General features: G+C 43.6%; 5 protein-coding genes across 12 annotated transcripts; all 5 read left to right on the top strand.

The window, feature by feature from the left end:
- The first annotated feature begins 11,092 nt into the window (after nucleotides 1–11,092).
- LOC115173290 (cellular retinoic acid-binding protein 2) lies at nucleotides 11,093–15,484 on the top strand. Its single transcript, XM_029731254.1, has 4 exons — nucleotides 11,093–11,455; nucleotides 13,804–13,982; nucleotides 14,363–14,479; nucleotides 14,593–15,484. Exons 1-4 carry the CDS (start codon nucleotides 11,374–11,376, stop codon nucleotides 14,641–14,643), a joined length of 429 nt encoding a protein of 142 aa, XP_029587114.1. The 5' UTR covers nucleotides 11,093–11,373; the 3' UTR covers nucleotides 14,644–15,484.
- Nucleotides 15,485–48,217: 32,733 nt separating this feature from the next.
- Nucleotides 48,218–53,269, top strand: LOC115173289 (secretory carrier-associated membrane protein 3). 2 transcript variants are annotated; one of them, XM_029731253.1, is made up of 9 exons: nucleotides 48,218–48,858; nucleotides 49,335–49,415; nucleotides 49,734–49,859; nucleotides 50,145–50,265; nucleotides 50,499–50,627; nucleotides 51,193–51,352; nucleotides 51,474–51,575; nucleotides 51,753–51,870; nucleotides 52,640–53,269. In XM_029731253.1, exons 1-9 carry the CDS (start codon nucleotides 48,805–48,807, stop codon nucleotides 52,790–52,792), a joined length of 1,044 nt encoding a protein of 347 aa, XP_029587113.1. In that variant the 5' UTR covers nucleotides 48,218–48,804; the 3' UTR covers nucleotides 52,793–53,269. The 2 variants fall into 2 exon arrangements, with proteins under 2 accessions (XP_029587113.1, XP_029587112.1); XM_029731252.1 differs by having other exon boundaries at nucleotides 48,219–48,858; nucleotides 50,142–50,265.
- Nucleotides 53,270–55,754: 2,485 nt separating this feature from the next.
- On the top strand, nucleotides 55,755–61,442 carry LOC115173288 (E3 ubiquitin-protein ligase RNF115). The gene is made up of 9 exons (XM_029731251.1): nucleotides 55,755–56,143; nucleotides 57,193–57,251; nucleotides 57,500–57,560; nucleotides 57,661–57,896; nucleotides 59,308–59,376; nucleotides 59,510–59,582; nucleotides 59,685–59,778; nucleotides 60,082–60,197; nucleotides 60,551–61,442. The coding sequence occupies exons 1-9, from the start codon at nucleotides 56,066–56,068 to the stop codon at nucleotides 60,674–60,676; spliced, it is 912 nt and encodes a 303-aa protein (XP_029587111.1). The 5' UTR covers nucleotides 55,755–56,065; the 3' UTR covers nucleotides 60,677–61,442.
- Nucleotides 61,443–63,959: 2,517 nt separating this feature from the next.
- LOC115173287 (histone-lysine N-methyltransferase ASH1L) lies at nucleotides 63,960–116,753 on the top strand. 7 transcript variants are annotated; one of them, XM_029731244.1, is made up of 27 exons: nucleotides 63,963–64,156; nucleotides 65,146–65,240; nucleotides 69,258–70,026; nucleotides 73,394–77,837; nucleotides 80,021–80,636; nucleotides 80,821–80,994; nucleotides 81,130–81,224; nucleotides 81,335–81,408; nucleotides 81,672–81,717; nucleotides 81,919–82,027; nucleotides 82,267–82,473; nucleotides 93,207–93,353; nucleotides 94,898–95,006; nucleotides 97,799–97,954; nucleotides 98,341–98,411; nucleotides 98,544–98,707; nucleotides 100,626–100,778; nucleotides 107,670–107,724; nucleotides 108,002–108,134; nucleotides 108,831–109,115; nucleotides 109,468–109,554; nucleotides 111,862–111,952; nucleotides 112,662–112,800; nucleotides 112,917–113,089; nucleotides 113,202–113,368; nucleotides 113,747–114,191; nucleotides 114,338–116,753. In XM_029731244.1, exons 3-27 carry the CDS (start codon nucleotides 69,457–69,459, stop codon nucleotides 114,427–114,429), a joined length of 8,802 nt encoding a protein of 2,933 aa, XP_029587104.1. In that variant the 5' UTR covers nucleotides 63,963–64,156; nucleotides 65,146–65,240; nucleotides 69,258–69,456; the 3' UTR covers nucleotides 114,430–116,753. The 7 variants fall into 7 exon arrangements, with proteins under 7 accessions (XP_029587110.1, XP_029587104.1, XP_029587108.1 ...); XM_029731248.1 differs by having other exon boundaries at nucleotides 63,963–64,244; nucleotides 97,799–97,948; XM_029731243.1 differs by having other exon boundaries at nucleotides 63,963–64,244.
- Nucleotides 116,754–137,374: 20,621 nt separating this feature from the next.
- LOC115173285 (40S ribosomal protein S27) lies at nucleotides 137,375–143,259 on the top strand. The gene is made up of 4 exons (XM_029731242.1): nucleotides 137,375–137,455; nucleotides 138,166–138,274; nucleotides 141,327–141,437; nucleotides 143,011–143,259. The coding sequence occupies exons 1-4, from the start codon at nucleotides 137,450–137,452 to the stop codon at nucleotides 143,037–143,039; spliced, it is 255 nt and encodes an 84-aa protein (XP_029587102.1). The 5' UTR covers nucleotides 137,375–137,449; the 3' UTR covers nucleotides 143,040–143,259.
- The last annotated feature ends 920 nt before the right edge of the window (nucleotides 143,260–144,179 follow it).

Raw genomic sequence — 144,179 nt, 5'->3', positions numbered from 1 at the left:
CTGCAAGAGGGCACAGAGGAACTCTTTCGGGAAGCGATGGAGTTGTCTCGCCTGCTTTCCCTGCTCCAGAGGGATGTGGCCCATGCCAACGGACGGGCCATGGCGCAGGTGGTTTCCTCCCGGTGCCATCTCTGGCTGGCCCAATCCCATCTGCCAGCTCCTCTCCAGAGCACATTTGCCACTACCCCATCACCCCAGGGCTGACGTTTGGCCTAGGGATTGATGATATTCTGGAGCAGACCAATAAGGTTCTTAGGGACTGGGAGACCCTGAGATGGTTTATGCCGCCTCCTCAGGCCCTGGGCAAAAGGCAGACGGACGTCGCCACCCACCTGCACCCGAACGATGATAAGGTCCTTGTCTTGCCCCATCGCCTCTTGCAAGAGGGACGACAGCAGGGAGGGGCACAGCGTGCGGTGGAGCAACAACCTGTCAACCGTCACCGCCATAGGGACGTGCCTGCGCTCGGTGCGCCAGAGAGGCGGGCCCCGGCAGGACCGCTGAGACCCCTTTCCCTGGCCTCGGCCGCTTCTCCCGGTCTCAAAGGGCAAAGTGGGAGGAGGGTGTGGAGTCCCCCTGGGTGTTGTCCACAATGCTCGAGGGGTACCGACTCCAATTCCGGTGCCGGCCCCCGTCCTTCAGGAACCTTCATGTTACCACGGTGGCCAACCCCCTGAAGAAAACCCTGCGGCTGGAGCTATCCTCACTCCTGGGGCAGGCCGTGTCCAGGGACCAGTGGTTTGTGATGCTGGACCTGAGGGATGCGCACTTCTATGTTCCCGTTCACCCAGCTCATTGGCAGTACCTCCGATTCACTTTAGAAGGGACGGCTCACGAAGGGACGGCTCTCGCTGTCATGGCACCTCTCACGGCCCGAGGATTGTTGATCCTCAATTACCATGCCAATGGGCCTGTTCCATCTCCGGCCTCTTCACTGGATCGTGGACACAATTACTACAGCCCATTGGCTGGGATCTGTGGTGGCACATTCAACACAAGGTGTGGCTACGTCCTGGGCTCTACTGAGAGGAGTGCCCCTCGTTGATATCTGTGCTGCGGCCAGCTGGGCTTCCTCTTGCACCTTTGCTAGATACTTTTGGGGTAAATGTGGCACCTCCCTCTGTGGTTGGTTCAGCGGTCCTGGGCATTGCCTTCTGTGCCGGGACCCACCTTCCACATTGACAGCCCCTGCGTTGCCGCTGGCTGGCCAGGTCCCTCTAGCACCGACTACATCTGGTACGGGTATACCAATATATTGGAGTGATCCAATATATTGAAACATAACGAAGGTTACATATGTATCATTCCAAGATGGCGTAGCAGTCAGACGTCTTTGTCCTTCGTCTTGTCGTGTCCCATGTATATATATATTTACATATTTTCTTCGCATATCTTTTTATATATTTTTTTCTAAAAACTCAACCTCAAAACACTGTCCTGCAACCTGCCTCACCAATTTAAAAAAAATTGTGTTATTTACCTCAAACCTGAAATCCACAACAGAAGCTAGCCAGCGGTTAGCCAGAGGTTGGCCAGTTCACTGGCTAACGTTGGAGGTCAGCTAGCCACGGTTGGTGGTCATCAGCTATCCCTTAGCTCGAAAAGCTATCTCCAGTTTTTTACAGCGCGACTCAGACCAGAGCATACCGGACCTATTTTCTCTCCATATCCCCGGATTTCTACCACAGGCTCTGGACATTTACACCTGGATCTTGCAGCTAGCTAGCTGCTACCCGAGTGAATATTGGCTAACATCGGTCCCAGAGCTAACATCAATTATTCCGGAGCTAACCAGCTGAAGAGTTCCATCAGCCACTCCTGGGCTACAATCACCTATCCGGACCCGTTTTACTGCCGATGCGGAGCCCCATCGGGCCTTCACGACTGGACTACCGACGTTATCTACCCGAGGGAGTTATCCAACTGGCCCCTCCGTCACGACGTAACCTGAACGCCCATCTGCGGCCCGCTAATCGTTAGCTGTCTTATCGGCTGCTATCTGAATAGGTCTATCGGACAATTTTCTTGGGCCACTATAACTATAACTATTTTGCCAATTGGACTGGTCCCCTCTACCACACGGAACCCCACTAATCTACAGACGAAAACGCACGAGGTGGCTAAAAACAGACCTCCCTCCATCTTCCGCCAGCTAGCTGCTACCTATAGCCCGGCTAGCTGTCTGAATCTCACGGGACCCTTATGATCACTCGGCTAAGCATCCCTCTCCTTAATGTCAATATGCCTTGTCCATTGCTGTTCTGGTTAGTGTTTATTGGCTTATTTCACTGTAGAGCCTCTAGCCCTGCTCATTATACCTTATCCAACCTTTCAGTTCCACCACCCACACATGCTATGACATCTTCTGGTTTCAATGATGTTCCTAGAGACAATATCTCTCTCATCATCACCAAATGCCTAGGTTTATCTCCACTGTATTCACATCCTACCATACCTTTGTCTGTACATTATACCTTGAAGCTATTTTATCGGCCACAGAAACCTGCTCCTTTTACTCTCTATTCTGGATGTCATAGACGACCAATTATCATAGCTTTTAGCCGTACCCTTTTCCTACTCCTCCTCTGTTCCTCTGGTGATGTAGAGGTGAATCCAGGTCCTGCAGTGCCTAGCTCCACTCCTATTCCCCAGGCGCTGTCTTTTGATGACTTCTGTAACCGTAATAGCCTTGGTTTCATGCATGTTAACATTAGAAGCCTTCTCCCTAAGTTTGTTTTATTCACTGCTTTAGCACACTCTGCCAACCCGGATATCCTAGCCGTGTCTGAATCCTGGCTTAGGAAGTCCACCAAAAACTCTGAAATCTTCATCCCTAACTACAACATTTTCAGACAAGATAGAACGTCCAAAGGGGGCGGTGTTGCAATCGCCTGCAGAGTTCTGTCCTACTATCCAGGTCTGTACCCAAACAATTTGAACTTCTACTTTTAAAAATCCATCTCTCCAAAAACAAGTCTCTCACTGTTGCCGCCTGCTATAGACCACCCTCTGCCCCCAGCTGTGCTCTGGACACCATATGTGAACTGATTGCCCCCCATCTGTCTTCAGAGCTCGTGCTGCTAGGTGACCTAAACTGGGACATGCTTAACACCCCAGCCATACTACAATCTAAGCTTGATGCCCTCAATCTCACACAAATGATCAATGAACCTACCAGGTACCACTTCAAAGCCGTAAACACGGGCACCCTCATAGATATCATGCTAACCAACTTGCCCTCTAAATACACCTCTGCTGTTTTCAACCAAGATCTCAGCAATCACTGCCTCATTGCCTGCATCCGTAATGGGTCAGCGGTCAAACGACCTCCACTCATCACTGTCAAACGCTCCCTGAAACATTTCAGCGAGCAAGCCTTTCTAATCGACCTGGCCCGGGTATCCTGGAAGGATATTGACCTCATCCCGTCAGTAGAGGATGCCTGGTTATTTTTTTTTAAATGCCTTCCTCACCATCTTAAAGAAGCATGCCCCATTCAAGAAATTTAGAACCAGGAACAGATATGGCCCTTGGTTCTCTCCAGACCTGACTGCCCTTAACCAACACAAAAACATCCTGTGGCGTTCTGCGTTAGCATCGAACAGCCCCCGTGATATGCAGCTTTTCAGGGAAATTAGAAACCAATATACACAGGCAGTTAGAAAAGCCAAGGCTAGCTTTTTCAAGCAGAAATTTGCTTCCTGCAACACAAACTCAAAAAAGGTCTGGGACACTGTAAAGTCCATGGGGAATAAGAACACCTCCTCCCAGCTTCCCACTGCACTGAGGATAGGAAACTCTGTCACCTCCGATAAATCCACTATAATTGAGAATTTCAATAAGCATTTTTCTACAGCTGGCCATGCTGTCCACCTGGCTACCCCTAACGCGGTCAACAGCACTGCACCCCCCACAGCTACTTGCCCAAGCCTTCCCCATTTCTCCTTCTCCCAAATCCAGTCAGCTGATGTTCTGAAAGAGCGGCAAAATCTGGACCCCTACAAATCAGCCGGGCTAGACAATCTGGACCCTTTCTTTCTAAAATGATCTGCCAAAATTGTTGCAACCCCTATTACTAGCTTGTTCAACCTCTCTTTTGTGTCGTCTGAGATTCCAAAAGATTGGAAAGCAGCTGCTGTCATCCCCCTCTTCAAAGGAGGGGACACTCTTGACCTAAACTGCTACAGACCTATATCTATCCTACCTTGCCTTTCTAAGGTCTTCGAAAGCCAAGTCAACAAACAGATTATCGACCATTTCGAATCCCACCTCACCTTCTCCGCTATGCAATCTGGTTTCAGAGCTGGTCATGGGTGCACCTCAGCCACACTCAAGGTCCTAAACGATATCGTAACCGCCATCGATAAGAAACAACACTGCGCTGCCGTATTCATTGACCTGGCCAAGGCTTTCGACTCTGTCAATCACCACATCCTCATCGGCAGACTCAATAGCCTTGGTTTCTCAAATGATTGCCTCGCCTGGTTCACCAACTACTTCTCTGACAGAAGTAGTTGGTGAACCAGGCCTCTGGTAGTCTCTATGGGGGTGCCACAGGGTTCAATTCTTGGGCCAACTCTTTTCTCTGTATACATCAATGATGTCGCTCTTGCTGCTGGTGAGTCTTTGATCCACCTCTACGCAGACGACACCATTCTGTATACTTCTGGCCCTTCTTTGGACACTGTGTTAACAACCCTCCAGACGAGCTTCAATGCCATACAACTCTCCTTCCGTGGCCTCCAACTGCTCTTAAATACAAGTAAAACTAAATGCATGCTCTTCAACCGATTGCTGCCCGCACCTGCCCGCCCATCCAGCATCACTTCTCTGGACAGTTCTGACTTAGAATATGTGGACAACTACAAATACCTAGGTGTCTGGTTAGACTGTAAGCTCTCCTTCCAGACTCACATCAAACATCTCCAATCCAAAGTTAAATCTAGAATTGGCTTCCCATTTCGCAACAAAGCATCCTTCACTCATGCTGCCAAACATACCCTTGTAAAACTGACCATCCTACCGATCCTCGACTTCGGCGATGTCATTTACAAAATAGCCTCCAATACCCTACTTAATAAACTGGATGCAGTCTATCACAGTGCCATCCGTTTTGTCACCAAAGCCCCATATACTACCCACCACTGCGACCTGTACGCTCTCGTTGGCTGGTCCTCACTTCATACTCGTCGCCAAACCCACTGGCTCCATGTCATCTACAAGACCCTGCTAGGTAAAGTCCCCCCTTATCTCAGCTCACTGGTCACCATAGCAGCACCCAGCTGTAGCACGCGCTCCAGCAGGTATATCTCTCTGGTCACCCCCAAGCCAATTCCTCCTTTGGCCGTCTCTCCTTCCAGTTCTCTGCTGCCAATGACTGGAACGAACTACAAAAATCTCTGAAACTCGAAACACTTATCACTAGCTTTAAGCACCAGCTGTCAGAGCAGCTCACAGATCACTGCACCTGTACATAGCCCATCTATAATTTATCCCAAACAACTACCTCTTCCCCTACTGTATTTATTTATTTATTTTGCTCCTTTGCACCCCATTATTTCTATTTCTACTTTGCACTTTCTTCCATTACAAATCTACCATTCCAGTGTTTTACTTGCTATATTGTATTTACTTTGCCACCATGGCCTTTTTTGCCTTTACCTCCCTTATCTCACCTCATTTACTCACATTGTATATAGCCTTATTTTTCTACTGTATTATTGACTGTAAGTTTGTTTTACTCCATGTGTAACTCTGTTGTTGTATGTGTCGAACTGCTTTGCTTTATCTTGGCCAGGTCGCAATTGTAAATGAGAACTTGTTCTCAACTTGCCTACCTGGTTAAATAAAGGTGAAATAAATAAAATAAATAAAGAAAATGTAACCACGGTTATGTGAGCTATATGGATCACTCCAATCCTCTACGGCAGTGGTTCCCAAACTTTTTATAGTCCCGTACCCCTTCAAACATTCAACCTCCAGCTGCGTACCCCCTCTAGCACCAGGGTCAGCGCACTCTCAGATGTTGTTTTTTGCCATCATTGTAAGCCTGCCACACACACAATATACAATACATGTATTAAACATAAGAATGAGTGTGAGTTTTTGTCACAACCCGGCTTGTGGGAAGTGACAAAGAGCTCTTATAGGACCAGGGCACAAATAATAATAATCAATAATTTTGCTCTTTATTTTTAGAGTTCCTGTAATCCTAGATTCTGATCATTCAGGCGAGAAAAAACATCACCCAGATAGGCCAGTCATGTGAGAAACTCGTCATCATGCAAGCGGTCAGACAAGTTAAAATTATGGTCGGTAAAAAAAACTTTAAGCTCGTCTCTCAGTTCAAAAAAGCGTGTCAATACTTGTCCCCTTGATAACCAGCGCACTTCTGTATGTTGTAAAATTGTTAAACATTTAAAAAGTGATCATTTGTAGATAAAATTTTACTAAATATATTCACGTCACCAAATAATTGATTAAAACACACTTTTTTTGCAATGAAGGACTACAGTAGCCGCAACAGTACTCTGTAGGGTAGCACCATGGTGAAGCCGGAGGACAGCTAGCTTCTGTCCTCCTCTGGATACATTGACTTCAATACAAAACCTAGGAGGCTCATGGTTCTCACCCCCTTCCATAGAATTACAGAGTAATTATGACAACTTCCGAAGGATATCTTCCAACCTATCAGAGCTCTTGCAGCATGAACTGACATGTTGTCCACCCAATCAAAGGATCAGAGAATGTATCTAGTACTGAGGGCATAAAATACAGCTAGCTAGCACTGCAGTGCATAAAATGTGGTGAGTATTTGACTCAAAGAAAGAGAAAGACAATAGTTGAACACTTTTGAACAAGAGAGGGATAGAGAGAGATTTGACTATCCAACACAGCACTGGAACTCTTCCAAGTCAAAGTAAGCTTTTGGTTTCACAAATTTATTGCCACGGGGCCCGCCGGTGTAAGTGCTGAACTGCTTACTGACACTGTAACATTACTGCATTATTGTAGCGGGTTTACTAACGTGTTAATTCTATAAGCTATGTTGACTATGACGTTACTTTAGCTAATATGGTGACAATGATGTAGGCTTTGTGTAGCGGTTATGATATGGTTTGGGTTGGAAAGGTTTTTTCGCCTGGTCACATACAGCTGATGTGTTGTGCATTGAAGTCCACAAGCGAAGGGAAAAGGTAAGAGGAGGAGAGCTCATAGATGCGAGAAGGAATACATCATGGCTGCTATGAAAGTGAACTGTATTTCCGCGTGATCAGAGGTGTATTCATTCTACCGATTCTGTTGAAAAACGTTTCTTAAACGGGGATAAACATACCTGAATTTGTCCAATAGAAACTCCTGTTTGCAACTGTTGGACTAATGATAACACCCTAGATCAGCTAGATGCAGGCAAGATTGTGCAAGGCGGTATTGAATGTGTCACTGTCTCTCCATGTGTCACTGTCCGTCGCCTCAAATGTTTCTCACGACCTGTGTGCACCTACGTTATAAGCTTCATTCATAGGCTAGGTTGTAGCAACCTCATGATGGGTATCGGGAAAATGTGAGTACCATGTAGGAGCCTAAACCTATCGCTGTTACATTGAACTGGATGAATGAGATATGAATGACAGTCATCAAATCTGCTTTAATGGAAATAAGGCCATGCTCATGATTCTTATTTTTTTAATCCTTCCTCATCTTAAACGGCACTGACCGCCACCGGCGCCGACGTTGCCCTCTTGGACCATGACCGTCCAAGCAACAAAACAAAGACATTTTGTGACTGGTACACTACATGCAGTCGTCAGGGTGGAAGCAAAATAGTACAAAATCTTATTTTCCACAATAATAGAAAATCATAATCAGAAAATCGCATTCAACACTAGATGGCGCTACATCGACATCCTATCCTGTGATGAAGCTTTACATGTATCATGCACTCAACATAAATATTTTTTATTTTATTGGACAGAACAAGATTCATATTTCATAATCATGTCAAATATTGAATTACTACAAATCAGGTAGCTCTTTTTTATAAAAGTCATATCAATGTGGTGGTACTAGATCATGTTGTTTTTATTCCATTCCATTTCTTACCTGTGTTTCCAACACTCAACACAAAATGGCAATATGGAGGGCATTAATGTAACAATATTCATTACACTCAGCTCCGTTTTAATTCCATCAGTTATGGCCATCGATGAATTAAAATCAAATTAATGAACTAATGAAAATCCTTAGAATTTATGAAAAAACACTTTTTTTATTGCCTTTAATTTATTTATTCTTGAATTGAATGTCAATCATCACGTCATCTGAAATGAAATGGAATTGACCCTATCACGACACAAACACACAATCATACATTGGGAATGCCTGTTTCCCTCAATTGCTCCTCAGTGATAATTTCCTGTAAAATGAGACAACATTCAGGGGAAACATGAACAATCAAGAGTTTGAAATGGTACCGGTCGTCATAACAACAAGGCGAAGACGTCCTCACATTTCCCTTTTACCAGAGGACCTTCTCCTTTCTCTAACTAAGTTCTCAGCTGGGCCTCTTCGCTTCATAGACTGTGTCCAAAGGGCTGTGGTTAAAAGTAGTGCACTATGTGATTTCAGGCTCAACAGTATTCTTCAGGTAGAGATAAAAGGGGGTGAGTGCTTACATCTCATTTGAATTCTGAAGTATGTTATTGAGCTGCTCTAATGGGAAAGCAGAGTTAAATTACATGGGGATGGGGGATGTTTACTAGAATATTTAAAACTAGAATATTCTGCAAACAACATGTTTTGGGTTGAATTGTTTTGGTTGGTTGAATATACAGTATCAGGTTTCCAGGGAAATCAGTTTTGATCCAGACTTGTTGAAATGTTCTTGGCAGGAGGGAGAGGAAGAGAAGAGGAGAGGGAGGGGGGGTGTAAAGAGGCTGTGGAGGAGAAGGAACCAGTGGGACAGAATTGGTTGGTAATTATCTCTTGACATTTAGAGAGAGAGAAATGGGAGTCTCATAATTACCTCTGGACATTTGGATAGGGATGGGGCGGGGGCGGGGAGTGAGAGAGAAGAACAAACACCATTGTATATACAACCTATATTTATGTTTATTTATTTTCCCTTTTGTACTTTAACTATTTGCACACATCATTACAACACTGTATATAGACATAATATGACATTTGAAATGTCTTTATTCTTTTGGATTTTTTCTGAGTGTAATGTTTACTGTTGATTTTTGTTATTGTTTATTATCTATTTCACTTGCTTTAGCAATGTTAACATATGTGTCCCATGCCAATAAAGCTCCTTAAATGTAATTGAGAGGAGAGTGGTAGAGAGAGAGAGGGTTGTCTCATTTTACACCCTCACCCTCACCTCTGTTGCTGTGGTCCATTTGACTTTGATCTCTCACTCTGTTAAGTAACGCCTTTAAAGCGTGACAAATTGTATGGTCGCAGACTCACGTATGATTGCAGACTAACATGCTCACTTTCCCCTACTTTCCGTTATTGCTATATGAAAAGTGAGTTGCTTGAATGTCATGACTTGTATTTTGGAAGAGAGGATTTTCACTGGAGTGCAACCAAAGGGATGGAAAGAGCAATGAGGACGAGATAGTGGTCTTTCTTCAGTTACTTACAATATATGTCTGTCATTTTGCAAACACACAAACATGTAAAGACTTGAAACTGCGTTCTGTTCCAGAAAGGTCTAGAACTTAGTTTCTCACAGAATTTAGGCCTATGTGTCAAACAAGAAACCTTTCTGTGCTTTAAGGTAGCCTATTCTTTAAATAGATTTGTGAATGCAATTAGGCATAATTACAAATATTTATAAAAAATGTTTTTTTTTTTTTTTTTTTTTTGAAAATAATATTATTTTTCGATTGATCTATTGTCAATGTGTAATTTTTCGAATGTGCTCATTGATAAGAGCCAGTCCATGATAGGAAATATCCTCATATGGATGATTACCATGGGTCGTTGATTGACATCACCCAACTCCGGATTTCTTATCTTGGTGTCATCTCATTGCCCTCTACACTTCTCTTCTCTTTCTACAGGAGCTAACCCAACCCAGGAGCTAACCCAACCCAACCCATCTGATTTCACATTACAAAATCTTAATCTTCTTTAGGATGGGATCCTCTTTAACAAACTTGACGTTTTCAATAGGAGCTACTATATTCCTTTCTTATCCCATTACTCAATTGCCCAAATTCTTGATTTGAGGTCCACAACCAGATTTACCCCGCTGGCGCCATTCAACTTCAAAGTGCAAGCATACTTTCTTAATAAGGGGGCATTGTCACGTCCTGGCCAGTATAAGGTTAATTAGTATTGTAGTTTGGTCAGGATGTGGCAGAGGGTATTCGTTTTATGTGGTTCGGGGTGGTGTGTTTGTTGAAGTGGCATTTGATTTAAGTATTCCGGGGTTTTTGGGCACTGTTTGGTTTTCATGTATTCTATGTTTAGTCTAGTGTGTGTGGTTCTATGTTGAGTTAATTGGGGTTGGACTTCCAATTGAAGGCAGCTGGTTGGTGTTGCCTTTGATTGGAAGTCCTATATTAGTTGGGTGTGTTTGTCTTGTATTTTGTGGGAGATTGTTCTGTGTTGAGCCTTATGCTTTGCCAGACTGTTTGTTGTTGTTGTTGTTGTTGTTGTTGTTGTTGTTGTTGTTGTTGTTCGTTCATTTCGTTCGTTCTCGTGGTTTTGTTATTTTGATATTCATTTTTGAAAGTAAATAAACATCAAGATGAGCATACACATACCTGCTGCGTTTTGGTCCTCCATTACCAACGACAACCGTGACAGGCATCTTCTTGCAGTTTGTTTGGCAATAAAAGCCCACTCTATTGAACTTGCACGATATAAAAGGTTACACCTACTAAAAATGTATGTAACCTAGCTTACAAAAAGCAATATTATATAATGTAATAGTAATAGATCTAGCGTCTACATATTTCAGTAGGCTATTTTATGTTAATATAGAGTCAAAATTCTAGATTCTTCCACCAATGCTTGAGAAGAAGGAACAAGCACCTGGGTGGAGCGTGCTCATTGGTTCCATGGTCTTTGGTTCCATGGTGGGATTCTTGCTATTCATTACCACCCAGGGCGCGCGTGTCGCGCTTACGCCAAACAAGAGTGCGCCGACCAGATTGAATCAACCTCTGAATGAAAGAGAGAGAGAGGAGGCAGAGGGAGCAAACAGAGAGCACCAAGTAATCTGCGAGACAAAACACAGAGAAAAGTCAGAAGAGCTGCAAACAGTTTATTTTATGGGTCTGCAGAGAACAAAATAATAATGTTGACTATCTTTTTTCTGTAATAATCGACTACTATAACAAACTATTTACATCGGAAATGGACCGTAAAATTGCAAACTTCTCTGGGATGTGGAAAATGAAGACTTCTGAAAACTTTGAAGAACTCCTGAAAGCGTTGGGTGAGTATTTTCACACAGCCACACGGGAAGTAGGGGTGCTGAGAGTGCTGCAGCACCCCCTGAAAAATCTGAATTAGGCCTAAAAATATCACTAAAAATAATATGTGTTCTTAAAAAACTTTATTTTTCACAAAAGCACTTTTTGTGCACTGGGCCTCTTAGTATTATTAGCAGGCTGATATAAAAAAAAATCAGCATCTGGCTTTGGCAAAAAAGGTAGTTGTATAATTAAGAACAGAATCTTGCAGGATTCAATATTTGGAATTGTAAGAGTTGTTTCCCTATCCCTTTCTCTGCGATTATCATTTAATGGAATCTAGAAAGAAAAAACCCTGTCCTCAAACATTTACATCAAAAGGTGCAAAGTTATGGGCAAAGACATAAAACATCCACATCAGATTAAATATTTTTCTTGACCAAATAACATGGAAAACAACCACTTTTTGTTCAGTACTAATTTACCATCCTTACAAGCCACTTAGTGTAAATGTACATTACTATATTGTACAAAGGCTGGTCATCTAGGTTTGTACCTGTATACTTTCCATCACAATGAGGAAAAACACTGCACAATACAGTAACTGAGTACATTGAGACATGAAGTGGTTTGTGATGATGTGATGATGTGGCTCAGTTGGTAGAGCATGGCGCTTGCAATGTTAGGATTGTGGGTCCAATGGGGGACCAGTATGAAAAGTATGAAAAATGTATGCACTCTACTGTAAGTTGCTCTGGATAAGAGTGTCTACTGAAAAGGAATTAATCGACCATTTCAGTTTTCACATAGAAATAAGTCTCATTTGCAAAGTATTTCAAGGAAATTTAAAACATACACTACCGTTCAAAAGTTAGGGATCACTTAGAAATGTCCTTGTTTTTGAGAGAAAAGAAAATGTTTTATCCATTAAAATAACATCAAATTGATCAGAAATACAGTGTAGACATTGTTAATGTTGTAAATGACTATTGTAGCTGGAAACGGCAGATTTTTTTATGGAATATCTACATAGGCGTACAGAGGCCTATTATCAGAAACCATCACTCCTGTGTTCCAAAGGCACGTTGTGTTAGCTAATCCAAGTTTATCATTTTAAAAGGCTAATTGATCATTAGAAAACCCTTTTTCAATTATGTTAGCACAGCTGAAAACTGTTGTCCTGATTAAAGAAGCAATAAAACTGTCAAAAATGTGTCAGAAATGTGACAAAAAGGAGCAAAGGTACGAAAAGACCAAAGCGTCCTGAGAAGCATCCCACTCTTGGCTATGGGGTGAAATGTTAAACCAGCTTGGTCTGTGGCCACATACACCACTCAAGTGTTTATACTTCTCTGTGCACATGTTTGGTTTTAATGGGGAATTAATTAATTATTATTTCCAATAATTTTCTTGCTTGATTTATTGTTTTAAAAGTCCTTTGTTATCCTTTTTGAGGTACCCATCCACCTACACATTCAGTCACCTAAACACACACACACACACACACACACACACACACACACACACACACACACACACACACACACACACACACACACACACACACACACACACACACAGAAAGGCCAGAGGCGGGCCAGTCAACGGCATCTATTAAAATGTAAAGACCCATGGAGGAATGTTATATTTTCCCTCATTTCAAACCAAGACCTCATGAGATTGTAATTAAAGCCAGTGTAAACGGAACTAAACCCTGAAATGGGCCCCCTCAGTCAGCCGGTAGTGAGGCCAACATTCCCTCAGTACCCTGGGACTCCTCAACTAACTCGCTCCAGGGGTTTCTCTGTGGGCAACAGAAATATTTCCCTTCAAACATAAATTTCGCTCCAATGAGAAGGTTTGTCTGATTTCTATTTAGGGATAAGAATTTTACTTTGAATAGGCGAGAGGAATGAAAGTGAGTCTGATGTAACATACTGTTATTTGTATGTCAGGTCTACGCTAATCATCCCTTGAAGTTGAATGAATGAGAGCTCTGTCTGAGATCAAACCCTCCCTCTCCGCTGATGTCGTTCCCACTACCCATACGGAGAAAAAAATGTATGAAATGTATGCATTCACTACTGTAAGTCGCTCTGGATAAGAGCGTCTGCTAAATGACTAAAATGTAAATGTAAATGTACCCATAAATCAATGGTCATGAATGATGGCTGTGATATGGCTTTTCATCCCAATGGATGCATCCCAAATGGAACCGTATTCCCTATATAACGCATTACTTTTCAAAAGCCCCATAGGGCCCTGTTCAAAACTAGAGCACTATGTAGTGAATAGGGTGCCATTTATGACACACCCAAGGTCTCCATTCTCAGTCTACTTCTGTGATACCTTATTGGTCCCCTATGACCAGGTGTGAACGTGTTCGTCAGGAAGATAGCCGTGGCCGCAGCCTCCAGGCCTGCAGTAGAGATCACCCAGCAGGGAGAGAGTCTCTCCATCCAGACCTCCACCAGCGTACGCACCACCCATGTCTCCTTCACCGTAGGCCAGTCCTTCAATGAGGACACAGTGGATGGACGCCCTTGCACTGTAACACTCCATTTCCACATTCTTCATCTCTACATATGTTGCATGAAATATTTGGGTTATTACTGTACGTGCATATTTTGCCAGGACTCAGTGTATGAAATCATGGGGTCTGTATAAGCATGTGGGAAAAAAATCTGTGTGTAAATTGATATTTGTTCTATGTGATGGTTTAGTATTCTCATTTTCTTTATGGTTTGTGGAGGGCAGCAAACATAACGCCTAGCAGACTTGAAGAAGCAGTAACATGCTGCAACAGTACTGAGTACCAAATGAGAAGCCTCAGGTCACACACAGACCTACTGTGTTTATCTAACCACTTCACTACAACATGCAGTGTCACTTGTTAAATCCTTGCATGGCCTTCTTCCTATGTCCTCCAGAGTACCCCTCGCTGGGAGACAGATAGCAAGATCAGCTGTGAGCAGACTTTGCAGAAAGGGGAGGGCCCTAAGACTGCCTGGACCCGTGAAGTGACCAATGATGGTGAACTCATTTTGGTAAAGCATACATTTCTATTGCCTACAACAGTGATCCTTTAACTGTGTTTGGGGAAAAGTATGTGTTTGATTTATCTGAGTTTTGTATTCATTTTGTTGTCATTTTCTTTCAGACAATGAGCGCTGGGGATGTTGTGTGCACCAGAGTATATCAACGAGAATGAAAGACTTTTAAGACTGTCAAGCATTTCCATTTTTTAATTTCTACCTGCTCCTTTTGCTTATTTAATCTTCCAGTTATTCTGATTGTGGTTAACAAGATGTCAGTTGTATGTGTTTTGTCAGACAGAGTTTGATTGTTGTGAAAGCCTTGTGCCAGTTTATTTTCATGTATAATGTTCTTGTAATAGCATGTAATGGCTTTGTAATGTTATCATTGTTCCTCCACAACTAAAGCTGTATTTATTCTCAGTATACCACATGAAAACCCTATCTGTATTTTTCTTCAAAATGTCTTACCAAAGCAACTGTAAACCATCCTCAAACTGTGTTGTTAAAACAATTATAAATTGATCATGTATTTCCAAAACCTGATTTTATTAGCTTTGTGAAACTGATTTAAACCAAGACCTTGTCCCTCACCGCTGTTCTGGCTTTCTCACTCCATACCACCTCCTTCCTAGTTCTCCTTTCCCCCTGCCTGTGATCTTTGTATGCATCCCTCCCTTGTTTTTCGTCCCTCCCGGCAACTTGCCCTCTCCTTCTCTCCTCCACACCCTTTCCTCTCAATCCTCTTTGTCCTCTATGTGCTCTCTTTCCTCATCCCTCACCATTTGTCCGTTTAGAATTTTAAGACTCCCAAAGAAAGTCCATATTTTATGAACACCACTGTGTCTGAAAGACATTTGGCAAGAACAAGGGGAAAAACTGGGAGTGGTAGGGAAAGAGTGAGTGAGGGACTATAAGAAAATAATTTCATATTGAGAACGGTATTATTTCCTCAGCTTTCCTTCCCAGCTGTACCTAATTACAGTATGAGCTCAATAAAAGGTTCCCCACCCCCTTTTCCCTGGACTCGGCCCGCACCCATTTACAAAGGGTAAAATTACTGCCTCTGATTTGTGTGAGGACACTTTGCTCTCCCACTCTCCCATACACCTCTGAACTGGACAGCCAAAACAAAATACAGTCACACCTAAATTAACACTCATACTTGAGAGGGCGGATGCTGTTAGAAAATAATGGATTGAAGAATGGATTGAACAGACTCCAGAATCCAGCTTGCTGTGAAATACAGTGCAGGGTCTCTCATGCACTTCCTGAGGAGAGAGAGCACTTACTCGATCAATAGGAAGTGATTTGCTGTCCAGATTAGCAGACGGTATGCTCAGGGTCCCAAAAGTAGTGCACTATGTAGGGAATAGAGTGCCATTTTGGAACCAGAATGCCCTCCTCCGAGATCCTCCTCAGGTTTACTCACTCTGTGCTGAGCCAGCCTCAGGCCTCCTGGGCTTCATTTCTCCAGACTGTGCTCTTTGAAACTCACAGGGTAAGTTAGTGAGTGAATGAATGAAAGTGAGTGTGGGTTGTGTAACCTCGTGTGCATAGCTCAGAGTTCAGCCGAAAGGGTTATTATGCATTCTTCCATACTGTAACTGTATATGTGTTAAAAAAATACAAAAAAAACAGTCCTGCTCTGGTCTGAAAATGAACTGAACTATGGAAAATCTGAGGATGTTTGCTCAATAAAGCTCCACTAGGTCACAGAGAGACACACATACAGTACCTCATGTCTAATTCGTATTGAATGAAAACTTTGATAAATTATTATTGTGTTTATAGAGACAGTTAAAACCACAGAAAGTGCCCAGTTCACTCAATCTCTCGTTACCGAGGTCACTTTCCACACAGCGATTGTGTCAGCTCATTCCATAGGCTATGATGTCATGGGACCACAAATCTCTTGATTGGCCATGGAATGCAGTGGTTTTAAGACCAGGCTGGAGGCACCCGACTCCAAGGCTGCATCCCAAATAGCACTCTATTCCCTAGTAGCGCACTACTTTTGACCAACTCCATAGGCTCTGGTCAATAGTAGTGCACCATATAGGGAGTAGGGTGCCATTTGGGACAGGTCCCAACTCTAGACAAGCCATCTGGACCACTCATACAGACTATTACAAATGAATCACTATGGACAAACGTACTGGACATTAACATGGGAGCAGACTCAAACAAGCAATTACAGATCTAACACTGTAAAAGCTGTGTCCCAAATAGCACCCTATTCCCTACATAATGCATTACTTTTAACCAAACCCACTGGGCACAGACGTAAATTCAACGTCTATTCCATTTTGGTCAACGTTGATTCAACCAGTGTATCCAGTGGGAAGCCTTATGGGCCCTGGTCAAAAGTAGTGCACTAAATAGGGAATAGGGCAGTAGTGGTGAGTGGGTAAAATCACTGGGGAAGCCAAGCCAGGGGGGAAAAAAAACATATTACAACCTATGTGTTGTGATAATTGCATTGTTTGCTTTATAACCTGAATAAATTCAGCCACACCTTTGTTTCATCACAAAACCGCAGCGCAACCTCTGTCCTGTGAAGTCCATAAAGCATATTACATTTAACAAACAGTTACATGACCTACAGCATGGTCAAGCAAGTTAATGTTTCAGACATTTTCAGACTACAAAACAACTATTGATTTAGAACCACGGAGAGTTAACGGAAGTCACAAAGAAAACACTGGCGGTGCCTCCACTATACCAGCACAAATTCAACATGATCTAATCACCTATGCTTAGTCTAATACAGTGACAACTAAAAGATACCAAAAACGATTTAGTCCAATCAGCATAAGCTAAATATGATGTGGCTGTGTATGTATGTATGTATGTATGTATGTATGTATGTATGTATGTATGTATGTATGTATGTATGTATGTATGTATGTATGTATGTATGTGTAACCGATGTGAAATGGCTAGTTAGTTAGCGGTGGTGCGCGCTAATAGCGTTTCAATCAGTGACGTCACTCGCTCTGAGACTTGAAGTAGGGTTCCCCCTTGCGTTGCAAGGGCCGCGGCTTTTGTGGCGCGATGGGTAACGATGCTTCGTGGGTGTCAGTTGTTGATGTGTGCAAGGATCCCTGGTTCGAGCCCAGGTTGGGGCGAAGAGAGGGACGGAACCTACACTGTTACATTGGTGCCGTGACCCGGATCATTGGTTGCTGCGGAAAAGGAGGAGGTCAAAGGGGGGGTGAGTGTAACCGATGTGAAATGGCTAGTTAGTTAGCGGTGGTGCGCGCTAATAGCGTTTCAATCAGTGACGTCACTCGCTCTGAGACTTGAAGAAGACTCAAGGCTGTAATCGATGCCAAAGGTGCTTCAACAACGTAGTGAGTAAAGGGTCTGAATACTTATGTAAATGTGATATTTCTGTGTTTTTTTTATAAATTAGCAAACATTTCTAAAAACCTGTTTTTGCTTTGTCATTATGTGGTATTGTGTGTAGATTGATGAGGGGGAAAAAATATTTAATACATTTTAGAATAAGAATTAAAAAATGTGAAAAAAGTCAAGGAGACTGAATACTTTCTGAAGGCACTGTATCTGAGTTTGTGACCAGCTTTTTTGTCTGTTTTGCTAATCCAGCTCAGGGTAGGGCGCTTTCTAACCAGCGTCTTTCTCATTGGATTGTGGAGGCTTTCTTCCTGGTTTATGACAGCAAAGCGGTGTGCATGCTCACTCCATTAATAATAAATAATAATTGATTGGATTTATATAGCACTTTTCCACCAACTTAGGTATTCAAAGTGCTATACAGGAATGAGGGGGATGATTAGTTGGCCATGATGGATTGGGGTGTGGCGGATTCTTGGGCATTGTTCAGGGACATGGCGATTGATGATATCTGTGCTGCAGCGAGTTGGGGTTCCCCTCATACCTTTGAGGTTTTATCAATTGGATGTAACTGCTCCCAGTGTGGCTCATAGTGTTCTTATGGCTGTGTCCGGTAGTTTGTGTTAGTTCCCTGTGGGTTTGAACCTTGGGCTCCCTTGGGGTGAAGGTTTTTGACTGATTTAACTAGTGTGGCAGTGCGTAAAGTGTGCATTATTCGGGTTTCCTGTAGGTTTGAGCCTCGGGCTGCCGTGCTTCATCGACTCTGGTCAATTTTCTATACAGCACGCGTGTGCGCTTTACCAAGTCACGACAGGTGTTCTGTTGTTTTGGACTTGCGAACCGTAAGTATGGGTTTTGAAATTTCAGGCTCGTAATAACTGTCTTCTTGGAACCGTGGGGTCTATGGACTTGGACTGCAGTGGCAGTGTATCAGTGCACATAGCCAAGTTACAGCAGGCTCTAGTTCCCTATATGGGGCTCTGACAGTTCAGGCCTTATGAGGCTCTGATTGTTCAGGCTTCTTGGGTAAATATTAGGGGAAAATGTGGCTTCTGTAACACTTTTTTTGGAGCCGGTGGAACCTGTGTTAGCTTGGGCTGGCGTGGGCCTCCTAGTTTGGTACCTCTGAGCTGGCCTAGGCCGTGATTGTATGTCCCCATTGTATGTTATAAAGAGTGACCTACTGAAAGGGAATGTACAGTTATGAATATAACTACTGTTCCCTGAAGGAGGTTTGGGCTCGCTGAAGAGCAGTACTGAATTGAGGAAATTAATGCGAGCCCCGTTATTATAGCCAGGAAGGTAGGAGCTTCCGAGGGCGGGCTCGGCATCCATTGACCTTTTGGCAGATTTGGGGAGTAACGGATTACATGTAATCTGTTACCAGGGTTGGGTAAGTTACTTTCTAAATGTAATCCGTTAGTTACTAGTTAACTGTCCAAAATTGTAATCAGTAACGTAATTTTTGGATTACCCAAACTCAGTAACATAATCTGATTACATTCCGTTACTTTTAGATTACTTTCCCCTTAAAGGGATTTTAGAAGAAGACAAAAATGTATGTTAGCAATTGAACGACATCTATTGCAGGATAAATCAGTGTTAAAGATTACATAGCTGGCCATATATAGATGTTAAATTTTACTTTATGGGTTGGTTATGTAGGCTTCTTCTAACCCATCGCTTTCTACTACATATAATAATGCAATTAAATTATATCTTTACATTAAAAACAAAGTCTATCAGAATTCCAGTCATTCCAATAAATGTTATACCCCTTGATCTTCAATAATAGAACTTGGAAATATGGAAGTATAGATTAGCCAAATTGTTTTACCTGAGCATAACCCCAAAACTACCATAATATAAAGTTTTTGTTTAAATAAAATAAAAATATCAGCCTAGATCTTTTTCATTAATTAAGCTGAAGAGAGCATTCACAACCGTTGACTTTTGCCAGATTTTGTTGTTACAGCCTGAATTTAAAATTTACACAATACCCTATAATGTCAAGGTGAAATTATGTTTTTCGAAAAATGTACAAATTCATTAAACATGAAAGCTGAAATGTCTTGAGTTAAAAGGTATCCAACCCCTTCGTTATGGCAAGCCAAAATAAGTTCAGGAGTAAACATTTGCTTAACAAGTCACATAATAAGTTGCATCCACTCACTCTGTGTGCAATAGTGTTTAAATATAGTGTTGTAAATATAAATAGTCCGGGTGGCCATTTCATTAATTGTTCAGCAAACTTATTGGCTTGGGGGTAGAAGCTGTTAAGGACACCATTTTTTGGGCCTTCCCCTGACACCGCCTAGTATATAGATCCTGGATGGCATGAAGCTTGGCCCCAGTGATGTCCTGAGCCGTACGCACTACCCTCTGTAGCGCCTTACGGTCGGATGCCAAGCATTTGCCAAACCAGGCTGTGATGCAACCGGTCAAGATGCTCTCGATGGTGCAGCTGTAGAACTAATGGGCAAATATTGTACAATCCAGGTGTGAAAAGCTCTCAGGGTGTTTTCACATATAGCCTTTTTTTAACCTGTTGTGGTATAGCGGGCAGTATTTTCACAGTCGGATAAAAAACGTACCCGATTTAGGTTACTACTCCTGCCCAGAAACTAGAATATGCATATAATTAGTAGATTTGGATAGACAACACTCTAAAGTTTCTAAAACTGTTTGAATGGTGTCTGTGAGTATAACAGAACTCATATGGCAGGCCAAAACCTGAGAAGATTCCATACAGGAAGTGCCCTGTCTGACAATTTGTTGTCCTTCTATTGCATCTCTATCAAAAATACAGCATCTGTGCTGTAACGTGACACTTTCTAAGGCTTTCATTGGCTCTCTAAAGCCACCAGAAAGTGGAATGGGGTGTCTGCTGTCTCTGGGCAAAGAACAGCAGCAGAATATGTAAGTGGTCAGCCTGGGGACAGTGAAACTGAGATGCGCGTTCACGAGACTACTCCATTTTTTTCTTTCAGCCTTTGAATGAATACAACGTTGCCCGGTTGGAATATTATCGCTATTTTACGAGAAAAATCGCATAAAAACAAACACACACGGAGCTATTTGAATATAACTATGGATTATTTGTAACCAAAACAACATTTGTTGTTGAAGTAGAAGTCCTGGGAGTGCATTCTGACGAAGAACAGCAAAGGTAATCCAATTTTTCTAATAGTAATTCTGAGTTTAGGTTGTCTCAAACTTGGTGGGTGTCAAATTAGCTAGCCGTGATGGCCGAGCTATGTACTCAGAATATTGCAAAATGTGCTTTCGCCGAAAAGCTATTTTAAAATCGGACATAGCGATTGCATAAAGGAGTTCTGTATCTATAATTCTTAAAATAATTGTTATGTATTTTGTCAACGTTTATCGTGAGTAATTTAGTAAATTCACCAGAAGTTTTCGGTGAGTATGCTAGTTCTGAACATCACATGCTAATGTAAAAAGCTGTTTTTTGATATAAATATGAACTTGATTGAACAAAACATGCATGTATTGTATAACATAATGTCCTAGGAGTGTCATCTGATGAAGATCATCAAAGGTTAGTGCTGCATTTAGCTGTGTTTTGGGTATTTGTGATGCGTGCTAGTTGCTTGGAAATGGCTGTGTGGTTTTTTGTGTCTATGTACTCTCCTAACATAATCTAATGTTTTGCTTTCACTGTAAAGTGTTTTGGAAATCGGACAACGTGGTTCGATTCAGGAGAAATGTATCTATAAAATGGTGTAAAATAGTCCTATGTTTGAGAACTTTGAATTATGACATTTTGTGGTTTTAAATTTTGCGCTCTGATTTGTCACTGGCTGTTGAATAGTGTGGGACGATTTCGTCCCACCTCCCCTAGAGAGGTTAAAACCTCTTTTTCTCCCCAATTGGTAGTTACAGACTTGTCCCATCGCTGCTAATCACGTACGACCTTGGGAGAGGTGAAGGTCGAGAGCCATGCGTCCTGCAAAAACATGAGGAGTCACTGGAGCACGATGGGACAAGGACATTCCAGCCAGCAAACCCTCCCCTAACCCGGACGATGCTGGGCCAATTGTGCACCGCCTCATGGTGTCACACCCTGATCTGTTTCACCTGTCCTCATTATTGTCTCCACCCCTCCAGGTGTCGCTTGCTTTCCCCAGTGTATTTATCCCTATGTTTCCTGTCTCTCTGTGCCAGTTCGTCTTGTATGTCCAAGCCTACCAGCCTTTTTCTCGTTTTCCTGCTTTGCCTTTTCTCCTTTTGCTAGTCCTCCCGGTGATGACCCTTGCTTGTTTTCTGGACTCCATGCCTGACCATTCTGCCTGCCCTGACCTCGAGCCTGCCTGCCCTTCGGTACCTCCTGAACTCTGAACTCATTTTGACCTTTTGCGTGTCCATGACCATTCTCTTGCCTACTCCCTTTGGATTTATGAAACATCTTAACTTTTTTAGGCTAGGGGGCAGTATTCAGAAGTTTGGATGACTGAGGTGCCAAAGTAAACTGTCTGTTACTCAGGACCAGAAGCGAGGATATGCATATGCATGGTAATATTGGATAGACAACACTCTAAAGTTTCTAAAACTGTTAAAATAATGTATGTGAGTATAACAGAACTGATTTGGTAGGCGAAACCCTGATGACAATCCATCCAGGAATTTTTGTTGTAGTTGAGATCATTGGACTTTTCAATGCTTTTCTATGGGAAAGTCTAATAATTAGGACCCAGATTGCAGTTCCTATGGCTTCCACTAGATGTCAACAGTCTTTAGAAATTGTTTCATGCTTGTTTTTTGAAAAATGAAGAATATTTGTATTCTTTCTAAGTGTCCCTTAGAAGGACTCTAGTCTTTTGGCGTGCGTGAATGAGTATGCGCTCCTCGTTCTTTTTCTCCGGTATTGAACAGAGGATATTCCGTCTTAAATTCTATAGATTACTTACATATTAGGGTACCTAAGGTTGGATTAGAAATGTTGTTTGAATTGTTTGGACGAAGTTTACAGGTAACTTTTTAGATTCGTTTGTAGGCATGTTGGGCGAGTTGGAACAGGTGAATTTCTGAATCAAACGCGCCAAATAAACATTTTTGGGATATAAAGAAGGACTTTATAGAACAAAACGACCATTCATTGTGTAACTGGGACCTTTTGGATTGCAAAAAGATGAAGATCTTCAAAGGTAAGTGATTTATTTTATTGCTATTTTTGAGTTTTGTGACACCTGTGCAGGTTATGAATTCATGTTAATGCAGGAAGTGGGTGAGGCGCTGTCCTCAGACGATCAAATGCTATGCTTTCGCCGTAAAGCCATAGCGGTTCGATTACCAAGATTCTAAGCTAAAGAATGGTGTATAACACTTGTATTCTTATGAATGTTTAATATTACTACTTTTGTATTTTGAATTTCGCGCTCTGCAATTTCACCGGATGTGTCGAGGTGGGGCGCTAGCGTCCCAATGATCCGAAAGAAGTTAAACTCCAACCATCTGACTCCTGTGTCTGCATCTGGGTCTCGCCTTGTGTCATGATAGTACGAACTGGCCATGACAGACCCAGCAGACTTCGACCAGCTCCGCCACGCTGTCTCCCTGCAGGGAACCACCATTGGGAGACATGAGGAGGGCTTAGTTCCTTGACGGAACATCACGAACATGGGTTAAAGGCTATTATGGGGCAAATCAGGGAGTTAGCTCAGAGGTCGTCTGCCACCTCTGTAAAACCCCAATCACCCAGTCATTTTTTCCCTTTCTGTGGTGAGTTGGTACAGCCTATCCCGACTCCCCGTGAACCCTGCTTACCTCCTCCAGAGCGATATTCAATGGAATCCTGGTCCTGCCGGGGTTTTCTTTCTCAGTGCTCACTTATTTTTGAGCTACAGCCATCTTCGTTTTCTTCAGACCGATCGAAGATCATGTATATAATTACGCTAATGTCAGGAAGAGTGCTTTTCTGGGCTACTGCAGTTTAAGAACAACAATCTGCCGTTTGCGGTTATTTGGAGGAATTCATGGCAGAGGTGTCTGGGAGAAAGACGGCCAGCAAACTGCTTGACTTACGTCAAAACTCCCGTAGTGTGGCAGACTATGCAGTGGACTTTCGCACGTTAGTCGTCGAGAGTGCCTGGAATCCGGAGTCTCTCTTCGATACTTTTCTGCACGAATTATCTGAGGAGGTTATTAAGGATGAGCTAACTGCTCGGGAACTGCCGGTGGACCTCGACTTCCTTATCGCATTAACCATTAGAATTGATGGACGCCTAAGGGAACGCAAGAGTGAGAGGAGGTCTGGTTTCTGGCACACTCATGCAACCAATATGATGCGTTCACCTCCTATGGAATCCGGATGTTTCCGAAGGCAGCCCTTCCGAGAGGAATCGAAGCCACCCGAGCTCTATCGTGAATCTGCGACAAGTGAATTGGATACTCCTGAGCCTATGCAGTTGGGAAGAACTAGGCTTGGGAGCGCTCAGGGAGGATGAATAATAACTGTTGTCTGTACTGTCTGTACTGTGGAGGGGCAAGACATTTTATAGCTACCTGCCCTATTAGGAAACCCTTGTCTCTAGTGGGTACTGTGCCAGTTCAATTACGGGTTTCTGGTAACCACAGTGAGACAATACAGTTCCTCTTCATTGCATCTCCCCATGTTCTGGTTGTTTTGGGATTTTCCTGGCTTCAAAAGCACATTCCAATGATTGATTGGACCACAAGCTCCATCCTGGGTTGGAGCCCATTTTGCCATTCCCACTGCCTTCAAGCAGCACAGCCTTCCTCAAGTCATCTTCCTCAGGATGTTAGCAAGACTGTGGATGTCTCTGCTATCCCCACAGAATACCATGACCTGGAAGTGTTCAGTAAGGCACGTGCTACTTCCCTTCCCTCGCATCGTCCTTATGATTGTGCCATTGATCTTCTCCCAAGCACTACACCACCTCGGGGTCGATTGTACTCTTTGTCTGGACCAGAGACCAAAGCTATGGAGGAGTACATAGAGGAGTCTCTGGCCACTGGGGCCGTCCGTCCGTCTGCATCTCCTGCCGGCGCAGGGTTTTTCTTTGTGGAGAAGAAGGACAAGAACCTGCATCCGTGCATTGACTACCGGGGACTTAATGACATTACTGTCAATAATCATTACCCCCTACCTCTCCTCTCCTCGGTGTTTTAAACTCTCCAGGGGGCCACCATATTTTCCAAGTTGGACCTTCGAAATACCTACCACCTGGTTCGGATACGCGAGGGGGATGAGTGGTAGACGGCCTTCAACACAGTCAGTGGACATTATGAGTACCAGGTCATGCCATTTGGACTCACCAACGCCCACGCTGTTTTCCAGGCTTTGGTCAATGATGTGCTTCGGGACATGTTAAACCGGTTTGTGTTCGTGTACCTTGACAACATTTTTCGCCCGATCTGCACAAGAACATGTTCTTCATGTCAGACAGGTCCTTCAGCGCCTCCTGGAGAACCAATTGTTCATGAAAGCCGAGAAGTGTGAGTTCCACTGCTCTACAATCACCTTTCTGGGATATGTCATTGCTGAGGGCAATGTTCAGATGGATCCTGGAAAGGTGAAAGCAGTGGTGGATTGGCCTCAACCAACGTCCAGGGTGCAGTTGCAACGGTTTCTTGGTTTTGCAAACTTCTACCGCTGTTTCATTCGGGACTACAGCAACCTGATGACCCCTCTCTCGGCACTCACCTCTCCCAAGGTACCGTGCAAATGGTCTCCAGCTGTCGACAAAGCCTTTGTGGACCTGAAGCATCGGTTCACAACAGCACTCATCCTCATCCATCTTGTGGGTCTCATCTGGGTCTCGCCTCAACTTCAATGGGTTAACGCCAAGACCTTGATTTTGTACCCTATGTTGTGGTTCTCACCAAATATTCTCACACTATTCAAACTCCACAATCGAGTAAACAACTTATGAAGCTATCTAAACCTATAGATCGCATGTTGCAAACAAATAATCTGAACATCATGTCAGTACAAAACTCCAGAGATATTTTGGAATTTCTGTGCCTCCATAACAATCGCTAATCAATATCCAAAAATGGCACGTTTTTCCACGAACCTGCACATCATCATCTCTCTTTTGTGGCACCAATGTGAGGGGTTATAGCAGGGGAAACTGTGTTGCAGTAATCTAGTGTGTGGTGCGGAAATAATGACAAGCGAACCGGGGGAGCTTTGTGTTCACATTGCCCTAAAAATGGGAACGGGACCGTGGAATTAAAGCAAACCAATCTCCGACTACCTCTCGAGATGGTCTCAATTCAGTTTGCTTCTGGGGCTCTTTTGAGGGGTATGAGTTCCTTTTGTAGTGTTCACACCCCACAAAAAAATTAAGCGAACACTGAGTTCACAAAAATTGTCTGAAAGGGACCAAGAGACATACCCAGAAAGACTCACAGCTGTAATTGCTGCCAAAGGTGATTCTAACATGTATTGACTCAGGGGATGGATTACATATCTAATCAAGATATATTAGTGTTTTTATTTATTTATACAATTTTTGCCAATGTTAGCGTTTGTCTTCCACTTTGACATTAGAGTATTTTGTGTAGATCGTTGACAGAAAATGACAATTAAATTCATTTTAATCCCATTTTGAAACAACAAAATGTGGAAAGTCAAGGGGTGTGAACAATAGGGGTGTGCCAAACACGTCGTTAATCGTATCCGTTTATCACACTTGATAGGCTACTCGTAATCAAATTGAATCGTGATCGGAAAGCACAGAAGTGCGGTAAAGTGTATACTCAAGTGCTGCGCTATTACTCAGAGTGCATCTGATGTTCCTTCACTCAATCACACATTGTTCACAATCCCGACATCTGAATTGCACGAGTTACTTTCATAGTCCAAATTATCAACAAAATAGATGCGCTCTGATGCCATTCTTCAGCGTTTGGTTGAAGCATTCCAACACTCCGTTAGCTTGTGGGATGTAGTAGGCCGTGCGGATGTGTTTGATTCCCTTGTTGCTGAGATAGGAGGAGAACTCGGCAGAGGTTAGCTGGGGCCCATTGTCCGTGGTGAGAGTGAGACCCCACCTTGCAAACATGCTGTCCACGATGGCCATGTGTTGTGACAGTTCTGACAGGAACAACTTCTGGCCACTTGTAAAGTGGATGTCATACGCCATCACCAGGAAGCGCTGATGGTGAAGGACTGCGTACCTATGGATCTCACCACAGATGTCCGGCTGGATGTGCTCCCAGGGGTGGGATGGCCAATGCAAGAGGCTGCAGGGGGGTTGGATTGAAGTTCCTGTTTTTCCACTAAAGAGGCATGCAGCACAATCCCTGACCAGAGCTTCAATGTTGTGGTCGATGCCTGGCCACTAGGTGAGGTCTCGACATCACTGCTTGACCTTAGTGCACCATGGATAGAACACGCGCACGCAGGCCACTCGGGACCACAGTGCAAAACCTTTGAGAGACACAGATATCTTCCCAGCAAGAAAGTTTGTGCTTCACCCTGGGGAAAGGTACTCACGTAGTGGCCATCTTGTGCGTATGTAGGTGTGCAGGGTAGACAGCGTGGGGTCCTGTTCAGATGCTTGCCTCAGCTCTTCCAGTAAGACGGCTGGCTGAAGGGAAGTGTAGCGAATTTGTACGAGCTCTGTTTTGTTGTCGTCTGGCAAGATGGTCGTAGTAGGAGCGTCGATGGAGCGTGAGAGGTCTGTTACTACGTTATCCTTCCCAGGAGTGAACTACAGCTGATAGTCCTACAGCGGCCCACCGGTGCAGCCAAAGTGACTTGTAGCCAGTTCCTGAGGCTGACAGCAGCATCATGAGGGACTGGTGGTCGGTTCGGAGCATGAACAGCCTACCGTACATGTAGAGGTACCACCTTTGCATGGGCAGACACAGGTGAAAGAGATGGGCCTCTCGATGCCATTATGCTGCTGTGAGCGGCCAGCTCCTAATGCTCCAGCTGAGGCGTCATAGGTGACGATAGTGGGGCAGACTGGGTCAACGTGAGCCAAGACTGGGGCTGTGGTGAGCTGGCTCTTCAGTGAGTGGACCGCCTCTGAGCAGGCTGCAGTCCAGGCCCAAGGCTCATCCTTCTTGAGGCGCTGGCGAAGGAGCTTTGTGGTCTGAAAGTAGTGGGCCAGAAACCAGAGGTAGTAGGCTGTCATGACCAAGAATGAGGCCATCTGAGAGGCTGAGGTAGGTTCCATGATTCGTTGGACGGCTTCAATGTTAGACATGAGTGGGGCAATGCCGTTTGCCCGCACAAACTCAATGGTTGTGCAAATGTGCACTTTTCGCAATTCAGGGTCAGGTTGTTCTGCAATAGAGCATTGAATACTCTGTGGGGTCGATGGTCATGGATGTGGAAGTCAGGGCCATGGACCACGATGTCGTCCAGATCGACTGCCACCCCAGGTATTCCAGCGAGGATGGTTTTCATCACATTCTGGAAGCAGCTGGGGGCCGGAGCTAAGGCCAAAAGGCATGCTTGTGTATCTGAACACACCAGTGTGTGTGAAGAAGGCTGTGAGGTCTCTGCTGGCCAAGTGTAGGGGCACCTGAAGATAATCCTAACCCAGGTCAAGCTTCATGAAGACCCTGCAGCCGTAAAATTATGCAGTCAGCTCCTCAGCTGTAGACAAGGGGTACTTATCTGGGACAACAGCCTTGTTCACAGCATGGAGATCCACATAGGTCTGGATTCCACCTGACTTCTTGGTTGCGATGACCAAGTTTGAAATCCAGGGGGCAGTATTGACTGTCTTGATGATGTCTGCCTCCAACTATGACTGGAGATCTTTTGTGACGTCATCACGCAGTACAAAGGAAATGCGCTGCAGGGACCGCATGACTAGGGTCACGTCCATCAAACAGAGCTGGCCAGTTCTGTTGCCATGTGCAGGTAACGGGGTGGATAGCTGACCCACTCAGGTCTGTGTGATCAAGAGGTCGAGGCCCAGGAGCATGGCACCCAGCTTTGCAACGTGAAATGAGAATGACGGTAGGTGCTTGGTGCCGTAGTGCACTAGGAACTGGAGCATGCCTACAATGTCCATCTTGCATATCTTTCCTCTAGCTGGGCAGTTTGAAGCCCTTGAAAGGTGAGAGATAGCCCCACGGTTGGCGCAGCTACGTCTCTTTATTTTTTTCTGTGTGCCTGCTGCACAGGCATGACAGTGTCTGTGTCCATACAGCTATCGAAGTGGTAGGGCGTGCGCAGCGAGTGATCGCTGTAGGGCGCCTGCCCAGGCTTAAGATGCTGTGTGAGACTGGATGCTGTAGAGCCATCTGTTGGCATATAAGAGCATTCCAAAGCCGCTTCAACCTGGAGTGCTATTTTAATAGCTCCAAGTTGTAAATTATTCAGTTCCAAAAGCAGTTTCTACCATGTATTTTCAGATAACGTCTCCTCTATCAACTGATCCCTGATGATCTTGTCCTGAAGTGCCCTGTAGTTACAAAAACTAGCCAAGTCCTTCAGATTAGCCACGTAGCTTTGAATGGACTCACTGGGCTGATTGTGTCTTTTCCGTAACCGGTAGTGTCGGAGGAGCACTGTGGTTCGGTAGGAGGCTGACTGTAGCATGTGAATGTAGGAGCCAATCCAAGCACTCTGAAAAACCTCTGTCCCGAGGCAGTGACACAACAAGGCTGTCTTACGCTTGTCTGAGATTGTAGAAAAGTCCATAGTGTAGATACAGTGCCTTCGGAAAGTATTCAGACACCTTGACTTTTCCCACATTTTATTAGGTTACAGCCTTATTCTGAAATGTATAAAAAAAACATATCATCAATCTACACACAATACCCCTAAGCACACAAAGCAAAAACAGGTTTTTAGAAAGTTTTGCAAATGTATAAAAGAAAAAACCCAGAAATATCACATTTACATAAGTATTCAGACACTTTACTCAGTACTTTGTTGAAGCACCTTTGGCAGAAATTACAGCCTTGAGTCTTCTTGGGTATGACGCTACAACCTAGCAAACCTTTATTTGAGAAATTTCTCCCATTCTTCTCTGAAGATCCTCTCAAGCTTTTTCAGGTTGGATGGGGAAAAGTCTGCACAGCTATTTTCAGGTCTCTCCAGAGATGTTCGATCAGGTCAAAGTCCGGGCTCTGGCTGGGCCACTCAAGGACATTCAGAGACTTGTCCCGAAGCCACTCCTGCATTGTCTTGGCTGTGTGCTTAGGGTCGTTGTCCTGTTGGAACGTGAACCTTCGACCCAGTCTGAGGTCCTGAGCGCTCTGGAGCAAGTTTTCATCAAGGATCTCTCTGTACTTTGCTCCGGTCATCTTTGCCTCTATACTGACTAGTCTCCCAGTCCCTGCTGCTGAAAAACACCCCCACAGCATGATGCTGCCACCACCATGCTTCATCGTAGGGATGGTGACAGGTTTCCTCCAGACGTGACGTTTGGCATTCAGGCCAGAGTTCAATCTTGGTTTCATCAGACCTGGGTTGTTCCTCTTTTCAGTTCACTGCAGCTAGCGACTGGAACGAGCTGCAAAAAACACAAACTGGACAGTTCTATCTCCATCTCTTCATTGAAAGACTCAATCATGGACACTCTTACTGACTAACAGTTGTGGAGCTTCATATGATGTATTATTGTCTCTACCTTCTTGCATTTGTGCCCAATAATGTTTGTACCATGTTTTGTGCTGCTAGCATGTTGTGCTGCTGCCATGTTGTGTTGCTACCATACTGTGTTGTTTTATGTTGCTGCCATGCTATGTTGTTGTCTTATGTCCCTCTTTATGTAGTGTTGTGGTGTCTCTCTTGTCGCAATGTGTGTTTTGTCCTATATTTTTAGTCCCCGGTCCCCGCAGTTGGGGCCTTTTGCCTTTTGGTAGGCTGTCATTGTAAATAAGAATTTGTTCTTAACGGACTTGCCTAGTAATAACGTTTTTTAAAAAAGGAGGTCCTGGGCTGGCATAGGAGGTCATGGTCTGCAAAAGGAGGTCGTGGTCTGCAATTGTGAGGCCGGTTGGACGTACTGCCAAATTCTCTAAAACAATGTTGGATGCGGCTTATGGTAGCGAAATTAACATTAGATTCTCTGGCAACAGCTTTGGTGGACATTCCTGCAGTCAGCATGCTAATTGCACGCTCCCTCAAGTTGAGATATATGTGGAATTGTGTTGTGTGACAAAAATGCACATCTTAGATTGGCCGTTTGTATTTTTGTCCAGTATAATAGTACACTGCAGAGAGTAGGGCCTAGCTGCTGCTGCGCTCTCCCGTCTCTCTTGTTGAATGACAGCAAACACTTTATTGAAGAATCACATCCATAGTTCCTACCCCTACCTTTAACCAATCACCAACGAAGGGGCGTAGACTTCATATACTGAAATTCGACTTGCCTCAAGAAAAAAAATTGTGTGCGAACAGTCAAAAAAAAACCTGACATGCACCAAAACGAACAAAAATGTCACAATTTCATCATTATATATTTGCGAACTGTTTCAACTGGAAAGTACGCAACAGGCTTAACTCCACTTACCCTGAATGAAATGACTGAGCCAAGAGTTGAGGACCAATTAAATCAGATTCCCTCCCTCTCGCAAAGATTGGGTCATCATCCCCTTCATTTGAGGAAGACTACCGATTAAACATATAAATAAAATTTTAAAAATGGTGTTAAAAATAGTCATTTTAAAATGCCTATCACATTACACATTTAGTAATGACAGAATGCATTTGAAAGTTCACGCACAGTAAAACGTATGTATGACTTTATACAATTTTATCGGTAAGAGTGGGGGAAAAGAGTTGCTGTGTGCATTGATAAGCACATCAAAGACAGTATTAATAATAAAAGACAGCACTTCTAATAGCCTACTTCACACTGTAGCTTGCTAATTTCGTACAAATTTTTCTTTCATGTTGATCTTGCAAAAAATGTAAGTGTTTTCGGTTGAAGCCTATGGTGGCAACATTACAAACGTTGTTATGCACATGCACTGTATGAGCCTTAAAACCTGTACATTTCCACTGTCTGTTTCTCTCATGTAAGAAGAAGCCAGTGTATTTCCTCTTGTTTCTGAGCAACTTGGTCATGCAGCCAAAGACAAAGAGCTTCTGAGAGTGACCAAAGTTTTTCATCCACCCTGTTATTTTCATATCTTTGAAGGGCACAGCTGTGTGGGGATGTGAAGAGAACATAGGCTAGCCTCTACGGGATCGGTGTCCCCCCCACTGGACGGTTGAGCTAACGTGATAAGTCACACAAAAAAATCCCAGGACATAAACATATCTGATATGGGCAGAAAGCTTAAATTCTTGTTCATCTAACTGCACTGTCCAATTTACAGTAGCTATTACAGTGAAAGAATGCCATGCTATTGTTTGAGGAGAGTGCACAATTATGAACTTGAAAATGTATTAATAAACCAATTAGGCACATCAATCGAATGTATTTATAAAGCCCTTCTTACGTCAGCTGATGTCACAAAGTACTGTACAGAAACCCAGCCTAAAACCCCAAACAATGCAGGTGTAGAAGCACAGTGGCTAGGAAAAATTCCCTAGAAAGGCCAGAACCTAGAAACCTAGAGAGGAGTGGCCAGTCCTCTTCTGGCTGTGCCGGGTGGAGATTATCACAGAACATGGCCAAGACGTTCAAATGTTCATAGTCGACCAGCAGGGTCAGATAATAATAATCACAGTAGTTGTAGAGGGTGCAATAGGTCAGCACCTCAGGAGTAAATGTCAGTTTCATAGCATCTCTACCACACCTGCTGTCTCTAGAGAGTTTAAAACAGCAGGTCTGGGACAAGGTAGCATGTCCGGTGAACAGGCAATGGTTCCATAGCCGTAGGCAGAACAGTTGAAACTGGAGCAGCAGCACGACCAGGTGGACTGGAGACAGCGAGGAGTCATCAGGTCAGGTATGGTCCTAGGGCTCAGGTCCGCCGAAAGAGAGAGAGAGCATACTTAAATTCACACAGGACACCGGATAAGACAGGAGAAATACTCCAGATATAACAGACTGACCCTAGCCACCCGACACAAACTATTGCAGCATAAATGCTAGAGACTGAGACAGGAGGGGGTCGGAAGAGACACTGTGGCCCCGTCTGACGATACCCCTGGACAGGGCCAAACAAGCAGGATATTTTTTTATATATTTCACCTTTATTTAACCAGGTAGGCAAGTTCTCATTTACAATTGCGACCTGGCCAAGATAAAGCAAAGCAGTTCGACACATACAACAACACAGAGTTACACATGGAGTAAAACAAACATACAGTCAATAATACAGTAGAAAAATAAGTCTATATACAATGTGAGCAAATGAGGTGAGATAAGGAAGGTAAAGACAAAAAAGGCCATGGTGGCAAAGTAAATACAATATAGCAAGTAAAACACTGGAAAAATTACCCCACCCTCACAGCCCCCACACACATTTGGGCAGTCTTGAGACAACATTTTGAACAGACATGCAATGGTTCATTGAATCAGTCATAACCGTTGCACGTACACTGCTGCCATCTAGTGGCCAAAATCTAAATTGTGCCTATCCTGGAATATTACATTTTGGCCTTTCTCTTGCATTTCAAAGATGATGAAAACAAATATGGGAAAAAAAATGTTTTTTATTATCTTTTACCAGATCTAATGTGTTATATTCTCCTACATTAACTTCACATTTCCACAAACTTCAAAGTGTTTCCTTTCAAATGGTATCAAGAATATGCATATCCTTGCTTCAGGTCCTGAGCTACAGGCAGTTAGTTTGGGTATGTCATTTTAGGCGAAAACTGAAAACAGTGTCAGATCCATAAGAGGCTAGCTTGAGTAGCAGTGACAACTATCAGCAGAAAGGAGTAACAAAACTGGTGTTATCACTTGTTTGGACGCTATGTTCCCACCACCATCTCACACACGTGCTAAACTGCCATGTAGACAGAGGCTGTATTTTCCTATAAAGGCTGAGACTAACTTTTGTTTGTTGGGCTCTTAACTCTGCACTGTTGTTGAGTGGATTGTTAATCAGCCAAAGATTTGCAAATCGTATAATAAAAATGTGTTGTTGAAGAATCTGCAGTCTCTTCCTTTTGATTAGAATTTCCACGACAAGCTTGAGCTGGAATGTGAAGCTAACTGAAGCTGGCTAGCTTTTTAAAAGCCTGAGTAGATCTAGATTGCTTCGTATTATGTCACTCTTGCCTAGAGAAAGAGGTGAAGCGAAGGGATAACTGGGCCCAGAAACTGTTTTCTCCAGCAGGTGGCGTTTACTTTTATTTGCTCACCAAGTGAGGGTTTTTTGTATCGCGGTCAATGAGTGTGTCGAATTTGGTTAACAAAAAAAGGTATGGCCTATTAGCTACGTGTGGTTTATTTGATCGAATATAAGTTTTGTAATCTTTAGGTTGTTACGAGTGTGCTGATATAAGTAGGACACATGACACCGCGGAAACTTTGGGGACTGATCAAAATGTACATAATGGTTACATGCCGGAAAATGGGGGAGGGTCATGCTTTTTTATTTTCAGTCAAAGGAAGGGTTAGTATATATATATATTTTAATCTAGTCCAGGGGAGGGTCATGTAAATGATAACATTTATATATTTCTCAGTGTCTTAGAATTAGTTGTATATTAGGCTATACAGTTGAAGTCGGAAGTTTACATACACTTGGGTTGGAGTCATTAAAACTCGTTTTTCAACCACTCCACGTTTCTCATTAACAAACTATAGTTTTGGCAAGTCGGTTAGGACATCTACTTCGTGCATGACACAAGTAATTTTTCCAACAATTGTTTAGACAAATTATTTCACTTCTAATTCACTGTATCACAATTCCAGTGGGTCAGACGTTTCCATACACTAAGTTGACCGTGCCTTTAAACAGCTTGGAAAATTCCAGAAAATGATGTAATGGCTTTAGAAGCTTTAATAGACAAATTTACATCATTTGAGTCAATTGGAGGTGTACCTGTGGATGTATTTCAAGGCCTACCTTCAAACGCAGTGCATCTTTGCTTGACATCATGGGGAAATCAAAAGAAATCAGCCAAGACCTCAGAAAAGAATTGTAGACCTCCACAAGTCTGGTTCATCCTTGGGAGCAATTTCCAAACGCCTGAAGGTACCACTTTTATCTGTACAAACAATAGTACGCAAGTATAAACACCATGGGACCACGCAGCCGTCATACCACTCAGGAAGGGGACGCGGTCTGTCTCCTAGAGATGAGCGTACTTTGGTGCGAAAAGTGCGAATCAATCCCAGAACAACAGCAAAGGACCTTGTGAAGATGCTGGAGGAAACAGGTACAAAAGTATCTATATCCACAGTAAAACGAGTCCTATATCGACATAAAAGGCCGCTCGGCAAGGAAGGAGCCACTGTTCCAAAACGTCATAAAAAAGCCAGACTACAGTTTGCAACTGCACATGGGGCCAAAGATGGTACTTTTAAGAGAAATGTCCTCTGGTCTGATGAAACAAAAATATAACTGTTTGGCCATAATGACCATTGTTATGTTTGGAGGAAAAAGAAGGAGGCTTGCAAGCCGAAGAACACCATCCCAACCGTGAAGCACGAGGGTGGCAGCATCATGTTGTGGGGGTGCTTTGCTGCCGGAGGGATTGGTGCACTTCACAAAATAGATTGCATCATGGAGGAAGGAAAATTATGTGGATATATTGAAGCAACATCTCAAGACATCAGTCACGAAGTTAAAGCTTGGTCGCAAATGGGTCTTCCAAATGGACAATGACCTCACGCATACTTCCAAAGTTGTGACAAAATGGCTTAAGGTCAACAAAGTAAAGGTATTGGAGTGGCCATCACAAAGCCCTGACCTCACTCCAGCAGCTATCTTAGAAATATAACTTCGCTCTGTGCTTCTCCGAGCATGCACTTCATAGCTTATAGGCTATGGATCATTTGATTGAGACCACACTAAATAGCCTATAGGCGCAATTGATATTGGGCGCCCAGTGGAGAATCAGATGATGGGCTGCATTGGGAACAAATCGATATACCTTCCGTATAGTGAATACGGAGGGAACGGGGTAACAAGAGACAGACAGCAGTGGAACTAAGGACTCTAGAGATTTGGTCAGTTTCCTATGAAACGGGGGGACAGTTTGCAGGGCTCTATCCAAAGGGGCAGGTCCCGTGTTGACAGCCATACCCTCTGCCCAATGCGGTAGCTGGAGTCCGGCGGTGGTCCACTTGTTGACAACACCTGGAATTGGTCTTGAGAAGTGCTACCCAAGCTCTTCTCCGGGTACATCGACAGCGGCGGACGAACATCTGGGCCGAGGGTACGTTGACTTCCGGTTCTTGTTCTGGGAAGAGCAGAGGTTGATACCACATGGAACACTCAAAAGGGGAGAGTCCCATTGCTGAACAAGGAAGGGTGTTCCGGGTATACTCCACCCAGACCAGTTGTCAGCTCCAGGTAGAGGGGTTGGTTGAGACCAGGCATCTTAAGGTGGTCTCCAGGTCCTGGTTAGCTCGCTCCGACTGGCCGTTCTACTGGGGGTGGAATCCAGAGGATAGGCTGTCCGACGACCCCAATTAGGGTGCAGAACGCCTTCCAAAACTGAGATGAGAATTGAGGACCCCGGTCAGAAACCATATCCATCGGGAGTCCATGGATCCTGCTGCACCATGAGCTGGGCAGAGGGACGTTTGGGGAGAGGGATGAAATTAGCGGCCTTAGAGAACCGATCCACCACTGTCAGAATGACGGTGCAGCCATCAGACGGGGGAAGCCCAGTGACGAAGTCCAGAGAGATATGGGACCTGGGATGAGGAACCGGTAGTGGCTGAAGGCCAGAAGGAACATGGCGTGGAGTCTTGTTCTGGGCGCACACCGAGCATGCAGAGATGTCAGGAACCATTGTGGGCCGGCAGATACGTTGTCATAGGAATGCTAGGGTATGGTGGGACCCTGGATGACAGGTTAGTCTGGAGGAATGAGCCCATTCCAGGACCCGGGACCAGACTGAGTTAGGGACAAACAGCCTTTTAGCCAGGCCCCCTTCAGGTCCAGGCTGGGAGAGTTGTGCCTTGCGAACCAGGGTCTCAATACCCCAACCCACTGTGGCTACAAGGCATGAGGTAGGTAGAATGGTTTCGGAGACAGAGGGTTTTAGTACCATACCAGCAGGTGGCATCCAAGCCTTACACATAACAGTGGACACTACATCACTGCACTCCCTCTCTTGCTCTTGGTCCTCATCTTTGTAAGTCACCTTGATTTAGCACCTGTGTGGTTTATCAGTTTCTTTATGAAAATATTTAGCAAACTCCATGACAGTAGCTAAAGCATGGAGCTATTAGCAGCACACAAGTAGACTACAAATGCATGCTGGGGAGGGCATGCCCTGAGCTCCTAAAGTGAAACCAACAGGACTGAAATTGGAGCGGGCGAGAAGGCCGAATCTCGCTCCATGCTTCAGTGAAATTGGCCAAGCTCAGCTCCCCACTCTGCTCCAAAGTTCGCTCACATACTTTGGTCCAGGTGGTCTGTGCACTCACAAGCTTCTGGCCCGCAGCCATGTGTGCTAGTAAAATGACGGCGTTGCCATACCATGTTGCCATGTAATGCTTACAAGATGAAGAACAGTTTCTAATCCTGCATATCTAAGGCTCTAGTCTGTCCAAGAAGTGAGTAAACGGTAGATATGTTCTCTGCTATCCACTTAGTTTCATTATTATTTGGGGTATAGGGGAGAGTCACTTTTTTTTCAAGTGTTCAGGGAGGGTTTAGGTCAAATATACTTTGCTGAAGGGAGGGCCATCCATTTTCATTTTAGAGAGGTCTGATTTTGTCCATATAACCCTGATTATAAAGACCGTTCGCTCCCTTGAGAAAAAACACTTTATATCGGAGTTGTGCCTGTTAACACCCGTATCTGCCCTCCCATTGGCTAGAATGGTCCAACCTGATCTTGCCTCCTCCCGACTGCCTTCCATTTTTGATTACATTTATCTTCATTGTTACAGTCGCCACTTGAGTGTCTGGTCAATATAACGGATAATCTGTGACTCTGGTTACCAGATAATCCAATGACACCAGGTAAACAATGCCCCCCTCAGGCAGAAAGTGTTATATTAAGAAGTGGGACTCGTGTCCCTGGCTTGCTGCTACTCAAATATATCTTATTAGGTCAAAGATCAAATTCCCTGCAATAAACTTACAAAGACACTGAGTATACCAAACATTAGGAACACCTTACTAATATTAAGTTGCATGGACTCCACAAGGTGTCGAAAGCGTTCCATGGGGATGCTGTCCCATGTTGACTTCAAAGCTTCCCAAAGTTGTGTCTAATTGGCTGGATGTCCTTTGGGTGGTGTACCATTCTTGATACACACGGGAAACTGTTGAGGGTGAAAAACACAGCAGTGTTGCAGTTCATGACACAAACCGGTTCGCCTGTCACCTACTACCATACCCCGTTCAAAGGCATTTAAATATTTTGTCTTGCCCATTCACCCTCTGAATGGCACACAAACATAATCCATGTCTCAATTGTCTCAAGGCTTAAAAATAATTTATTTACCTGACTCCTCCCCTTCATCTACAATGACTAAAGTGGATTTAACAAGTGACATCGATAAGAGATCATAGCTTTCACCTGGTCAGTCTGTCATGGAAAGAGCAGGTGCTGTTAATGTTTTGTATGCTCAGTGTATATTAGCATAACTACACAGAACCACAGACCAGTGGAAAATGAGAGGCCCAACTCCCTAAATGTTTCCCATTGCTCAAGCAACATGCCTCCGCTCCACCATGGCTAAAAGGCTCTGCATGGTCGATCCAATATCTGCAGTGGCCATACAGCATTTACTGTGATGCGGCCTCCACAGAAGTCATACTTCTTGCGCTTCAGGGGCTGTCACACACATCCAATAAATTGGTCTACACCGCACCACTTGTAGTGATTCAGGGCTAATCGCTATAGCCATCCAGCTCGCTTGGACAAGCAACTGACCAAGCAACCTCTTCTGAGATGCTCAAGTCCATTACCCAATGCTTGACATAGGAGCTCAGCCAAGATGGAATGAAGTAAAAAGCCTGCACCGTGAGGAGCACGTGATGCCGCGGAGCTGAGCAGACGTTGACAAACCGAGCTCTTCAAAGGTATTCTATTACCTAAATAACAACGTTGAAACAATATGCCTCTTGCGAGCCTGCCGACATGCTGGCTACTCTCCTCCGGGAAATTCAGGATGGTAACAAAGGTCTTTCTATGAAAATTGACAAGAAATCGGCTGAACTCCATTCTTCCATTGACGACCTGAAATCCTCCTTGAATGATCTCCTTTTGAGAACGACTGAGGCCGAGTTGCGCATTAGCACAGTTGAAGATACCACCGCTCGACATGACCAGGTTCTGATACAACTGCAGAAGGACAACGCCTACCTCAAAAACAAAGTAGACCAGATGGAGAACCAGAGCAGACGTAGTAATATCCGTGTGGTGGGATTGAAAGAGGACAGCGAGGGCCGTGACCCGGTCCGTTTCTTCACTCAGTGGATCTCGGATGTCCTAGGCATAATCAACTTCACCAAGCCGCTGGAAATCGAACGCGCCCACAGAACATCAGCGCCGAAACCCCGGCCAGATGAGCACCCACGGGCCGTCCTGGTCAGGTTCCTCCGTTTCCAAGACAGAGAGAAGATACTGCAACTCGCAAGAGCCAAAGGGGACATCACCATCGATGGCAAGAGGGTCAGCCTTTTCCCGGATATGAGTGCCGATCTCGCCAGACGTCGCAAGCAGTTCAGACCTGCCGCCAAAGCACTGAAGGAGAAGAACATCACCGGCTACAAAGGCAAAGGCCGAAGCCATATCTTCAACACACCGGGAGAAGTGTTCACTTTTCTCAAAGAACTGAACCACGTCTGAAAACAGTCTCTCTGGGGGATAAGATCCAGTTTGTTTGTTTTCTCTTATCTGGACTGAACTGCTGATATCTTCTTGGAATTTGGATCCGTTTACCCCGCTATCCGGTCGCTATTATTGATTTGTACATTTTCAACTAACCGTTTTTTCCCAGGGGGGAGTTCTATTACATTTACAGGAGAGTATATTTTGGTTTAGTCAATATCCACTGGGCGAGGCAAATAAGTGGGTTTAGGCCCACTGCTTTCCCCCATTTATGTTTCTCCTCTCCAGTAAAGACTCAAGCAGCCCTTACTGTGGGCAGTAAATATTCAGCCATAAATGTCTATTCACAACGTTTGTTTTCAATTTAGAGAGCTCGCAGGTTTTAGTTTACGCCAGTAAGAGCAAGATGGAAAGCGAGCAGCAACGTATCTCTACAAGTGTATTCATGTTTGATTGTTGTGATTGTTGTTTTAGTCTGACAATCGGGGTGGGTGGGATTTTTTTCCCTTCTTTTTTTCCATGTTTATTGTTGTTTCCTTCCTAAAGAGACACACAGGTCACTTCTGCCTTCAAACCAAAGTTTAAACATTTCCTGACTATTTACATATGAGAGATTTCCATTCGGTTACATATTTGAAACCCAACCTATGCTTAATCCACTAAAATATGTCACATTCAACGTAAAAGGTCTTAACAGCCCGATTAAAAGGAAAAGAGTCTATACATACCTTAAGAAATTAAAGGCTAACATTGTGTTTCTACAAGAAACACATCTTACAGCCAGCGAACACAAGAAATTGAAGAGGGAATGGGTAGGACAAGTTTTTGCGTCCTCTTTTAACTCCAAAGCAAGAGGAACTGCAATTTAGATAAGTAGACACATCCCCTTCTGCGTCAACAACACCATCTCTGATCCCTCGGGCAGGTTTGTTCTGGTGCAGGGGCATATGTTTTCAGAGTCTTGGACCCTATTGAATATTTATGCTCCTAACTTCGATGACCATATGTTTATACAGAATGTCTTCCTTCAGGTCGCTCAGGCACCACCAGGATGGCTACTGGTTGGAGGAGATTTTAATTTTTGTTTAGATACAGTTCTTGATAGGTCCTCTGATAAACCCTCACTTCTTACCAAAGCCGGCAAGCTCACCATGTCATTCATGAAAATCTTAATTTACTAGACATCTGGAGACAGTTGCACCCACAGGATAGGGACTACTCTTTTTATTCACACCCACACAACACACACACACGCATAGATAACTTTTTACTATCGACCCAACAGTTTCATAGAGTGTTAGATATCGAGTATCTCCCCAGATTGCTTAGTGACCATTCTCCTCTGGTATTATCAATCTCCATTCCTACCAAGGTAAATGGAGCATATAGATGGAGACTAAATTCTACACTCCTAAAGCAACCTGAATTTTGTGCATTTATCAAAGCGCAGATCAATATTTTTACTTTGACAAACAAACCCTCCGCTCCTGACAGTTTCATTCTTTGGGACCCATTGAAAGCCTATCTGAGGGGACAGATCATTTCCTATACTAAAGGGCTGAAGAGAAAACACGGTGCGGAACTGAATGTCCTTGAATCTGAAATCTCCGAGCTGGAGAAAACCTACCAAAGAGGCCCGACTAAAGATCTATACAGGCTTTTGGTAAATAATATTGAAATATAATAATATAATATTCTGAACACATATCAGGCTGAGAGGGCCATCACTAAATCAAAACAGCGTTATTACGAGCTTGGAGAGAAAGCTCACAAAGTATTGGCATGGCAACTGAAAGCTTAAGAAAGAGGACAATTAATGCTATAGAAACTCTTACTAATGAGATATCTTTCGACCCTACTGAATTTAATAATACTTTTAAGAAATACTATGAAGACCTCTACACTTCCCAATCAAGCGATGATCTATCAGAGATCAACTCCTTTCTCTCCTCTCTCAACCTCCCATGCCTGTCAGAGGAAGACAGAGAGCGCCTGAGTGAACACTTCTCAGCTCCTGAGTTGTTGGAAGCCATTAAATCCTTACCTTCTAATAAATCTCCTGGGGAGGATGGCTTCCCTCCAGAGTTCTATAAAGAATTTAGGGAGCTGTTGGTCCCCTACCTTATGGAGGTACTTAAAAAAGCCGGGGAAGACAACTGCTTTCCAGAGTCTTTCTCTCAAGCAGTGATTACTGTAATCTACAAGAAAGGGAAAAACCCGCTAAGGTGCGCCTCCTATAGACCAATCTCTCTCCTTAACACAGATTGTAAACTGGTCACCAAGATTTACATTTTACATACATTTAAGTCATTTAGCAGACGCTCTTATCCAGAGCGACTTACAAATTGGTGCATTCACCTTATGATATCCAGTGGAACAACCACTTTACAATAGTGCATCTAAATCTTTTAAGGGGGGGGGGGTTAGAAGGATTACTTTATCCTATCCCAGGTATTCCTTAAAGAGGTGGGGTTTCAGGTGTCTCCGGAAGGTGGTGATTGACTCCGCTGTCCTGGCGTCGTGAGGGAGCTTGTTCCACCATTGGGGTGCCAGAGCAGCGAACAGTTTTGACTGGGCTGAGCGGGAACTGTGCTTCCTCAGAGGTAGGGAGGCGAGCAGGCCAGAGGTGGATGAACGCAGTGCCCTTGTTTGGGTGTAGGGCCTGATCAGAGCCTGAAGGTACGGAGGTGCCGTTCCCCTCACAGCTCCGTAGGCAAGCACCATGGTCTTGTAGCGGATGCGAGCTTCAACTGGAAGCCAGTGGAGAGAGCGGAGGAGCGGGGTGACGTGAGAGAACTTGGGAAGGTTGAACACCAGATGGGCTGCGGCGTTCTGGATGAGTTGTAGGGGTTTAATGGCACAGGCAGGGAGCCCAGCCAACAGCGAGTTGCAGTAATCCAGACGGGAGATGACAAGTGCCTGGATTAGGACCTGCGCCGCTTCCTGTGTGAGGCAGGGTCGTACTCTGCGAATGTTGTAGAGCATGAACCTACAGGATCGGGTCACCGCCTTGATGTTAGTGGAGAACGACAGGGTGTTGTCCAGGATCACGCCAAGGTTCTTAGCACTCTGGGAGGAGGACACAAGGGAGTTGTCAACCGTGATGGCGAGATCATGGAACGGGCAGTCCTTCCCCGAGAGGAAGAGCAGCTCCGTCTTGCCGAGGTTCAGCTTGAGGTGGTGATCCGTCATCCACACTGATATGTCTGCCAGACATGCAGAGATGCGATTCGCCACCTGGTTATCAGAAGGGGGAAAGGAGAAGATTAATTGTGTGTTGTCTGCATAGCAATGATAGGAGAGACCATGTGAGGATATGACAGAGCCAAGTGACTTGGTGTATAGCGAGAATAGGAGAGGGCCTAGAACAGAGCCCTGGGGGACACCAGTGGTGAGAGCACGTGGTGCGGAGACAGATTCTCGCCACGCCACCTGGTAGGAGCGACCTGTCAGGTAGGACGCAATCCAAGCGTGGGCCGCGCCGGAGATGCCCAACTCGGAGAGGGTGGAGAGGAGGATCTGATGGTTCACAGTATCAAAGGCAGCAGATAGGTCTAGAAGGATGAGAGCAGAGGAGAGAGAGTTAGCTTTAGCAGTGCGGAGAGCCTCCGTGACACAGAGAAGAGCAGTCTCAGTTGAATGCCCAGTCTTGAAGCCTGACTGATTAGGATCAAGAAGGTCATTCTGAGAGAGATAGCAGGAGAGCTGGCCAAGGACGGCACGTTCAAGAGTTTTGGAGAGAAAAGAAAGAAGGGATACTGGTCTGTAGTTGTTGACATCAGAGGGATCGAGTGTAGATTTTTTCAGAAGGGGTGCAACTCTCGCTCTCTTGAAGACTGAAGGGACGTAGCCAGCGGTCAAGATGCTATCTAAGAGACTGGAGTCATGTCTTCCCCTGTTGGTCAACCCAGATCAGACTGGCTTCATAATTAATAGATTGTCCTCCAATAATCTCAGAAGGTTCTTTGATATAATTCACCATGCTAACAAAAACAAAATACCTAGTGTCGCAGTCTCCCTCGACGCTGAAAAGGCCTTTGATAGGGTTGAATGGCCATACCTTTTTCGCATCTTGGAAAAGTTTGGTTTAGGTACCGTGTTTGTAAATTTGATAAAATCACTCCACAAATCTCCTAAAGCTAGGATTGCTACCAATGGGATTACTTCCTCCTCTTTCCCTCTCTATAGGGGGAACAGACAAGGTTGCCCAATTAGCCCCCACCTCTTTGCCCTCGCCATCGAACCGTTGGCTGAGGCTATTAGAATGTGTCCTGACATACATGGCTTGAGGTGGGCCCCCAGACCCATAAGTTATCACTCTTTGCGGACGACCTTATCTTATTTCTAACAAACCCAGAACATTCCCTCTCTCACTTATCCCTGTGCCCGCAGCATTCTTTTCCTCTCTCGACAAGCTGACCAGACGGTTTATCTGGCATGGCAAAACCCCGAGGGTTAGCCTGGACAAACTGACCCTTGATTACGGTCAAGGGGGCTTAAACCTCCCCAATTTTAGAATGTACTACTGGGCTGCACAGTCTAGGTTTCTGGCTCAGAGGTTTGACAATGGTCCCTCTCCCTCATAGTTGAACATTGAAACGCCTGAGGTAAATGATGACACAGAGGCAGAATTGTTTTACAAATGGGACAGAAAATCTTTAAAAACCATCACAGACAACCCTTTAATCATACATTCTGTCCTGGCATGGTGCAAACTGCATGAGCTGTTCAGACGAGAGGGATTTATTTCCCCTAAAACCCCTTTATGGAACAACAGACTGATCCCTATGTTTTTCCAGAATAGTAACTTTAGACCATGGTCTGATAAGGGGATCACTCTTCTGGAACACTGTTATGAGGAGGGAGTTCTTATGTCTTTTGATCAGCTGAAACAGAAATACCACTTGTCTAACAGGTACTTCTTTAGCTACCTACAACTACGAAACTTTATTAGGGTGACTCTCAAGGGACAATGGAACCTACCTAAGATGTCACCTATTGAACAACTCTGCCATGCAGACCAACCACTATTCAAGACCATTTCCCGTGTCTTATGTCAGGATTAACGCTGCCTGAGCTAGATAAACCCCGACTTAGATGGGAAAAAGATCTGGGTATTGATCTTGATGAGGGTCTATGGAGTGACCTATGCAGGGATGGTGTTACATCCACATTGAACTCCAGATACAGACTGATCCAGTTTAATTTCCTCCATCAGCTCTATATCACCCCATCTAGACTGCACAAGTTCAACCCTGATATCTCCTCCCTATGTTTTAGATGTGGCTCAGATGAAGGAACATTCCTCCATTCCACTTGGCAGTGTTCAAAGCTACACGGAAGGGGGTATGCGATACAATATCCTCAATTCATGGGGTTGCATTCCCTTTAGACCCGGAGGTCTGTCTACTGGGTAACTTTACTAACATCAATCTTAGGCAAAGCCATACTATAAAGCTAACAGAAATATTGCTAGCGATTGCCAAGAAATGTATTGCCTTGAAATGGAAATCGGATTCCTCCCTGCCAGTTGCAATGTGGCTATCGGAAGTTAATAGTTGTATCCCACTGGAGAAAATCACTTACTGCTTGAGGAATAAGTTAAAGACATTTTACAGAATTTGGCAACCTTTTATTGACTATATGGAGAATCTCCCCCCACATCACATTGGTTGAATCTCTAGATAATCCTTATATAATGTTTCACACGTAATGTATAATATGTAGCTTACGGCAGATGACCATATGATATAATGTCTCATTATTATTATTTTTATTATGACTTTTATGTATCATGTATGGTTGTATAAATATATATATATTTTTTTTTTTTTATGCTCGTCTGTTACCGTCACTTTGTCCTATTGTTGTCTAATTTCACTTTTATTTTGAATGTGCTTAATTGGAAAATGCAAAAATAGAATATTCAAAAAAATAATAAAAAGCCTGCACCATTTTCCCACCTGCATCTCCATCACGAATCTCCCCATTGCTCCCCAGCAAAATTAGCCTGCATTTAAAATATTGTTTATATGTGTATTTCACACTATGTTGAGGTAAAAGTCAGAATATAATGCTTGTATGGACGTCAACCCCAATATGTGTTCATGTCATCAATCAAATGCATTAGTTACAGTTAAAAACTACTTTGACTACCACCACCGGTTTCTGTATGCTATCTATTTTTTTATATATATTTTTTTTTATTTCACCTTTATTTAACCAGGTAGGCTAGTTGAGAACAAGTTCTCATTTACAACTGCGACCTGGCCAAGATAAAGCAAAGCAGTGCAACACAAACAAGAATACAGAGTTACACATGGAATAAACAAACATACAGTTAATAATAAAATAGAAAAAGTCTATATACAGTGTGTGCAAATGAGGTAGGATAAAGGAGGTAAGGCAATAAATTGGCCATAGTGGCGAAATAATTACAATATAGCAGTTAAACACTGGAGTGATAGATGTGCAGAAGATGAGTGTGCAAGTAGAGATACTGGGGTGCAAAGGAGCAAAATTAATACAATAAATAACAGTATGGAGATGAGGTAGTTGGATGGGCTATAGATATGAGTCTCCAGCTTCAGTGATTTTTGCTATGCTATGCTACAATCTTATACGAACATGAGCTAGTATTTAGCAGTATCTTTTTCTAAACCTGAAAAGGGACAACTTCTAAATGTTATGCAGCGAAAACAGCGAAATATATCCAAATCGGATTTTAGTAACCACATTGTGGGCCTGTTACAATACATCAGCAATGACATATTGAATAAATATCCACTTTGTTAGATCAGATTTGTTGAATGTGCACCAATCCAGTGTCCTTCTATCCCCCACGTTCTGCATTCCATTGACTTCTTTACCACATCTATCCCCATTACCTCCCTGATCTCTTTCCAGGAGTTCAAACTCATTTTCATGTCTTCGAAATCCCTACACGAGGTATAATAAAGATGTTTATATTTGTGCTTATACTTGTTCTGATAGCCGCAGTGGAGCAGGAGGAAAGCTTCAAGTTCCTCGGTGTACACATCACTGACGATCTGAAATGGTCCACCCACACAGACAGTGTGGTGAATAAGGCGCAACAGCGCCTCTTCAACCTCAGGAGGATGAAGAAATGTTGCTTGGCACCTAAAACCCTCACAAACTTTTTCAGATGCACAATTGAGAGCATCCTGTTGGGCTGTATCACCACCTGGTACAGAAACTGCACCGCCCACAACCGCAGGGCTCTCCAGAGGTTGGTGCGGTCTGCCCAATGCATCACCAGGGGCAAACTACCTGCCCTCCAGGACCCCTACAGCATCCGATGTCACAGGAAGGCCAAAAAGATCATCAAGGACAACAACCACCCGAGCCACTGCCTGTTTGCCCCGCTGTCATCCAGAAGGCAAGGTCAGTACAGGTGCATCAAAGCTGGGACCGAGAGACTGAAAAACAGCTTCTATCTGAAGGCCATCAGACAGTTAAATAGCCATCACTAGGCGGCTTCCACCTGTTTATGTAACCCTGCACCTTAGAGGCTGCTGCCCCATATACATAGACTTGAAATCACTAGTCTCTTTAATAATGTTTACATATTTTTGCTTTACTCACACTTGGGAGGCGCAAGGCGATGCTTTGCGTAGCTCGATTTGGCCTCTACAAGCCTCCAGAGGATCCACAATAGCGTCAAACCCTCCATATGGAGCCTCCAGATCGCATAAATTGGCTTTAAATTCGTTTTTACAAAGCGTCTTTGCAATCTGCACTTATAACATCTTGTTCTCGGGTTGCAAGTAATATCATCACACCGGCACCCAACATGAGTACAGGCACCTATTTCGCCTTTTCATTTTAATCAAGCACTGATTTCAACTATAGGATTAGGGTTAGTCATTTTATCCTACTTCTCTTTCTTTGACCCAAGGTGCAGGAGCCTGGCTCCGGGTAACTCCAGCTCAATTCTGAGTGAACCCACAGTGGTTTTCTTTTGCCCCAGGGCTAAGGCAAATCATCAAAATCAAATCAAACCAAATGTATTAATAAAGCCCTTCTTACATCAGCTGATATCTCAAAGTGCTGTACAGAAACCCAGCCTAAAACCCCAAACAGCAAGCAATGCAGGTGTAGAAGCACGGTGGCCAGGAAAAACTCCCTAGAAAGAACTGCAGGAACTGGCCTATTAATTCAAGGAGCGACAGTGACACCCTGTGGTGGATATTTTCTTAATTTCTCCTGGATGAAAATCTACCTCTTATCTTTTTTCACCTCTGCCATATTTTCCCCTTTCCACTATCATGATTCAAACTATATAATAAATAGAGTAGTTGCGTGGAATACAGAGGGGAGGAAAGGATGGCTGAGGGCAGTAGCAGAGAAGCGCACGTACCTGTTCATTGCTACGCTACCCCCATGTGTGGCTACCACATTGGGCATAATTAAAGGCGGGGGAAATCAACGGTTTCGTGATTATTAAGTGGCATGGATATCATGAAATGAATTGGTAAATAAAAAAATATTGCCGTTTCCTGCAGTAGTCGAGGGGTTTTGCCCAACTACGCACGTGCTTCTTTTGTAGCTGCAGTCACGTGACATTACTTCCTGGATCACATTTGTTTGTGCAGCGGCCAAAAACATGTTTATTGTTATTGCAGGCATTAACAAACGGAATCTTCCAGCAAAATATGACAGAATGAGAAACGGCGTTAAATAGAATATAAGGATATAGCTAGACAAGTCAATTAAATCAATAGATATACATTTTCGGCAATATCTTGACAGATTGCGGCAACGTCTTCGGTCGATAACAGATAAATATCTTGGCTACCGTTATCTATGTTGTTATTAGCTTGCTAGCTGGTTACATGTGTGTTATATTTGGCGATAAATCTATAACTGAAATATATAAACAACTGGATAGCTAGACAATGACAACCCCAATACAGACATAACATCTAACAGTTAAAAAAAAAAAAAATTGCCAGGAAGCTGCTGTAGCTTGCTACTAGTAGCGAACCAAGTCAGCAGAATATAGCTAACGTTAGCTAGACAGCCTCCAAAATAACGGGAAACAGGTTGTTGGCAAACTGTTGTCAGTAGAAAGGTTTTCTATTTGAACTAAGCAGGACATACAGAATTGCTGTAAAAAAAAAAAATGTCAAAATACACAAGTTTTCCGGAACCAGGCGACGACCACAACCCTTTCCAGGTGATATGATATGGGATCGTCAAATACTTTACTTAGCTACTGTTATTGTATTCATTTTTTAGCTAACGTTACAATGTTGGTGAAAACAGTGCATGATGTTTCGCCTGTTGCACTGTAAAGTCATGGCAGACGTGCTGTTACTCATTACATGTGATGTCGCTGCTTTCTCCATGCTCTAACCCAGGCTATTCTAATGATATATGTCGTAGCTGAAAATGTTTTTGTGTACGAAGGGCTCATTGAATGAAATAGAACATATTGATACTTACGTGGTGAGGATGTGTCCCAAATGGGCCCCTATTCCCTACGTAGAGCACTATTTTGATTTTACTGTTCAATGTAGTGTACCATATAGGGCCATTTAGGACGTCACCTATATAATTAGAAATGACAATGAAATATTAATATAGTAATAGGATATCTGACATTTATTTTATGATGTTCTGTTAGTGATGTTTATCTTGTCTGTATGTCAGGACCCTGCAGTGACTCAACACAGCAGCAACACTGAGTATGCCACACTGGATCTTTACAACCCATTTGACAATAAAAATGGGGTAAGAGATGTGTAGTTTGTGTCAGAATATGAATGCTTTGGAGATTCAGTATGTGCAGTAATAGTAATGCAGTATGGTAATAATGCATACAGGAATATATTGGCAAGCTGTATGGCATCTTTCCTCATGGAGGTGCTTTGGCAGAGTAGCAGGAATGCCACTATGTTCCAAACAATTGGACATGGTAACATGCCACGATGCTCCACTCCCATACAGAGTTGTTTGGACATATGCTCTATAGCCACTCTTTGCTTGTGGTCATTATAAACGCTATTGGTAATTATATAGGTTGATTTCTTGTCGTAATCCACTCTCTAGCCCCCACCACCAGCCTATGCAGCAACTGCACCATCCGCCCCCCAACCTGTTGTTCCTGCAACAACCCCACCCAGCAGGACTACACCCACAGAGCCCCGCAACTATGGCACCTCCTTCACCCCCCAGGTACTTGTTCCATATGTATTAGACAATTATCAGGAGTCACCTGTGCAGGTTGTAGAAATAACTTCATAGAACTAGAAATAATACTCATAGACAAGCAACTCATATTTCTGTATGATAATGACATTTCCTGATGTTTATTTACTAGCTTGACATGGAGCACCTGCACTTATCAGACTAATTTCTACGAAATCAAGTTCAACTTCTGTATTTCTACTAAGGTACATGGAGCTATATTCAGCTCTGCATTAAAGCCTGACGTTTTCCTTCTCTCTCTCTCTTTAGCAGACCGCGGTCAACGCCACCACAGCAGAGCTCCTGAGGAAGCAGGAAGAGCTTGAGAAGAAAGCCCGCGAGCTGGAGAGGAGGGAGAGGGAGCTGGACTCACACGCCCTCGGCCCTGGAGCCAGTAAGAGAGGGAGTTTGTGGTTGTGATGATGATAGAGATTGGTTTGAGAGAAAAAAAAGTGTATCCATGAGTCTGATATGAAATGATCGAGGGGTGGGGGGAGGGTGTTAATAAAGGAAGGATTGGATTACCGTATACTGGTTCCTAACTGCACATGTAACATTAGGAAACAAAGATTGCTCCCATTGCTGAATCATTTGAAGTAACACTCTCTTCCCCCATCTCTCTGTCAGCTCGTCAGAATAACTGGCCTCCCCTGCCCTCTTTCTGCCCTGTGGGACCCTGCTTCTACCAAGACATCAACATGGAGATCAGCCAGAGCTTCCAACGCACTGTCTCCATCATGTATTACTACTGGATGTGTAAGTTTCCCTGTCTGTGCCTGTCTGTCTGTCTGGTGAAGTCATCTGTAACACTTCCATGAAAGAATGATGATTAGAATAATGCTTAGATTAAATGTTTTCTGAAAATGTTAAGCACTTTAAGAATGTTACCTAATACTTAATGACACTGTTAAAATGTAGAGATTTCTCAAATTAATTTTCAACAATTTGGAAGCGATACATTAATCACAAGGTGTACCTGTGTGCGTTCAGTGTACCAATGGAACTATCTCTTTATCCCTTTCCCTTACAATGCAACTTTAAAGTGCTCTAGTATCCAAACTACAGTTCTGACCTCCCTACCTTTCTCTTCTTTTTTGCCTACATACCTATGCATCCCTCCATCTCTGGTCTGCATCTCTGTCACCTACCTTGTCTCATTTCTCTTTAACCCCTTTTCTCATCCTTTCCCCCTTCATCTACTCTTCACTTCCTTTCTCCCCATCACTTTTCATGCTCTCATTCACTCCCCTCTCTCACTCCCTTGCTCTCCCTCCTCATCCTTCACTCTTCCTTTTCTCTTCTTTCTCTCCCCCTCTCCTAGTCACAGCCTGCACACTGGCGTTTAACTTAATTTCCTGCCTGAGTCTGTTCTGTGTGGATCCTTCTGGTGGTGTTGGGCTGGGCCTGGCCATCCTCTGGGTCCTCCTTTTCACCCCCTGCTCCTTTGTCTGTTGGTACAGGCCTGTGTACAAAGCCTTCAGGTGCGTACTATTGCACATTTCCAATTTAGGGGCTTGTCATTACAAAATGGACATGATATATTTAGGTTCCCTCTTTATATCAGGTTACAGTGAACCTATGAATGCATTTTTTTTCTTTCAGGAGTGACAGCTCCTTCAACTTCTTCGCCTTCTTCTTCATTTTTTTCGTCCAAGTGATCTTCTACGTCATCATGACCATTGGCATTCCTGGTTGGGGTTTCAGGTATGTTCCACAAACAAGCCAACCATGTTACAATTACTATATCTTTACCTTTACTGTATTACATCTCCTATAGAGTACATTCCTCATACACCTATCCTTCACACTCCCCTTGTCTCTATTTGTCTTCTTTCTTTGTGACTGTCTCTCTCCTTCCCTCCCTGTCTCTGTTCCACTCAGTGGCTGGATTGTGAGTCTGGCTGCTCTGAAGACTAGCGTGCCTGTTGGTGTGATCATGATGCTCAATGCCATCCTATTCACTGCCCAGGCTGCCATGGGGGTCGTCTTGCTCAAGAGGGTAAACCTGAAATGAAGGCGAGGGATGGGAATTTAGCCGGTTTTAACCAGGCTAAAGGGTATTGTATGCTAGGGCAAATCAGGACAGTGTGGAGTAATTACAGTAGGTACACAATGGCTTGGAATTAGGTACAACATGGGGGAGGAAAGAATAGGATGAGGGTAAAAAGGCTACAACATATACACCTAGCTTCTCACATCTTTTTCATCTTGACCCAGTATGTCAATAAACATTTATAATCGTCCACAGAAATTAGAGTAATTGTTTCGGATTTTCAGAGTATTATTTACAGTATTGTTTTCAGATTGATGGCGAGTATGGTGTTGAGATATGGGAAATTCCACGGCAACAGTTATACTGAGACTAAGATTCATCACTCTAAAAAGCAATGTCAAACAAAAACCAATGATTGCAAAGTTAAACAAACCATGGAACTCTATGCACTAGGACTACTTTTAACAATTTCCACTGAATAAAACACAGTGCAGATGCAAAGTTTGGCAACAATATAACAGTTTGTGCTGTTTGTGCCGTCATTCTGTTACCAAACTTTACATCTGCACTGTTCTTGTGTAAATGTGTTTTTGTCAAATGTTTAGTGGAAATTATAAGTAGTCCTTGTTCATAGTATGGTTTGTTTAACTTTGCAATCATTGTCTTTTGTTTGACATACATTTTAAAGTGAAAAACTGAGTCTCAGTGTCACTCTGTTACTGTGGAATTGCCCATATGTATCATGTATCAAAGCCTGTCTTCCTCTCCCCTCCAGGTCCACTCTCTGTACAGGCAGACCGGTGCCAGCTTCGTGAAGGCTCAGGCTGAGTTTGCCACTGGAGTGATGTCCAATCAGGCTGTACGCCAGGCAGCTGCCAACGCCACTGCTTCTGCAGCTCAGGGGGCCTTTACTGGTGCGGCTCGATAGAGAGAGGGAAGGCAAGCAAGTAGGGCAAGGGAGCTGGTAGAGAGCGAGAGAGGGATAGGTACAGTATGAATGAGGGTGTATAGTACAAAAGGAGTAGGCAAGACTCAGGTGTTTTGATAAATTGTTACATCAAAGTAGGTGAAAGGGGTGGGACTTGAGTTTGTGATGGATGCACAGAAGTGATGCTCCATATTTAACACTTAATTAATAGCCGAGCGGTTCAGTTATCTGTGGCCAATGCTATTATGGTTGCTAAAGTGAGCTGTAAAAAGTAAATTGTCTTGATATCCCAAATGAGAATGCCTACCTATTTACACACACTGTCTTTGCCAAAATCACAACTGTAAATGAGAAAAACACATTGTTTTGGGTTGTAATATTATTGCTATTATTATGTTATGTTGATGCTGTATTTGGTTGTCATGGTCGCCATTGTTCTTTCTTGGTTTTAATAAAAATCAGTTGATATGCTCAATATTTTCTACTTCCCTTTGGTCACTTCACCAATACAGTATCATTAGTCATGTCAGTAGCCTAACCTAAAATAGTGTATGTGTAGGCCTATTACGTCTAAGACTAATATGGGCAGAGCATGTTATTCAGTGTTGTATATAATGTAGAGTTTCTGAAAACCTCTTCAATGGACTGATAAAGATGTACTTTAGTCTTCCCTACAGACTCCTGGGAAACTACATCAATGATGCATTTCTTGCAATCCTTTTAGTCATCACTTCTGTTATTTCTGTAACTTGTGTTTAATATACTGAACAAAAATATAAACGCAACATGTAAAGTGTTGGTCCCATGTTTCTTGAGCTGAAATAAAAGATCCCAGATATGTTCCATTCGCACAAAAAGCTTATTTCTGTAAAATGTTGTGCACATTTGTTTACATCCCTGTTAGTGAGCGTTTCTCCTTTTCCAAGATAATCCATCCACCTGACAGGTGTGGCATTTTTATTTTTTTTATTTTACATTTATTTAACCAGGTAGGCAAGTTGAGAACAAGTTCTCATTTACAATTGCGACCTGGCCAAGATAAAGCAAAGCAGTCAATTCTAGATTTAACTTTGGATTGGAGATGTTTGATGTGAGTCTGGAAGGAGAGCTTACAGTCTAACCAGACATCTAGGTATTTGTAGTTGTCCACATATTCTAAATAAGAACCGTCCAGAGTAGCGATGCTGGACGGGCGGGCAGGTATGGGCAGCGGTCGGTTGAAGAGCATGCATTTAGTTTTACTTGTATTTAAGAGCAGTTTGAGGCCACGGAAGGAGAGTTGTATGGCATTGAAGCTCGCCTGGAGGGTTGTTAACACAGTGTCCAAAGAAGGGCCAGAAGTATACAGAATAGTGTCGTCTGCGTAGAGGTGGATCAGAGACTCACCAGCAGCAAGATCCTTACATAGGTGCTCCTTGTGCTGGGGAAAGAAGGCCACTCTAAAATGTGCAGTTTTGTCACATAACACATTTTAGTCATTTAGCAGACACTCTTATCCAGAGCGACTTAAAGTAGTGAGTGCATACATTTTTTCCCGTACTGGTCCCCCGTGGGAATTGAACCCACAACCCTGGCGTTGTAAACACCATGCTCTACCAACTGAGCCACACAGGAACACAATGCCACAGATGTCTCAAGTTTTGAAGGAGTGTGCAATTGGCATGCTGACTGCAGGAATGTCCACCAGAGTTGTTGCCACAAAATGTAATGTTAATTTCTCTACCATAAACCACCTCCAATGTCATTTTAGAGATTTTGGCAGTACGTCCAACCTGGCCTCACAACAGCAGACCACGTGTAACCAGCCCCAGACCACGTGTAAGCCAGCCGTGGACCTCCACATCCGGCTTCTTCTTGGACTGTGACCAGCCACAGCTGATGAAACTGGGTTTGCACAACCAAAGAATTTCTGCACTGGCATGCTGAAGAAGTGTGCTCTTCACGGGTTAATCCTGGTTTCAACTGTACCGGACAGATGGCAGACAGCGTGTATGGCGTCGTTTGGGCGAGTGATTTACTGATGTCAACGTTGTGAACAGAGTGCCCTGTGGGGTCATGGTATCGGCAGTCATAAGCTACAAACACAATTGCATTTTATCAATGGCAATTTGAATGCACAGAGATACCGTGATGAGATCCTGAGACCCATTGTCCTGCCATTCATCCGCCGACCATCCCCTCATGTAGCAAGAATCTGTACACAATTCCTGGAAGCTGAAAATGTAACATTTCTTCCATGGGCTGTATAATCACCAGACATGTCACCCATTGAGCATGTTTGGGATGCTCTGGATCAACGTGTACTACAACGTATTCCAGTTCCCGCCAATATCCAGCAACTTCGAACAGCCATTGAAGAGGAGTGGGACAAAATTCCACAGGCCACAAACAGCCTGATGAACTCTATTTGAAGGAGATGTCGTGCTGCATGAGGCAAATGGTGGTCACCAGATACTGACTGGTTTTCTGATCCATGCCCCTACCTTTTTTTTAAGGTATACATATCTGTATTCCCAGTCATGTGAATTCCATAGATTAGGGCCTAATTTATTTATTTTAATTGACTGATTTCCTTATGAACTGTAACTCAGTCAAATCTTTGAAACTGTTGTATGTTGCGTTTATTTTTGTTCAGAGTACTTTAAGGGCCAGTTTAATGGACAATCTCCATTGAAATCTTTTTTTTAGTCCACACTACTAAGCTTCAACTGTGATTGTTAAAAACTGTTTTTATTTTACCAGTATATTCTGTTGTTTTGGATAGTCTCATTGGTTGGCCTGTCATGTAGCCTACAACTGCAGATTTCGCTTCAGCTATTTCTTTCGAGAATCAGTCTTGTGGTCATTGGTGCAACAAGTGAAATCGGTTCTGTATTAGAGCAGTTTACATGTCGTGTTTATTGGCACAATTTTTTTGTTGTAAATGTTGACGGGACCCCTAGCCCTATGTATAACCTAGGCTGTTGCAACATTGGTTTGAAGATAGCTGCAATAATCTCAAATAGCAACGCTTGGTTGAAATTTGAGCAGTATACATTTGATATGTATCACCTTTGGAATTACGATTGGAGCAGTCAGAACAATATGTTAACTAGCAAATGTTAATTTAAAATCGGGAAAATATCTTCAATAAATGGTAGCCTATAGTAAAAAAATATATTTTTTAAACTATCCTATGGACTGGACTGACATGACCCTTCTGACAAATGCCCCTACGCCTTCCGTCGGCTTGAGCTACCATACAGACGTCAGTGACTGTATGCTACCGTGAAGATGGCGGAGGCTGCGGCGGCACCACAAAACCGTTTTTTCTGTCACTGTTGTAAAGGTGAAATCGACCCTAAACTCCCGGTGAGTTGACAGAAGTGATTTTCTTCCTTCCTTTCCTGTCCGGTTCTGGACCGACGTTTCTGTTTCAGTATTAGCTAGCAACGCCTCCCGAAATACATTCTAAGAAAATAAACATTTTTATCTGAAACTGAATGTGATTGATAGAATCTAATATTGTCATTACTAAAATACAACGTTATAAGTGTTGTTGCATGGAGTGCGCGCCGTTAGATAGATTGGTTGTTGCGAAGAAATCTGGTGACCCAAGTTTTGGGTTTGCTTCGTTGCCATATTTAGAAGCACTACTGTGTCACCAGCTTGTAGTCGCAAGTGTCAACTGCATGTGAAAAACATTATTGCTGCGTTCAAGTGTTAGTCGGAACTAGGAAACTCGGAAACTTCTGAGTCGCCAACTGGTTAGACTCGGCTCGTGTAGGCTACTCCAAACAGTTAGCAAGTCGGATATTTTTGAGTTTCCTAGTTCCGACTAGCATGTGAACGCGACATTTGCTCGGAAGGGGATGGTGCTGTGGCAGGCAGGGTGTCTCTTGTCGGCACACCACCAGGCGCACCAGCGCGTTTGTCGAGCAGCTGACACAGTGTTTTTTTTTTTTACATTGACATGAACGCGCATCTTGACGTAGTGGACTTGATACCGCCAAGTGTGTTCCTTTTGTATTTTCATGTTATGTAAGGGGCGCAACTTTCACTGGGGATGGGGACATTTAGCAGATGTCATTGAAGGTGTAGCGAAATGCTTGTGTTCCTAGCTCCAACAGTGCAGTAGTATCTTAACAGTGCAGTAGTATCTAAAAATGCTTCACAACAATACACACAAATCTAAAAGTAAAATAATGTAATTAATAAATAAATATTAGATCGAGCAATGTCGAAGTGGCATTGACTAAAATACAGTAGAATAGAAAATAGTATATACACATGAGATGAGTAAAGCAGTATGTAAACATTATTTGAACATTATTAAAGTGACTATTGTTCCATTATTAAAGTGGCCAGTGATTCCAAGTCTATGTATATAGGGCAAATATAAATTGCATTTTTTTCTCAAGGAATTCACATGCCCCAGGTGTGAGTCTGATTTCATTGAGGAGGTGACAGAAGACTCCAGGTAAAGTGTTCAAATCTGTGCTGTTTGTTTTTGTGCTGTTCTGCTTATAGGGGCCTATACTGGACATGCAATATCGTACTATTTTAGGTACAGTATTATGTGCAATTTCAGTTTCTGATATATCTGATATGATAATATACATTAGACTTATTCAATGAAAATAGTTTTACTTAAAAAAATATTGTATTTGCATTTCTCTTAATGTATTAATTTACAATGATTGAAATAACTTTGTCTTTGTCTTTCAGTCTCTTGGAGAACAGCAGCACTGCAGAGGCCAATGATGATACAGGCACACTCTTTTCAGAGGTACCTGAATGTCATCCCAAGTTCTCTTTATCTTTTTCTATCCTTTTCCCCTGTCTTAAACTTTCATCTGAATGTACTGGTCTGCTCTCCCTTCTCCAAGCTGTGGCAGCTGCTGTTTATGGAACGCTCTGCTCTTCTCTTGGATCCCTCCACCTCTGAGTCTGAGTCTGACCAGAGCCATCTACAGGCTGCCGCAGTGGAGGAAGAAGTAGAGGGCCCTTCTGAAGTGCCTGTGGCCTCTGTGGGAGGCACAGATCCTTTAGTGCCTGAACCGGAACGCCCCTCTCGTCCGCCTAGCCAGGGGAGGCGACAGTCCCACACGCCAGCAGTGGAGGGGTTAGTGGAGATGACCAATTACTTATCACTGATCTTGATCTGTCTACAGTGTAACGTTATTACCTTTATCCACTCACTCTCTATTAGCTACCTTTCATGGTTTTGCCCCATGCCAAAGGGTCCAGGCAGTTATAGCTGATGGCTTTTATTTCAGTTGGACGTCAAGCCACCTTAGAGGCAACGACCACTGATTTTGCAATGTTATCTAGCTCTCCATGTCAGTTTTTAGGAAGCTATTCTCACTCGACTCAAGAGCCTGTATTGATATTGAGACATTGTACTATTGTATAATAACATCCTATAACATGATTAGACTAATGGTGTTATATAATCAAAGTAGTCCAAAATTAAATATTTCCTTTCAGTTTATCACAGAATATAATTTCACATATTAACAACAATATATTTCAAACACTATTAAACTATTTGGTCCTAAAAGGTATTATGTTACACTGTAACTACATAATTCTATCACATTATATTACATTGTTATTACAATCAAGTAGGTATTCTCTTTCTACAGGGCCTTCAGAAAGTATTCATACCCCTTGATTTATTCCCCATTTTGTTGTGTTACAGCCTGAATTCAAAATGGATTAAATATAGATTTTTTTCTCACCCATCTAAACACAAAATCCATCAGTGAAAACATGTTTTTAGAAATGTTTGCAATTGTAATGAAATACAGAAATACTGTATCTCATTTATGTTGGTATTCACACCCCTGCCAATACATGTTAGAATCACCTTTGGCAGCGATTACAGCTGTGAGTCTTTCTGGGTAAGTCTCTAAGTGCTTTCCACACCTGGATTGTACAATATTTGCACATTATTCTTTTTAAAATTCTTCAAGCTCTATCAAGTTGGTTGTGGATCATTGCTAGACAGCCATTTTCAAGTCTTACAATACATTTTCAAGCCGATTTGAATCAAAACAACAACTAGGACACTCAGGAACTTCTTAGTCTTTGCTGATAATGTGATGCAGGCACCACCAATATAAAAATATGACGAGTGGTACTCAGTGTTAGATTTGTACAGAGATGAGGTAGTCATTCAAAAATCATGTCAAACTATTATTGCATACAGAGTGAGTCCATGCAACTTATGTGACCTGTTAAGCACATTTTTACTCCTGCACTTATTTATGCATGCCATAACAAAGGGGTTAAATACTTATTGACTCAAGACATTTCAGCTTTACATTTTTAATTAATTTGTAACAATTTCTAAAAACATAATTCCACTTTGACCATATGGGGTATTGTGTGTAGGTCAGTGACACAATCTCAATTGAATCCATTTTAATTCAGGTTGTAACACAAAATGTGGAAAAAGTCAAGGGGTGTGAATACTTTTTTGAGGCACTGTATGTGCAAAATAGATTGAATCTCTCTGCCTATTTCTTTAGTATTGTGCAGCAGTTTTTGGCTGGTCTGTTTGCCAACAATGGAAATCCAGGCATCGCACCAGCTGCACTGTAAATAAGTATTTTTTTAATCTCATAATTATTATTTTCATTACTTTGACTCTTTCAAGGCATGTTAAGCATCTCTCTCTCTCTCTCTCTCTCTCTCTCTCTCTCTGTCTATCTCTCACTCACTCACTCTCAGGTCTGGCATGCTCCATTCAAATCCAGGGGACTATGCCTGGGGTCAGGGAGGTCTAGACGCAGTTATCACAGAGGTCAGTGCTCTAACCAGGCGCAAAATCCAGGCTTTCATCATGGCAGCGCACTGAGTCACAATCTATCTCTGTTTCTTCATTTCTCAATTTCCTCCACTCTAGTTGTTAGGTCAGTTTGAGGGCACAGGTCCACCTCCTGCAGAGAAGGAGATGATCTCATCCCTCCCCACAGTCAACGTCTCTCAAGAACAGACAGGTATGTTCCAACCAAGCTGCAACACCAAACCCATAGGCTACCACTCACAGCATTTATGGGAATGGAGGGTGTGGATCTTGCTCAGTAGTAGTGTACAGTATACCATCTGCAAAATAGATTCTCAAAATTGTGACAATATTTAGTTTTATTCTGAAAAAGAAAAGGTGAGGTGGTCTTTACCCAGATAAGCACCCCGTTCAGAAGCCTTTTAGTAGTGCCGGCACTACTAGTCAATGTTCTCTCTCTTTATTCTAAAATGTACACAATGAATGAACCCCCCCCCCCCCCATGCCTCTTTCTCAGATAGCAGACTGGAGTGTCCAGTATGTAGGGAGGAGTACTCCATGGGAGAGTCTGTCAAACAGCTGCCCTGCCTCCATTATTTCCACAGTGACTGCATAGTGCCATGGCTTGAACTGGTAAGCAGGGGAAGGGTTAACTGGTGGGGTTTACAACACCACTGTATTTCATTTGTCATGGAAGGTTAGTGAGTGTGTCATTGGGGTCACATATACTGTCTTGAGGTAGGGTATTTGGTTATATTGTTCTGGAGGTAACCGTGTGCCACACACAAAGGGGTGGTTTCCTGGACCCCAATCCTGGACTAAAATGCAAGATCAATGGAAAATCTCCATTGAAAGCACTTTTTAGTCCAGGATTAGGCTTAATCTGTGTCCAGGAAACCGTCCCACAGTGCCCATAAATTTTGAGACTTAACTTGTAATGTTAAGCATGTTTTGTCACATCTCACGTTTGTGTTTCTCTCCCACAGCACGATACCTGTCCTGTGTGTCGTAAAAGTCTTGACGGCGTTGACCAGAGCATCCAGCCCCCACCAGAACCCCCAGAGCCCCTCTCCATCAGGACAGACCCTCAGGAGGAGAGACAGGCTATTTGAGGATTAGGCCTCTTTCTCTTCTACCTGTCTGGCATCTCTTCTTCCCTTTACTCCTGAACAAGGCTCATCTCTATCCTCATGCCTCGTTTTTGACCATGCGTTTATTGAAGAGACATATTTCAATTCAACTGTGCCTCATTGTCAAAATTCAACTCTCCTCAAAAATTCACTTCACAATGCATTTACTAGGGAACTTTGATTGACTTTAGAAAGATCCAATATGCCTGCAGTATCACCTCACCTGCAAATGGTTCCAACTGTTTTCTGACAAAATGTTATGGATTCGATTAGTTGATTATTTGAGGGCAAAAACCAAAATGTGCACCCCTTGGGGTCCCCAGGACCGAGTTTGGGAAACCCTGGGGTATTGGAATGAAAACACTGAGAATCTCAATTGCATACTCCTCACGTCCTCTCTCCTCTCCTCCTTATCAAACCCATTGGAGGAGAAGGTCAGAGGGGCGGGACATCTGGCTTTCTCATCCAATGGGTTTTGAGGAGGCGAGGAGAGGACGCGAGGAGTACGCATTTCAAATTCTCCCATCTCCCGCTTCCTCTTAATCTCACATAGCAGTATTTGTTAATAATGTCCACCTCTCTTTATGGCCCCTATTAAACCCTAATACTGTGTTCTTTACACTATCCACCTCCATGTTCTAACTTTATGCACTTTTCTAATGCATTAGTATTTTGCCTCTTTCAATCATTCTGTTTTTAATGTGTACAAGTCACAGCAAAATAATAAATATGTTTTTAGTATTTGATATATTATGATGGGCCTATATATGTATTGGTATGTATATATGATATATGTGTATATACATGTAGAGTACCAGTCAAAAGTTTGGACACACCTACTCATTTAAGGGTTTTTCTTTATTTTTACTATTTTCTACATTTTAGAATAATAGTGAAGACATCAAAACTATGAAATACCACATATGGAATTATGTAGTAACCAAAAAAGTGTTAAACAAATCCAAATATATTTTAGATTTGACATTCTTCAAAGTAGCCACCCTTTGCCTTGATGACAGCTTTGCACACTCTTGGCATTCTCTCAACCAGCTTCATGAGGTAGTCACCTGGAATGGATTTCAATTAACAGGTGTGCATTTGTGGAACCTCTTTACTTCTAAAGTGTGTTTGAGCCAATCAGTTGTGTTGTGACAAGGTAGGGGTGGTATACAGAAGATAGCCCTATTTGGTAAAAGACCAAGTCCATATTATGGCAAGAACAGCTCAAATAAGCAAAGAGAAACGACAGTCCATCAGTCCAACTTTGAAAGTTTCAAAAGCTTCAATTGCAGTCACAAAAACTATCAAGCGCTATGATGAAACTGGCTCTCATGAGGACCGCCACAGGAAAGGAAGACCCAGAGTTACCTCTGCTGCAGAGGATAAGTTCATTAGAGTTACCAGCCTCAGAAATTGCAGCTCAAATAAATGCTTCACAGAGTTCAAGTAACAGACACATCTAAACATCAACTATTCAGAGGAAACTGCGTTAATCAGACCTTCATGGTTGAATTGCTGCAAAAAAAACACTACTAAAGGACACCAGTAAGAAGAAGAGACTTGCTTGGGCCAAGAAACACAAACAATGGACATTAGACTGGTGGAAATCTGTCCTTGGTCTGATGAGTCCAAATTTGAAATGATTGGTTCCAACCGCCATGTCTTTGTGAGACGCAGAGTAGGTGAATGGATGATCTCCGCATGTGTGGTTCCCACCGTGAAGCATGGAGGAGGAGGTGTGATGGTGTGGGGCTGCTTTGCTGTTGATGCTGTCTGTGATTTATTTAGAATTCAATGCACACTTAATCACCATGGCTTCCACAGCATTCTGCAGCGACACACCATCCCATCTTGTTTTCACTTAGTTGGACTATCATTTGTTTTTCAACAGGACAATGACCCAACACACCTCCAGGCTGTGTAAGGACTATTTGACCAAGAAGGAGAGTGATGTAGTGCTGCATCAGATGACCTGGCCTCCACAATCACCTGACCTCACCCCAATTGAGATGGTTTGGGATGAGTTGGAACGCAGAGTGCAGGAAAAGCAGCCAACAAGTGCTCAGCATATGTGGGAACTCCTTCAAGACTGTTGGAAAAGCATTTTAGCTGAAGCTGGTTGAGATAATGCCAAGAGTGTACAAAGCTGTCATCAAGGCAAAGGGTGGCAACTTTGAAGAATCAAAAATATATTTTGCTTTGTTTAACACTTTTTTGGTTACTACATGATTCCATATGTGTTATTTCATAGTTTTGATGTCTTTACTATTATTCTACAATGTAGAAAATAGTAAAAATAAAGAAAACCCTTGAATGAGTAGGTGTGTCCAAACTTTTGACTGGTACTGTATATGTTTGTTAACGAATACATCCGATTGGCAATGAGGTGATAAGATTGAAGATAATAAAAATGGTCAAATTCATAAAGCAGGAGTGAAAAGTAGTCATTGAATACCACGTCCTTCACTCTGCCCATTGAGCGCCTAGTTCCAGATAATGTCCCAAATGGCACCCTATTCTCTACACAGTGCACAACTTTTGCCCAGGGTCCATAAGAGCCATCTCCCAGTCCCGCTTATTTTAAGACAAGGACCAATGATATGCAAGAGTTTGCATGATCGAACTAAATTGAGAAATTAAAATTGAATTAAACGCTTTCTGAATTTTTAACAAAGGCAACTGGATTATAATTCTAAATAGACAGATTTACATCCCGTCTCTAAATTTGAGTCCCACGGGAGTCTAGACGCTTAATTTTGGATAAACATATCCAAGAGCGCACACAAACACTGCCTTTCGTTTTCTCGTGCAAGGTTGTCAATTATGCATAATAATAGGTCAATTAGGCTATATTACACAGAGACAACATGAAAGTTGAATCTCTTCTTCCAGTTCACGTAGTGCATTGCTACGCCGTTGCTGCAGAAGTTCTTCATTTCACTTTCAGAATCAAAAATAAAATAATAATAGGGGCATTTGGTGTAACACCGCCTGGATAAAGTGTCTAGTAGCCTACCATACGACCTCTGCCTCCTCCCGCCCAGGTTCGCATTAGATAACACAGGCACAAAGTAGATTGGCTATATTGTAAAAATCTTTGAAAACAAAAATGTGCTTTTTGGTCTTCATTTAGGGTTAGGCATAAGGCTAGCAGTGTGGTTAGGCTTAGGTTTAAAATCAGATTTTAAGAAGCTAAATTGTAGAAATGTATATTTTTGGCGGGGTTCATGACTTTATGTCTGTCTTAACTAGTGACGACCCTCACCCCGCTGCCCGTCTCCTTCCCTCCCTCCATGTGTGACTGAGAATGCCCGTGTTGTACTGACGTAAACGATACGGGCTTAGCAGACATGGAGGCCCGATTAATGACCGAGGCCCATTCCGACACGTCTCGGCTCAACTAACGTTGTGTTGGAGAAGAGTCCAGTCGTGTTTGGAGATATCAAAGATACCAATTGCTGTGTGAGGAAAAAAAAACGTCGAGGGGGAAGAAATAGAGGGAGATCCATTTCGGGTCTCTTGATTCAACGCAGCCGCCATTTTGTTGACAGTTCGTGTTTTTTTATTTTTAATAACGTACACAGCGCTGCATCTATTTTATTTAAATCTATCTGCTTCCTTAAATATCGCTAGCCTCTTTGCTATTGGATTTGACTTTACTCCTTCGATAGAAGACTATTCTAAGGCATGGCTTAACTAGCTGACTTGCTAGCTTGTTAGCTAAATGTAATTGCATCGTTAGCCGTCATAGTTTAGCTTTAGCTACAAAGCTAGCACTAAGCGAAAATGACAGGTTATTCAGTTATTTGGTTTAGTTTGTATTTCCTTATTCGTGAACTTTATGAAACAAAACGGAGACTATCAAATTATGTAACACTGTCAGATGGATACATTTCCCACAAGTACGGCCACGTTGCTAGAAATCCAAGTTATCATAGCAAGGCAGCCCAGATGATGGCTTGCTAGTGGGCACCATTGATACAATGTAACATAGGTTATTATTGGACGACAGATAGCTTGTTACAAAATTTACATCGTTCTCTTTGAATGTATACGTTGTATCAAGTCACTACAGCACGCGCAATATTTTGTTGCCTCGTTCCAAAAAAAATCATTCTATAATTGGTAACGATGTAATAATTTATCGACTTTTGGCGTCTGTCTAATAACTTTCTGTTTTTGGTTATATTTCTCTTGTAAGCAATATTCTCATGCGTTAGGACGTCGGTTGGGGTCACTGCTAAGCTATAACTACAATATTAGCTTGTTAGCTATTTAGTTATAGCTGACCACTTTGCTTATAACAGCAGTACTATTATCAAGTCGAAACGTTCGCAGTTGATGCAAAAGAGTTTGAAATGGGTACATGTCTGAATTCATAATTGATCTCCCAAAATCGGAATGGAGGTATAATTTTGACATTTCTGTCATCTGCGTTTTTGACAAATCAGCAGTTGGGAACATAAATACTGTGGCGACCATGTTGATACGCACGAAGGGAGGATTTCGATCCACATAATGTGAACACTGTTGTACTCCTACGGAGGTGAGTGGATGCATAATCTGAAAGATTTAGCGACTATTGTAGATGTTGATATTGTCAATCCATATGGTCAATCTTTATTATGCAATATGTATTTTGATGGATAGCTCTTGGGCTCACAATCCCCCACACCCATCGTTACAGCGCATAACGATCAAACGTTCTTGCACGAGGTGATTTGATATTGTAGAGGTGCTCGGCACTTTTACATTGCACGTATTTGTAAATCAAATTCACAGAAATCGTCACAAGGATATGTTTTGAAACCGTGTTAGGCTACGTTCGTACCCGAACCATAACCCGTATCTAACCCTAACCATTTTCAACTTCAACGGGGTAGGGAAGTCTCAACGATCCCGGATAGCAAGGACCATTTGCGATGTGGATGTGTTGATATGGCCAAGCGATGTTGAAAATGGACAATCTTAATAATTTTAACTCCGTGACAGTATGTTTAGCAAGGCTATATTTTACTAGTAGGTTAAAGGCTAATTCCGCCACCTTTCAACCTCCAATTCATCATCTCCAGCAATAAGCCAGTGTCTACATATGTCAAAACAGCACGGATCTGTGGTAATTTTTTTTATAAAAGGTCCCAAAAAATATGCTTATGTTACATCACAGGGTGGATTATTCTGAAATGTGCACATATGTTGACCCTGGTATTGTACTGGAGATAAAGAAAATGAGATTGAAAAGTGGTGAACTTTCCCTTTAAGTTAGGGAAATGAGAGTCTGTTATTAGTGGTGCTGAAGTATAGTACAAAACGTGTATATACTGTAAAGAGATAAGGATGTAGGCTGCAACACTTTTTGGACTCCTACGGAGGTGAGTGAATGCATCATCTGAAAGATTTACAGACTATTGTCCTACTTTATTATTTGCACCTGTCCACAATGTTATACAAGCACACTTTTTCACATAACCTGGAAATATTCAGTCAGAGCATCATCCTCAGTTAACCTTTTTTTATGAATGGTTTACTGCACTTCTATTGTAGGCTACTTACAACAAGTGCATCCAACAGGATGACTGGCATAGGGGTCACGCTGCCTACCCCGAAGGACCTCGGGCAAAATCATTTGAGTGAACTTGTTTTGGGCTGATGATACAGTCGTTTGGGACCCCGATTTATCAGGAATCTTCTGAAAAATCAGAAACCATGGCCTTTTTGGTTTTGTCACCTTCGTTAGTCGTTTTGTTGTGAATTTAGGAAGTAAGCAGTCTAGCTACTCGGTCTATTATCAACAACACATAGGTAAAGATCACATCACCTGCTGTTGTGGTTGAGGCTTTGGTCTCATTTATTGTAATAACTAATAACAGTTTGGAAAGATGTATAACAATTGACTGAGTCAACGGCCAATGATGATTTCAAAATGAAAACCTTTAGAGATAGGTCCTGTCCTGAGAATGCTATCGAGGCTGCTTTCAATACTACGCCATTGGGAAATCAGAAGTTATTAACGTGTGCTAAAGGAGGGAAGGAGAGAGAGAGAGGGGAGGGGGCTTTCCAAATTGTTTACTATGTTCCCATTTCACCGTATTTCTCGGTCATTGTCATTCTATGAAGAGTTTCTCCTGCGAATTCTGTAATTCCTCCCCTTTGCTCTCTTGTCACCTGCTGTTTCCTGCTTTGGAAACGATTCTTTGATCTCCAACTTCTCCTTTTTTTGTAGGAAAAGGAATATTCCCCACATCACTTTACTAAATCTCTTTATGTGCATATGACATTAGCGCTACGTTGAAATGTACCCTAATAGAAAGAATGTGACATTTCCTTCTGTAACATCAGTAGGAGTAATCTTTCTGAATGTTAATTGTATCTCTAGAGTAGTAGGCTAATACATAATATCACTGTCCTGAGAATAACTGTCCCACTGACCGGAGAATGGCCATTAGTGTAGGGGCAGAGAAGGACACATTAGAGCTGCTCTCCATCAGCATTTTGATATATTGCGATGTAGGCCTAATATGCAGAAAGAGAAAAAAAGTATGATCTTTGGTCAGTCTGTTTGGAAATATTAAACTAGGTAATGGGCATAGTGTGGTTCTGTTCAAGCAAAACACCTTGTATGACTATAAGAGTGAGAGAGATGTTTTGACTAACTTGTCCGGCTTTACTCTAGTCGTGTCAATAGAAATGTACATCCCTTGCTACTACAGCAGCTTATTTTTGGCATACCAGCAGTCAGATCAGCAGAAGCTGTAAAATGAATGTGAACACACTTACACTTCTTGAAGCAGCAAGTATTGAAGAAAGAGGGGAATGATTGTCACAGAGTGGAGGACATGGGGAAAGGGGAGAGAGAGGGAAGGGTGGGGGGAGAGATGTGTTTTCGATTAGTAGGAAAACAGCAACTCAAGTTTGTCTGCTGTTCCTAGAGTGAAAGGGAGCAAAGTTTTATTTTTTACATTTAGACTTTATTTAACTAGGCAAGTCAGTTAATAACAAATTCTTATTTACAATGACGGCCTACACCAGCCAAACCCGGACGACGCTAGGCCAATTATACACCTCCCTCTAGCACTGAGATGCAGTGCTTTAGACCGCTGCGCCACTCGGGAGCCCTCAGGAGGGAGGTGTGATTTGAGTAATGTATGTCAAATCAAATTGTATTTGTCACGTGCTGATACAGATTCTTACTTACAAGCCCTTAACCAACAATGCAGTTCAAGAAATAGAGTTAAGAAAATATTTACTAAAACTAAAGTAAAAAATAAAATAAAACGTAATACAAAATACAGGTTAGTCGAGGTAATTTGTACATGTAGGTAGGGGTAAAGTGACTATGCATAGATAATAAACAGCGAGTAGCAGCAGTGTATGTGGTGGAAGTTTGAGGCGAAATGGAGTGAGTAATTGAAGTAAACATAGAGAAGTGGGTGTGGGGAAACACCGGCAAGACTCCAAGTTCTGGACCACAGTTATTGTGATTCTGCAGAAAACGTCTGCCTCCACCAAGCCCTACTAGCTACTAGTAAAACAATCCAGAACAAGTCGTCTCGCAAGCTTCTGAACGTTGTCGATTTTAGCTCTCTGACTGCTTTATCGGATGACTTACCCGACGCACGCTCTGGCTCCACTAAGTGAATTTGTTAGTGCTTTCTGCCACAGTAGGGCAGGCACACAGAAACTGTCAGCATGCTGCTCTCTCTCGCTCTCTCTCATTGGCTGCTCCAGAGTGGTTGGGAACACCGGCCGCATCCTCTGTCCCCCAGAGAGCCCAATGTGCTGAGGTCACAGTTCTGAATCGCCTCCAAATGACTTCACTCGGAGAAAGCACCTGCTTTGGGCGAGCCCGCATTAAATCACTCAGTGGACGTAGGGAGCCGGAGCAGACCATTTCTTTCATACGGACACTTCCCTCCTCCAAGAACACAAATGGGAACTTTGCCGCAGCACTACACTGTGAGCATTATGAGACACATTTTCAATAAAACTAATAAGATATCCATGGGGGATGGTTAATTTAGCAGCTTATCACAAATCACCTGGGTAGTGGTGGTGGGGTCTATAGCATGATGTACTAAAGTATCTGAGGGTCAGAACGAAGAAGTCAGTGCTGATCTAGGATCAGGTCCCCACTGTCCATGTAAAAACTGATCCTAAACCAGTACTCCTACTCTGATACGCTTGATAGTGGCATACAGACCTGGAGGGCTGTTGGGAGTTGTAGTTCTCAGGCGGATGGCTGTTATTTAGTTCTTGAGCAGCAGAACTACACCTCTCTTGTCGAATAGATGCCCATTTGTCTAAATAGGTCACAGATTGAGGGAAGCTGTAAGGACGAACACATCCATAAAAAGTCACCTAGAGATGAAGGACAGCCACTAAGGAAATAGATGATACAAATATTTCACCTTTGTCTCGTCTCCCTCACTATGGTAAAGGATGCCTTGCAGTGCTTATAAATGTATTTTGTTTTTGATAAAATCTCTTCTGTTATCTGTTGACTAATATCAAACTCTTGTCTTTACTATTCCCCACCCATCTCTACCCGTCTTTCTCTCTACAGCTTGAAGGACGGAGAAAGAGGGCTGGGCAGCCAGGAAAGGAGCAAAGCCACCAAACAAGGATTGCTTTTCAGCTTCCCCAATATCCCCTTTCCCCCTTCACCCCTATCCCGTCTCCTTCTGCACCACGGCTTTCCCTAGAAACTGTACCTGGCGTCCCAAACATCCCTCCCTAATCACCCCTCACCCCCTAAATCTCTGATGGATCAGAGGACTCAGGGGGGGCCTGCTACTCCACCCCCCCCCCTCACCACTGCTCCCCCAGGAGAGCGAGAGAAGGAAGGAGGAGGTGGGAAGAAAGATGAGGAGGAGGAGAAGAAGGAGGAGAGAGAGGGGTCGCAGAGGGACTCCTCTTCTGCTGCAGGTGGAGGAGGGGGCTCTGGTGAGCAGCAGCCACCCCAGTTCTCTGTCAAAGAGACTAGCCTCCATGAGGGCAATGTCAAACTCAAGATTGGCCTGCAGGCAAAACGCATGAAGAAGCCACCCAAGATTCTGGAGAACTACGTGTGTCGGCCGGCCTTCAGGGCTACCGTGAGACCAAGCGGGCGCGGAGGTGGCCGGGGGAGCCGCGGAGGAGTAGGGACAGGCGACGGGGGCAACCAGACCCAGAGTCCTCCACACGGCAGGGAGAGAGAGCAGAGTCCTGGCATGAACCGACCCATCCCATTGTCTTCATCTCCCTCTGCTGCTGCCCCTACTCCTCCTCCACCTGTTCCTGCTCCTTCTACCACTTCACCCAGTCCAGTGAATGGGAGTACTCCAGCTAAACGGGTAAGCAAGGAAAGCATGTATTATGCTAGTACGTTGATTAAAAAAAACATATCCCTGTCAAACAAGGAATCCTATCCAAAGAGACTATTAGGAATTGCACAAGACGTGTCTGGCTTTGGACTGTGCCAGAAATAGGCTAAGCAATACTGACAGCCAGGCCACACATATGAGAACATTTCCAATTCTTCCAACACTGTTTCACTGGTTTGAATTCACAAATTATATTTCTTACTTGTAAAGTCGATTTGCTTCATATTTTACACAATCATCTCAGTTTCTTTGAGTGTATTCACTTTGTGTCCCATTCTGGCTTGTCTCCCCTTCCAATCATGCCCTGCTTCTCTTCTCCCTTCTCTCTTCTCTGCTCTGCTCTGTCCTAGTCTGTCCCGAATACGTTTTGAGTTTAGAGCAGTGCTCTCCAACTCTGTTTCTGGAGAGCTACCCTCATGTAGGTTTTTGATCCAACCTCAGCTATAGCTAACCTGATTCAACTATTCAACCAGCTAATTATTAGAATGAAGTGTGATAGATTAGGATTAGAGCAAAAACCACAGGACGGTAGCTCTCTAGGAACGGGGTTGGAGAGCCTTGGTCTAGAGCAGGGGTGTCAAACTCAAATACCCAGTGGGCCAAAATGTAAAACCTGAACAAAGTCGCGGGCCAACATTGAACAAATGAACCTTTTAATATGGACCCAAACAAGTTTTGCTTTAACATTGAATATGGAACAAGCATCGCTTATTACCATACAATATATAATTTAATAGTGGAGACATGCAAAATCGAATTTCAAATGAAAAAACACATCAATGGCATTCATTTATTAAATAAATAAAATTTAAATAAAAATCGTATGCCTCTTCTATTTGCAGCCTTCTGATTTAAATACCAAAATAAACTTTTTCCACTGGCTAATAATTTTACAAATAAAATGATAATAAATCAATCAACCATTCAAGCCCATGCCTTGTAGCAAGAAAAAGTGCACAAAGAAAACGTTAATTATTGCACACTGATCTAATCTGATGTGCCCATTTTCGCCATTTTTGGGAAGGGATAGCGCGCTGACATGAATCCTACAGACGAAGAACCATATATGTGACAATTTTTCCATTTTAAGATAACCAGTTATTTTTATATTATTAATTGTGTGTACCACATTAGGTGTTTTATGGTTGACAAATAATTCACCATACTCATATCTTCCAACAACAATTGATATTTTTTTGTTATTTCAAAAAATACTTATTTTATTGCTGTTTTAATTTTTTAGAATGTGGAAGAACAGTATATCTCCAGCGATGATTTCAGTTTGTGGAAGAACAGTATATGTGACATTTTGCATGACACTTGTAAGATGTCCTTTTTTAACACCTGATATGATGTTTTAAGTACTTTCAAGTACAGATGCCCTTCATGTAAATAACTTAAATGCAATATGTAGTTAATTAATTTGTATGGAGGTTCATTTAAAGGTGGTCTATCAACTTTAGCACTGATGATCCACAGAAATGACATGGCAGTCAGCATTGGCTTTAGCCCACTCAGTGTCACTTTGAAGCTGTGTGTAGGCCTTTTCGGCTTTTCGATGGTGCAACTCACTTTCAACTGCAATCTTCCTCTTCTCCTCTTCAGATGTTGCTGCTGACATCTTAGTGAAGAATGCGTCACATTTGCCACAGGTGTCACTCCTGGGTTGGCCGAAATTGAGACTGCTGTTTGAAAATGTCCCTATAAACCCAGAATTTTGCAGATGATGTGGTATTCTTCTCTTTGTAGAACATATACATTTATTGATAGTAAAACATATACTGTAGCACATTCAGGGTATTGCTTGATCAGGACCCCCATCTTTCACACACTCCCAACCTATACACAGAATGAGTTTGTATTGCACCATTGTGTAACACTGCACTTTTAGAGTTAACGTTAATGTACGTATCATTACTGTCAAAGTTAAACTATGCAAGTGTTCAATATAGCTATTATAATAGGAGTTTTGTCCTATTTCTAACCTGTTCTAAGCCGGAGAGAATCAACGCTTGTTGTTTCTCGTATGGGACAGTGTAGAAACTGTTTAACAGATGCAGCTTGCGCTCATCAGTCAACTTTCCACAATCCTTTCTGCACGTCGTGGAACACACTCTTCCCTGCAGGATACAGTGTAACGTTACATATAACTAGCTAGCTACTGTAGCCATGTCGAATCATCCGGTGGATGGACAAAAAGTAGCTAGCTATGTTTCTTCTATAATCTAGCAATAACATTTGTAACGATAGTGTATAAATTAGTAGTCAACGAACTTTAGCTAATATGTTTTCTCTATAGTTACAAATTAGACAACCCAGAACATACATGTTAGTTACTGTACTCTATAGCTAGCTAGCTTGATTGTTTGATATACGGTTCTTCCACATACCTCTTTTGGACAGCTTTTCACAGTTTTTTCTTGACCCTTACGATTTGTATAGGGTTTTCCCGCATTCCGTAAGATCTTCCTTTGCCTGTCTTTCCATTCTTTTAGTTTTGTTTTACGTTTCTTTCCCACATTTCGGCGATTTTCATCAGCAACAGAAAAGTTGTGCGCTTATCCGTACATTCTGAGTGGTGCACATAAACGGTTATTCCACGAGAGCTTTTTTTTTTTTAAATGTCACATATACGGTTCTTCGTCTGTAGGATTCAGTTGTGGCGTCTATGTTGCTATGACTACTGTCACAGAGGAGAGGGCGTTTCTGGGTCCTGTCCTGATTGGCGCGCGAAAACAACAGCAGAGCATTATGGGATTCGTAGTATTAGCGGTGAAAGCGCTGTATAATACCGGCGGGCCAGCTCCAGTAGTAATTTGGTATTGTCTTGCGGGCCAAATATAATTACCCCGCGGGCCAAATTTGGCCCGCGGGCCAGAGTTTGACACCCATGGTCTAGAGGATCTTCCCCTCTGGGCAGAACTGAGAAGCAGTAGAGGACAGGAAATCCAAATCAATGAACTACAGTTTACATAGGGATAAACAAAACCTGATTGGATTTCATATAGACTGTCTAGGTTGCCTTATTGACAGGGTTGTGCTTTAAGCCTGCTTTATGTGGTTGTCAAATGCTTCTTTCTGAACAAAATTGTTTCGATTAGGTTTTCACTTCCAGATAATTACCAGAAAGCATTGCCTGGGTTTGGATACATATCAGGAGATTACAAATGTCAAAATAGTTAGACATTTAAAAAAAAAATAAAAAAAAGGGGGGGAAAAAAGCTTTTTAGTGAAACACAACAATGCCTTTCTGGGAACTACCTTTCTGTGAAATGGGTAGGCCTTATCTGCAATCAATGGCCTTTTAGATTTTAATATTTGTATTCTCTTTTCGCAGGGTCTTCCAAAACTGGCCTGCAAGTCGGACAAATTTGAGGCGAAGTTGGACGGGAAATCCGCCGCCTCTACGGAGAGACCGCTGAATCTTCATCGTCCTTTGACAGACGGCAAAACGCACCATGCCTCTGGGAAGAAGACGCCCACGCCCCAAACCAAGTCCCCTACCTCCTTGCCCTCCCCTCCTGCGCCCCCATCACCGGAACCCAGTGTGGAAGCCGCTACTAAACCTCCTGGGTACACTTACAGCAGTGAGGGTCTGAGGGAAAAGGACCGGGGTGTTCCTAGTTGGGGCGCTCCTACTGTCACTGAGAAACTAGCGCAACTCATCGCCACCTGCCCTCCCTCAAAGTCCACCAAGGTGAAACCCTCCAAAACAACTCCCTCTCCCACCACCCACACCACTTCTAATTTTATGGCCCCCACTCCAAAGCAGCGAGACCGCGCTATGGCCAACAGGGCGACCTATTCTAGAGCGGTCCATCTAGCTCCACCCCCTCCTGTCTCTCGCCCTCCTGGCCGCCCCTATGGCTCCCGGAACAATAAAGACAATGTTTTGGAGAAGTCATCCACCCCGCCTGGGAAAGAGGAGGCAGATGGGGCCAGCAAGTCTGACAGCAGCAACAACAGCAACAGCAGTCGCAGCAGCAGCCCCACATTAACTTACGGTGGCGGCAATAACCGCCTGGCAACAATTTCAAAGGACATCAACGACAGCAACAGTAATGGCACGAAGCCACTACAGTCACGTCTTACTCACTGCCCACCGCCTCACTCTGTCTCCTCCTCTTCCTCTTCACCACCGCGTTTGTCTTCCTGCTCCTCTTCAGAGAAGGGGACGGGGAGCGGGCCAAGTCGCCAGGGCTCCCCTGCCTCTCAAGGACACCACTCCCGAGACCGAGACATTTCCTCCCAGGCAGAGGAGAGGGAGAGCAGTGAGAGGGAGCAGGTGCGTGACCGGGACGGCCCCAGAGACTTAACCAAATGCTCCCTTCCTTCAGCATTAGGCAAGCAGGAGGCCAAGGACAAGGGGGCTAATCAGTCACTCAGAGGGGAGAGAGGCAAGAGCTTGAGCCCCAGTAAACGCAGTCCCAACCCCATTAAACGCAATCCCAACCCCAATAAACGCAGTCCCAACAGGGAAAGAGATGGTCACACCAGCGGTACCTCCAGTCCCCCTGAGTCTGTGAGACGGACTGCCTCGCCACCAGAGCCCGCCGGCAACCATTCACCCCCTCCTCTCAGAGACGAGTCCCCTGGGGACGAGTCACCGGGCTCGCCCCCAGAGCAGGAGAACAAACCCCTGAAGAAGCGGCGAGGCAGAAAGCCCCGCTGGACCAGAGTAGTGAACCGGACACAGAGGGCGGGCCAGTACAGCCCCGTTGACCAGTGCGAAACCATCATGCCTTTATCCTCCTCAGGCCTTGATACTCCCCCGCCCATACGCAGGCCTGTAGGACGGCCTCCTAACCCCAATAAGGTTAAGCCTCCCGCCGTGTCTCAACTCTTTCCTCAGCCAACCAGGAAAAGGGGACGGCCCAAGTCTAAAATGCCAAGGCTGGATGCCCCCACTCGGGGACGTCCCCCTCACAAGCTGGCCCCCTCTAAGGTATTTTCTTTACACAGGTCGAAAGAGGAGCAGGACCCCCCTGTTCTCCACCCAGAGGTAGATCTGAATCCTCCCAAACCTATGCCCAGGAAGCGGGGGCGACCCAAACGCCTGCCCCCTACCTTGCCGCAGGAGGGTCAGCCCCCCACTCTGGCACCGGAAGCGGGGGACGGGAAACAGTTCCGGACCAAGGGCAACGGGCAGCTCATCATGAAGACCATCATAGGCAAGATCAATAAGATGAAGAGTGTCAAACGCAAACGGTTCCTCAGCCAGATCCTATTAGGACCAGGGTCCGGACCAGAGCAGGAGCCCCCCAGAGGAACTGCCAGTGGGGTGGTGGGCCAGGTAGCAGCTGCAACCCAGTCACTGTCCTCCTTGGCTGCTTCTTTCGGAGGCAAACTGGGACCCCAGATCAACGTAAGCAAAAAGGGGACGATATACATGGGGAAAAGGAGAGGGCGCAAACCTAAAGCGCCAACAAATCCCTCGTTGGCAGCTCCAACACCACCCACTGAGGGGCCTTTCCTGTCCCCAAACACCACTTCGCCCCTCCACCACCATCAATCTCAGCCGCAGCACCAGCTCCCGTCTGCCGAGGTGTTCCCCTCCCCCTCACTCTCCCAGTCCAGCGGAGGCCAGAGTCCCATCAGTGACTCCTGCTTTGTGGCGCCAGGGGCAGTGCACTTCCTGACGCACCCGCACTTCCACAGCCACGGCCACCACTCGTTCCCCTTCCCTCCACCGACATTCTCAGCCCCCTCCCCTCGCACTCTGGGCCCTCTGGGCTCCTCGGCTGCCGTGGCCTCCCAGAAGAAGTCGTGCCGTGGCTACCATCACCACCACCATCATTACAGGCAGCACTACCACTACCGTAAGCTATCCCCTCCTAGGCCCCTCCACCCCACCTCCCCTGCACCTCTGAGTGAGCTGAAGGAAGCCACCCCCTCTCCTGTCAGTGAGTCTCACAGTGAGGAGACTGTACCCAGCGACAGCGGCATAGGAACAGACAACAACAGCACTTCTGACCGGGGTGAGAAGGCCGGTGGGGCAAGTGGCCTAGGTAGCGTGGGGATACCACCTGGTATGGCCAGTGGACTGCTAATGCCAGGGGTGATGGGCTCAGCCGTGGGGTTAGGGGTTGGGCTTAACCCTCGAGGTGGACTAAGACACTCGTCCTCAGTGCTGCTGGAGCACCCATCGCCCTCTCCGTCACCACTGGGGGCGAGGTCCTCACCAGACCCCCGCAGGCCCCACCTGGCAACCCCTCCCTCTGCACTAGTGGGCCACAAAGAGAAACACAAGCACAAATGCAAGCGCCGGAGTCACGGCTGCCCGGGTTACGACAAGCTAAAGAGGCAGAAGCGCAAACGCAAGAAGAAGTACCTGCAGCTGCGCTCCCGGCGCCAGGACCCCGAATTCCTGGCCGAGCTGGATGAGATTGTGGTGAGGCTGAGTGAGATCAGGATAGCACACCGCACCCCTGCGCTCAGGCTGGGCAGTGGGCTGGGGATGCCCCCGGGAGCTGCGGGGGCGGGCAGAGTACCAGGGGCGGTAGGCAGGGCCACTGGGGCCATAGGAGGCGCTGGCGGCCCCCCTCCGCATCACTACCTGCACAGAGACCTGCTTCCAACCATCTTCAGAATAAACTTCAGCGGCTACTACTCCCCCCACCCCTCGTATCCCTGTGACTCTCTGCACTACGTCCGCAAGCCAGACCTGAAGAAGAAACGCGGGCGCCCTCCCAAGCTGCGGGAGTCCATGTCAGACGTACCATTCGTTCATGGGCTGGGTTTCCCGCTATCTAGCGGTGGGTTCTACCACCCATCCTACAGTGTTCCATACTCCTCTGGTCCCCTTGGTCTGGGCTATTACAGAGGATACCCCCCAGCCAGTGCCCTGTACCCCCATCACCAGAACTCCCACTCTGCCCCATCCCACCACTCCCATCACTCCCCCTCCTTCCCCCCACCACCTCCCTCGTCCTACGTGCACCACCACCACCCGTCACACCTCCTGCTCAACCCCTCCAAATTTCACAAGAAGAAACACAAGCTGCTGAGACAGGAGTTCCTGGGTGGGGGCCGGTCTCCCGTGCTCTACCCGGCAATGTCCTCAGAGCTGTCGTTCGGCTGGCATCACAAACACAAACACAGACACAAACACCAAGAGCGCTGCGCAGAGGAAGACGGGGAAGAGGGAGGAGGAGAGAGCCGAGGTGAAGCCGAAATTTCCGAGAGCCCGGGGTCAGGAAGGGGAGAACGCGGGGCCGGAATGGCCGAATCTTTGCAGCGCTGTCGCTTTGGAAGAGACTCCACCCCTACTACCACCAGTGCCAACAAACAAGCCACGGCCACCTCGGCCAACTCGCCTTCCTCGTCTTCCTCTTCCTCAGCTGAGAGGTACAAGCGCAAGGAGACATCCCTGTCCTTCCTGGGGCCCTCTCGCCTGGCCCAGGGCAGTGCCAGGCCCAGGGCCCACCAACACGTAGAGTCCTGGTTCAGGATGGGCAGCTCCGAGGCAGACTACGCTAAGCTCTCCCGGAACCCCGCAGCGGTCGGCCAGAGCCCGTTCACAGACGGCCAGGGAGAAGATCCAGCGGGCTGCTCAGACAGCGAGGAGGAAGACGAGGAGCCCCTCACACCCACAGACGAGGCGGATCCCAAGTCCCAGGACCCCCCGCACCACACCAACCTGTTCGCCACCGCCCTGACCCCTACCTTGCTGAGAGGAGGCCGAGGCAGGAAGGGAGGGGCGGCAGAGAGTTCTAACTTCACCCGGCTGGAGCGGATGCTGAGAAAGGAGCACTCCACGTTAGCAGAGAGGAGAGAGATGGGTGAGTCATTGTGACAGGGCTTTCTGTTAGAGAGCGATATGCTGAAATACAGTGAGCTCCAAAAGTATTGGGACAGTAAAAATGTTTAGTTTGTTTTGGCTCTGTACTCCAGCACTTTGAAATTTAAATTATACAGTGACTAAAGGTTAGTGTAGACTGTCAGCTTTCATTTACAAACTTGTTGGATGCATTTTCTGTTTGTTTTGGTGGTGTTTCAGATTATTTTGTGCCCAATAGAAATGAATGGTAAATAATGTATTGTGTCATTCTGGAGTCACTTTTCTAACTTTCTCACGATTCATTCATGATTATCCATCATCATGGTAGCATCCACATTAATGTAAAAGTGTTTAGAAACCTATTCTATTCTTATTTACACTGAACAAAAATATAAACGCAGCATGTAAAGTGTTGCATATTTTTGTATAGTTACAGAAATATAAACGCAGCATGTAAAGTGTTGCATATTTTTGTATAGTTACAGAAATATAAACGCAGCATGTAAAGTGTTGGGTCCCATGTTTCATGAGCTGAATGAAAAAATCCCAGTAATTTTCCATACGCACCAAAAGCTTATTTCCCTCAAATTTTGTGCACAAATTTGTTTACATCCCTGTTAGTGAGGATTTTTCCATTGCCAAGATAATCCATCCACCTGACAGGTGTGACATATCAACAAGCTGATTAAACAGCATGAACATTACACAGGTGCAGCTTGTGCTGGGGACAATTAAAGGCCACTGTAAAATGTGCATTTTTGTCTCACAACACAATGCCACAGATTTCTCAAGTTTTGAAAGAGCGTGCAATTGGGATATTGCTAGAGAATTGAATGTTCATTTCTCTACCTTAAGCCACCTTCAACGTCATTTTAGAAAATTTGGCAGTACGTCCAACTGGCCTCAACCGAAGACCACATGTAACCACGCAAGCCGAGGACCTCCACATCCGTCTTCTTCACCTGCGGGCACATTGGTAGCCAGGTTGACCTCCCCTGCCCAGTCATGTGAAATACATAGATTAGGGCCTTATACATTTATTTCACTTGACTTATTTGCTTATATGAACTGTAACTCAGTAAAAACACAATGCCATCCCCTGTATGTACATCTACCCTCCACCGGCCCTGACATTAGAAAGCCCTAACCAGTGATTAAGGCCTTGGCAGCATAACCCCCATAATTACTTAAACTGGCCCTGCTTTTGTGTGGTTGTCATTGTAGCCTTGTAGGATGTCCAGCGAGATGTTCTATTTCCATAAGAATAGTTTACTCGCCGTGATAGTTGAGCTGGACGTTTTGTTACAGGCTATATTTGGTAGGCTTCCCCATCAAAAGCTATCAAACTGAAAGGCTGCGTGCGTCTCTGTCTTAGATCCCTGTGTAAACACTACACCTGCTCTCAGCTAATATAGATGAACAGGGAAGACTGGGTGATTTGGGTAATGATTCAGCTCCATCAAGCTGCCTGGCTGCCATTGACTGAGATAAGTGTGTGTGTACTCTGTGTGAGAAGGCCAGGTACGCTCGGTGGAAGGCTCCTGGTGAGGTGGCATGTTGTAGTTTGAACCCAGCCAGGGTAATCCAGGATTAGAGCTCAGGACACAGGGTCGTCCTGCGGTCACCACCACCATGGAGGTAGCCTAGTAGGCAGGGGGGCAGAGGGTGGGATAAACCACACACAGGAGTGTGAACCAGAAGAGGGGAGAGGCAGCAGGGGGGATGCTGGAGTGGCTTGGTGTCGATTGGGCAAATTGACACAGTCCCCCTTTATTTATAGTAGGACCCTTCACTAATGTGATGGACTTAATGCAACACTTTATGGCTTGAAAGGAAAAGCTGAAAAAGTATGAAGTCATTGTTCATTGCGTGACATAGTATTTCAGTTTGCTGAGGTGGGCTTAGCCTATATGTTTATACATAATGAGCTGCATTTTGGTGAGGGAATTGGCAGTGGATGTCAATGGCAAATGTAGTAATTTCCTTTCAATTTAAGGTTAAGCCTTGATAATTATTAGATAGCATTACAAGACTGACAGAGGAAATATGTTGGCCTAACAGTGGAACTAAGCTAGGGCTTGGAATGGATAATAAATATAAGTTTAGAAGTGTCACGTTGCAGCTTATTCCTATGTTCATCATCTAATTCCCCTCTCTTCTTTCTATTTGTCTGTTTCTGTGCAGGCGGTACATCAAGTGTCCAGACCCGAGCCGACCATTCTACCCCTGAGGACCACCTCAGGCAGCACCACCACCACCCTCCTCTGTTCCACACTTCCTCCTCCGCCTGCCTCTCTCATTGTGGACACAACTCGCCGTCTCAGGGCTGCTGCCTGGACGATGATGCCTCCCCTCCACACCACTCCCACCGGGCCCAGCCCTCCAAACACAGCCTGCACCACGTCAACAAGATCCTCCGTGCGAAGAAGCTCCAGAGACAGGCGAGGACAGGCAACAACATGGTCAAGAAGAGAGGCCCCGGGCGCCCCAGGAAGCATCCCTTGCCTTCCCCGCCCCCGTCGCCGCCCCCTCTGGCCGAAGTGACCCAGACCAGGCACCGGGAACGTGGAGGAGGAGCGTGGAAGGGGGACACTGTGACGGACGCGATCGAGTCGGTGGTCCAGGGCCAGTTCAGGAAAGGCCAGAAGAGGAAGCACTGGGAGAGAGACGAGGAGGAAGGGGAGGAGGTGGATGAACGAGCTCTGGACAGGGAGGAGAATCTGGGTGGCCTGGGGATGAGGGCTAGTGCTGAGGGAGGAAGTGGTTGGCTCACCCAAGAGGAGCTGCACAGCTTTCGCAGGTAAAACCACCACCACTACAAGCCAACACGTGATTGTAGCCTCAACGATGAGAGTGGAGAACCATGATTATGCTGCAGCTTACTTCCATAGGCAGCGCTAATCTTAGATTTTAGCAGCTGTATATATATATAGGAGACTGTCAAGCCAGTCATCACTATAAACTGAGTCTTTGTTCTATTTCAGTGCTCTGGAGGGGAAACCAGATGGCCCCTCCTCCCCGGAATGTCCGGGCACCGTCTCCATGGAACAAGCTCCACCCATGCCTATAACCAGCCAACGGGAAAAGAGAGCAGCCAGGCCTCCAAAGAAGAAGTTCCAAAAGGCGGGGCTCTACTCTGATGTGTACAAGACGGCAGAGTGAGTCCCATCATAGAGAAACACAGACATGTCAAATCTGGATATACCCGGTTTTGCTTACCAAAGGTCAAACCAGGAATATTTAAGGGCATATATGGACATCTCACTCTCTTTTTGTTTCTGTTTCTCTTTCAGTCCTCGTAGTCAGCTCCTGCAGATGAAGAAAGAGAAACTGGAGTACACACCTGGGGAACACGAGTATGGGCTTTTTCCTGCCCCTATCCATGTCGGTGAGTGTTCTTGCCTGCAAGCACACACACACACACACACACACACACACACACACACACACACACACTTTGTCATGACTTGTTACTTCATTTCTCTCTCCCCCTTTCAGGAAAGTACCTAAGACAGAAGCGCATTGATTTCCAGTTGCCTTACGACATCTTGTGGCTGTGGAAACATGACCAGGTGATCACTGCTAAGTGTTTTCCCCCTCAGAGTCGACAAGCTATAATAGCTTTAACAGGGATTTGTCCAATCTATATAAGGATTTGTCTCTTTTATGATGTAAGGCCTGCGATAGACTAGCGTCCTGTTCAGCAGGTGTACTTGAACATCAAGCTGCCTCACGATACATAAACAGGAGATGGGCTCCTGGACTATAAGCAGTTCTAGCTCGGACAAGGCTACTTACTTATGATGTAATAACCTACATTTCTTGGTGGTTTTAGCTCTACGAGAAGCCCGATGTCCCCCTTTATAAAAAGATCAGATCAAGTGAGTACACAGTCTGAAGATCCAGTCGCTTAAATTATAATGTAACCAAACGCTATTTAATGCTGTGTCCCAAATGGCACCCTGTTCCCTATATAATGCACTACCAAGTTGTGCACTATATAGGGAACAGGGTGCCATTTGGGACGTTACCATGGTCTGGTCAAGCTATTGTGTATATGTCCTTGCCTTGTGTAACTGTAGACGTCTATGTGGATGTGAAGCCTGTCTCGGGTTATGAAGCCACCACCTGTAACTGCAGGCCTTCCGGGGAAGCCATCGACAGAGGCTGCCTTGACGAATGCCTCAACAGGTATAAACACTGGTGTTGGAGACTAAAATAGACCGGCACACTGGTATATGCTCCCAGGCGTGCTATGTTTATCTACAAGGAAAACGCTTTCGACCCTGCTTGTGTCTTCAATTCTACATAAATGTTCAGAAATCTGCCTTGGAATAGCATCTCAAGATGTGAATTTAATTTAATATGAATAAATAATCTTGGTGTCTCCCACTTGGCTGCAATATAAGTATTTTCTCCCACTCCCTCAGGATGAGCTTTGCCGAGTGCTCCCCCGGCACTTGTCCGTGCGGGGAGCAGTGTGACAACCAGCACATCCAGAGGCATGAGTGGGTGCAGTGCCTGGAGCGCTTCCGTGCCGAGGGCAAGGGCTGGGGCATCCGCACCAAGGAGCCCCTCCGCTCAGGCCAGTTCATCATTGAGTACCTGGGAGAGGTCGTCAGCGAGCACGAGTTCAGGTGAGATAGATTTGAATGCATGTATGGATATGTGGGTTATTCACACATGACATAAACTCATCAAAAAAAGAAACGTCCTCTCACTGTCAACTGCGTTTATTTTCAGCAAACTTAACATGTGTAAATATTTGTATGAACCAAACAAGATTCAACAACTGAGACATAAACTGAACACGTTCCACAGACATGTGACTAACAGAAATGGAATAATGTGTCCCTGAACAAAGGTGGGGTCAAAATCAAAAGTAACAGTCAGTATCTGGTGTGGCCACGAGCTGCATTAAGTACTGCAGTGCATCTCCTCCTCATGGACTGCACCAGATTTGCCAGTTCTTGCTGTGAGATGTTACCCCAGACTTTTCTGTGGGGAATGGCCCTAGCCCTCACCCTCCGATCCAACAGGTCCCAGACGTGCTCAATGGGATTGAGATCCGGGCTCTATGCTGGCCATGGCAGAACACTGACATTCCTGTCTTGCAGGAAATCACACACAGAACGAGCAGTATGGCTGGTGGCATTGTCATGCTGGAGGGTCATGTCAGGATGAGCCTGCAGGAAGGGTACCACATGAGGGAGGAGGATGTTCTCCCTGTAACGCACAGCGTTGAGAATTGCCTGCAATGACAACAAGCTCAGTCCAATGGTGCTGTGACACAGCGCTCCAGACCATGACGGACCCTCCACCTCCAAATCGATCCCGCTCCAGAGTACAGGCCTCGGTGTAACGCTCATTCCTTCGACGATAAACGCGAATCCGACCATCACCCCTGCTGAGACAAAACCGCGACTCGTCAGTGAAGAGCACTTTTTGCCAGTCCTGTCTGGTTCAGCGACGGTGGGTTTGTGCCCATAGGCGACGTTGTAGCCGGTGATGTCTGGTGAGGACCTGCCTTACAACGGGCCTACAAGCCCTCAGTCCAGCCTCTCAGGCTATTGCGGACAGTCTGAGTACTGATGGAGGGATTGTGCATTCCTAGTGTAACTCAGGCAGTTGTTGTTGCCATCCTGTACCTGTCCCGCAGGTGTAATGTTCGGATGTACCGATCCTGTGCAGCTGTTAGTGTCTTAACGACCATTCCACAGGTGCATGTTCATTAATTGTTTATGGTTCATTGAACAAGCATGGGAAACAGTGTTTCAACCCTTTACAATGAAGATCTGTGAAGTTATTTGAATTTTTACGAATTATCTTTGAAAGACAGGGTCCTGTTATTTTCACAACCGGAATTATGGGCTCATTAGCTGGCGGTACCCGGAAAGGGCAGGGTTTTGATGACTTAACAAGTTGTAGGTGTGTCGAGGCTTGACCCCCTCACTGGCCAATCAGAACGTGCTCCATGGCAAACAATGCGGTTGCTTCAAATTGTGCATTTAGGGATTTTTTATATTTCTTTAAACGATGAGAAAAAAAATCATGAAGTTACATGTGAATTCACAATGCAGATATGGTCCTGCGTATGACCTCTAGGGGGCAATGCAGTTCACTCTACCGCTGTCATGGCTACCAGATGGCGCTCACCTTACTGCTGTCTCTGCGTTGCACCTCTCCATGTTCTCATTGGTCAGTACATTTTTTATTTATTTATTTCACCTTTATTTAACCAGGTAGGCAAGTTGAGAAAAGTTCTCATTTACAATTGCGACCTGGCCAAGATAAAGCAAAGCAGTTCGACAACATACAAAAACACAGAGTTACACATGGAGTAAAACAACATACAATCAATGATGCAGAAGAAAAAAATAAGACTATATACAATGTGAGCAAATGATGTGAGATACGGGAGGTAAAGGCAAAAAAATGCCATGGTGGCAAAGTAAATAAAGTATGGCAAGAAAAACACTGGAATGGTAGATTTGTAGTTTGAAGAAAGTTAAAAGTTAAAATATAAATAATATGGTGCAAAGGAGCAAAATAAATAAAATAAATAAATACAGTAGGGGAAGAGGTAGTAGTTTGGGCTAAATTAAGGATGGGCTATGTACAGGTGCAGAGATCTGTGAGCTGCTCTGACAGCTGGTGCTTAAAGCTAGTGAGGGAGATAAGTGTTTCCAGTTTTAGAGATTTTTGTAGTTCGTTCCAGTCATTGGCAGCTGAGAAATGGAAGGAGAGACAACCAAAGGAGGAGTTGGCTTTAGGGGTGACCAGAGAGATATACCTGCTGGAGCGCGTGCTACAGGTGGGTGCTGCTATGGTGACCAGTGAGCGGAGATAAGGGGGGACTTTACCTAGCAGGGTCTTGTAGATGACCTGGAGCCAATGTGTTTGGCGACGATTATGAAGTGAAGGCCAGCCAACGAGAGCATACAGGTCGCAGTGGTGGGTTGTATATGGGGCTTTGGTGACAAAACGGATGGCACTGTGATAGACTGCATCCAGCTTGTTGAGTAGGGTATTGGAGGCTATTTTGTAAATGACATCGCCGAAGTCGAGGATTGGTAGGATGGTCAGTTTTACGAGGGTATGTTTGGCAGCATGAGTGAAGGATGCTTTGTTGCGAAATAGGAAGCCAATTCTAGATTTCACTTTGGATTGGAGATGATTGATGTGAGTCTGGAAGGAGAGTTTACAGTCTAACCAGACACCTAGGTATTTGTAGTTGTCCACAAATTCTAAGTTAGAACCGTCCAGAGAAGTTATGTTGGATGGGCGGGCAGGTGCAGGCAGCGATCGGTTGAAGAGCATGCATTTAGTTTTACTTGTGTTTAGGAGCAGTTGGAGACCACGGAAGGAGAGTTGAATGGCATTGAAGCTCGTCTGGAGGGTTGTTAACACAGTGTCCAAAGAAGGGCCAAAAGTATACAGAATGGTGTCGTCTGCGTAGAGGTGGATCAGAGATTCACCAGCAGCAAGAGCGACATCATTTATGTATACAGAGAAAAGAGTTGGCCCAAGAATTGAACCCTGTGGTACCCCCATAGAGACTGCCAGAGGTCCAGACAGTAGGCCCTCCGATTTGACACACTGAACTCTGTCAGAGAAGTAGTTGGTGAACCAGGCGACGCAATCGTTTGAGAAACCAAGGCTACTAAGTCTGCCGATGAGGATGTGGTGATTAACAGAGTCAAAAGCTTTGGCCAGGTCAATGAATACGGCAGCACAGTATTGTTTCTTATCGATGGCGGTTATGATGTCGTTTAGGACCTTGAGCGTGGCTGAGGTACACCCATGACCAGCTCTGAAACCAGATTGCATAGCGGAGAGGGTGCGGTGGGATTCGAAATAGTCGGTAATCTGTTTGTTGACTTGGCTTTCGAAGACCTTAGAAAGGCAGGGTAGGATGGATATAGGTCTGTAGCAATTTGGGTCAAGAGTGTCACCTCCTTTGAAGAGGGGGATGACAGCAGCTGCTTTCCAATCTATGGGAATCTCAGACGACACGAAAGAGAGGTTGAACAGGCTAGTAATAGGGGTTGCAATAATTTCGGCAGATAATTTTAGAAAGAAAGGGTCCAGATTGTCAAGCCCAGCTGATTTGTAGGGGTCCAGATTTTGCAGCTCTTTCAGAACATCAGCTGAATGGATTTGGGAGAAGGAGAAATGGGGGAGGCTTGGGCGAGTAGCTGTGGGGGGTGCAGTGCTGTTGAATGCAGTAGGGGTAGTTAGGTGGAAAGCATGGCCAGCCGTAGAAAAATGCTTATTGAAATTCTCAATTATAGTGGGCTTATCGGTGGTGACAGAGTTTCCTATCCTCAGTGCAGTGGGCAGTTGGGAGGAGGTGTTCTTATTCTCCATGGACTTTACAATGTCCCAGAACTTTTTAGAGTTGGAGTTGCACGAAGCAAATTTCTGTTTGAAAAAGCTAGCCTTGGCGTTTCTAACTGCCTGTGTGTATTGGTTTCTAACTTCCCTAAAAAGTTGCATATCGCGGGGGCAGTTCGATGCTAATGCAGAACGCCACAGGATATTTTTGTGTTGGTTAAGGGCAGTCAGGTCTGGGGAGAACCAAGGGCTATATCTGTTCCTGGTTCTAAATTTCTTGAAAGGGGCATGCTTATTTAAGATGGAGAGGAAGGCATTTTAAAAAAATAACCAGGCATCCTCTACTGACGGGATGAGGTCAATATCCTTCCAGGATACCAGGGCCAGGTCGATTAGAAAGGCTTGCTCGTTGAAATGTTTCAGGGAGCGTTTGACAGTGATGAGTGGAGGTCGTTTGACCGCTGACCCATTACGGGTGCAGGCAATGAGGCAGTGATCGCTGAGATCTTGGTTGAAAACAGCAGAGGTGTAATTAGAGGGCACATTGGTTAGGATGATATCTATGAGGGTGCCAGTGTTTGCGGCTTTGGGGTTGTACCTGGTGGGTTCATTAATAATTTGTGTGAGATTGAGGGCATCAAGCTTGGATTGTAGAATGGCTGGGGTGTTAAGCATGTCCCAGTTTAGGTCGCCTAGTAGCACGAGCTCTGAAGATAGATGGGGGGCAATCAGTTCACATATGGTGTCCAGAGCACAGCTAGGGGCCGAGGGGGGTCTATAGCAGGCGGCAACGGTGAGAGACTTGTTTTTGGAGAGGTGGATTTTTAAAAGTAGAAGTTCAAATTGTTTGGGTACAGACCTGGATAGCAGGACAGAACTCTGCAAGCTATCTCTGCAGTAGATTGCAACACCGCCCCCTTTGGTCGTTCTATCTTGTCTGAAAACGTTGTAGTTAGGGATGAAGATTTCACAGTTTTTGGTGGACTTCCTAAGCCAAGATTCAGACACAACTAGGACATCCGGGTTGGCAGAGTGTGCTAAAGCAGTGAATAAAGCAAACTTAGGGAGGAGGCTTCTAATGTTAACATGCATGAAACCAAGGCTATTACGGTTACAGAAGTCATCAAAAGAGAGCGCCTGGGGAGTAGGAGTGGAGCCAGGCACTGCAGGGCCTGGATTCACCTCTACATCCCCAGAGGAGCAGAGAAGAATAAGTATGAGGGTACGGCTAAAAGCTATAAGAATTGGTCGTCTGTGACGTCCAGAATAGAGAGAAAAAGGAGCAGGTTTCTGGGGGCGATAAAATAGCTTCAAGGTATAATGTACAGACAAAGGCATGGTGGGATGTGAGTACAGAGGAGGTAAACCTAGGCATTTAGTGATTATGAGAGAGATATTGTCTCTAGAAACATCATTGAAACCAGAAGATGTCATAGCATGTGTGGGTGGAGGAACTGAGAGGTTGGATAAGGTATAATGAGCAGGGCTAGAGGCTCTACAGTGAAATAAGCCAATAAACACTAACCAGAACAGCAATGGACAAGGCATATTGACATTAAGGAGAGGCATGCTTAGCCGAGTGATCAGAGGGTCCAGTGAGATTCAGACAGCTAGCCGGGCCATAGGTAGCAAGCTGGTGGAAGATGGGAGGGAGGTCTGTTTTAGCCACCTCGTGCGTTTCCGTCTGTGGGTTAGTGGGGTTCCATGTGGAAGGGGGGACCTGTCCAAGTTGGCAAAATAGTTAGTTATAGTGGCCCAAGAAAAGTGTCCGATAGACCTATTCAGATCGCAGCCGAAAAGACAGCTAACGATTAGCCGGCCGCAGATGGGCGATCAGGTTACGTCGCGACGGAGGGGCCAGTTGGATAACTCCCTCGGGCAGATAACGTCGGTGGTCCAGTCGTGAAGACCCGATGGGGCTCCGCATCGGCAGTAAAACGGGTCAGGATAGGTGAGTTGTAGCCCAGGAGACACTTCAGCTGGCTAGCTCAGGAATAGCCCACGAGTGGCTGACGGAACTCTTCAGCTGGCTAGCTGGTTAGCTCCGTAATAATGGGACTTCATGTCCCACTTCTCATCAATGTGATGGCCCTTTGCAGTGGATGTATGACAGCGTGTCCATAGACATTAACAAGCTGTTGTTAACCTGGGCTGGCACAATTACCGTATAACCTCGTAACCCACGGTTATGGATGAAGACCATCATGAAAATAAAAGAATTGTCATAACCCTTTAAAAAAAATGTTTGTGTGTGTGTTTGGAACCAACAGCTGACTGAAGATGGGACTGCCGTGCATTTGTGCGGTTGAGTCCATTTCTCCCGTAACATGGACTCTTAACAACGTGATGAAACTTTGTTGCTCCTTGCTGAAACAAGCAAATAAGTATTTGGTTGCCTAGGCAACACCCCCAACAATGCAACAGCAGCGCACATAGAAATACAATGAATAGAACGTGCTTGGAACCTCTAACCTTGGCAATTTGACTGGTAAACTCATGGGTACACTCGCAATGGCTGCCTGGTATTGTGGTGCAATAATTTCCATGGTAATGTCAAATGGTAATTCAAATGATATTAACTGATGTGGCTCATGCAATGGAATGTATTTTTTGTTGAATTAACAAATCATAGCACATATTTTATTTCCTGCTTTGCTCCTATGTGTACACTTGTAACCCATTATGCCATCACTAACTTGATTGGGGACCTTCGTTCTATTCATTCTATTTCTATGCCAGCGCATCCAGTCAGAGGAGGGGAGAAAATGTGCGTAAACTCCCCTGTTAGTTTTGTTGTTGCCATTTAAATGGTTATTACGGGGACCGCAGTCATTTGGCTGGCCAATTACCGTCATCCAAAATTCCATGACTGTCTCAGCCCTATTGTTAAGGTCGCGTATGGGCTGTTTGAGAGCTCACGCTTGTACTTGCAGAGCAGTCATTGCACAATTTCTCCATCCGCTGCATGTCAACTGCAATCATTTCTATAATCAGCACTGTGTCATTTTCTCACGCCGTCCATTATTGCACTTCTTTTGTGTGAAGAGCCTGTCAAATGTCTGTTTTCAGGGACCTGCGCTGCTGCCAGGAACGGTTTGAGTCTCACGGTGCCTCTGTTTCAGATGGTTAAGCATTGCAACTGTACTGCCATTAGCTCAATTCCACCTTTCAAAATGTGCATTTCACCACCTTCTCATTTAACTCAGTATATCGGACTTCCCTGCTGTCGCTTCCCTGTCTCACTCTCTGCCATTTTTCCAACCGTTAACAACGATGACGTGCGGAGGACTTTATATCCGTGGCAAATAAAAAAAAGACTAACTCTAATCAAATTGTAACATATACGCTGGGAGTCAAACAAGTGCAGGTGGTGAGTTTAATAATAAACGGAACATCGAACAATATAACAAGCAACGTATAGACATGAAATACATAAACAATACTGACTGGGGAAAGAACCTAAGGGAGTGCCAGATATAGGGAAGGTAATAAGTTGTGATGCACCGATATGACATTTTTAGCCGAAACCAATATTTGATATTTTCCTTGACAAAAAAAAACGATACCGATATTTAGAATTTTAGCGGCCTTTTAACCATTCTAGTACAGTTAAATAGTTAACACACACACATGGACACAGCGGTCTAAGGCACGACATTCAGTGCAAGAGGCGTCACTACAGTCCCTGTTTCGAATCCAGGCTGAATAACATCCGGCCGTGATTGGGAGTCCCATAGGGCGGCGCACAAGTGGCCCAGCGTCGTCCGGGTTTGGCCAGGGTAGGCTGTCATTGTAAATAAGAATTTGTTCTTAACTTGCCTAGTTAAATAAAGGTTACACATACACACACACCACACTGATCAAAAAGTTATTTTGTTGGCATTTACGAATGTCCCCATTACCAGTAAAACATAATCAAAACCTATTTCTTTCATTTACTTGCTGTGCTGTTTCATTGTTCATTTGTTCAGTCATTTCACTCTCAACCAGGATTTCTATGGAACACCGTTTGGGTCTTTGCGTGTCAAAAAAGAAAACAATGACCAATAGATAACTCTATTTGACTAGCCACAATAAGGATTAGCCACAATAGTGGACTTTGCGATTAGCCTTCAAAATAAAAAGTATGTCATTGACAGTGAGGTAAATCAATACAAATAGTACAATTATGCCATAATTGAATAGATCATGCTAAACGAGGTTGGAATGTTGTTATATAAAATCAACAAAAGACAATAATTTGTTAATTTGACAAAAATCTGTTGAAATCACACTGGATCTATTATACTTTAGAATTGCATTGGGGCCATACTTATTTCACTGTACAGCCCTACCTATGGATTGTGGATCAATGACATGGGGTATCAGTCTACTCAGTGACACCCAGAGAACATTAGCGTCGTAGCTATTATTGTGGGACTCTGAAACAACTGAATTGAGCCACATCTATTGTCAACCTATGTGTATTGAACACTATTCCCGAGGAAAAACAATACTGAGTGGATGTTTTGGAGTCTGATAAATGTATTGGGTATTGAGTAGACTTATACCCCATTTCATTGATCCCCAATCCTTAGGTAAAGCTGTACAGTGCAATATGAAGATCAATACACACAATATGCTGACTGGGGAGGTGATTTCACACAGTCACAGTCCTGCGATAAGAGCTACAACGCTAGTATTTGCGTAAACTCAGTTGTGTTCTGTAGGTGTCACCGAGTAGACTGATATCCCATTTCATTGCTTCACATTCCAACCTGGTTTAACATTATCTAGTCTAAATATGGCATGAATCCACCAATTGTAAACTTCTTCAACACTTTCAAAAAGGTACTTTTATTTTGAAGGCAAACCGCAAAGTCCACTATTGTGCCTAATCCTTATTGTGGCTAGCATCACAACACATAACCGGTTCGGTTGAGTCTCACTAGCCAGATGAAGCGAGCTGGCTGCTTATAACATTAGCTTTGGGCAACAGGGTTAAGTAGCATGCTAGCTATTTATTTTCATGAACTGAAGTTCAATTTCAACAGGCGAACAACAAGTGGCAACCTAGCTAATACTTACTCACAAAGATTCCTAAATCATTGCTAAGAATAATGGAAATGACTGCAGTTTCTACTGGTCATTGTTTTCAGGCTGGTTGTATTGGTGCTAGCTAGGTACCAAGCTAAAGCTAGCTACCCCAGAAGTTGTGGTCAAACAAATGATGCTTTATTACTAACGCGGTTTCGTGGCCGGTGTTTGCTTGTTTGCAGACTTTTTTGTACAGCTTTGACAGTGCTACTGTATCTTTTTTGACACGCAAAGACCCAAACGGCGTTCCATAGTATGTCGTGAAGCTAATAGCAGTGACGCTATTATTGTGTAACTCCGGTAGGGCAACATCTGAAAAATAGCGTACTTGAGATTGTGTACCTGTGCTTGACCAATCGGCGAAAGCCAACATCACCGACGACAGAGAACGGTTGATTGTCAAAGGCAATGAATTCCAGTATCTTGGCTTTAACGGATTTCACCTTTTGAGTTGTCTCGCTGAAATGTTCTTACTCTTTCAAATGACTGCTTGAGTTGTTGACTGCTCGATCCACACAGCAGACATTGTGGGCTAAGTTATGAATGCTGTGTTGCACGTGTAGCGCAAAATTTTACGTGCCGCCATTACTGCATGTACCTACGTTATAGGTATGCACGTCAGCTTTGACATCGGTTTTGCACATCGGCGTTAAATGTTTGCATTTTTAGCTAATATTGGCTGATTCCGATATGTTCACCTATATATCGTGCATCCCTAGTAATAAGTGAGGTACTGGAGTCCAGGTGTGCCTGATGATGACGTGCAGGTGCGCATAATGATTGATGCCAGGTGTGTGTAATGATGGATCCCAGGACCGGTGGCGGGAGTAGATGTGACACAAATTCTAATCAAAACAAAACAACTGGTTTTAAATAGGCTCTGTCTAAATACAGTTACAGGCACCATAATTGCTCCCCGTGGGCATATAATATTAAGGTAGACTATGGAGGCTTTTATGCACATCCAAAATAATAATGGAAGCTGGCTAAAATAATCATTCAATGTCGGCTCATTGTTTTGCTCCTCCCAAACTAAATCTTTCGATAAAGCTTTGGTGATTCATATGTATTTCAAAGCAATCTCATGAGCCAAACCCATTATTGATAGGCTGGGCTTTCCATGGCACTGCGTGCACATGTAGGCCTAAATGTCTTTAAATGCATAACGTTCACACTTCTATACAGAATAGGAGTCTCCTGTCAGTTGTATCCAATGACTCCCCTAAATGTGTGTAGTGTTTTTAAAAAAAAAGATCTATATATAATGGAGATGTATAGACTGATAGACCCCCCCATTAACCCCCCCCTACATTCTCTATAAAGAATGTTGTTGATATGGTGGAGGACTGAATTGTTAGGAGGATATTGGCACCCCTCCCACTTCAACGCAAGCCCACTGATCTTAGACAGGTCAGGTAACGTGCGTTTGACACTTGCGCCTCCTTAGTGCCAGTTGAAAATAGAGCCCTTAGTCTCCCATTGACAACAATTTATAACTATGTGAAAATTCAACTTAGGGTGTGTTCGTAAATTCACTCTGGAGTGCCAGAGTGCACTCTAGGCATTAGTAAATTCAGAGCGTTGTCAGATTGTCCATTTGTAAATTCAGAGCGTTTCCCCCTCAGATCATTCAGAGCGCACACTGGACGCTCTGGCCGAGGAGTAGGGTTGATCCAAGCGTTCTGACCTCACAATGCCAGTCAAGCACCCACGCTAACTGGCTAAAGTTGGCTAACTTGCTAGCTACTTAAAGTTGGCTAACTTGCTAGCACCCTTAAGTGGAAGTTAGCAAGGATTCACCGCCAAATGTATTATTCTTTCATGTTAAATCATTATTATTTTTGTGGGCCTTTTGAATGGTTCTGTGGTGTTCATCTGTATACCTAAACTCTGCTTTATATTCTCATATCCATGTCTTCTAATGTCCCTCTCTCTCCCCCATCTGTGTGTCCTGTAGAAGTCGCATGATGGAACAGTACTTCTCCCACAGCGGCCAATACTGTCTGAACCTGGACAGCGGCATGGTGATCGACAGCTACCGGATGGGCAACGAGGCCCGCTTCATCAACCACAGCTGTGAACCCAACTGTGAGATGCAGAAGTGGTAAGTTATTAGGACTACTACTAATACTACAACAACATGCCATTTCGCAGATGCTTTTATCCAGACCGTCTGAGCGGGAATAGAACCTGCGATCCTTGGCATTATAAGCCCCATGCTCAACCAACTTAGCCACACAGTTCAACTCTAGTAGTGTTTGGGGTTCACTTCGGAATGGTTTCCTGGACACAGACCGAGCCAACCGACATGCTTGCGCACTTGCTACTTACTGAAAAGCATGTTCAATGGATATTCTCCATTGAAAGTCCTTAGGCTAATGTCCAGGACACCACCTTTAGTACAGTAGACAGTCTGTTAATAACACACAATGGTACGATTTACTAAGTGTCTATAAAGGAATAATACATGAAAGGTAGAACACAAGTTAAACCAAGGTTACGATATTGAAAGTAAGTAAAACAGGAAGACCTCAACATGTTAAGAGGAATTTCAGCAACTCTTCGAGGACAGTTGAAGTTAATAAAAAGCTTCTTTATTGTTAAAAGTTGTGTTAACCCCAAAAGGGCCTGAACACAGACTGTAAAAACGGTTAACGACCTTTGAGAAAAGACACCTGTTTTCCTTCTTGAATGTCCAGTGAGTAAACTAGGACACAGCGATCTAACAACTGTCTCTCTGTAGTGCCGTGGGGTGTTGTGGAGTGGGCCTCGAATAAAAGATTCTACAGGGATAGAGCATTTCCAGCGTGAAGCCAGTCCTCCATCTTGTCACAGAATAGTGATTATACGACGTTGTAGCTGGGGCCTTGGACACAGCTGTGTTAGCGCCCCTAGACAATGTGCTGAAACTGCTTTTTGTCCTCCCAGAAAGAGTACATTAGACAGCAAAGTGCAGCCTACACGGTTGTACTGTGCAGGGAGATTAAAAAAGTGTGTTCCCGAAATGGCATCCTATTCCCTGTATAGTGCACTTTTGACCAGAGCCCTATGCTCTGGCTGTGCCCTATGCTCAAGTTCAAATCAAATCAAAGTTTATTTGTCACGTGCGCCGAATACAACAGGTGTAGACCTTACAATGAAATGCTTACTTACCTTTTTTGCGCAATTGGTTAGAGCCTGTATTAGGTGAACAATAGGTAGGTAAAGAAATAAAACAACAGTAAAAAGACAGGCTATATACAGTAGCGAGGCTATATACAGTAGCGAGGCTACATACAGACACCGGTTAGTCAGGCTGATTGAGGTAGTATGTACATGTAGATATGGTTAAAGTGACTATGCATATATGATGAACAGAGAGTAGCAGTAGCGTAAAAGAGGGGTTGGCGGGTGGTGGGTGGGACACAATGCAGATAGCCCAGTTAGCCAATGTGCGGGAGCACAGGTTGGTCGGCCCAATTGAGGTAGTATGTACATGAATGTGTAGTTAAAGTGACTATGCACATATGCTAAACAGAGAGTAGCAGCAGCGTAAAAAGAGGGGTGAGGGGAGGCACACAATGCAAATAGTCCGGGTAGCTATTTCATAGCCTGCCTGGGCAAATCTGAGTTCTCACTCTTCTTCCCTCGTGTCTGTTGCTCCTGCAGGTCAGTGAATGGGGTGTACAGGATCGGCCTCTTTGCCCTCAAGGACATGAGCAGCGGCACGGAGCTCACCTACGACTATAACTTCCACTCCTTCAACACCGAAGAGCAGGTGGGTGTGGCGGCACATTAACCATTTTCCCCGATCCACTCCCAGTTACAGCCCCAATTTAGCCTTGTTCCAGATCGGTTTGTGCCGCGGCAAAAAATCTATCTTGGTCGTTTTAGCATCCAAGAGCCCACTCTCCACTGGGTTTGGGTTTCGATCTCAATTTTCCCACACCGTTCCCTTTTCCTTTTTTTGGCACACACTTCACATTCCTTTACCTGTGTCACCTCTTACCTTGAACTTCTCTCCCCTTTCATCCCCCCTCTACTGCTGCTTACTACTCTTGCTCTCTCTCTACTTCCCTCTCTCTCTCTACTTCTCTCTCTTTCTCTACTCCCCTCTCTTTCTCTACTCCCCTCTCTTTCTCTACTCCCCTCTCTCTCTCTACTCCCCTCGCTCTCTCTACTCCCATCTCTTTCTCTACTCCCCTCTCTCTCTCTCTACTCCCCTCGCTCTCTCTACTCCCATCTCTCTACTCCCCTCTCTTTCTCTACTCCCCTCTCTTTCTCTACTCCCCCCGCTCTCTCTCTCTACTCCCCTCTCTTTCTCTACTCCCCTCTCTTTCTCTACTCCCCTCTCTTTCTCTACTCCCCCCGCTCTCTCTCTCTACTCCCCTCTCTTTCTCTACTCCCCTCTCTTTCTCTACTCCCCCCGCTCTCTCTCTCTACTCCCCTCTCTTTCTCTACTCCCCTCTCTTTCTCTACTCCCCCCGCTCTCTCTCTCTACTCCCCTCTCTTTCCTCTACTCCCCCTCTCTTTCTCTACTACTCCCCTCTCTTTCTCTACTCCCCCCGCTCTCTCTCTCTACTCCCCTCTCTTTCTCTACTCCCCTCTCTTTCTTTACTCCCCTCGCTCTCTCTACTTCCCTCTCTCTCTCTACTCCCCTCTCTCTCTACTCCCCTCTCTTTCTCTACTCCCCTCTCTTTCTTTACTCCCCCCGCTCTCTCTCTCTACTCCCCTCTCTTTCTCTACTCCCCTCTCTTTCTTTACTCCCCTCGCTCTCTCTACTCCCCTCTCTTTCTCTACTCCCCTCTCTCTCTACTCCCCTCTCTTTCTCTACTCCCCTCTCTTTCTTTACTCCCCTCGCTCTCTCTACTTCCCTCTCTCTACTCCCCTCTCTTTCTCTACTCTCCTCTCTCTACTCCCCTCTCTTTCTCTACTTCCCTCTCTCTACTCCCCTCTCTTTCTCTACTCTCCTCTCTCTACTCCCCTCTCTTTCTCTCCTCCCCTCGCTCGCTCTCTCTCCTCCCCTCGCTCTCTCTACTCCCCTCTCTTTCTTTACTCCCCTCTCTTTCTTTACTCCCCTCGCTCTCTCTACTTCCCTCTCTTTCTCTACTCCCCTCTCTTTCTCTACTCCCCTCTCTTTCTCTACTCCCCCCACTCTCTCTCCTCCCCTCGCTTTCTTTACTCCCCTCTCTCTCTCTACTCCCCTCTCTCTCTCTCTCTCTCTCTACTCCCCTCTCTCTCTACTCCCCTCTCTCTCTCGCTCTACTCCCCTCTCTCTCGCTCTCTCTACTCCCCTCTCTCTCTCTCTCTCTCTCTCTCTCTACTCCCCTCTCTCTCTACTCCCCTCTCTTTCTCTACTCCCCTCTCTTTCTTTACTCCCCCCACTCTCTCTACTTCCCTCTCTCTACTCCCCTCTCTTTCTCTACTCTCCTCTCTCTACTCCCCTCTCTCTCTCTCGCTCTCTCTCTACTCCCCTCTCTCTCTACTCCCCTCTCTTTCTCTACTCCCCTCTCTTTCTTTACTCCCCTCGCTCTCTCTACTTCCCTCTCTCTACTCCCCTCTCTTTCTCTACTCTCCTCTCTCTACTCCCCTCTCTTTCTCTACTTCCCTCTCTCTACTCCCCTCTCTTTCTCTACTCTCCTCTCTCTACTCCCCTCTCTTTCTCTCCTCCCCTCGCTCGCTCTCTCTCCTCCCCTCGCTCTCTCTCCTCCCCTCTCTTTCTTTACTCCCCTCTCTTTCTTTACTCCCCTCGCTCTCTCTACTTCCCTCTCTTTCTCTACTCCCCTCTCTTTCTCTACTCCCCTCTCTTTCTCTACTCCCCCCACTCTCTCTCCTCCCCTCGCTTTCTTTACTCCCCTCTCTCTCTCTCTACTCCCCTCTCTCTCTCTCTCTCTCTCTACTCCCCTCTCTCTCTACTCCCCTCTCTCTCTCGCTCTCTCTCCCCTCTCTCTCGCTCTCTCTACTCCCCTCTCTCTCTCTCGCTCTCTCTCTACTCCCCTCTCTCTCTACTCCCCTCTCTTTCTCTACTCCCCTCTCTTTCTCTACTCCCCCCACTCTCTCTCCTCCCCTCGCTTTCTTTACTCCCCTCTCTCTCTCTACTCCCCTCTCTCTCTCTCTCTCTCTACTCCCCTCTCTCTCTACTCCCCTCTCTCTCTCGCTCTACTCCCCTCTCTCTCGCTCTCTCTACTCCCCTCTCTCTCGCTCTCTCTCTACTCCCCTCTCTCTCTACTCCCCCCTCTCTCTCTACTCCCCTCTCTTTCTCTACTCCCCCGCTCTCTCTCCTCCCCTCGCTTTCTTTACTCCCCTCTCTCTTTACTCCCCTCTCTCTCTCTCTCTCTCTCTCTCTCTCTCTCTACTCCCCTCTCTCTCTACTCCCCTCTCTCGCTCTCTCTACTCCGCTCTCTCTCGCTCTCTCTACTCCCCTCTCTCGCGCTCTCTCTCTACTCCCCTCTCTCTCTCTACTCCCCTCTCTCTCTCGCTCTACTCCCCTCTCTCTCGCTCTCTCTACTCCCCTCTCTCTCGCTCTCTCTACTCCGCTCTCTCGCTCTCTCTCTATCGCTCTCTCTACAGCAAGTGTGTAAATGTGGCTCAGAGGGCTGCCGGGGCATCATCGGAGGGAAAAGCCAGCGAATCAACGGGATGCCTGGAAAAACAGGCGGGGCACGGCGGCTGGGTCGACTCAAGGAGAAACGCAAGTCCAAGCACCAGCTGAAAAAACGAGTGCGTGTAAGGGAGAGAGACTAGAGGAAATGTAATATCAGGTGTCTTGCTACTGCCGCTACAATGGGTCTTTGATATTTACCGTCATCAAACGTTTTAACACAGCGTTTTTATGGAGCCTAAAGGCAAAGACATTGTATTCTGGTCCTAAATCAGTCAAGTTTTTGCCATGTCTTTAGCTCTGTAACCTAGAGAGCGGCTAAGTTTATTTTAAGGGCACTGTGTATGAAGAACAGAGTGGTTCTTTGTCTCAAAGGAGCTTTTTGTGGGGCGGAAGGTTCGATTAAAAAAAATGACACAATGGACTTGAATAGTTAGAGGGCTGGACTGAACAGCAGCATATGATCAGTACTCCTTTATCTCTAACTTTCCCCCTCTTCTCTTTTCCCAAGGAGGAGGATTCAAGTGACAGCAGCAAGTTTTATCCCCACCTTCTTATGAAACCCATGTCCAACAGAGAGAGGTACACACACAGCACACGTGCCAAACACACCCAATCCACCCTTCCCGCACACATACCCACGCAAACAGAACACACACACTCACCACTCTCTCTCTCTCTCTCTCTCTCTCTCTCTTACTCTCTGTGGCTCAGGAACTTCGTGCTGAAGCACTGTGTGTTCCTACTGAGGAACTGGGAGAAGATGAGGGAGAAGCAGGAGCTGTTGAAGAGGGAGGGCGAGAGGGAGGCCAGTGGCGGCCTGTCCATCTACACACGCTGGGGAGGAGTCATCCGCGACGACGGAAACATCAAGTCAGGTGTGTGTGTGTGTGTGTGTGTGTGTGTGTGTGTGTGTGTGTGTGTGTGTGTGTGTGTGTGTGTGAGGAGTCAAAGGTGTGTGAGACCCACATGTGCAGGAGAACAGAACTAGAATGAATAGAATAATCATTCTACACTGAACAGAAATATGAACGCAACAGGTAAAGTGTTGGTCCCATGTTTCATGAGCTGAAATAAAAGATCCCAGAAATGTCAAACATTTTGTGCAGAAATTAGTTTACATCCCTGTTAGTGAGCATTTCTCCTTTGCCCAGATAACCATCCACCTGACAGTTGTGGCAAATCAAGAATCTGATTAAACAGCATGATCATTACACAGGTGCACCTTGTACTGTTGACAATAAAAGGCTAATCTAAAATGTGCAGTTTTGTCACAAAACCCAATGCCACAGATGCCTCAAGTTTTGAGGGAGCGTGCAATTGGCATGCGAACTGCAGGAATGTCCACCAGAGTGGTTGCCAGAGAACTGAATGTTCATTTCTCTACTATAAGCCGCCTCAAACAAAAACATAGTTTTTGAGAATTTGGCAGTACGTCCAACCGACCTCACAACCACAGACCACGTGTAACCACGCCAGCCCAGGACCTCCACGTCAGGCTTCTTCACCTTGTCTGAGGCCAGCCACCCGGATAGCTGATGAAACTGAGGAGTATTTCTGTCTCTAATAAAGCCCTTTTGTGGGGTAAAACTCATTCTGATTGGCCCATGCCGAGTCATGTGAAATCCAGAGATTAGGGCCTAATGAATGTATTTCAATTGTCTGATTTCCTTACAGTTCATATAACTCAGTAAAATCATTGAAATATACTGCTCAAAAAAATAAAGGGAACACTAAAATAACACATCCTAGATCTGAATGAATGAAATAATCTTATTAAATACTTTTTTCTTTACATAGTTGAATGTGCTGATAACAAAATCACACAAAAATAATCAATGGAAATCCAATTTATCAACCCATGGAGGTCTGGATCTGTAAGCACAACCCCCACCTGTGGACGTCGGGCCCTCATACCACCCTCATGGAGTCTGTTTCTGCACGTTTGAGCAGACACATGCACATTTGTGGCCTGCTGGAGGTCATTTTGCAGGGCTCTGGCAGTGCTCCTCCTGCTCCTCCTTGCACAAAGGCGGAGGTAGCGGTCCTGCTGCTGGGTTGTTGCCCTCCTACGGCCTCCTCCACGTCTCCTGATGTACTGGCCTGTCTCCTGGTAGCGCCTCCATGCTCTGGACACTACGCTGACAGACACAGCAAACCTTGCCACAGCTCGCATTGATGTGCCATCCTGGATGAGCTGTACTACCTGAGCCACTTGTGTGGGTTGTAGACTCCGTCTCATGCTACCACTAGAGTGAAAGCACCGCCAGCATTCAAAAGTGACCAAAACATCAGCCAGGAAGCATAGGAACTGAGAAGTGGTCTGTGGTCACCACCTGCACAACCACTCCTTTATTGGGGGTGTCTTGCTAATTGCCTATAATTTCCACCTGTTGTCTATTCCATTTGCACAACAGCATGTGAAATGTATTGTCAATCAGTGTTGCTTCCTAAGTGGACAGTTTGATTTCACAGACGTGTGATTGACTTGGAGTTACATTGTTGTTTAAGTGTTCCCTTTATTTTTTTGAGCAGTGTATATTTTTGCTCAGTATATTTCTATATGCAGGAATGTGCCAGGGGTAAGTTTTCCCAAAAGCTTTGTAGCACTAAGATAATATTTCTTCCTTTCCCTACAATAGACTGATGATGACGTTAGTGGTACACAGCTTTTCGGAGAAACCCCAGTTAAATCCGGAATATGAATGCTGTTTTTTTGTATGTGGCGTCAAGGGGAGTGTTTGTGATGGCTTGTCGACTCAATCGCTCTGTGCGTGTGTCCCTTTGTCACCGCAGACGTGTTCCTGACACAGTTCTCGGCGCTGCAGACGTCCCGGTCGGTACGCACGCGGAGGCTGGCGGCGGCCGAGGAGAACACGGAGGTCACCCGCACCGCCCGCCTGGCGCACATCTTCAAGGAGATCTGTGACATGATCACCAGCTACAAGGGTCAGTGACACACCCACACATGCAACACATACACACATTAGTGCTCGCGCACACATCTAACACGCTCACACACACACACCTTTATTTAACTAGGCAAGTCAAATTCTTATTTACACTGACGTGATATAATATTAGCACAATGAATAGGCCTACACTACAAATGGAACAACATTTTTAACACATCTGATTTGTACATAATACATTCAGTGACCATACCATAATCATTTTGATCTAAATACGCTAAATAAAATCACCATGTCTCAATAAAAAAAATGGTATATTTTTCTGTGCGTTGATTGGTGGGGAAAAACAGGTCTACTAGCCTACTGTAGACTACACTACTTTTTTTTACGTCAACATTGGTTCAGATCCATTAGCTTGTAGCAATAGTATCAAAAGAAAGGTAGATACGGAAAAGTTTCAGGGAAGAATGTACAGAGAGATATGCGTTCATCTCACCATCTTTTCCCAATGCGAAGCCAGTGTGTTTTATTTGCAATGAAAATGTCACTGTTTGCAAATAGTTCAATCTCAGAAGTCATTATTAATATAAGCATGGAACTTTCAAGTGGCCTTCCCGCCTCAGACGGTGGCCCGAAGCAGAAACGTTGAAGCGTTAACTGCAAGCTACACACACAGCTTTTTGGGCTGACAGACTTAAACGGGTTAAATCTGCAGTTACAAGGAAGAAGGAAAACCCCTGTGGACATGGTGGAAAAACTTGAGGCCTTTACTAGGAAGCTTGAGTTGTTCGATTTGGACTTGTCATCTGGAAGGCTACTACACTTCAGCACACTGAAGAAACAACAGGCATGGGACCAGGCCGCAGCATTGTCACACAGGGGATGGAAGATTTCATCAAGCAGCTAAGGGACAACTTCTCCACCAGATTTGAAGACTACAGCATGCCCAAGGATATCATTGCGTTTGTACGTGATCCTCTCACAGTCCGCCCAGGCGGAGAATACTCCTCCCTTGCTAAGAAAACGATACCGTCGCTGGATGAGGCCGCAATTCAAACTGAGCTGATTGAATTCCAGACATCGAGCCAAATCAGAGATGCGATCAGTAGTAGTAGTAGTAGTCCTTGTGTGTGTTTTGGCATGCTCAGAGGAATACAGCACAATAAAGAAACTTGCATTTTATGTGCTAACAATGTTTGGATCGATTTACACCTGCGAGTCGTTTTCCTCTATGAACATAATATAGACTCACGACAGGAACCGGCTTTCACTTAAGTCAATCGAGGAGCATCAAAATCTCATCCATCTCACCCGACATCCACAAGATCGTGTCCGAGGGGAAATGCAACTTTTCACTTTAAGTACAGTAAGTAACTTAGTGGCCTATATGACTGTAGTTTAGTAAATTCTAGCATTATTGTGAGTGCTTATCCAAGGATATTTAGTTCTCAAGCTGACAGTATTTTCTGTTTGTTCTGTCTTTACAGGAGCAGGCTATCCCAATACAGACATTCAGACACAAACATCAACTTTTTTTCTTTCAATTATTGTTTTATGTAGGATGCTACCTTTTTGGCCAGTTGCAGTTGTAATTAGGGCTAATAAAAACAAATCCTGCTTCTATTAGGCCATATATTTTCTTATTGTGGAAGGTGTTGTTAAGCCTCATAGCCTACCTTAGCCAGTTAAGTTATTTAATGTAGGCCTAGGCTCGGATGAAATAGACTCCAATTAAGCCCTCTTGTTGTTTGTTTGTAAAGTCAAATTAAAATGAAGATTATTGTTGAAGTTAATTACTCGACTGGTGTAGTTTTTCTCCATCTGTTGCTGTGCAACACTTGCATAACAAGTTAGCTACAGTACCAGTCAAAAGTTTGGACACACCTACTCGTTCGGTTTTTCTTTATTTTTAAAATGTTTCTACATTGTAGAATAATAGTGATGACATCAAAACTATGAAATAACACATGGAATCATGTAGTAACCAAAAAAGTGTTAAACAAATCTAAATATATTTTATTTTTTTTATTCTTCAAAGTAGCCACCCTTTGCCTTGATGACAGCTTTGCACACTCTTGGTATTCGCTCAGCCAGCTTCACCTGGAATGCTTTTCCAACAGTCTTGAAGGAGTTTCCACTAGGGTTGTACGATATATCGGTGAACATATCGGAATCGGACGATATTAGCTAAAAATGCCAACACCGGTATCGGCCCGATGTGTAGTTTAACGCCGATGTGCAAAACCAATGTCAAAGCTGATGTGCATACCTATATAACATAGGTACATGACGTAATGACGCCACGTAAAATTTTGCGCTACACGTGCAACACAGCATTCCTAACCTAGCCCACAATGTCTGCTGTGTGGATCGAGCAGTCAACAAGTCGAGCAGTCATTTGAAAGAGTAAGAGAATTTCAGCGAGACAACTCAAAAGGCGAAATCCATTAACGCCAAGATAATGGAATTCATTGCCCTTGACAATCAACCATTCTCTGTCGTGGGTGATGTTGGCTTTCGTGACTGGTCGAGCACTGGTACACACTACCAAGTGCGCTATTTTTCAGATGTTGCCCAACTGGAGTTACACAGTAATGGCGTTACTGCCATTAGCTTCACGACATACTATGGAATGCCGTTTGGGACTTTGCGTGTCAAAAAAGATACACGTCAAATAATACTATTTGACAATAACACTATTTGACGCATTAAATAACACAGTTCTCTTATAGAATGTTGGGTGTTATGAATTTGCACGTGCAAGCCAAGCGCCACCACTACTATCAGTAGCACTGTCGAAGCTGCAAACAAGCAAACACCGGCCACGAACAATGTGTTTACAATACCACGTTGGTAATAAAGCATTATTTGTTTGACCATAACTTCTGGGGTAGCTAGCTACCTTTAGCTTGGTACCTAGCTAGCACCAATACAACCAGCCTGAAAACAATGACCAGTAGAAATTGCAGTCATTTTCATTCTTAGCAATGATTTAGGAATTCTTGTGAGTAAGTATTAGCAAGGTAGCCACTTGTTGTTTGCCTATTGAAATTGAACTTCAGTTCATGAAAATAAATAGCTAGTCAGCTACTTAACCCTGTTGCCCAAAGTTAATGTTATAAGCAGCCAGCTAGCTTCATCTGGCTAGTGAGGCTCAACCGGACCGGGTTATGTGTTGTGATGCTAGCCACAATAAGGATTAGGCACAATAGTGGACTTTGCGGTTTGCCTTCAAAATAAAAGTACCTTTTTGAAAGTGTTGAAGACGTTTACAATTGGTGGATTCATGCCATATTTAGACTAGATAATGTTAAACCAGGTTGGAATGTGAAGCAATGAAATGGGGTATCAGTCTACTCGGTGACACCTACAGAACACAACTGAGTTTATGCAAATACTAGCGTTGTAGCTCTTATCGCAGGAGTGTGACTGTGTGAAATCACCTCCCCAGTCAGCATATTGTGTGTATTGATCTTCATATTGCACTGTACAGCTTTACCTAAGGATTGGGGATCAATGAAATGGGGTATAAGTCTACTCAATACCCAATACATTTATTAGACTCCAAAACATCCACTCAGTATTGTTTTTCCTCGGGAATAGTGTTCAATACACATAGGTTGACAATAGATGTGGCTCAATTCAGTTGTTTCAGAGTCCCGCAATAATAGCTACGACGCTAATGTTCTCTGGGTGTCACTGAGTAGACTGATACCCCATGTCATTGATCCACAATCCATAGGTAAGGCTGTACAGTGAAATAAGGATGCCCAAAATGCAATTCAAAAGTATAATCCATCCAGTGTGATTTCAACAGATTTTTGTCAAATTAACATATTATTGTCTTTTGTTGATTTTATATAACAACATTCCAACCTCGTTTAGCATGATCTATTAAATTATGGCATAATTGTACTATTTGGATTGATTTGCATCACTGCCAATGACATACTTTTTATTTTGAAGGCTAAGTGCTAATAAGTCCGCTATTGTGGCTAATCCTTATTTTGGCTAGCTTCACATAAATGGGTCCGACCACCATTAATCAAATAACAACTGTCTTATAAATTAGGGTTATTTTAGATGATGATACCTAGCTATATAGTTAGCTTGCTAACTATAGCTACTGAAACAGATTGTCGATTTGCTATGTTTTTGGGGAAGAACATTGCTTGCATCCATGAGCTAGCTAGCTTTTTTATGACCAGCACTGATGGTGCGCGAGACAAATTTACCAGCATCATATCATACGTATCGATGAATCGTTGTGGCATATGAAATACGAGGGATAGTGTAATCAATGTGTAATAACTATGTAAAAGTATTATGTGACGTGCAGTCATATTTAGGTCCTGATTGTTGACCAATCTTATTTCACACATCAAATAGTGTTATTTGATGTGTATCTTTTTTGACACGCAAAGACCGAAAATGCATTCCATAGAAATCCTGGTTGAGAATGAAACGACTGAACAAATGAACAATGAAACAGCACAGCAAGTAAGTGAAAGAAATAGGTTTCGATTTGACTGGTAATGGGGACATACGTAAATGTCAACAAAATAACTTTTTGGCCATTGTGGTGTGTGTGTAACCTTTATTTAACTAGGCAAGTCAGTTAAGAACAAATTCTTATTCACAATGACGGCCTACCCCGGCCAAACCCGGACGACGCTGGTCCAATTGTGCGCCGCCCTATGGGACTCCCAATCACGGCCGGATGTGATACAGCCTGGATTCGAACCAGGGACTGTAGTGACGCCTCTTGCACTGAGATGCAGTGCCTTAGACCGCTGCGTCCGTGTGTGTGTGTTAACTATTTAACTGTACAAAAAAATGTCATATCAGTGCATCACTAGTTCCCGTATATGCTGAGCGCTTGTTGGCGGCATTTCCTTCACTCTGCGATCCAACTCATCCCAAACCATCTCAATTGGGTTGAGGTCGGGTGATTGTGGAGGCCAGGTCATCTGATGCAGCACTCCATCACTCTCCTTGGTCAAATAGCCCTTACACAGCCTGGAGGTGTGTTGGGTCATTGTCCTGTTGAAAAATAAATTATAGTCCAACTAAGCGCAAACCAGATGGGATGGTGTATCGCTGCAGAATGCTGTGATAGCCATGCTGGTTAAGTGTGCCTTGAATTCTAAATAAATCACTGACAGTGTCACCAGCAAAGCACCCCCACACCATCACACACTCTCCTCCATGCTTCATGATGGGAACCAGACATGCAGAGATCATCCGTTCACCCACTCTGTCTCACAAAGACACAGCGGTTGGAAACCAAAAATCTCAAATTTGGACTCATCAGACCAAAGGACAGATTTCCACCGGTCTAATGTCCATTGCTCGTGTTTCTTGGGTCCTTTAGTAGTGGTTTCTTTGCAGCGGATCAACTATGAAGGCCTGATTCACACCGTCCTCAGAACAGTTGATGTTGAGATGTGTCTGTTACTTGAACTCTGTGAAGCATTTATGTGGACGGCAATTTCTGAGGTTGGTAACTCTAGTGAACTTATCCTCTGCAGCAGAGGTAACTCTGGGTCTTCTTTTCCTGTGGCGGTCCTCGTGAGAGCCAGTTTCATCATTGCGCTTGATGGTTTTTGCGACTGCACTTGAAGAAACTTTAAAAGTTCTTGAAATTTTCCAGATTGACTGACCTTCATGTCTTAAAGTAATGATGGACTGTTGTTTCTCTTTGCTTATTTGAGCTGTTCTTGCCATAATATGGACTTGGTCTTTTACCAAATAGGGCGATTTTCTTTATACCACCCCTACCTTGTCACAACACAACTGATTGGCTCAAACGCATTAAGAAGGAAAGAAATTCCACAAATTAACTTTTAACAAGGCACACCTGTTTATTGAAATGCATTCCAGGTGACTACCTCATGAAGCTGGTTGAAAGAATGCCAAGAGTGTGCAAAGCTGTCATCAAGACAAAGGGTGGCTACTTTGAAGAATTTCAAATATATTTTGATTTGTTTAACAGTTTTTTGGTTACTACATGATTTCATGTGTTTTTTCATGGTTTTGATGTCTTCACTATTATTCTACAAATAAAAACCCTTGAATGAGTAGGTGTGTCCAAACTTTTGACTGGTACTGGTGTTTACAGCCTTCCCTGTAAACACCAACCACCTCTCCAGCATACACACACTCACACTCTCTCGATCACTTACTCACAAACTTGTGCACACACTGAACTCCTTCCTGTATTGAACACGATAGGAGACAGAGAGCTGGTTTCAAGCGCAGAGAGCAGCAGGTGTTTATTGGAAGGGACCTTAGGAGAAGGCAGGTAGCTGGGTCCAGGGGCAGGCAGAAGGTCATACACGGTAGGTCCAAAATGGCAACAGTACAGGCAGGGAATAGGCAAAAACTATCCTACACGGCAGGAGTGAAGGATGGGAAAAACCAGTGCTCCGAGAGAAGTGTGTCTCAAAACAAACAATACCTCACAGTGATGGGGTGCAAGGAACTGAACTAAATATTGTGGGATGATGACATGCAGGTGTGTGAACAGGTGATTTGAATTCTGGTGATTGGGATCTGGACAGTGAGCTGGAAAGTGGTCAGCGTTCTGGGGATCTACGTGTTTGGGAGTGTGAGCTGGACGCAGACGTTACACTTCCCATGAACTTCCTAGTCTCTAAACATCCCTGGTGCCTTCAGAGAAACTGCTGGTCAAATGGCAAAGACATGACAAAGTCAACACTTCTGTGTAACGCAACCCAGTCTCAACAGGACTCAGTCCATGTGCGTGTACTGACCACTACTACTGGCTTACCTGTTTGGCTTTTGCTTCTACAAACATCTGCTGTTGTAGATCTGATTGAAGTGTGCAGACTCATTTTTCCCTGAGTATATTTAGGCACTATAAAAGTAGAAGGTACTCTGCTGAAGATAATCTCTCTTTCCATAGACTCAGCTGGTCAGACCCTTGCTGCTCCACTGGTAAACCTACCCTCAAGAAAGCGGTATGTTTTTGTTTGTTTGTGTGTGCATGCTAGCTCTTTCATTGATGTTTACTGTATGTAGGTGTGTTGTGCGACGCTTTGTGTGTTATCCAACACCCTCAGTGTGTTGGATAACGATCATGTTTGGAATCATGAGACAAGAGGCACAGTTTTGACTCTCACCCCATGACTTTGTGTGTGTGTGTGTGTGTGTGTGTGTGTGTGTGTGTGTGTGTGTGTGTGTGTGTGTGTGTGTGTGTGTGTGTGTGTGTGTGTGTGTGTGTGTGTGTTACCCCAGGAACACGCAGTACTATGAGAAGGTGTCAGACCCGCTGGACCTGAGTACCATTGAGAAGCAAATCACCACAGGGCACTACAAGACCGTGGAGGCATTTGACACTGACATGCTCAAAGTGTTCCGCAACGCAGAGGTGGGTCTCCCAGAACCCTCATCCTTATTGGATATACACAGCCACTGATCCTTTACACACACACCTAAACACAGAGGACTCTTTTTTACACACACACCTACACACAGAGGACTCTTATTTACATTTGTGTTGTGTGGAGGATGTGTGAGTACCACTCAAATCCTTTGAAGGGTACTCAACCATATAGACAGGTGGGTTATTTAGCAACAAAACCCAATGTGTGCGCAACCGTGGATCGAAACAGGCGGGTTTAGCTTTAGAATCAAAGGATTGTTGACAACATGTAAACTATATTTCCTCTCCAAATCATTATTGAAAATACGCATACATTTGCACAATGAGCACTTGTCTCCCAAATACACCATTACAGTTGGTGGTTAGCTAGCTACCAAATTTTAGCCATATTAGCATAGACGTGACGAGTCAAAACGCCTCAAAAGAAGACATGGTATCAATAACAAGACACAACAAGCTGATACGAGTCACGATTCCCCACATGGCAGCTTCTTGCCATTGTTGCTATCTGTCTGAGAATGTATCATTTTGCAGGGGCTTAGAATTCTAAGTGGGATTCTGGAAGTCTGGTCGAACTTGTTTAGGTTGCTGTGGCGTAAGCTGGTCTTTTACTCCACTTTACAACACACAAACTGTATTTTCCAAATTCAACGTCATTGCCCTATGCTCCCTCCATCCTAGCAGAAATACTACGGGCGGAAGTCGTCAGTAGGGAGGGACGTGTGCCGGCTGAGGAAGGCCTACTACGGCGCACGCCACGAAGCCGCTGTCCAGATTGACGAAATCGTCGGAGAAACAGCCAGCGAAGCGGACAGTTCGGATTCGCTGGAGCGAGACCACGCCCATCATCACCACCATCACGGAGGGGGCTGGCCGGGCTCTCACGACAAGGACGATGACATCATCCGCTGCATCTGCGGCATGTACAAGGACGAGGGCCTGATGATCCAGTGTGAGAAGTGCATGGTGAGAGAGCGTGGGATACAGCCAAACATTGCAGGCTCCGAGTTGTGTTGTTGAAGTTTAACCTGTTGTTGAAGGTTAGCCTAACTGGATATGGATAAAACTGAATATCAGTTCCTTACTTAATCCCTGAGGCAATATACAGTTTGGATTCCAGGCTAGTTGAATGTAGTGGTACCTGCCTGATGATTCTGAGTGAATGGTGAGTGTTTGTTCCTGTCAGTGGAAGCAATGTTTTGAGACCACGAGTTGATTGTGGGAAAGATTACGAAGTGTGGTAGTCTAATATATTGTTAGCGTTAGTTTTGGCTGTGATTGTAGTGACAGGGTAAACGGTGATGCGTCTGTCTCTCAGGTGTGGCAGCACTTTGACTGCATGCGGCTGGAGGCGGAGGTGGAACATTACCTGTGTGAGCAGTGCGACCCCCGACCTGTGGACAGGGTGAGTGTTGTCCCCCTTAACCTAATCTCAATCACACCCCATGGTCTATAGAAACCAGAAGTTGGAACAGAACAGAAAACTCAATTTGTTTGAGGGGGGGACAGAATCAGAACTGGGAACGAAAGTGATCTATACTATTCCGGAACAGAACCATTATATTAAAAGCATGGGAGCTGGTTAATAATGTTATTTTACGTTCCGGGCATTTTCCAGTCCCACCAAAAATGCAACAAAGCACCTATGCAAAGCCCTCACTAAACGTATTCCAGTGTCTGCTGCCAGCAAAAAATCTTTGCTAGTGTGTGTGTGTGTGGGCTACCAGCCCCTCCCTCGCCGGAGCATAGACTACTGTAGCCTACTGATGTTACAAGTGTGATTCTGAAATTAGGGAGAGACATTTTTAATTAGAGATTAACTTTTTCAATAATAGTTAAGGATACTATAGTTATCACTTTTCACATTGGATTTATTAACTACAGAAAGGTAAGATATGTTTTTATTTCTGGTGCCTCTCTGCACACACACATGTTAGCTAGCTAACTAGCTCTGGTCCAACATTTAAGCCAACTCTCGGAAGGCCAAAGACATTCAAAGTTCCTTCATAAAACCCACTCCTGCGTAGGTATAATTCTGAGGGGCCTGATTCAGATAATGCATGTCATAACAAGATGCCCAGCACTTCAAGCCAAGCCTCTTTCTCCACCATCTCTTGCTCCCCACCCTTGTCTGTCCAATGTGTGTAAACAACTATAGCTTGCCCGCTCCATAGCAAGCTGCTCTATCTGCACTGATTGGTGAAGTAATTCAATGTCGAGCTAAATGTTAAAAAAAATATATGATTTCAGAGGTTTAAAAAGGAACAGAAAGGAATGATATAAACCATAACTTTATTTTTGTGTTCAAACCTTCCAGCTTTATTTTACTGGTCAGAACAGTGGAATGAAACAAAATGATTCAGAATGAAACAATTGGAAAATTATTTCCATTCCAACCCCTAAAAGAAACCCACTGGAAGGTCACAGGTGGGTTATCAGACGATGGGTGTTTCTCAATATGCATACTATTCTCCACACTCATGTTCCGAGTGCATTCTTTGTGGATGCTCTGAGTGCGTTCTTGTGAGGACGAGTGTGGATAAAGTATTACATTTGAGAAGCACTCGCACTCCCCCTACTGTATTACGTCACGCATCACCTCCCCCATTCACTGAACGTAATAACCTGCACTAGCCAGCTAGTTTAACAGGCAAAAACTACCTTAAGATAATGTTTTGCAAGGTAGATGACTGTCAGTCCTTCATGGTTAGCTAGTTACCAGTTCTTTGTGGCTAGCTAACTAGCCAGTTCGCTCTATTGACTTACAATGGGCTTGCGAACTACACACACTAAAGTGTGTATTGTAGGCAGGTAAACATGCCAAAATGAGTACTGTATGTATTAATGTATAAAGATAAAATATTGCAATCAGGCAACATATGAGATGTGAATGGGCAACATTTCATTCCGAAGTCTGAGTTTATTTTCTCTCGCTTAAGCTCAAATAATGGCCGCCATTCATTTCAATAAACTTTTGCGTCGCATACTTTGATTTGGAACTCATTCTCCTACCCTCCCGTGCTTCAATTTGCGTGCTCATAGCACAGTAGTATGCATATTGCGAAACAGCCCATGAGAGATGTGTTCAGTCAGTGAAGAAAAAGGTGATATGCACATCCCAAAACTAAGATAATCAAATTGCAGTTTTTTTAAAGTGCATTTAACAGTCACAACACACTTTACAGAAAGTGTAAATAAAGGGTCAATATGCAGTTGAAACTAACAAAGCGTCACCCTGCCACTGATTTGGAAACAGTGGAGCGATGGGGGTGTTCAACCAATCTCAAATGTATACACAGAGCAATGGATTCAGGGACTGATCATCCATGATATCAAATGTACAGTTTTAACCATGTTTTGAGGCTACACAGTATTTGTTTACAATTACATTGCTTACCAACAATGGAGTAAGACAAGCTTATATTTTGGTTTCTGATAGGGAATGACAGTTGAACTAAACTCATAAGGCATTTCATAAGTTATATTCTTCAAGATTCAATGGGTATATAATCAGTAATTTACAAGTCCAAAAATGGATGTACCAATCGCAGATTGCTCCTTGTAAATGTATCAGGGAATAGGGTGCCATTTGGGACATAGCCATTGTTGTTTCAGGCACCCCTTACAGGTGGTTATTTCAAAGGAATGCTTTGTCTTTTGTTTCATCTTCGTGTTTGATCTGATGTCATATCCTGCCTCGTTGGTGCTCCAGGAGGTGCCAATGCTGCCCCAGCCCAGCTACGCCCAGTCTGGCTCAATCTACTACATCTGTCTGCTGCGAGACGAACTGCTGCTGCACCAAGGTATGGATGGGGACTATAACCATGGCACCTTATGCCCTATATAGTGCACTACTTTTGAACAGGGCCCTGCTCAGAAGTATAGGGCTCTGGTCAAAAGTAGTGCATTATATAGGTAATAGCGTTCCATTTCGGACGCAACCCCATGTATGAGGCCACATCAATGTTGTAGTGAGTTTTTGTGTCAGTTGCACAGCTTGCCACGTGGAATAATTGTTGTATAGCAACTTGGGGTGTGATAAATGCACCTTATACCGGCTTCCTGAGTGGCGCAGCGATCTAAGGCTCTACATCGCAGTGTTGCGGCATCACTATAGCCGATCCCAGGCTGTATCACAACCGGCTGTGACCCAGCGTCGGCCGTGTTTGGCGAGGCTTTGGCCCGGGGGGCTTTACTTGGTTCATTGCGCTCTAGCGACTCCTTCTGGCGGGCCGGGGGCCTGCAGGCTGACTACGGTAGTCAGTTGAACAGTGTTTCCTCCGACACATTAGTGCAGCTGGCTTCCGGGTTAAGCGAGCGAGTGTTAAGAAGTGCGGCTTGGTGGGTCATGTTTCGGAGGACGCATGACTCAACCTTTCCGGAGCCCGTTGGGGAGTTGCAGCGATGAGACAAGATCGTAATCATGAAGTTGGGGAGAAAAACTTTTTTTGTTTTTTTTAAACAAATGTATAAATAAAAATCATGATAATGTTATGTAACCTGTCTGACCAGGTGACTGTGTGTACCTGATGCGGGACAGCAGACGCACCCCAGAGGGACAGCCGGTCAGGCAGTCCTACCGTCTCCTGTCCCATGTCAACAGAGACAAGCTGGACATCTTCCGCATCGAGAAACTCTGGAAGAGTGAAAAGTAAGGGAGGGGGAAAGGGACCGCCCCATTGAGCCAGCGCTGAGCAACATCAGCGATTTCATTGCTGTATTTTTGCCTCTGACTCGCTCTTGTCTCCTTGTGTGGGTGTCCTATAGGGGTGAGAGGTTTGCCTTTGGCCATCATTACTTCAGGCCCCACGAGACGCACCACTCGCCCTCGCGCCGCTTCTACCACAACGAGCTGTTCCGTGTGCCACTCTACGAGATCATCCCTCTGGAGGCCGTGGTTGGGACCTGCTGCGTCCTCGATCTCTACACCTACTGCAAAGGTGAGACTCACGCATGCACACACACTTTGTAAGGGAGATCAAAACAAACACACTGAGCTAACACACATAATTACCTAACCTGACCTGTGGTGCGTTTTTTTATTTTTTTCAGGACGGCCGAAAGGAGTGAAGGAGCAGGACGTGTACATCTGCGACTACCGCCTGGACAAGTCGGCGCACCTCTTCTACAAGATCCACCGCAACCGCTTCCCCGTGTGCACTAAGCCCTATGCCTTCAACCACTTTCCAAAGAGGCTGGCCCCCAAGAGAGACTTCTCGGTAAGAGGGTCGAAGAGGAGGGGCGGGGTGGGAGTTGTTTGTATTGAAGTGTCCGTATGTAGTTTCAGTGAGGCTAGTTTGATGAGGTAGTATTGATATAAGGTTTCGTTATGGGCTTGAATTGAGTCCAATCAGAGAAGTGTATCAAAGTGGTTTTATGAAAGAGGTTGATTGGGCACCAGTGATGACTGATATGTGCCTACCATTCTTTTCCTGGGCGTTTTTGCAAACCGTTAGTTATCCTAAGAGAGAAGATTGGGGTCCAGCTTTATACACAGTTAGTAAAACAAATTGTAAATAATCCCAAAAATGAAGTCCTGTATGAGCAACTTGTAAGTCAAATTAAAGAGCCTTTGTTCCTTCCCAACCTCGCCACAGCCGCACTATGTTCCTGACAACTACAAGAGGAACGGGGGGCGTTCGGCCTGGAAGAGCGAGCGCCCCAAAGGAGTTGGAGGGGCCTGTGAGGACGACGCTTCCCCATGCAACCAGGGTGACGACTTCCGTCCGGAGAGTGAAAACATGAGAGTGGTGGAGGGGGAGATGGACAATGCCCATGAAGAACCCACACTCCCTACCGCTGCCCAACCCACGCGACCAGATGGGCCAAGGGAGGGAGAAGAGGAGGAGGCGGGGCAGGAGGTAGAGGAGCATAGGGAGCTGGAGGAAGGTACGGCAGAGAGAGGGGTTGACGTGCTGGAGCTCCTCCCCTCCATGTCTTCCTCACCCCTCCATCACTCCGGACTGGGCAGGAGGGAGGCGCAAAGGGATCGGCTAAACAAGATTCTGCTGGATCTGCTACACAGAACACCCAATAAGAACGGTGAGCAGGCAATGAGAAAACGGGTATTACGACAGAGGGGTGGTTTGATGAAGAATGGAAACTGTTGAATTGATGAGGGGGAAATATCGGACAGTTAACTTAATATGTCATTGGTGTTTGGTAACTTCTCTTTCTTCTTCCAACAGCCATAGATGTCACTTATCTTCTAGAGGAGGGGTCAGGACGGCGATTACGTAGACGGACACTTGGATTTGGAGACTTTGTGGGTAGAAAATGATGTTGCCACTTACCTGGCAAGCACATTCCCCTTTCATTTACTTGGGAGAGGTGGGGGGGAAATGGAAAGAGGGAAGACGACATTTACAAAGAGAAGGTGACCACAAAGTGAAAAGGTTGGCCCCTTCTCTGGCCCCCCTTCAGGTGGTGTCCCCTCTTCCCCAACCTTTCATCTCAAGTGATGAAACAACTCAACAAATAAATGGTTTGAAGCAGTGCACTCAGCAGTCGTGATCATTGATAACGGTTTTGTAGGGGACCCAAGGACTTCTCAGGAGGGTGGACCCAGACTTATTGAAGTACGATGCAAATGCATATTTTATTTTACATTTTTTACATAGGAAAATGTACCCCATGCACTTAAAAATGCGCATTGAACATATATTCATCAAAGACAGCCCTGTTACTTGGGACAGAGAGACAATTACATAGGTGTCACATTATCAATACATTATCCATACATGGCTCATCAGTGCAACCTTGAGCCAATTATTTTTGATGAGCAAAATAAAGGAACAAAGTGGTACTGAACATGGCTGTGGCATACAGCCGTAGACTCATATTGACTTCGTTTTTTAAACAACATCAAATGGGAATGAGAACACTGGAGACTGGCGCCCCCTAGTGGGACTAAGTGGTGATGACAAACTAAACGTAGGGTTAATGTACCAGGACTATGCTCAGAGGCTATGCAGTGTACAGTAAGCATACACTGTTGACGATGAACTAGGAGAGAAGCAGCAGGAACAAGGTTGGTCAACTGCACTTTGGTACCATGGATATTGTTGGCGCTCTGTAATGTATCAACGAGACACACTAACACAGTATTGGATGATGCAGTCTGAAAAGCAAGTTAATAAGTATATTATCTTATATATATATATAATATAGGAACAGAGAAGGAAGGATGGGAGAATGGCTGGTGGTCTTTGGGAAGATGGTGTACGCTTTTGGTCAGTCGAGTGTCTTGTTCGGTTTGTGAGGCAGTCCACTTCACCCCTCTTTCTGAAGTACCTGATTCACCAGCTTAACTAAGTCAGGTGGCGGAACACTGGCTCTTACTGTAACGCCTCAGAACGCCGTGACCCCTGACTGCCTTGCGTGAGTGTGTGCGTATGTGTATGCACATTTATGTGTCAGTAATCTGCCAGAATTCTTGAAGAAAAAAAGAAAAAAATTAAGGGCTTGATGGCAATTAACATTTTATGGGAAATTATGGAAACCTAAAATGTATCGTGATGGTCATATTTTCATATATTCTGTGAGGGGTATTTGTTGGGAGGGAGGGAATTCTAGCTGTACATTTTATTCTTCAAATGTGTTCTGGTTGCCATGGAGAATACTTTTAAATAATTTGTGTGATTTGATGAGATTTCTTTTTTCCAAACGCTTCTGTTTAAAATGGGACTTTGACCGAAATGTCCTATCAAGATGGACTGACAGGATGAGAGAGTAAAGAAACTGACAGAAAGAGGACAGAAAGTTGTACAGTGCCAAGTTATGTATATACAGACTGGGATAATGTGAGAAGTGTCTCCAAAAGCAATATCTTGATAACAGATTTTGTGTATTATTGTATTGTACAGAACTCAGACCCATATGTATTATTATAATGATTGTCTGCCATTTGTATTACTATAATCGAGACACTTAAGCTTGAAGGAGAAAGAAGAGGTGTTTTTGTCCAGTAAAATGTACCACAACTGTCCTAATGAATGACATAAGAACTTAAACTGAATTTTTGTTCCCTAAAAATGAAATTCATCTATGTACTGCATGAGCGAGAAGAATGTCAAACGAACTTCATAAAAGGCATTGGGACATAACAGTGACTCTGAAATTACATCGGTCGCTGTAATAATTAATATCAATAATTTTACTTATGAGGAGAAAATATGCTCCTTGTTTTTGCTGCAAAGTGTTGAACACTAAAAAAACAACCAACATAAAAATGTTATGATATTATGAAAGATGACAGAAACAAAGGTATAACTGTCAGCTAAATATGTTCTTCCTTTTTGGTTCTGTTTTTGTGATAGCGGTCATAAATATGATGCTTGTGCTTGTAGGCTATTTGTGTGTTATGTGTGATTTGTTTAGTTATTTTTAGACAATCACAAAATAAGATGCAAGCATTGTAAATGGACAGACTGGCAGACATTTTGTGATGTGTACAGTTTGTCAACTTCTTCCACTCGTTAAAAGTTTGTAATTATGATTCTAAAGTCATGAAAATGCTGTTGGTTTTTACTTTTTGTTTTATATTCTATTTGGGTTTTTTTTGTTTGTTTTTTAAATAAAAAGCACTACATTATTGTGAATGTTTATTTTGCCTTGACTTTTTGATCATGTTTAAACGTTCAATTGTGTTCTGGATTTCCTTAATATAATTCAGGTGAATTTATAAGCAGGGGTGTAGAAAAGCAGTATGAGGGTCTGTTCCCAGGTTTAGATGATAGGCGGCCGCCGGTGCATAACATACAGTTGAAGTCTGAAGTTTACATACACCTTAGCCAAGTACATTTAAACTCAGTTTTTTACAATTCCTGACATTTAATCCTAGTAAAAATTCCCTGTCTTAGGTCAGTTAGGATCACCACTTTATTTTAAGAATGTGAAATGTCAGAATAATAGTATAAAGAATTATTTATTTCAGCTTTTATTTCTTTCATCACATTCCCAGTGGGTCAGAAGTTTACATACACTCAATGAGTATTTGGTAGCATTGCCTTTAAATTGTTTAACTTGGGTCAAACGTTTCGGGTAGCCTTCCACAAGCTTCCCACAGTAAGCTGGGTGAATTTTGGCCCATTCCTCCTGACAGAGCTGGTGTAACTGAGTCAGGTTCGTAGGCCTCCTTGATCGCACACGCTTTTTCAGTTCTGCCCACAAACTTCCTGACTGATCTCTTGAGATGTTGCTTCAGTATATCCACATAATTTTCCTCCTCATGACGCCATCTATTTTGTGAAGTGCACCATTCCCTCCTGCAGCAAAGCACCCCCACAACATGATGCTGCCATCCCCATGCTTCATGGTTGGGATGGTGTTCTAAGGCTTGCAAGCCTCCCCCTTTTTCCTCCAAACAAAACAATGGTCATTATGGCTAAAGAGTTCTATTTTTGTTTCATCAGACCAGAGGACATTTCTCCAAAAAGTACCATATTTGTCCCCATGCACAGTTGCAAACTGTAGTCTGGCTTTTTTATGGCGGTTTTGGAGCAGTGGCTTCTTCCTTGCTGAGCGGCCTTTCAGGTTATGTCAGTGCCTCTTTGCTTGACATCATGGGGAAATCAGCCAAAACCTCAGAAAAATAATTATAGACCTCCACAAGTCTGGTTCATCCTTGGGAGCAATTTCCAAATGAATGAAGGTACCATGTTCATCTGTACAAACAATAGTACGCAAGTATAAACACCATGGGACCACGCAGCCGCCATACCGCTCAGGAAGGAGACGCGTTCTGTCTCCTAGAGATGAACGTACTTTGGTGCGAAAAGTGCAAATCAATCCCAGAACAACAGCAAAGGACCTTGTGAAGATGCTATTGTTTGTACAGATGAACATGGTAAATTCATTCATTTGGAAATTGCTCCCAAGGATGAACCAGACTGCAGGTCGTCCTCCAACTGGTTAGATCACCTTGGGCCACATTTATAAACGTTGTGTGCGCACAAAATATGCCCCAAAACATACGCGCGCCAGTTTTCACGCAAAGGTTGGCATTTATAAGAACTGAACTTGACTTGAGATGTGCTTATCTTCGCGCAAACTTTAGACCATGTGAACGCACCGTTTCTATTACATTGCAAGAAGGCAAAGGTAGCCTAGTAGTCTTGTGCAAATGGGGAACATATGATGACTTATTCATAACCAAACAGGTAGCTAAATATAACAAGATGCAATCATTTGCTCTTAGTGAGAAAAGCGAAAATCTATTTCCTTTGCGTTCTAAAATAAGAAATCTATTTTAGATTATTTCATTTCCATAAACATTGCAGAATAAATTCCTCATCTTTTCTGGGTGTGATGGTTTCATACTCATGAAATAGCATATAGGCCTACAAGTAAGGATTGGACCCACTTCACGGTAGTGAATAGGCTAGATAAACTACCGGTATTTTGCTCTATGCGATCCACTGTTCACCTTTTCCATTGACGTTTGTAGGCTATGTCTCAATCAGTGGTGACCCGTGCATGTTATTTTGACATTAATTCAATGTATGCATCAGTTTGCAAACAATGTATTCAAAAAATAAATCTGCATACAAACATGGTCTCTTTCTTGCTTTCTTGAATAAGGCTGCTACAAAATGCAGGTGTTTCAGTGATCAATGCTTTCTGTGTTGGAGGGGCAGCCAGCGAAAGCTCAGAGTGTAGGCATTGGTAATCTGCTCCAGTTGTACTGTGATTGGCTCCGTGTTCTGTCACTCATGGGGACACTATGTCACAGAATCTGCCATGAGAGCTCGGCAGTTCAAGCCCCCTTGGGTGCTGCTATAGATTTACATTATAAGTGCTCATCCAAGAAGGCTCAAGGTCATTGGCCACAGATAAAAGGACGTTATACCTACTGTAGCTTTGATTGGAGTAATCATGTCAACGTCATACTTTGAAAATCTTAGCTTTCAAGCTAGCTAGCTAGACAAACAGCCATCATCATTAATTATGTCGACAATCTATTGGCAAATCCTTTTCTATCCTTGTAATATGAAGAGAAATTATAGATAAAATGTAACGCTGCTCATCGGCCATTGGACGTAAAAATTGCACATGTAGAAAATCGTAAATTCAACAATGTTTGATATGGAAGGAATCAGTGGCTAACTTCAAGAGTTGCAAAGCAATCACTATTTTGCTTGCTATTCGGTGGAGAGGGTGTCTGGTCCAAGTCTAAAAATGTAAAACATCTGTCTGAAAGGGTCCCTTTTCCAAGCTTGAAAAGATAATTCACACGCAACACCATGGGCCAGAAAAGGTTGAATACGTTGGCCATGCTGTCAATCCAGCATAACTCCTGCCACATTCAAAACGACTCGGAACTGGGAAACTTCCGACTTCAGTGAGTTCAAGACAACTTGGTACTCGGAGGAAAACGTGCTCCGACTGGGAAAATACGTGGTGAATGGTCATCCAACTCGGAATTTCAAGTTGGGAACTATGGCCTCTTGGCGTCAGTGATCTTCAACTATGGCCAACTATGGCCTCTATGGCGTCAGTGATCTTCAAGTCAGAGCTTTAGAGCTCTGACTTGAAGATCACTGACGTCATGATCATTTTTTTTGAGTTCCCAGTGGTCTTGAAAGTACCATAAATCCAGAAAATGCCAGACTTTGATGACAAAGGTTGATGACAAAGTTTGCCCACAAGAAAGACCCCCGTGCCACCTTCCTGTTCATGTGAGCACAGCACAACAACGTTGAGTCCAACAATGTATTGTATGCTGCTATATGCCAGGATATGTATTGTGTAGCTAAGAAAGCAATACTACGTGTATGTTGTGTAGTAAGCTGTTAGGTAGTAGCCCATGTCTCACCCTAAGAATTTGGTCCCTCTACCCCTCAGAACTTAGCCTACTGTTCTGACTTGGTGGTGTACATGCAGCCTATAGCCTGTTTTAGAGAAATGTCATTGAATATTGTAAGAGATTTCATTTTCTGCTTATATTCCCCCATTATTTATCCAACAGTTCTGACTTGGTGTACAGGGAGAATACTGTAAGAATGGCCCATTTTCTGAATTCTTAAGCTTTCCATTTCAAAAGTGCTGAACAAAAATGGGCATTTTGACTCTCACTCATTAATGTCTTAATCGAAATTACGGCTTGCCTCTTATCCACTCACCGTTCCCTTATGTCATAGTTTGTACATCTCATAGGTTATATTGCTAATATAGTTCTATCTTACTAGTATCTTAATCATTATTTTAGGCAATGTTGGAATTATGTATTTCATTGTTTTGCTTCCCTTGTGTATTATAATTAGCTCATGCTTTTCTACACGAGCAGGGGATACTACAGGCCTATAATGTTGTTGGGTCTGTAACCATGTTTGCCAGTGACTCTTCCCTTTCATTATTTTGTCAACAAAAATTTCAGCAATAGACATGTAATTCCAGTTGATATTGCAAGGGTTGGTTTGTTTGCACAATGTGTGTCAGTATATTATCTATAAAAGTGGATCCTAGTGATCTAGTTCAATGCATTAACAGAAATTACCGTAACCATTTGACAAACATTGAAGATTAGAAATGATGGGAATTAACGATTAATGTAGGCTACTACTGGTGATAAATGTAATGGGCAATTGATAGACACAGCAAACAATGCATACAATTAAGTTATGAAATAAAGAATACCCACGAAATGGCGGGAGAGAGCGCATTCTGGAGAGAGACATGCCTTTTGCATCTGAGCCACAATCCCCGTATTCTTGGACCGTGTCATCCCCGCGGCCTCCTCAATGGATTAGTCCACTGAGACAGGCACAAAAAATGTAACTACAGTGGGGAAAAATCCCAAAATCCAGAAAATCACATTGTATGATTTTTAAGTAATTCATTTGAATTTTATTGTTATTCTTTTTTTTTTACGTTGTTTGACTTGTTTGGACGAAGTTTATTGGTAACTTTTGGGATTGCTTTGTCTGCATGTTGAACGACTGGAACGGGTGGATTACTGAATCAAACGCGCCAACTAAACATACTTTTTTGGGATATAAAGAAGGACTTTATCAAACAAAATCAACATTTGTTGTGTAGTTAGGACCCTTGGGATTGCAAACAGAGGAAGATCTTAATTTCTGACTTTTGTGACGCCTCTGCTGGTTTGGAAAATGTTTTTAATGATTTTGTATGCGGGACGCTGTCCTCAGATAATCGCATGGTATGCTTTCGCCATAAAGCCTTTTTGAAATCTGACAAAGCAGCTGGATTAACAAGAAGTTAAGGTTTTAAATGATGTATGACACTTGTATTTTCATGAAAGTTTAATATTACGAGTTTTGTATTTTGAATTTCACGCTCTGCAATTTCACCGTATGTTGGCGAGGTGGGTGACTAGCACCCCATCTAGCCTTAAGAAGTTTTAAACTGCAGTAATTTATGTCTGAGATGATATGAGCATGACTGGGCATTCAAACATATCTGTATCCATTCATCATCAATAGTGTCTCCCAGGTCTTCCTCACATTTTTGTTTTACATGTTTTGTGTCATCAGGAAAAGCGACTATCACCCTTTGATACAGTTTGGAAATCAACTTCAGGTTTGTCAGACTGCCTTAAAATAGTTTCAATCTTTGAAGTTTCTGGCTTATCCTTTGCTTGCTGCACAGAGAGAATAAAGTGTTACATCTGCAAAAGTTCACCTCAGTTCCATCACAGACTGGTCTTCCCTGGCTGCCTGACCCTGCTGAGACCCGTCACCATCTGATCCTGCTCAGATGAGGCATGACGAAAAATTCCCTTGGTGTACATTTATACATTATATTATCCAAGAATAGGATCAATGGTTAAAAAATGTAAATGACCATGATTGACAGATCCTAGACTGTAGCCTACCCATCAACTCAAGATGGAACTTTGTATCCATTCACTGATTGTTATATTATACTGCAAGATTCACCTGAGCTGCGTAGACTGGTCTTCCCTGGCTGTTTGACCCTGCTGGGACACCTGTCACCATCTGATCCTGCTAAGACATGATGAGCATAGTGTTGTGTACTGACTGTGCACCATGACAGTGTAGCCTGTTGAGCATCTAATACTGTGTCAGTGTGAAAATTAGGAAATTAGCTAGGGAAATTGACCGATCAATAACATTATATTGCTATACTGACTCTAATAAAAACTCACATTGCGCTGTCAAAGAACGTCAGAATATCGGTCTTCAATTGCATCGTTTGATTCAGGTCTAGTGTGATTGAGGCAAAAGTAAAACCTAAAATTAGTGAGCTAGCTAGCTAATATTAGCCAACTTTTGGCTAGCTCTAACCATTAGAGCTAGCCAAAAGTTGGCTAATATTAGCTAGCTAATATCAACTGACTAGCCAAGTTAATTTACTTCTGTTGAAACTGAGAAACAACACACACAAAAACAGCAGCTCCAGACAGCAGCACCGTGCCTTTCAGAAGCTTTGCCTTCACACAGCCTGTTCACACGCTCTGTGGTGTCCATGTGGTCCTAAATTCATCCAGCTGAAACCTCCAAACAGCCTACTTGACCATTCTGAGGCGTCCACATGGTCCTAAAGCACACTGCTGACGCATTTAGTATCACAGTGCAATGATAAAAATGCAGTTTTAGAATATGGGAATGTCATGTCCCCCTGATCCACAGTGGAAATTGCGCCCCTTGTAGTGATTGTATTTTCCTTCCTTTTTAAACCACATAGGCTTAATAAAATGGTAGGCTAACCGTGTCTCTTTCTCTCTCTCTCACTCTCTCTGTGTGTGCTGACTTAAGAAGAGCAAAGTAAATGCCTCTGAACTAAGATCTATCTGAATTTCTGTCAGTGTCCATTTTGAAAGTGCTGAACAAAGGCCTACCTCGTTGCAATTCATTTGCTTGCACTTTCTTATACATAGGGGTAAGTGTTAATGATGTAAAAGCAAACATTATGAATTTACTGAATATACAGTAAATGTAATAATGTTTGTGTATGGTTCAAAAGTCAAAACTCATGTCTGCATTCGTTATTATTGAAGGAGAATGCGGTTCTTATCGAGTTACACAAATCCACAAGGAGTCACTAGAAACCATATTTTTTAAAATCACTACAGGATTGGTCCCCCTGTGGGATGGTTGAGCTAACGTAGGCTAATGTGATTAGCATGAGGTTGTAAGTAACAAGAACATTTCCCAGGACATAGGCATATCTGATATTGGCAGAAAGCTTAAATTCTTGTTAATCAAACTGCACTGTCCAATTTACAGTAGCTATTACAGTGAAAGAATACAATGCTATTGTTTGAGGAGAGTGCACAGTTATGAAGTTGAACATTTATTAATAAACCAATTAGGCATATTTGGGCAATCTTGATAACATTTTGAACATAAATGCAATGGTTCATTGAATCAGTATAAAACTTTGCACATTTATGTTCATCTAGTGGTTCATCTAGTGGCCAAAATCTAAATCTAAATTGCGCCTAACCTAGTAATTTACATTTTGTCCTTTCTCTTGCATTTCAAAGATGAAAAAATAAATATTCATGTTTTTTTCTTTGTATTATCTTTTACCAGATCTAATGTGTTATATTCTCCTACATTAATTTCCCATTTCCACAAACTTCAAAGTGTTTCCTTTCAAATGTTATCAAGAAAATGCATATCCTTGCTTCAGGTCCTGAGCTACAGGCAGTTAGATTTACGTATGTTATTTTAGGCGAAAATTGAAAAAAAGGGCTCGATCCTTTTAAGCAAGTCAGCCATATCAACAGTGAATGAGGCTGAATGAACCCCACCAAGATTTACATGCTAAAATCGCCAAATGGTCTGTACACTGTAATATCGCGTTTCTCATGTAGCCTAGACAATATTTATAAATATAATACAGATATCATAACCATTGCACCTTTTCTGGCCATGATGAGCTCATATTCCCAAAGTAACCATACAACAAATTACCATGCACATCTCTCATTTAGATAGGCTATTATACGTTTTTGCTCTACGCATCCGAAAGGGAATGTGGTTTATAACATACAGTAGATTTAATAGGTGAAGAGAGAGTTTATTTTTTGCATTGAAGTGTGTATGCTCCCACTATAAGTAGGCCTAGGCCCTACAGTAGTTTAAAAAAAAATTCAGAGTAGACAATGTTTCAGAATTTTTGGTTGGGGAGAAGGTAGGCTAAATGCAAACCATTAATGAATTCAAAAGATCTGTTTACAGGTCCCCAACAATTTGCAATTGTTTTTGTGTTTCAGAAATGGTCAGATACAGCAAATATCACTGCAAAAAAAAACATTCTGCCATTGATATTTCCTTTAGTATAATGTATTGGCCTAATTCCAATACTTCCAAAGTATAGGCTACAGAAAATAAGAGTGTTATTGTCACCAAAATAGCTGAATGATGGGTGTTATTCAGGCGTAGTTATAATGCTCATTCACACGCGCAGTTTTACGACAGGTCTGATTTATAACGGGAACATGCATATGTACGGCGTGTGCCAAGGTGATAAATCTCAATATTTTTGTGGGTGCTCAGTCTTTTCAGAAATAACTTACACAGATTTATTTAGTGTAAAATTCAAGCAACGGTTATAAATGAGGCCCCTGGCTGTCTGCCTTCCTCTTGGGCGTGGCCAGTTCGGGGATGGCTCCAGAGGTGTGTTTGATCTGACCAGGTGACCAACCAGAGTCGGGAGGCTCTCAAATTTAAGTACTAAACAAAAAGGAGTGTTCTCTTTTTGTTCAACACTTAAAAAATACTTTGCACTTTTTGTTTTCTTTGAGTATGGAATGAAATTACACAGAACAAAAATATAAACGCAACCTGCAACAATTTCAAATATTTTACTGAGGTAGAGTTCATATGTGACCGACTGCCTTGATTTGGTCTTATGTAGCAACATTTGAAATTATGATTTTTACATTAGATAAAAGCAGACACACAGAGCTACAAAATGGTATATCACACACTGCATTTGATGAACAATGGGAAAGTAATTCTGCTTTGAAAGTTGATCAACTTGTAACCTCAATTTTGAGAAAATTGCCTTTGAATGTTTTGGTACCTACTGGAGAATTATTTTGTCTACACCCATTCAGCATCGTTCACACCCTCTTAAGCTTTAGCCCCACCCATCTCTTATTGTTTTGATCTGAGTGTTCTGTCCTAACAACAACAATCAAGCACCCAAGCTAACTGGCTAACGTTGGCCAGCTTACTAGCTACTTCCAGACACAAATGAGAGAACAGCTCACTGACCATTTTAACTCACCCTAGCAGAGCTGGTTAGGCTGTTTTTATGTTATCAAGAGCGTTGGTGACTGCAACTGTGTCGCTGGCAACAATTTACACTTTTTTGCCAACGTTTACTGACAGGCCATATTCAACGGGTGTTGAGCGTTCATAAATTCTTCAGTTATTCTGCGCTCTGGCACACACAGACGAGAGTGCTCTGAATTCGGAGTAGATAACCAGAGCAAATTTACCAGCTACGTCTATCAACAGTTGTCGCAGTGATATTCTATTGAATTGGATACTTGCACAGTGGAGTCTTATGTTAAGACATGTGGCTAGCTAGCTAAACAATGAACTATAATTTCAACTCATGACGTTACTACCCTGCATGAATCTGCAGGTAGCTAACCAACCAGGTTCAATGTTAGCTAGATAACATTAGGCTATAACTAGCAAATCAAATGGCTCTGAGATACAAATATTAAGATCATACATGTAATGTTAGCTAGCGAGCCAGCCAGCTCATGTTAACTAGCTAGCTAACAGTACACTAACTTGAAATGAAAACGACTTTGTAAAAATTAGAAATGTATAATATCTGAAAATGTAGCTAGCTAGACTATCTTACCTATATACATCATGGATGGATGTTTCTCCATGATTGGCTGAGATAATGAGTGGGCTGGACATGCCGTGCGATGAGTGAGTGTTTGTAGGTAATCCTGTCTAACGCTGCTTTTTAAAAAATGTATCAGGTAGTAGAACTGCATAAGTGTTGCTCTCCACTTTCTGTAGGACCGAGAGGAATTAGAGTATGGTAGCTAAGGAGATGGAGAAAACACCTGTCTCCGGATTACATCTTCAAACTAAGGGCAACCATGGTATATGTGACAGGGCTAGCTGGAAGGTTGCATTATTTTTCTGTGGCTAAACCAACTAGGCTCGTAATTTAACAATGCTATTCATATTTACAGATGGCATACAGGTCTGTTGTTAAGGCACATGAACCTTCACATGTTCCAAAAGGCATTTCTCCCAAAAAACGCATTTTGATAAAATAAAAAAAGTTCAAATGGCTATCCTGTGAAGCAGTGACCCGCGACATACGCCTAGTTTCCTGAAACGAGTCACATATACGGAAATTAGTCAACTGAAATAAATTCATTAGGCCCCAATCTATGGATTTCATATGAGTGGGAACAGATATTAATCTGTTGGTCACAGATACCTTAAAAAAAAGGTAGGGGTGTGGTTCAGAAAACCAGTCAGAATCTGGTGTGACCACCATTTGCCTTTTCAGCTTCCAGGAATTGTGTACAGATCCGTGCGACATGGGGCCGTGCATTATCATGCTGAAACATGAGGTGATGGTGGCGGATGAATGGCACAACAATGGGCCTCAGAATCTCGTCACGGTACCTCTGGGCATTCGATAAAATACAATTGTGTTTGTTTTTTGTAGTTTATGCCTGCCCATACCATAACCCCACCATGGGGCACTCTGTCATCAAAGTTTACATTAGTAAACTGCTTGCCCACACAACGCCATACCATCTGCTCAGTAGAGCTCAAGCCAGGATTAATCTGTGAAGAGCACACTTCTCCAGCATGCCAGTGGCCATCAAACATGAGCATTTACCCACTGAAGTCGGTTACAACACCTAACTGCAGTCAGGTCAAGACCCTGATCAGGATGACGAGCATGTAGATGAGCTTCCCTGAGACAGTTTCTGACTGTTTGTGCAGAAATTCTTTGGTTGTGCAAACCTAATTTCATCAGCTGGTGAAGGAGCCCGGATGTTGAGGTCCTGGGCTAGCATGGTTACACCTGGTCTACGGCTGTGAGGCCGGTTGGACGTACTGCCAAATTCTCAAAAACGACTTTGGAGGCGGCTTATGGTAGAGAAATTAACATTCAGTTCTCTGGCAACAGCTCTGGCGGACATTCCTGCAGTCAGCATGCCAATTGCACGCTCCTTCAAAACTTAAGACATCCGTGGCATTGTGTTGTGTGACAAAACTGCACATTTTAGAGTGACCTTTTTTTGTCCCCTTTTTATGCCACACCTATCAGGTGGATGGAGAAATGCTCACCAACAGGGATGTAAACAAATTTGTGCATGACAGTTTTGAGAAATACGTTTTTTGTGGATCTCTCATGAAACATGGGACCAACACATGGGCTATATAAATACATTTGATTTGATTTGTATGTATGTTGAAGAGAGGGAAAGATTGAAGTGTAGGGTCATTGCGGTTGGGGGGGGGCTGGGAAGGGATTAGGGGAATGGGGGAGGGTCTATTAGAAGTTAGTAGGGCTATTATTTTTTTTTAAGTACTGAGTTAGGTAGAATGATTTGGAAATGTTGTAAACCGTGATTGACCACACACTCCAGCACAGTAGGTGGCGGCATGCACCTTTAGGGTTGATTTGCGGACCGCCATTATATCATAGAATAAGAAGCTTATGCATACAATCTGTGGGTTTCAGCCACAGGGCTTTTTCTCCCATGCTCTATGTTCAAGTGGGAGTATTGCGAACCGTAGGTCAGGATTTTTCACCTGGTTACATGTACATTGAACAATACAGCAGCTTTTCTGCATTGTTTTGGTTATTTCTGTATAACAAAGAAATCTAAATCTATGTTTGGCCACACAGTCGTGGGTGAACAGGGAGTACAGGAGGGGACTAAGTACACACCCCTGCGGGGCCCCAGTGTTAAGGAACAGTGTGGCAGACATGTTATTGCCTACTCTTACCACCTGGTGGCGGCCCGTCAGGAAGTCCAGGATCCAGTTGCAGAGGGAGGTGTTTAGTCCCAGAGTCCTTAGCTTAGTGATGAGCTTCGTGGTCACTATGGTGTTGAACACTGAGCTGTAGTCAATGAACAGCATTCTCACATAGGTGTTCCATTTGTCCAGGTGGGAAAGGGCACTGTGGAGTGGATCTGTTGTATTTGTAAGTCGCTCTGGATAAGAGCGTCTGCTAAATTACGTAAATATTGGGGCGGTATGCGAATTGGAGTGGGTCTAGGGAGTCCGGGAGGATGCTGTTGATGTGAGCCATAACCAGCCTTTGAAAGCACTTCATGGCTACGGGGCGGCAACTTAAAATGTATAATTTTTTTGCAATGTTTTCATAAACCATGTCCAATATTTGATTGGCAATACAAAAAGCTGTTGTTGGTCACATTAATGCTAACATTAATGCACACTGTGCAGTTCCAAAATAATCCAAATGGTGGCAGCCTTAACCACATTAATGTTTTGCATGAAAAAAAATATATAGTTACGTGCAATTTAGCAGGATTGGGATTTTAAACTGACATTCTTGGGATTATGTTGGAACTTGTCGTGGAAATTCATGTACACTAAGAGAGACTTGGACAACTATTCAAACAATCAATCTTTATTTAACATTGATTAATTATTGCAAAAATGAAGCTGGTCAACAGCACACTCTGAAGTGCGTGTTGCCGAGAGCTTAACCTTTACAGAAATGCGGAGTTCTTTATATAGTAGATCTAAAAATGCTTAGTCTTGGCTGGTTCCACCCATCCCATGCAGATTGGGGCATCATAAGCCACTCTGGGTTCATCCTGTTGTTATCTACACAGGGGGGTGTTGTTTAACCTCCACCCGGCTTAGTCTCCCAGATGCAAGGATGATTTTGAGACTAAGGATTATGTTCTACTCCTCCAGGCTATCCCTATCCCGGTTACACCCACCACATCTTGTCTATGGAATGCAGTCTTTAACTCATTTGTCAGCTCAAACCATCTCTAGTGACCATACACCCAGATTAGCTGCAGGAAGCTAGAGTGAAAACCATCCCTTTACAGACACACAGCATTTAATAGAACAGAAGTGTCTTACTATTTGTTAAGTATATAATTGTTAACTATTAATATCAAGCAAATCAGGTAAATATGTAATTTTTCAGTCACAAGCTGTATGAATTCACATTAGCAATAGGCTTGTATTACAACTTAGAATGGGGGCGGAGGGGACACCTTTTGCAGATAATATTTACAAACGCAGGCACCAATTTTATAGCATTTGTGGTAATTAATCACATATTCCAAGGTCAATTAGCTACAGGACAATATTTCTACCTAATTTATTACACAAAAACAAATACACACCCTCCAACACCCCTGTAGGAACAACACTTCACAATTTTACACACATGTACATACGAGCATGCAATCCTTTCTCCAACTAAATATTCACAATGTTTGTGAGTTATATTACAGAGTACTAGGATGTTAGTCTATCCACCAAGATTCGAAATTAAACAAAATGAAACTGTAGGTGCAAACCTGTCTATGACTTCACTCTTTCCCCAGCGTGTTAGTATGTATATCATTATCATGATGCATTCCATCTTTGGTCATTGGGCTCCTAAACCAGGTTTGTAGGCGTCTTAACGCACTGAAAGATCTCTCACAGCTGCTAACTGGGATGGTCAGTGCGGCCTGTATGATTGCTTTCTGTGACAGGAACATATCAGGGTTTAACAATTTATATACACAGCACATGTCAGAAGTGGCATCTTTACTTTTTTTGAGAGGTAATGTTTAGCAAGGACTACTTCTTCTGGCTTGAGAGGAATATGCCATGTTTGTCTTGTGTGGGCCTCCCCTCTCTCTATCTTCTCCTGTGTTCTCGCTCTGTCCTGTCTGCTCCCCTCTCTTCCTTGCTGTCTGATGTTCTGCATTCCTGGATTTCCTATATTATTACAGAGATGACATAGTATCAGTGCTGTAGCAATATGGAGTATTCTGAACAGACAAACACACATATAAGCAATATACTCACGCACGCACACACACTTAGATTGTTGACATGAAAGCTATATTTCGTCTCCAATGTTTATTGAAAACAAATACATTTGCACAATGACCACTTGTGATTTCAAATACATTGTTACAGTTGTTGGTTAGCTAGCTAGTGAATTTTAGCCATATTTGCATTGACATGATATCAGTCAAAACACCTTAAAACAAGACATGGTATAAATAACATGATGAAACATGTTGAAATAAGCCACTTATGATTCCCACACATAGCAGTGTCATTCTTGCTAGCAATTTGACCATCCAGAATCACAACAGGCTGACTTATGTGCGCACATCGTTTATGTGACGTTGTCAGCCAACCCATCTATGCAGCTAGATGCTAAATAATTGTATATTGTAAACACACACATACACATGTAACAGTGTAGGTTCCATCCCTCTCTTCGCCCCAACCTGGGCTCGAACCAGGGGACCCTTGCACACATCAACAACTGACACCCACGAAGCATCGTTACCCATCGCGCCACAAAAGCCATGGCCCTTGCAACACAAGGGGGAACAACCACTTCAGGTCTCAGAGCGAGTGACGTCACTGATTGAAACGCTATTAGCGTGCACCACCGCTAACTAACTAGCCATTTCACATCGGTTACACACACACAATCTATTAATGTACTCATGCAAATTGAACAACCGTCTCTGTGTTTGCTGAGCTGCATCTTCAATTCCGCATGTCCATCTTCATGTTAACAGCTATCAAGCTTTGTTTTTTTAACAGATAACGTAATGTTAGCTAGCTAATTGAGTTGAAGTTACCAAAAGTAGCTAACATCATGTAAGCCTTAAGTTAGCTAGCTATTTTATTAGTAATTTTTAGCATATTTGGACAGTACTTGATTAAACAGTTATTGGTTAGTTAGTGATACTTTGCCCGGGTGGTGAACAGAGGTCCAGCAGTTGGATTCAGTGTCCAGATAGCTAATTGACAATAACTGTAACTTACTGTCAAAACCCTGCTCATAAAATGTGCTAGGTTGCTAATGAAGCAGCACTGCTAGCTAGACTGGGTAATCCCACACGTTAGTTAGTTAGCTTAATGTTATCTGTCAGTGAAGCTTTTGAGTCCACATCTTGAAATGTAAGTTACTCGAATCTGGTTCACTGTGAGGTCAATATCTCTGAATAATCATCAAATCAAAAATTAAATCAAATTTATTGGTCACATACACGTGTTTAGCAGATGTTATTGTGGGTGTAGCAAAATGCTTGTGCTTCTAGCTCCAACAGTGCAATAATATCTAACAAGTAATATCTAACAGTTTCACAACATATACCCAAAATACATGTAAATCTAAGTAAGGAATAGATTAAGAATATATATACATTATGTCAGAGTGGCATTGGACTAAGATACAGTGGCATAGTATAGAATACAGTTTATACATATGAGATGAGTAATGCAAGATACAGAGACATTAATTAAAGTGGCTAGTGTTTCATTTCCTTGAAGTGGCCAGTGTTCCTAATCTATGTCTATAGGCAGCAGCCTCTGATGTGCTGGAGATGCTGTTTAACAGTCAGTGGTGTAGTATAGAATACAATACAGTATATACAGCTCTGGGAAAAATTACGACCACTGCAAAATGATCAGTTTCTCTGGTTTTACTATTTATAGGTATGTGTTTGGGTAATGTCACGACTTCCACCGAAGGTGGTTCCTCTCCCTGTTCGGGCGGCGCTCGGCGGTCGGCGTCGCCGGCCTACTAGCCATCACCGATCCTTTTTTCCTTTTCCGTTTGTTTTGTCTGTGGTTCTTTCACACCTGGTTTCATTTGCCTTAATTTCTGTGCGTATAATTACCCCTGTTGCGTGCCTAGGTTTGTGTGGGATTATTCATGTGATGTTGCGCGCTAAGGTTGTGCCTTAGTTTGTTTTCACGTATTATACCAGGTGTGTATAAGTTTAGGAGCGTTGTTTTTTTCCCCTCCTTCCGTGAGCACTGGTTTCGCTTCCGTGAGCACTGGATATTGGTGAGGCGATCCAATGGTAGAGCGTGGCGCGAAATACAAATACCTAAAAAATGCTATAACTTCAATTTCTCAAACTATTTTACACCATTTTAAAGACAAGACTCTCGTTAATCTAACCACATTGTCCGATTTCAAAAAGGCTTTACAGCGAAAGCAAAACATTAGATTATGTCAGGAGAGTACCCTGCCAAAAATAATCACACAGCCATTTTCAAAGCAAGCACATATGTCACAAAAACCAAAACCACAGCTAAATGCAGCACTAACCTTTGATGATCTTCATCAGATGACACTCCTAGGACATTATGTTATACAATACATGCATGTTTTGTTCAATCAAGTTCATATTTATATCAAAAACCAGCTTTTTACAGTAGCATGTGATGTTCAGAACTAGCATACCCACCGCAAACTAATTTACTAAATTACTCATGATAAACGTTCACAAAATACATAACAATTATTTTAAGAATTATAGATACAGAACTCCTTTATGCAATCGCAGTGTCAGATTTTAAAATAGCTTTTCGGCGAAAGCACATTTTGCAATATTCTGAGTACATAGCCCGGCCATCACGGCTAGCTATTTTGACACCAACCAAGTTTGGGACAACCTAAACTCAGAATTACTATTAGAAAAATTGGATTACCTTTGCTGTTCTTCATCAGAATGCACTCCCAGGACTTCTACTTTAACAACAAATGCTGTTTTGGTTCCAAATAATCCATAGTTATATTCAAATAGCTCCATTTGTTCGTGCGTTCAGGTCACCAACTGAAGGGTGACGCGCGAGCACATTTCGTGACAAAAAATGTCTAAATATTCCATTACCGTACTTCGAAGCATGTCAAACGCTGTTTAAAATCAATTTTTATTATATTTTTCTCGTAAAATAGTGATAATATTCCAACCGGGCGATAATTCTCGTGAACGCGCCTCTCAGTCTCACTGTTCCCAGGCTGACCACTAACAAATTATCCTGCTGTTCTTCGCCCAGAGACAGCAGACACCCCATTCCACTTTCTGGCGCCTTCTGGGAGCCAATGGAAGCCTTAGAAAATGTCACGTTACAGCACAGATGCTGTATTTTCGATAGAGATGCTACAGAAGGACAACAAATTGTCAGACAGGGCACTTCCTGTATGGAATCTTCTCAGGTTTTGGCCTGCCATATGAGTTCTGTTATACTCACAGACACCATTCAAACAGTTTTAGAAACCTCCTTTTTAAACAACGCAATATTAATGTTTTAACTTATGAAGAGTTCAGAAATCAATATTTGGTGGAATAACCCACATCTTCAATCACAACTTTCATGCGTCTTGGTATGCTCTCCACCAGTCTTTCACATTGATGTTGGGTGACTTTTTAAGCCACTCCTGGCGCAAAAATTCAAGCAGCTCAGCTTTGTTTGACGGCTTGTGACCATCCATCTTCCTCTTGATCACATTCCAGAGGTTTTCAATGGGGTTCAGGTCTGGAGATTGGGCTGGCCATGACAGGGTCTTGATCTGGTGGTCCTCCATCCACACCTTGATTCACCTGGCTGTGTGGCATGGAGCATTGTCCTGCTGGAAAAAACAATCCTCAGAGTTGGGGAACATTGGCAGAGCAGAAGGAAGCAAGTTTTCTTCCAGGACAACCTTGTACGTGGCTTGATTCATGCGTCCTTCAGAGACAAATCTGCCTGAATCCAGCCTTACTGAAGCACCCCCAGATCATCACCGATCCTCCACCAAATTTCCCAGTGGGTGCGAGACACTGTGGCTTGTAGGCCTCTCCAGGTCTTGCACCCACTGTGAAATTGTGTACACCAAGGAACTTGAAGCTTTCCACTTTCTCCACTGCGGTCCCATCGATGTGGATAGGGGGTGTGCTCCCTCTGCTGTTTCCTGAAGTCCACGATCATCTCCTTAGTTTTGTTGACGTTGAGTGAGAGGTTATTTTCCTGGCATCACACTCCCAGAGCCCTCACCTCCTCCCTGTAGGCTGTCTCATCGTTGTTGGTAATCAAGCCGACTACTGTTGTGTCGTTTGCAAACTTGATGATTGAGTTGGAGGCGTCCTTGGCCACGCAGTCATGGGTGAACAGGGAGCACAGGAGGTGGCTGAGCACGCACCCTTGTGGGGCCCCATTGTTGAGGATCAGCGAAGAGGTGTTGTTTCCTACCTTCACCACCTGGGAGTGACCCATCAGGAAGTCCAGGACCCAGTTGCACAGGGCGGGGTTCAGACCCAGGGCCTCAAGCTTGATGATGAGCTTGGAGGGTACTATGCTGTTGAATGCTGAGATATAGTCAATGAACAGCATTCTTACATAGGTATGCCTCTTGTCCACATGGGACAGGGCAGTGTGGCGGCGATTGCATCTGTGCATCTATTGGGGCGGTAAACAAATTGAAGTGCGTCTAGGGTGGCAGGTAAGGTGGAGGTGATATGATCCTTGACTAGTCTCTCAAAGCACTTCATGATGACAGAGTTGAGTGCTATGGGCGATAGTCATTTAGTTCAATTACCTTTGTTTTCTTAGTGGCCATCTTGGTGGCCATCTTGAAGCATGTGGGGACAACCGACTGGGATAGGGAGAGATGTTTACAGAATATATCTGTAAAACACACCAGCCAGCTGGCCTGCGAATGCTTTGAGGACATGGCTAGGGATGCCATCTGGGTCGGCAGCCTTGCGAGGGTTAACACGCTTAAATGTCTTACTCACATTTAAGAAGGAAGGAGAGCCCACAGTTCTTGATAGCAGGCCTCGTTGGTGGCACTGTATTATCCTCAAAGCGAGCGAAGAAGGTGTTCAGCCTGTCCGGAAGCAAGACATCGGTGTCCGCGATGTGGCTGGTTTTCCTTTTAAAATCCGTGCTTGTCTGTAGACCCTGCCACATACGTCTCGTGTCTGAGCCGTTGAACTGGGATTCAACTTTGTCCCTATACCAACGTTTAGCCTGCTTGATTGCTTTGCGGAGGGAATAACTACACTGTTTGTATTCTTCCATATTCACAGTCTTCTTGTCCTGGTTAAATGCAGTGTTTCGCACTTTCAGTTTTGCACGAATACTCCCATCTATACATGGTTTCTGGTTGGGGTAGGTTTTAATAGTCACAGTGGGTACAACATCTCCTATGCACTTCCTGATAAACTCATTCACCGTATCGGTATGTGTCGATATTATTTTCTGAAGCTTCTCTGAACATATCCCAGTCTGCGTGATCAAAACAATTGAAGCGTGGATTCCGATTGGTCAGACCAGTGTTGAATAGTCCTCACCACGGGTACCTCCTGTTTGAGTATCTGCCTATAGGAGGGGAGGAGAAAGATGGAATCGTGGTCGAATGGAGGGCGAGGGAGGGCCTTATATGCATTCTGGAAGGTAGTATAACAATGGTTGAGAGTTTTAGCAGCACAAGTACAACAATCAATATGTTGATAGAATTTCGGGAGCTTTTTCCTCAAATTTGCTTTGTCAAAATGGCATCTTTCTAGAGCTCCAAATTTCTGACCTGAAGATCAATGACGTTATGATTTGACATTGCTTTTTCCAAGTTCCCAGTGGTCTTGAAAGCACCATAAATAGCGATGGGCCAGCTGAAGTCTCCGCTCTGACAGGAGCCCATGCTGGGGATTAGCCTCCTTACCCCCAAGCAGCTTTGGGTAGAGTTGGAAGCAAGGACGTCACTAGACATTCTGAATATCCGGGGCTCAACCCTGAACACCTGGGGGGAAGGATTTGATCCCTGCGCAACCAATATGAAGTGCCCCGCACTCTTGGCCTCGCACTCTAGCAGTAAACATTTTGCAGAAACATAACGCTATGTTGCATATCTCACTGCTTTCTTCCATGCGCTGTGCTCTCCTGATGCCTAATAAATAAGATCTTAATATTAATTCAATGGATTGTTGCAAGTACAAATTACAAATGCATTTTCCATGAAGAACAATTATTGGAAAAAATATTTATGCTGACCTAAGGTGCAGTGGGCACTGGGCAGCTGTAGCCTATGACACTTCGTGTCGCCAGCGGTAGCTAGTAACGTGGCCATTTTTTTCCCCTCACAAGGATTATATTTCAAGTAGGATAGCAGCCTACATAAGAAATAACTAATATTGGTAGCGATCTAGATGTCACCGTGATATAGTCTACTACTCAATGGGGAGAGCATGAACTGTAACAACACCGGGACACAGTGAGTGTCCTCCTTCGGGTTCACTCTGCCCTCAGCTGCGACATAAGTCATTGTTTTGCAGGCCCGGTGTGTCCTTATAGCCTCTCCCTGTTAACCATTTGTTTAATTTAAACAACATTGTTCCATAATGTATTAGCTAAACCTGTTCACTTTACCAGCAATAAGCAAACATTTTGTGCCACAGAAAGAAAGGAAAAAGTTGAATCTTGTAAAATAATCTGTGGTATTAGGCTATAGCAATGTTTTATTAGTTAGCTAATAAGGTCCCCTTGTCACCTGTCTTTTAACCTACAGAGTAACAGTCCTGGTGCTCTCTCTCTCGCTCTCTCTCATTCTATTCTTTATTTTTTTATGCTTATCCCAGGGGTGAGAAGAGCTAACAAATCAGAACTGAGGATTGTTACGGAGTCCCATTAGGTACACCTGATACTGCGCTGACTTTTCTCTCCTGGATGCTCTCCCTAACCCTAGCCTGTCTAGCTTCCGTAGACGCAGACTTCAATCCTACACTGTAAAACTTTCCCCTGTAAATGTACAGCATTCTACTGGCACCAGAGTTGCCAGCTTAATACTGATATGTTTCTTTACAGCTGAGATGCTGTAATATAATTTACAGTACTATTTTCCTTACTGTAAAACATTACAGCATCCCTGTACATTTACAGCAGGGATGCTGTAATATTTTTTACAGTAAGGAACATTGATTTAGTAGTAAAATAACAAATCTATGTTCATATTTAGGGATGTAAACAGAACAATCAGTGTCACAATCACTCATTGTGACGAGTGTAATCACTCACAATGTAATGTAGGGTAGGCCTATGGATTGTGACGTATTCTGTCATCCATGGGGCTGGGGATATGACATTTCGAGAGAGGTCTGATCAATAAAATGCATCTGGTGGCTTAATATCTACCTTAATTGAAAACTTGTCAAATCTATCAATAAATTAATTTTGACCTTACAAATATGTCCACCAACCTCATTCAATTCACTCACTTCCTGCCCGTGCACAAAAGTAACGTCAATAGAAACCCCTTGTTTCCGAACATGCCTTCTTTCAGGCAACGGCTATTTCTTCGCAAACATGCCAGTGAGTACCGGAGCCTGACATAATCACACTTTTACCGTTAACATAGGGCTTTGGATGACAATCTTGGAGTCAGTCAATGCATAATTAATTCGTGTTTTGACAGTTGTGTGTTTGAGCTCTGTCGTTCCAGTCAGTGTCGAGGTATTATCATAATCTTTCCTATACGCGCTGATTAGTAGCGCAGTGTGATACAAGATGGCGGCGTAAATATCGCAAACATGGAGATGAGTAACCTGGGAATGTAACACTAGCTACCATATGTCTGAATATACGTGCAATTGCATCCACTATATTGAATGATCTCGTAGAAAGTGTAGTGCAGGTACAGCTGAAATAACAGGTGACATGTATTTTATTTCCTCGAATAAGGAAAGGGAAGACCATTGGTCAACGTTGACGATATCTAATCCAGTAAACAAGAAATCTAGGCAGTATGAGAGGTTTTAGATTGCAAATTCATTGCAATTCCTGGGAAGTATCACTCGCAGGAACTGTTCAACTCATCTGGCTGTGAGCGAAACACTATCGCATGTGTTGTGTACCTATCTGACTGCATGTCAATATCATTCATAGTTTGCTCTGGATTAGGGTGTCAGTTAATTGACAAATGTTAAATGCACTGCCTTTTTGTCACTTGTAAGCAGTTGTCCTATCTACTCAAACTAAATGTAATTTTCTAAGCAGTCTTGCTTGTCCACTCTATCCTGCAGCTCGCAAAAGACTTGTTACACCCATCCCCTGATGAGGAGAAGAGGAGCCACAAGAAGAAGCGTCTTGTCCAGAGCCCGAACTCCTACTTCATGGATGTTAAGTGCCCAGGTAGGTTTCCTTCATTGCATTTATGCGTTTGAATCATGTACTGTATGTGATCTCTTTAGTTTATGGTTCACAGTTAGCTTTTTTAAAAATATATATATTATCAAGATTTATTCAATCAACTATGGGTATGCAGACCAAGTATTCAAAAAAGTTTGGTCTGTAGTCTTGGTTTAATCTAGGCGATGCACAATTGTCGTCATGCGCTGTTTGAATGAACATTTTGTAAGGCTTTCCCAAAAAACCTTACCAATTAAATATTGACTGCAAAGTAGGCCTCATGATGATCAAATTTGATTGGTTACATATACATGTTTAGCAGATGTTATTGCGGGTGTAGTGAAATGCTTGTGTTTTTAGCTCCAACAGTGCAGTAATATCTAACAATTTCACAACAATACACACATCTAAAGGAATGGAATTAAGAATAATTAAATATTTGGATGATGTTGGAGCAGCATAGAATACAGTATAAACGTATGAGATGCAAAAGTCTGAAGAGGCGACTCTGGGATTCTGGCCTACTAGGCAGAGTTCCTCTGTCCAGTGTCTGTGTTCTTTTGCCCATCTTAATCTTTTCTTTTTATTAGCCAGTCTGAGATAATATGGCTTTTTCTTTGCAACTCTGTCTAGAAGGCCAGCATCCCGGAGTCGCCTCTTCACTGTTGGCGTTGAGACTGGTGTTTTGCGGGCAATATTTAATGAAGCTGCCAGTTGAGGACTTGTGAGGTGTCTGTTTTTCAAACTAGACACACTAATGTACTCTTGCTCAGTTGTGCACTGGGGCCTCCCACTCTTTCTATTGTGGTTAGAGCCTGTTTGCGCTGTTTTGTTAAGGGAGTAGTACAGTGTTGTACAAGATCTTCAGTTGCTTGCATGGAATAGCCTTCATTTCTCAGAACAAGAATAGCCTGACAAGTTTCAGAAGAAAGTTCTTTGTTTCTGGCCATTTTGAGCCTGTACTCAAACCCACATGCTGATGCTCCAGATACTCAACTAGTCTAAAGAAGGCCAGTTTTATTGCTTCTTTAAGCAGTACAACAGTTTTCAGCTGTGCTAACATAATTGCAAAAGGATTGTCTAATGATCAATTAGCCTTTTTAAAATGATAAACTTGGATTCGCTAACACAACGTGCCATTGGAACACAGGAGTGATGGTTGCTGATAATGGGCCTCTGTACGTCTATGTGGATATTCCATTAAAAATCAGCTACAATAGTCATTTACAACATTAACATCTACACTGATCAATTTGATATTTTAATGGACAAAAATGTGCTTTTCTTTCAAAAACAAGGACATTTCTAAGTGACCCCAAACTTTTGAAAGGTAGTGTATGTATTCAGACCCTTTACATTGTTGAAGCACCTTGGCAGCCATTACAGCCTTGAGTCTTCTTGGGTATGGCACTACAAGCTTGGCACACATGTCTTTGGGGAGTTTCTCCCATTCTTCTCTGCAGATCCTCTCAAGCTCTGTAAAGTTGGATGGGGAGCGTCACTGCACCGCTATTTTCAGTTTTCTCCCGAGATGTTCGATTGGGTTCAAGGCTGAGCTACTCCTGCGTTGTGTGGTTAGGGTTGTTGTCCTGTTGAAAAGTGAACCTTTGCCCCAGTGAGTTCCTGAGTGCTCTGGAGCAGGGTTTCATCAAGGATCTCTCTCTACTTTGCGCCATTCATCTTTCCCTCATTCCTGACTAGTGTCCCAGTCCCTGCAGCTGAAAAACATCCCCACAGCATGATGCTGTCACCACCATGCTTCACCTTAGGGATGGTGCCAGGTTTCCTCCAGATGTGAAGCTTGGCATTCAGGCCAAAGAGTTCAATCTTGGTTTCATCAGACCAGAGAATTTTATTCTCATGGTCAGGGTCCTTTAGGTGCCTCTTGGCAAACTCCAGGTGGGCTGTTGTGCCTTTTTACTAAGGAGTGCCAAGGCCTTCCTCCCCGAATTGCTCAGTTTGGCCTGGCGGCCAGCTCTAGGAAGTCTTTGTTGTTCCCAACTTCTTCCATTTTTAGAATGAAGGTGATCACCGTGTTGGATCTTTTATGCAGCAGAACATTTTTGGTACCCTTCCGCAGATCTGTACCTCAACACAATCCTGTCTTGGAGCTCTACGGACAATTCCTTCGTCCTCATAGCTTGGTTTTTGCTCTGACATGCACTGTCAACTGTGGGACCTTATATAGACAGGTGTGTGCCTTTCCAAATCATGTCCAATCAATTGAATTTACCACAGGTGGACTCCAAGTTGTAGAAACACTTCAAGGATGATCAATGGAAATGGGAAGCACCTTTCGAATCTCATAGCAAAGGGTCTGAATACTTTTGTAAATAAGGTATTTTTATTTAATACATTTGCAGAAATGTCTATGCCTGTTTTTGCTTTGTCATTATGGGATATTATGTGTAGATTGATTTAAATTTTTTTAAAACATCCTCAATTTTAGAATAAGGCTTTAACTTATTTTAATTATAAGGTTAAGGGGTCTGAATACTTTCCGAATGCACTGTAGGAGTACCTATTTCTTTAACTGCTCAACACAGAATAGCCTCATGTACGCACTCCCTCAAATAGAGAAACTATCCTTCCTATTTTATTCGGCTTTGTTCAATTGTATTCTTCATAATATAAAATAATGCCATGGAATTCTAAACAAATAGTGTAGCCCACAGCCATATGGAATAGCCAGATTTGGACCTAACATAAGGATAACTCAAAGTATGCTGTTCTGTTCTTTTGAAATAGACTACCTTTGAAATGGGTCTAAAGAAACATGAAAATGTAGTCTATCTAAAATAATGGATTTGTGACGGTGTAGGCAATATTACAAGGATTTATTAGACTTCTTAAAATGTAGAGATGTTCCAAAGGTCTGTATCAGTGGCTTGTAGGCTGTGTGCAGAAGCCAGGAGATTCTAAATGTGTTTGTTAATTAACTGTCAATTACCATGAGATGATAGTTATTTGCTTGACAATCACCGGCTGATTGTGACCACCACAGCCCTAGTCTAGAGCCCTGGTGTCTTAATGATTGTATTTTTGTTTCCCTCAGGATGTTACAAGATCACAACGGTGTTCAGCCACGCCCAGACAGTTGTGCTGTGTGTGGGTTGCTCCACAGTTCTGTGTCAGCCCACTGGAGGCAAAGCACGTCTCACAGAGGGTCAGTAGTCTCAGCATTTTGTGTGAATTGCTGGTGGGTTCACCTGCACCCACTAGCAATTGCTAATAACCCGTCTGTAACCGCCAGATCTGTTAGGAAATCTAAAGCCTGCACCCAACCCTAAACCGCAATATAGAAAATGCGCTGTACAGTTCCCTTTTGTCCTTTTTTTGCTTCGGGGGATCAATTAAAAAATAATAATAATTAAAAAAAATTTTTTTTTTTTTTTTTTAAAAACTTTATTCCCATGTTTCGAAAAGCATTTGGCAAGTTGGAGCATGTAAAATTAGGCCCTAAAGCTTAGGCTTATGCACTAACGCCAGATAAAAAATATTGGAAAAAACCCTCAAGGTAGCCTATAGATATTAATCTTACAATTATACATTTATGGATTTTACTGCATTGTTTTCACTTTATTCAACCTGCCCGCCACCTATCTGCCTTTCATCCACACAATATTTCATGACCCTGAACCCGCCCGTCCCCCATATATAACTGCAGGTTGGGTAAACCCGCACATCACTAGTGTGTGCCCCCTTGTGTTTTCCAACTCACGTTGGAGAGGACAGTCTCTTAAATAATTGAATGTCTTTGGGGGGTGGAGGGGTGTCTCCAGCAGTTTTAGGTACAGCAGCAATGTCAATATTTATTTATGTAGTTAAGGGCCTTCATGTGCAATCAGTTATTGGAAGTTCCCGAGTTCCGACTAGAAAGTTTCACTTGAGCAGTCCTCCAAGTCATAATTACAAGTGGGAAACAGAGAAAATGTTACCTGAGTTGTGATGTTTCACCACTGACCTCGCACCCTTGCAACCAAAAGATGACGACAAAGTAGTTTGACAAACTTATCAATGTGGATAATGTAGCTAGTTTGAACATTGTCAATGTTAAGCAAGCTAGCTAACTGTATTATTAGCAACGTTAGCTAGCTTATCTTATCAAGCTAGCTTGAATCGTATTGGTTGAAGAATTTGACTTCAAAAGCACTAACACGATCATTTAAAAAAATGTATATTAGATATTATAATTTTCCTACTTTATACCCCAATTTCGTCATATCCAATTGGTAGTTACAGTTTTGTCCCATCGCTGCAACTTCACGGACTCGGGAGAGGCGAAGGTCGAGAGCCATGCGTCCTCTGAAACACGACCCTGCCAAGCCGCATTGCTTCTTGACACACTGCTCGCTTAACCCGGAAGCCAACTGCACCAACCCTCCCCTAACCTGGATGACGCTGGGCCAATTGTGCGCCGCCTCGGGGGTCTCCGTTCACGGCCGGCTGTGACACAGCCTGGGATCGAACCCGGGTCTGTAGTGACTTAGGCTGCTGCGCCACTCGGGAGGCCCAGCACCTGAACACAATCATGTTGGACCATTCCATTCGAACATTGCATAACCTTACTATAGACTTAGAAGATTTGAAATTATTGTTTTGGCAGTGAAAGCTTTAGTGCCATTCAATCTGACAGTTTAGCACTAGGTGCTATAAATGTTCATTTGGTTTCACACTGCTCTCCGCAACTCTCTCCTCAGATTCTTTGTGGCCTGACTGTCATTTTCTCTTTCCATCAGGGTGCTCTTTCAGGAGGAAGCAGCATTAGTTGTACTTCTGATGCCCCGGTAAAAATGTAAGAGGAGGGGTTGGACAAGTTGATTTCAGCGACTCCAGCCTCAATACTGCATCCAAGAAAGATTGATCCAGAAGTGCTCATGATGCCTGGACACCAGATGGGATTACTCATTCAATGTGATAGTCTACTTTGTTGCAGTAACTGAACTCTTCAACCAATCTCTTTTAATACAATTGTTTTGGCTAAAGAATTGGTTGTTTGTACTTTTGTTTCCTTTTCCATATTTGCCTAAATTGGGATTGAAATGTTTTACTCTACATCAGTTGGGTAATTCACATGAAACCAGTTTTTTTAAAACATGTCTGTAGCAAATTGAGTTACAAAACCATGATGCGTTTGCAAAAATCAACTATCATTATGAGGACTACGGTCAACATTTTTGGCAAAGTGTCTTATTTTAAATTGTACGTTCTCGCCTGAATTTTGTACATTTTCAGTTTTCATTACCTTTTTCGGATTAAATTCTCAGTTATTTAATACAATTTTACTTTAGAAAAATGTAATTTATTTGAATAAAACTGCTGTAGTTTGTCCATAAATAACAAAACGATATACTAGTTTAAGTATACATTAAACGATAATATTATGTAGTGTCTGTCAACATGCATCTCACTTTTTAAAGTTCCTGTAAAAACTCCAATCAGTTTAAGTGGTTATTCACATATGATGCATGATCAAGAGGAGTAGTCCTTAGATGTGCACAAGTAAACGTATTTGCTTATACGCCTTCAGAATGAGGTTCTTATTCTCAAACAACCCCTTTAACCAACTCGGCCTTCTCATTACCGAAATGGCAAGAAAAGCTCCAATTAGGAAAGAGTGATGTGAATTCTATTGTGTAATTTAAATTTTGATATTTGTATTTTCAGTTTAATTCTGGCCTTTTCATAAGGGAAACAATGTTCTATCGGAAATTGATTTGTTTACTTTTATTGGACAAACTGTTGTGGAAATTGTCAAATCTGATTTAAAAAAAAAGGAAATGGATAAGTACAGATCTTAATCTCAGTGATCAATGAGAATTTTGTGAAATTACACTTGATCATTTTTGGGGTCAAATGTAATTTGTGATAATTACCCAGTTGGGCTATTTGCATATGTTTTCATAGC

Source organism: Salmo trutta, chromosome 34 (genome assembly GCF_901001165.1).
Source record: "Salmo trutta chromosome 34, fSalTru1.1, whole genome shotgun sequence".
Lineage (NCBI taxonomy): Eukaryota > Metazoa > Chordata > Actinopteri > Salmoniformes > Salmonidae > Salmo > Salmo trutta.
The sequence above is the reverse complement of the archived record's forward strand: the minus strand, read 5'-3'. Positions and strand labels throughout refer to the sequence as shown.

What these genes read in the sequence shown, in the direction of transcription:
- LOC115173290 (XM_029731254.1), top strand. Translation starts at nt 11,374, where the DNA reads ATGGACCGTAAAATTGCAAACTTCTCTGGGATGTGGAAAATGAAGACT. An exon ending in AGAACTCCTGAAAGCGTTGG is followed by an intron (nt 11,456 to 13,803) that starts GTGAGTATTTTC and finishes CCCTATGACCAG; the next exon opens with GTGTGAACGTGTTCGTCAGG. An exon ending in TGGATGGACGCCCTTGCACT is followed by an intron (nt 13,983 to 14,362) that starts GTAACACTCCAT and finishes TATGTCCTCCAG; the next exon opens with AGTACCCCTCGCTGGGAGAC.
- LOC115173287 (XM_029731244.1), top strand. Translation starts at nt 69,457, where the DNA reads ATGGATCAGAGGACTCAGGGGGGGCCTGCTACTCCACCCCCCCCCCTC. An exon ending in AGCAGAGAGGAGAGAGATGG is followed by an intron (nt 77,838 to 80,020) that starts GTGAGTCATTGT and finishes GTTTCTGTGCAG; the next exon opens with GCGGTACATCAAGTGTCCAG. An exon ending in GGCTGTGGAAACATGACCAG is followed by an intron (nt 81,409 to 81,671) that starts GTGATCACTGCT and finishes TGGTGGTTTTAG; the next exon opens with CTCTACGAGAAGCCCGATGT.
- LOC115173285 (XM_029731242.1), top strand. An exon ending in CATGGATGTTAAGTGCCCAG is followed by an intron (nt 138,275 to 141,326) that starts GTAGGTTTCCTT and finishes TGTTTCCCTCAG; the next exon opens with GATGTTACAAGATCACAACG. An exon ending in CAAAGCACGTCTCACAGAGG is followed by an intron (nt 141,438 to 143,010) that starts GTCAGTAGTCTC and finishes TCTTTCCATCAG; the next exon opens with GGTGCTCTTTCAGGAGGAAG.
- LOC115173289 (XM_029731252.1), top strand. Translation starts at nt 48,805, where the DNA reads ATGTCAAAATACACAAGTTTTCCGGAACCAGGCGACGACCACAACCCT. An exon ending in CGCCCTCGGCCCTGGAGCCA is followed by an intron (nt 50,266 to 50,498) that starts GTAAGAGAGGGA and finishes TCTCTCTGTCAG; the next exon opens with CTCGTCAGAATAACTGGCCT. An exon ending in GGGTCGTCTTGCTCAAGAGG is followed by an intron (nt 51,871 to 52,639) that starts GTAAACCTGAAA and finishes TCTCCCCTCCAG; the next exon opens with GTCCACTCTCTGTACAGGCA.
- LOC115173288 (XM_029731251.1), top strand. Translation starts at nt 56,066, where the DNA reads ATGGCGGAGGCTGCGGCGGCACCACAAAACCGTTTTTTCTGTCACTGT. An exon ending in TAGACGCAGTTATCACAGAG is followed by an intron (nt 59,583 to 59,684) that starts GTCAGTGCTCTA and finishes CCTCCACTCTAG; the next exon opens with TTGTTAGGTCAGTTTGAGGG. An exon ending in CGTCTCTCAAGAACAGACAG is followed by an intron (nt 59,779 to 60,081) that starts GTATGTTCCAAC and finishes CCTCTTTCTCAG; the next exon opens with ATAGCAGACTGGAGTGTCCA.